Here is a 144,179-nt window from a genome sequence, read left to right as displayed (position 1 = left end):
TCTTTCAAAACTTTTATGCTACTTCTAAAACTTTTTGATTAACTATGCTAAGTTGTATAGATGCACAGTGAAAGTTAAACTTAGCAAGGGTTTGATGTATAGACTTCGACTTGATTAAATATGCTTGCAACTAAAGGATGTGCGGATAAGTATTAAGCAAGCAATTTATCTAAGTAAGTAAGTGTGTTAGTTAGACAATAACTAGAGGCATTACAAACACAAAGGACATATAGTGGTTCGGTGCACCCCAGCACCTACATCCACTCCCCAAGACCCCTTGGGAATTTCACTATAATCCTACCGATTACAGCCGGTTGTTTTACAAGCTCACAACCCAACTTGTTGTTTTACGAGCGCACAACGAACTCGGTCGGTTTTCCCAGGCTCACCGACTAGAACCAACCCCGATTGTTTTCCCGGGCTCACAATCAAACCCTTACACGTTGGTTTTACCCTCGGCTCACCAACAAACCTAACACAGTTGGTTTTCCCTTTGGCTCACCAACAAACCTTAATCCCGTTGGTTTTCCCTTTGGCTCACCAACAAACCTTACACCGTTGGTTTTCCCTTTGGCTCACCAACAAACCTTTAACTCCTTGATTCAATCCCTTGATTGAATCAAGTTACAAGATATTAAAACAAAGAATAAAAACAAATCAAAGCTTCCTAAACAAGCAAATATGACAATATAAACAAATAGAGTAAAGAGAAGCCCTCAAACGAGTTTTTGAAGATGGAGGAGCTCGGCTTCTTCTTTACTTGATCCTCCTCTGATTTGGCATGAAGTAGAGGATCCCCGAGGCAGCACACGGATGGAGAGGAAGCTTTCGGATTCACTTGGTTGCTCTTCTTCTCTCTATTTCGTTTTGGATGGCCCTTTTGTGCTTATGGGAGATTTCCTTTGTAATCTCTTTGAGATCTCTTTTCTAGATGATCTCTCCCACTTCCATGCCTTCTCCCCTGGCTCTCCTCTTGTTTTTATAGCTTTAGATGGCGTGGAAACAAGAATCTAGCCGTTAGAGACAAAAATAGTGCCGTTGGACACAGTCTGCACTTCCTGACAATATTACCGTTGGGATCGGAGTCGACTCGCGCGATCAGGAGTCGACTCGCCTGTTGCAGGAGTCGGCTCGTGCTTTACTGGAGACGACTCGGCCATTGTTCCAAATTTGAATTAAAGTGCATGCCTTGACTGGGAGTCGACTCGGCTTAACCTGGAGTCGACTCGCCAACTTCTGGAGCTGACCTGGCAATTTCGGAGTCGGCTCATCCACTGAAGTCCGTGGATCCAATTTTGAATTTTGTCCTCTCGAGTCGACTCGACTGTCCTGGGAGTCGACTCGAATCTCAGAGCCCGAACTTCCGATCCTCTGTCTTTTGGCTCGTCCAGTCTTGGAGTCGACTCGAACTTCCTTGGAGTCGACTCGGCTCTCAGTTTGCGAAACACAGCCTTCTGCCATCTTGGTGTAGCGCTGCCTTGGAGTCGACTCGAGCTGTCTGGGAGTCGACTCGAATCTCAGAGGCAGTAACTTAGTTTTCTGTCTGTTGATGGTCGCGGAGTCTCGGAGTCGACTCGTGCAATGCGGGAGTCGACTCGAATCTCAGAGTCCCAAAAATGCTCTCTGACTTTTTCCTTGTGTTCCGCTGTGAGTCGACTCTTGCTTTCTTTGGAGTCGACCTACCAACCATCGGAGTCGACTCGCGTTCCACTTGAGTCGACTCGAATCTCAGACCCGAAAACTGCTCTCTGACTTTTCTGCCTGTGACTCCTAGGAGTCGACTCATACTTTCCGGAGTCGACTCGGTAAACATTGGAGTCGACTCGAATTCCTCAGGAGTCGACTCGAAGACTATTCTTTTGAATTTTTTTCTTTGATTTTACTCCTCCAATTTGAATCCTTTGAACTTTAAGCTTGGGCCAATAAATTGTAGCTTTCTTCCAACTTGAGAGCTTTGGAGGCCTTCTTGTGTTCTCCCAACTTGCTATGTTCCTTGCAAAATAAATATCTTTCTCCTTGCAACATAAACATTAGTATCTATACTTCAAGGTTTTGTGATCATCAAAATCAATCTATGAATCAATCTTTGGGTCATCACTTATCTTATGGGAAAAATGACCAAGTCTCCATTCACTGGATATGGAGAAAGGGCAAGTGAGTTATTAGGACTTATACATACAGATGTATGTGGTCCTATGACAACTCCAGCTAGAGGTGGATACTCTTACTTCATCACATTCACGGATGATTTATCAAGATTCGGATATGTGTATCTTATGAAACATAAATCCGAAGCCTTTGATAAATTTAAAGAGTATCAAAGTATGGTTGAAAAACAAACTGAAAAATGTATTAAAATTCTTCAATCTGATTGAGGAGGTGAATACCTTTCTAGTGAGTTTTTAAATCATCTTAAGAAAAAGGATATTCTCTCTGAATGGACACCTCCGTATACGCCACAATTAAATGATGTAGCCGAACGGAGGAATCATACTTTATTAGATATGGTACGGTCTATGATTAGCTTTACTGATCTTCCTATTTCCTTCTGGGGTTTTGCCCTAGAGACTGCTGCACTAATATTAAACAGGGTACCTTCTAAGTCTGTACCTAGCACTCCATATGAGATATGGAGAGGTAAAAGTCAAATCTTAAGTACCTTAAGATATGGGGCTGCCAAGCTTATGTCAAAAGAAATTTTGAACACAAGCTAAGTGCTAGATCAGATAAGTGTATTTTTATAGGTTATCCTAAAGATAGTATAGGATACATCTTCTATCAACCTACCGAACAAAAGGTTTTTGTAGGTAGGCATGCCATTTTCATGGAGAAAGAGTTTTTCTTTGAAAAATGCAAGGATAGAAGAATTGAACTTGAAGAAGTTCAAGACCTACAAATAGATACACAAGATATTCCTCAACCAGATGTACCCATTGGTAAGGTACAACCACAACACACATCTCCTTTCGAAGGTCAGATAGAGTGCGAAATACACCTAAGAGGTATGGATTTATTATTGAGAATAATGAAGCCCACATCGTTGAAAATGATGATCCTCTGACCTATTCGGAAGCTGTCATGAGTAGTGACTCTAACAAATGGCTGGAAGCTATGAAATCCGAAATAGACTCTATGTATACCAACCAAGTATGGACTTTGGTTGATGCACCAGAGGGTGTAAACCCCATAGGTTGCAAATGGGTATATAAGAAAAAGATTAGAGCAGATGGCCAAGTAGAAACCTACAAGGCTAGATTGGTGGCAAAAGGTTTCAGGCAAAAACAAGGAATTGACTATGATGAAACTTTTTCACCAGTAGCTACGCTCAAATCTATTCGGATTTTGCTTGCAATAGCTGCATACTATGATTATGAAATCTGGCAGATGGATGTTAAAACCGCCTTCCTTAATGGTCATCTTGAGGAAGAGATTTACATGACACAGCCAGAAGGATTTGTCTCAAGAGGGAGAGCAAATCAAGTATGCAAGCTTAAGAGATCCATTTATGGATTAAAACAAGCATCAAAGAGTTGGAACATCCAATCAAAGAGTTTGATTTTATCAAAAATGTGGATGAACCATGTGTGTACAAGAAGACTAGTGGGAGTATCATTGTCTTCTTAATATTGTATGTAGATGACATACTAATCATTGGAAATGATATTCCAATGTTACAATCGGTCAAGACTTGGCTATCAAAAAGCTTTTCCATGAAAGACTTGGGAGAAGCATCCTATATACTTGGTATGAAGATCTATAGGGATAGATCTAAAAGGATGCTAGGCTTGTCCTAGTCTAGGTACATAGATCATGTGCTGAAAAGATTCAGCATGAAAGAAAGTAAAAGAGGTTACTTGCCTATGAGTCATGGCATACGTCTCTCTAAGAAGATGTCTCCTAAGACATCTGAAGAGAGGAATAGAATGAATTCTATTCCCTATGCTTCGGCAATAGGATCAATAATGTATGCTATGTTATGTACCAGGCTTGATGTTGCTTATGCCTTAGGCATAACAAGCAGATTCCAGGCTGATCCAGGAGAGGATCATTGGATAGCTGTGAAAAATATTCTTAAGTACTTGAGAAAGACTAAAGATATTTTTCTAGTTTATGGAGGTTCTGAGTTAAAACTAGAAGAATTTTCTGATTCTAGTTTTCAGTCAGACCCAGATGATAGCAAGTCCACTTCAGGGTATGTCTTTATCCTAAATGGTGGTGCAGTGAGCTGGAAGAGTTCGAAGCAGCAAACTGTAACTGACTCAACTACTGAGGCAGAATACATCATTGTAAGTGAAGCCGCTAAGGAAGCTGTCTGGATGAAGAAGTTCATCTCTAGTTGGGAGTAGTTCCTGAGATTGCTGGACCAGTTCCAGTTTATTGTGACAACACTGGAGCTGTTGCTCAAGGAAATGAACGAAGGTCTCATCACAAATTCAAGCACATTCTAAGATGCTTCCAACTCGTTCGAGAGATCGTCGAGAGACAAGACATAGTCATTGAACGAGTAGATACAAAGAACAACTTAGCAGACCCGTTCACTAAAGCTCTACCATAACTCGATCGCCACCTTGATTGTATGGGGATGAAATATAAGGACGATTGGCATTAGTGCAAGTGGGAGATTAAAAGAGTAGATGCCCTACAAGCCAATCGCATTATGTATTGCAAAGGATTTTATTTTAATTTTTCAAATCATGTACATGACATTTAATATAAATAAAGGCATTGTGTTTTATCATATGCTGCTGATTATATTTGTGATGAACCCCTTAAATTAAGGCAATGGTTTTGAGGCTATGATGAGAAGATCATACTAGTGAGACCTAAAATCCTAATCTGAAATGGTCAGTCAGACTTAATGTTGAGCAGTTCAGAGCACTAAGGAAAGATATCCTGCAAGAGTTAAGAAATTCTAGAGATGTTGCTTGTACAGACTTGGTACCTTCCAATGCAACCGTCTCTCAATTGGTCGCTGATATAAGGGCAGAAATGGTCAGTCTTTGATGTCTTGTTCAAGAACAGTACCAGAGATTTGTGGACATAGAAGAGGAGATAAAAAAGCTTCAACAATCTGTCAGAAAGGACATGGAGAAACTGAATGAAAATGCAGAGGAAGTATGCAACAAACTTCTACAAGGACTTCATAAGAACAATCAGACTTTAGCTCAGCTGAACAAGTCTTATCTCCAGTCCAATTCTAAAGTTGCAAACATTCTGCAGAAAGTTTCAGAGGTATTAAGTCTTCTAATGGGGAGACAGGCAGGAGCTTCTTCGAGTTTCCCTGCCCCTTGATTTCTTCTTTTCCTAGAAACTTAGGTTGTTTTGTCTGCAAGAGTTTAATAGGTCTAGAGGAGACTCATTGTAATATATTTTTGTAATATGTACAAGTGAAATGAAATGTTCTATTTTTTACCAACATCGCTTGTATAATTCTGTTTTTATTCTCTGGTAATTGTGTATTCGTAACATCGAGAAAATTGCTAAAAAAGGGGAAAAAAGAGAAGTTAACTTGATTAAAATTTAAAACAGAACTTTCTGAGTTAAGTAGTCTGGGAACACATTTAAGGAGTCTGGGAACACAGTTAAGTTGTCTGAGAACACAGTTAATAGCTGTCTGGGAACACGGTTACGCTGTTTGGGAACACAGTTAAGTTGTCTGGAAATACAGCTAACTTGTCTGGGAACACAGTTAATTAGGGTGCTCATTGCGGAGTCGACCCCAATAACAGCGGGGTCGACCGCAAATTCCCAGAGTGAAAGTTAAGTAGTCCAGGAAAAGGCTGACGAGTCGACCCCTTGATACTCAATAGTCGACTCAAGCTATTTTGGGGTCGACCTCATGCCAAGAGGGATCGACCCCAGAAACGTCTCAGGGCAAATACAGAACTTGTCTGAAAACAGTCGAGCCGTAGAGTCGGCCCCTCACTTAATCGAGTCGACCACAGGAGCCTTAGAGTCGACCCTAGTGAATGGCGAGTCGACCCCTTAAGTGGCACAGAGCAAAGACAGAGAGCAGCCAAAATCAGCCAGTGCCTAAGTATCGACCTCAGGCAGACTGGAGTCGACCTCTAGATATAAGGGAGTCGACCCTTAAGAGTGGCTGGTGTGCGAGAGCCGACTTCAGTCTAAGGGAGTCAACCTCCGGACATAAGGGAGTCGACCCTTAAGAGTGGCTAGTGTGCCAGAGTCGACTCTAGTCTAGGGGAGTCGACCTCTGGATATAAGGGAGTCGACCCTTAAGAGTGGCTGGTGTGCCAGAGTCGACCCCAGTCTAAGGAAGTCGACCCTTAAGAGTCGCTGGTGTGCCAGAGTTGAGTGCAGTCTATATATTGAGTCGACTCGTGGCGAACAACTGTCGACCCCTGAATTTAGGAATCGACCTCAGGAGAATTCTGCTGAACACAGTTTCTCAAACTCCAACATGCTTTATGAAACCAGAAATATTGGTGCATATCATTGTTAGTTTAGTGCGGGTTGATAATATTACGATGAACTCGCACTGTACAAATCGATTTTCAACCATTCTTAGATTGCATTATTTACGAGAAATTTCCAATCTGAATTACGTGACAACCTGAAAATACGTTCAAGTGGCTCAGTTTAATAAGTCACCACGAACTCCCAATTAAGCGATGAGCATGATAGGAAGTTGAAAAAATTGCCAAGCAATATGGACTTTGCAGGGAGTAATGATATTATCTGTGAAAATATTATATTACACAGAACATGAAATTATAGTTGGACAAACATCCTTTACAACACATTTACAATGAAGTTTTACAACTCATTTGCATTCATGTGATACAACAAGTAGTCTACGATTTCTTTGTACAAGTTTTTGCCTAGTACATTGACCTAAAGCTATCAAAGGCAACGCTCCCGGAATGTAATAGAATACTCCCTGCAGCCCAGCTCGTATATAAAGATGGATCCTTCAATTCTTCCTGCAATGGTCTCGTGCTGCCTTGGGTAAGTCCCTCTGCAAACATAAGCATGTATGCCCCACAGTCAACACTATCATTTCGTTGTTGTGCACATTGTCGAATTTCAGAATATGCTAATTCAGGGATACAAAATTTGATATAATCGTTTAGCCACGATCGCACAAAAGATGCCTACAATAATGTGAAGAATGCAAAATTTTAAGAACATACCTATGATAAAGAAGAAAATCAGTAATATCAAATTTCACAAGTGATACCAACATATCTAACAGCGTCCACCCCAACGTCGAAACTCCACAAGGAGTTGTAGCATTCGAAACGCTGCTCCTTCAAGTCCAGAGAAAGTAAATACCAATGTCATCCCGTATTCATCGAAATGAAGAGATATCTACACTTTTGAAGATCGGCACATCTGAATTCCCGAAGCCATGTTTGAATCCTAGGCAGCAATGAATCTATGATTCTTTTGGTAACATCAGTGGTAATTAAGAGGTAATCCAATGGTAGATGCTGGAGCACGGCAGCCTGCATACAATTTATTTGTTACAGCCCCGTTGGCACGCTGAATTTCAATTGGAAAAATGTAAGGACCAGACATCATGAGCAGTAAGTCAAAACCTGGATCTCGCAGCGCAAATATAAACATGGATTGTCAATAATCTCAGTATACGCACGAGGCGGAAGCTCCAAATTGCGAAAGTAGACATTGATTACCTGTATGCAATAAAAGAAGTACGCAGTCAATACCAAATTATATTCCTCCAGTAGTAGTGAGGTAGGAGCATACGTCACTCCATAGTGGCTTGTCATGTAGAAGCTGCACTAAGGCATCAGGGCTTGTTGCCCAAGGTGACAACCTAAGAGGGGGAGTGAATTGGGTCTTTTAAAAACTTTTCAACTACTTCTAATCTTTTGGAGTTAATTAAGCTAAGTTGTATGGATGCTTAGTGGAATTTAAACTTAGCAAGAGTATGATTCTAATCTAATCAACTATTAAGCAGCGGACTCAATAAAAGATTAGTCTAAGTTTGCCCAAGTATGCAATTCAATACAATGAGTCTTAATGCTGTTATATTGAATGAGACTTGATTAAGTAAATTGAATATGCTTGCAACTAAAGGATGCACGGAGAAGAGTTAAGCAAGCATAGTATCTAAGTAAGTAAGTGAGTGAGGAAGTTAGACAACAAAGAGCATCACAAACACAACAAAAGTATAGTGGTTCGGTGCATCCCAGCACCTACATCCACTCCCCAAGACCTCTTGGAAATTTCACTATAATCCCTCAGATTACAGCCGGTTGTTTTACAAGCTCACAACCCAACTTGTTGTTTTGCGAGATCACAACGAACTCGGTCGGTTTTCACAGGCTCACCGAGTAGAACCTACCGATTGTTTTCACGGGCTCACAATCCAACCCAGTTGGTTTTCCCAAAGGCTCACCAACCACAACCTTACAACGATTGTTTTCCGGGTTCACAATCAACACAGTTGGTTTTCCCCAAAGGCTCACCAACCACAACCTTACAACGTTGGTTTTCCCTTTGGCTCACCAACAAACCTTAACACCGTTGGTTTTTCCTTTGGTTCACCAACAAACCATAACCTCTTGATTCAATCCCTTGATTGAATCAAGTTACAAGATATTAGACTAAGAATTTAAAACAAATACAAGCTTCTTAACTAAGCAAATATAGCAAATATAAACAAATGGAGTAAAGAGAAGCTCTCAAACAAATTTTGAAGATGAAGGAACTCGGCTTCTTCTTTACTTGACCCTCTTCTGATTTGGCACGAGGTAGAGGATCATTGAGGCAGCACACGGATGGAGAGGAAGCTTTGGAATTCACTTGGATGCTCTTCTTCTCTCTATTTCGCTTTGGATGGCCCTTTTGTGCTTATGAGAGATTTCCCTTGTAATCTCTTTGAAATCTCTTTCCTAAATGTTCTCTCCCACTTCCATGCCTTCTTTTTTAGCTCTCCTCTTGATTTTATAGCTTTAGATGGCGTGGAAACAAGAATCTAGCCATTAGAGACAAAAATAGAGCCGTTGGACACAGTCTGTACCTCCTGACAATATTTTCGTTGGGATCGGAGTCGACTCGCGCGATCTGGAGTCGACTCGCCTGTTGCAGGAGTCGACTCGTGCTTGACTGGAGACGACTCGGCCACTGTTCCAAATTTGAATTAATGTGCATGCCTTGTCCTAGAGTCGACTCGGACCAAACTGGAGTCGACTCGCCAATTGTTGGAGACGACTCGGGCACTTGGGGGTCGGCTCATTCTCAGGAATCCAGAGGACATATTTTCTGATTTTCTTCCTCGAGTCGACTCGGATTCTCTTGGAGTCGACTCGGCTCTCAGAGCCCGAAAACTGATCCTCTATCTTTGGAGTTGAACTGCCTCGGAGTCGACTCGGACTTTGCGGGAGTCGACTCGGCTCTCAGTGTCCGAAATTGTCTCTCTGACTTTTTGCCTTGCTTTTCTCTGGGAGTCGACTCTTGCACAATTAGGAGTCGACTCGCCTGACTTCGGAGTCGACTCGTGGTCCTCTGGAGTCGGCTCGGTTGCAGGGTCTAAAATTCTTTGTTCTGTCTTTCCTCTATTACTCTTTTGAGTCGACTCGGAAACGTTGGGAGTCGACTCGACATGTATCGGAGTCGACTCGAATTTTCGAGGAGTCGACTCGAGAACTATTCTTTTGAATTTTTCTTTAGAATTTGCTCCTCCAACTTGAATACTTTAAACTTGAAACTTGGGCCAATAAATTGTAGCTTTCTTCCAACTTTTCTTGAGAGCTTTGGAGGCCTTCTTGTATTCTTCCAACTTGCTATGTTCCCTGCAAAATAAATATCTTTCTCCTTGCAACACAAACATTAGTATTTATACTTCAAGATTTTGTGATCATCAAAATCAATCTTTAAATCAATCTTTGGGTCATCAGTCTCCCCCTTTTTGATGATGACAAAACTTGGAGTATATGCAATATAAAATATATTGTGTTCTAGAAGTAATGCATAGCTAAGTTGTTTGAAGTAGAAAAAAAATATATATCTTTAAAATATACTTCATGATAATGCTTTTAGATTTAATCTTAACATAATCAACACATAAAGCATTATGAGCATATACTCAGATATTTCTTCCCCTTTTTGACAACATCAAAAAGGTTGTAAAATAATGAATCATTAAGCACAAGGTTAATGGTACTCAAATATTTCTTTTCCTTATAGTACTCTGATTTTCAGTTAATGCATGTTAAATTATTGCAAGTATGAATCATATAACTCAAGGCAATAATGTCAGAATAAGATTAATTAGCATAGATCAGAGCCAATTAAGATGATTTCAGAGCAAATTATGATGAAAGCACATCGAATGTGATTCCAAAGATAGTTTTCAAATCAAGTACAAGTGGAATCTTTCTTAAGTTAATTCAAGAAATACCACAAATGATATTCAAGGAAAGCACGAATGGAAATCTAACCTCTTTTCAATAATAAGTATGAAAGCTTGTTTTTTTTTTTTGCTAAAAAAAAGGGAGCAGGGGGGAGGAAGGGACACGCCCAACCCCGCGTAGCAGCCCCCACTGGGCCCCCCACCCCGCCAGGAGAATGTTCGATGCGGGCAAATCGGGTCGTGTGTTGGGCACGCCGACCTATTTTACTTATACCCTCCCCACCCGTGAGCCGGCTTGGTTACCCGACCCGACCCTCCGTGTGAGTACGTCACACCTGGCACCACCCAGGCTATCAGCCGACCAGTAGCACTTCCAGACCTCGTGTCCAGGCGTGGAGCATTCGGTCCCCAAATTTAATCGACGCCCGCGCGTTTCGAACCTGGAACCACTTGGTTGGAAGTAAACGCCCCGTTCCAACTGAGCTACCACCTTGGTGGTAGTATGAAAGCTTGTTCATTTAAGATCTTTTGCCCCAGTATATTAAGTATTTTAGCAACAAGAGAGCAATTAAGCTAATTTTCAGAGTATAAGAGCAATATATTAAGTATGATTGCAAAGTTCTTTTATGGTGTAAACATATTGTGGCATAAATACCAAAACATGAATTCATGCAATTTATGATATATCTTAGAGCATACATAAAATTCAAAGCTTTGAAGGTTCTTATAAAGACTTTATTCCTTTAAAAAAGAAGCACATTTTGGTACATATAATAATGAATTGGCATAAGAACTCATTAGTGAATTCCAAAAATAGGTTTTCTAAGAGATACTCAAGAAAATTAAACACATTATTCTCCCCCTTTTTCAGTAAGTTAGAGGCTCTTAAGATCAACTGTTTGAATTGCAATTTGGTTCATGATATATGCATAAGATATATTAACCAAATAACAAGCCTCAAGGTGTATCATAAAGATTTTCAGATTTTAAATTTCAGATGATACATATTGGAGAGCATTAGGATCACTTTTCATTATGCTTTCTCTCTCCTTTAGTTATAGATTTATGCGATTAAGTTCCATAAGATCTCTCCTTCTGAGATTTTTCTTTCTCCCCCTCAATTGATCATTCCATTTAAGAGTTAGAATTTGAAGATAATGTTCAATAAAATTGTCAATCTCAAAACAAATATATTTTCTATAAGTTTCAGCTTATTTTCATAAGACTCAATGTTTGAGATAAGACAACCTTTATAGAACTCATCTCAAGGTATAAACTTATTATATAATTAAAGCAAGTCTTGCAATATAAGGAGGTTCATCAAAATCAATCCATAAAAATCAAGGTATGAGATACTGAATATCTAAAGCTCCCCCTCAAAAGATGCATTCTTCTTTAATCATTCTTTTCTATTGTTGAATTTCAGATTTTAGTGATAAACGTGAATAAAACTGAAATTCTATGATATCGAGAATGTAGAGTAATCTAGTATTATTCAAAATTTGTAGCAATTACTCTTTCTAATCCTTCAAGAACAAGTTATGCTTTCTCTTAATCTTAGAGAAAATGTATAGAAATATTAATCAGAAAATGATTCATTTGAAGCTCAATTTCTTTCAAAAGCATTTACATTTTCTTTCTTTTAGAATCATTTGAGTGAGCTGAAATATTTTTAGCTTTAAGATCATTCACTCTATATATATATTCTGATGGAAGTCTTTAAGAAAGTAGGAGAGAAAAACATATATATGATCATTGAGGTATATATATTTATAGAACTCAATTTCTTAATCATAGTTTTTCAGCAATGTATACATGAAACACAATAAATCTTTTTAATATCAAAATAAAATCATATATTTAGAAATTTTTGTTTGCAATCAAGATCATCGAAAGACACATCATTTAGACCAATATTAGTACACTTTAACGATAAGAAAAGATATGTTTCGGATGCGTATCGAGACAATCAACCAAGGGGTCAAAATTAATTCTGTTTTTCTTATGTTAAAGTTTTCATTTAGAAATTCATATTGAGTTAAAGCTTTTATACAAAGTCAGATTCTGAATTTCATAAAGATTCTCAAGGAGGCTTTTAAAGTTGTAATTTGAGATATGTATCTTCCACATTGTAGCTCATCTTAAATCATAACGATTCAAAACACATATTTCAAACATATAAGAGCATATTCAGAATATTTGTATTTAATATTGAGTTTCGATACAAAATGGAGGATATTTTAACAAGTATTAGGATATTATGTATCAAAGTTAGGCAAGTAGGAAGATAGATCAAGATCAATTCATTTTGCCTAAATAGAGATATCTTTCTCTTCTCCTTTTTACAAATTTATTCAACTTTCAGATTTTAAAGATGATTGTGAACGACAAATCTAAAATTTCTTTTCAATAATACTAAAAAAATTTATGCAGTATTTCAAACATTCAATCAAATTATCCAAGCATGGAGCATTACAAAATATTGAGAACCCATAATTCAAGACATCATGCCACATGCAAAATATATTATGTGTTAAGTCATGCATTAAAATATTAAGGACAAGCATGTCAAGGATCAAAATCAATTCTTTTCAAATAAACTCCCCCTATTTAAATATAATCTTGCATTGATTTCATCCTTAAAGTGTGTTTTCAAGTGATTAAAAAATTTGACTTGATTCTTCTTATATACTTTCATTTACTTTGTCATTCATTTCCTCTTTTGAATTTCTTTTCTTAATCAATTAACGAACATTTTGTTATTGTTTTTCGTTTTTACTTTCTTATGCTCTATACTCTATTTGCTCCCTATCCGGTGGAGTTGGAAGGGGCACGAGGTACTACCACTAGCCTCCCTCTTATGCCGTCCCTAATATACCCTACACCGAATAGTTGGGTCAAATAATGCTGGGTACTACCACTAGCCTCCCCATTGGCACCATCCCTATGATGAGCAATATAGAAATGTTAAAATGTTTACTTCAAACTCTTCCTGTTTAAGTGTAATTAATTACGGATTTTATCCCTTTCAAAAGAATGCTCACACAAGTCACACAAATGTGCCGAATATATTATGCTTGTTTTGCTTTTCTTTAAGATTGGAGTATTTGCCTTTACTTAGATTTTACTTCTCTTGAATAATATCCATTTTCTTTTCTTTATCTCTCTCTCTTTTTGTTATTCTCAAGTAATTTACACGAAAGAGCAGAATAAAGAAATAATCTTATGTATCATATAGATGTATATCATGCAAACAACATTTTCATTGTGCTCAAGGATTCATAGCTTCTCACAAGTTAATTTAAATCAGCATTTTAAGCATATACTTGTGTATTTCATGGTTATGATATAGGCAAAGAAATAATTTAGTTTGGGCAAACCATGAAACACTTTCTAAAAGTATAATTCAATCAATACATATATAGACATGATATCAAAAATTAATAATTAAAGAATTTAATCATGCCATAATAAGATTTAAGTTATTGACTTTGCTCAATTAATTTATGAGAGAGGTATCTAAAATTACCAATTCATTCTGCATTCTTCAGTCAAATACCTACTAGATTTCTTATGCATGAACTTGTGGCTGAAGAAGGTCCTCTCTCTTGTTTGCATGTGAATGTTTATTGTATCTTACATGGAGATATCCTTCAAGTTCACTTTCTTGCTCAAGGATCCTGCATTATTAACAAAATTCTTTTCTTTCTTGAAGGAAAGTCATTAGTTTCTTCAAGATACAAACCATTCATCCAACATATTTTTAACTAGGTGACTCAATATAAGATATGACAATAATTGAATATTGAGTCACTTTACTCAAGAGATTGCCTAAATATAAGCAAACACATGTCACTTGAACTTAAAAGATAGTTTCATTAACGGAGAAGGTTCAAGGACAAGCATGTGAAGCAATAGGAAGATTTATCAAGGTCAAATCAATTTTTTATTTTCAGAATCAATTTAGCTTAGATTCTATTTGCTTAAGATAATTATCAATAAGACACGTTAGCTAAGTTTTAATCAATTTATCTTGAACAGTTGTTTCTATCAAAATTCAGATTATGATTCATTTGTTATCAATAGAATATGATTCATTAGAGTTAGATTGAAGTCTTGCATAAGGACACCTAATGAGCATACAATCTGGTCTACTAGCTGTATGATGAAATAATTATTCTATCATGCTTCAATACAGCTTTAAAATAATAGATCTACTTTGCTCATCCTTTTCAAATTCTACAAGATGGGGTCTTAGACATACCTTCTTCATGCCAATCCTCTATAAGAGTTTTCTTGTGGACTAACTTTGGTCAATAAAGATCCCCTTTCTTGTTTGTCTTAATTTGGAGTTCGAAAGAAAACGTTAATTCATTCATTATACATATTTCAAACTCACTTTGCATGAGCTTAGTAAAATCTCCATATAAATCTTCATTAGTAGAACCAAAAATGATGCCATCAATGTATGCTTTGAGCAAGCAAGATATCACAAATTCTTCTTTTTAATGTATAGATTTATCATTATTACTTTTTATCAAAAAGTTAGTCAAGCTTTTATATCATGCTTTTGATGCTTGTTCCAAATCATATATTGCTTTATCATATTTGTAATGAGTGTTTTCAAATAAGGTGGTTATTTTACATAGATCCCCTTTTTTAATAAAATAACCACATAGGAGTGCATTCTACACATTCATTTGACAGAATATAAAGCTCATAAAGCAAGTAAATGATAATGGTGATCTTTACTCCTAATCATGCAAGAATTTTATCAAGATCTATTTCATCTTTTCTTGATTTAGTCTTTTAGTAGTCATCATTTTTTTTATTAAGTACATTTCTGAAAAAAAAAACTCAATTTGGTTCTAATTATTAACAAGTTTTCAGATTGTTATATGTAAAAGATTAACCATATGTATATATAATTTGATTTTAGTATCTTGATAATAAATCATTAGTCTCATAAAGAATAAAATGAATTAATATTTCTATAACTAGAATCTTTTCATTGAATGTTCTATATGCATTGCTTGATGAATTATATCTAAAGATAGAAATATCTTTATCAGATTTGGCATTATTTTCAAATGACCATATCAAGCATAACATATACTACTGAAAAATATGAAAGATATGCAATAGATCATTTTCTATTTTTCAGAAGATCAAATGGAGTTTTCATAGAAACCATATATATGACAAATAATGATGATAGCTTTTAACAAAAAATCATTTAAGTAGATGACTATCATACAACATTGCCTTCATCATTTCTTCAAGGATTCTATTGATCCTATTTTACTTATGGTGTTCTTGGTGCAGAAACAATTGCATTCAATATTATTTTCTGTGCACAACTTAATACAAAATTAGTTTTCAACACTATGCCATGATTCCTTTTTATTTTCATAGTTTGCAAACCTTTTTCATTTGAACCCTTTTTGTGAATTTGTGCCAATGTAGAAAATATTTCAATTTGAGTGCCAAGAACAAAACTAATGTAAGCTTTTGAGAAATTAGTGATGAAAACAACATCTTTAGATTTAGAAATTGATTTTTTTTTTGTTTGTTTCCTTAGTTAACATGCATAGCATACTTTGACCTTTCAGAAGATAATCTAAGTAAGCCAATGGCAAGGTCTTTTGAGATTAAGTACACACTAGCATGAGTTGATTTTATATGCCAAAGATGGTTTCTTTAATCTTGGTATTCATAGTGCATATATTCAAAGGCATACCAAGTACACATTTTCATATCTATGATCAATAAACAATAATGCCAGGGATAAAAACTCTCAATCAAGCATATAGAGAATTTATAGAGTTATTCTTAATAAATTGATTAATCATTTAACGACTTATCCAATTAGTGAGTAAAGCATACTATAAAATGAAGTGATTTGATTATATTTCCAAAAGTATCACAACATTGATCAATACTTGCAATTCATATTTTAATCAAATACTAAAGCAAAAATAATGATGAGATGCAAGGGTTACTGATTTCATTATTATTATTTTTTTTAAAAATACTTTTCATAAGTATATTTTAAGTTTCATTTTTTTTTTTTTGACATGTGTCTAGAACACCCATTTATATGAAAGTTCTATTTGTTCCATGGGTATCTCGGCACACCTACATCTACATCCTCATATTTTCATTTTGGGTACCCAAGCTTGTTTGGGTCCTTGAGAGTTAGGACATATAGTTCCTTTTGGAACCCAAATTTGTTTAATTGTAATAACTTTATCATTTGATTTAATTGTACTAGAACTATAGGTAAAGTTGTTATGCCCATTCTTTTGATGTTTGAAATATGTTATCTTATTTAATGGTTTGCTTGGTGAATTGATAACCTTTTTCTCTAGAGATTTATTGTTAAGTAAAGGAGTCATGCCAAATTTTGATTTATCTAAAACAGCATGTTGGCTTTCAAACATCATTTTTAATCTTTCTGAACTTACAGTGAATTTGTTAATAAAAGATTTTAATTGGTTGATTTCTTCACTTAAGTTTTGATTTTCTTTAATTAAATTCTGATTTTTCTGAATCAATTGTTCTGAATTTAACCTTAAGCTTCCATGTTCAGAATTTAGTTTTTCTTGTATTTCAGCACTAGAATTTCTTTCTTTTGAAATTTTTTGAGTTAGTTTCTTAAATTTTTTATTCTTCACAGCTAATTTTCTACATTCACCATACAACTCATGAAAAGCATTTAATAATTCATCATAAGAGAATTCTTCTTGAAAATCATTTGATGTAAGAGTAGATTCAGATTTTACCTTGTCTTCTTGTGCCATAAAGCACAAGTTAGTTACCTCTTGTAGTTCTTTGGAGCTAATATCATCATTGTTGCTCCTAACTTTTATTTTCTTACTTGACTCTTTCTTGGTCAAGGCTTTCTTCCTTTTTATTTCTTTCTTCCTTTCTTCTTGCTTCCTCTTCTTCTTTGTCTTTAGGAAGCTTTTGAATCTTTGGTGTTTGGGAATGGATCCTTGTTTTCATCACCGAATCCTTTATTTGTTGTTCTTTCTTCCTAATTTTGAGTGTTTCCTGCATGCTCAATGTTAGTCTTGCAATTATCCTCAAGTAATCTAACATGGGGTTCCTCGGAAATATCATAAGTTGCTTCAAGAGAATCCCGTATTTGTTTGGCAGATGAACATATACAGATTTGGTTGAAAATATTTTTATTAAATGCACAGTAGAGAAGGTTCATAGCCTTAGCATTTAGTTCAGCCAAATTTTTATCGAACATACTTTCAATCAATTTCGTGGGTCTGTGTAGGCCATTTGTTATGACATTCCATAACTCATAGTTTTGTGATTGAGTAAAGATTTTCATTCTAGCTTTCCATTGAATATAGTTAGATCCATCAAACAGTGGAGGTCTGTTTGTGGAAAGTCCCTCAGCAAATAATACGTTATGTGGGGTTGTCATGATCTTTGGCTCTAGTCGGTTAAGACTACAAATAATATTTGAGCACCTGCTCTGATACCACTTGTTGCCCAAGGTGACAACCCAAGAGGGGGGGTGAATTGGGTCTTTTAAAAACTTTTCAACTACTTCTAATCTTTTGGAGTTAATTAAGCTAAGTTGTATGGATGCTTAGTGGAATTTAAACTTAGCAAGAGTATGATTCTAATCTAATCAACTATTAAGCAGCGGACTCAATAAAAGATTAGTCTAAGTTTGCCCAAGTATGCAATTCAATACAATTAGTCTTAATGCTGTTATATTGAATGAGACTTGATTAAGTAAATTGAATATGCTTGCAACTAAAGGATGCACGGAGAAGAGTTAAGCAAGCATAGCATCTAAGTAAGTAAGTGAGTGAGAAAGTTAGACAACAAAGAGCATCACAAACACAACAAAAGTATAGTGGTTCGGTGCATCCCAGCACCTACATCCACTCCCCAAGACCTCTTGGAAATTTCACTATAATCCCTCAGATTACAGCCGGTTGTTTTACAAGCTCACAACCCAACTTGTTGTTTTGCGAGATCATAACGAACTCGGTCGGTTTTCACAGGCTCACCGACTAGAACCTACCGATTGTTTTCACGGGCTCACAATCCAACCCAGTTGGTTTTTCCAAAGGCTCACCAACCAGAACCTTACAACGATTGTTTTCCGGGTTCACAATCAACCCAGTTGGTTTTCTCCAAAGGCTCACCAACCACAACCTTACAACGTTGGTTTTCCCTTTGGCTCACCAACAAACCTTAACACCGTTGGTTTTTCCTTTGGCTCACCAACAAACCTTAACCTCTTGATTCAATCCCTTGATTGAATCAAGTTACAAGATATTAGACTAAGAATTTAAAGCAAATACAAGCTTCTTAACTAAGCAAATATAGCAAATATAAACAAATGGAGTAAAGAGAAGCTCTCAAACGAATTTTGAAGATGAAGGAACTCGGCTTCTTCTTTACTTGACCCTCTTCTGATTTGGCACGAGGTAGAGGATCATTGAGGCAGCACACGGATGGAGAGGAAGCTTTGGGATTCACTTGGATGCTCTTCTTCTCTCTATTTCGCTTTGGATGGCCCTTTTGTGCTTATCGGAGATTTCCCTTGTAATCTCTTTAAAATCTCTTCCCTAAATGTTCTCTCCCACTTCCATGCCTTCTTTTTTAGCTCTCCTCTTGATTTTATAGCTTTAGATGGCGTGGAAACAAGAATCTAGCCATTAGAGACAAAAATAGAGCCGTTGGACACAGTCTGTACCTCCTGACAATATTTCCGTTGGGATCGGAGTCGACTCGCGCGATCTGGAGTTGACTCGCCTGTTGCAGGAGTCGACTCGTGCTTGACTGGAGACGACTTGGCCACTGTTCCAAATTTGAATTAATGTGCATGCCTTGTCCTAGAGTCGACTCGGACCAAACTGGAGTCGACTCGCCAATTGTTGGAGACGACTCGGGCACTTGGGGGTCGACTCATTCTCAGAAATCCAGAGGACATATTTTCTGATTTTCTTCCTCGAGTCGACTCGGATTCTCTTGGAGTTGACTCGGCTCTCAGAGCCCGAAAACTGATCCTCTGTCTTTGGAGTTGAACTGCCTCGGAGTCGACTCGGACTTTGCGGGAGTCGACTCGGCTCTCAGTGTCCGAAATTGTCTCTCTGACTTTTTGCCTTGCTTTTCTCTGGGAGTCGACTCTTGCACAATTAGGAGTCGACTCGCCTGACTTCGGAGTCGACTCGTGGTCCTCTGGAGTCGGCTCGGTTGCAGGGTCTAAAATTCTTTGTTCTGTCTTTCCTCTATTACTCTTTTGAGTCGACTCGGAAACGTTGGGAGTCGACTCGGCATGTATCGGAGTCGACTCGAATTTTCGAGGAGTCGACTCGAGAACTATTCTTTTGAATTTTTCTTTAGAATTTGCTCCTCCAACTTGAATACTTTAAACTTGAAACTTGGGCCAATAAATTGTAGCTTTCTTCCAACTTTTCTTGAGAGCTTTGGAGGCCTTCTTGTATTCTTCCAACTTGCTATGTTCCCTGCAAAATAAATATCTTTCTCCTTGCAACACAAACATTAGTATTTATACTTCAAGGTTTTGTGATCATCAAAATCAATCTTTAAATCAATCTTTGGGTCATCAGGGCTGCATGCAGGTTTGGTACGATCTTCGTCCTCCCATATTATATTCCTACATAATTCAAATGTTTAAGCAACTTTCAATGCGATAATTGTGAAAAACGGTAAGTTAATATAATTAACTTACCCAAACTCATGTTCTTCAAGGAAGAATTTAATAGCTTCTTCATAGTAAATAGGGAGTATACCTATCCCCTTCCCATGATAGCTACGTTTCAGTGCCACTCTCTCAAGATCGTTAACTTTAATGGACGACACTATATGCTAAGTTGAATAAATGGTGAAGACAAAAATTTTGGTTAGGAAACTTAACTATATAGACTTAGCAAATTTAATATGGATACATAAACACATATGGACGAGACAATATTTCTATACTCCGGGGGGGAGGTTTCCTCCCATGTTGGAGCAGATTTTTGGAGCTCCATTAATGAACTTGTCGGTGGGTTGAATATGTTGGTTGACCGAGCGGGCGAATCCTCAGTTTCAATAGTAATTCCCATACAAACCTCACCTATTTGGGCAACTTTGACCTTTTTTTAGCCCTTTTATAAGTCTTTAGCTGCTGTGATATGGCCTTCACTTTCTCCGATGGCTTGCGCTTGTGTGCTCCCAGCTTCACATGCTTGCATAAGGAGAACACATATGAGCTCGGAGCTCCAGCTTTCTTCTTAGCTTCAGCATCAGTGGACCAAATAACCTGATAAGAAAATGCATTTGAAGACGATTTATACTACCATTCTAAAAACTGTGAATACTACGTACCAAAAAATTACATACTTCCACCGAATCAGCACTATACTGCATATGATCTTTCTGAAGAGCATCGTCGTGAATAGGTGGAGCAACTGTAGTATGCTCCTTCACGTAACTAAGGAAGATCATATTCAAATCAAGCAAGTCGATTCATACTAGAATTGATAGTTAATTTGTCAGACCTTATGCAGAGGAAGCATGCTTACCTCATCGGGAACTGTAGCCCGCTCCCCAGGTTTGTCATCAACCAGAAGGCCCTTATCTCGTAGGACCTTCTCTATTGTCGACATCCTCTTATCGAGCTGTTCTATGCGGGTATTCTCGACATCCCCAATAGGATGAGGGTCTGGTAAACTAAAGTCATGTTGTAGCAAACATGTCTCAAGCACTGTGATACATGTGTGAAGGCCCCGCAGTGGATGTCGATTACTTTGGCTGGATGACGGAATCTAAAACCACACAATAATGAATGTGGTGTATGAATTGAACAAACTGTAAGCATACAACCATGTGTGCATACTTGAACTATGTGCCGGCAAGTGAAAAGTGCATGCCAAATCAAAAGTGCTTTTAACTGTGTTCGAAAATGCTATGTCACAGTAAGCTGGTAATACCTGAGTTCCGATATGCACGGATTGTTGCTGTTCTAAGTCCGTACGCCTCTCAACAGGCCGTAGTAATTATGGCCTTCCTTGCGAGAGAAGGTGCTGTTGGGAATTGTGTCCTAAAACCAATCATTCGATGATTGTAATTGTAAATGAATCAATAAAATTAATAAATGTTATTTGGTATTTATTCATTACCAGTACATCTTCTTGAACTCCTGATGTGATGAAGTTCTTAGGACTGCTTTGTGTAATGAAATATGATTTTGTCACACAAGTCCTTAAATGTTCATGACCGTATGATATACTATTAACAGGACGATAGTATACCAGGCGTAGGTCATTGTGTATCATATTTGTTGGTTGTCTTCCAAACCAAAGAGTATAGAGATACTAGTATGGTATACAGGTGAATGGTAGTGTACGTTCACTGAACATGACCAATTGACGGACTCTCTCTTATCAAGAGTTGTTCCGAGTGGATATGGATATATGTATCCTTTAGACCTGAGATTGCAACTGGTGGTTTGCAAGCAACTCACTGTATTTTGGTGCTGGACTACTTGGATTTCTAATCCAGCGACGGAAGGTTTCTGGGTCCAGTCAAGTACTTGTGGTAGTCAGTTGCATATCAAGATGGGATTGACCTCCCTTAGAAATAAGCATGAATGCCTTGTGTTTTCAAATAAGTAGTACCCTGGTCAGGAAAAGTCAAACCACTATCACTTGACTTATTGAATTGAAACACATTTCTGGATGGATAGTTTTAGAGTTGATAGACTCTTAACCCGTCTTGGGCATTTGTGGTCAAGAGGAGGAATTATACGATAACCATTGTCCAAAAGGTTCTAGAATGTTGCTTTGCATCTATTTGGCTTATCCGGTCATCGGGTCCCATTGCTAGATGGTTACTTCGATTAGCGCAGGAAGTGTTCTTGTACTACCGGCTTAGGTTCGAACCTGTGAGGTCACACGCTTAGAAGTTTCTGAATTGATCAAATGGCTGATTGACGATTGAGAATCGTCTAGAGGTAAAATAGTCAATGTGATTGACTGATTGCCCTAAGCAATTGTTGCTTGGAGAAGTTAATTGGTGATTGGATCACTGATTAGACTCAATTTGATTGAGTAATAGAGATTGGGTTGACCAAATTCAAATATGATTTGAAATTGGTAAAACTGTAATTAACACCAAAATTGGTTTAGTGAAAATGTCTAATATGCCCCAACCAAATCAGATTTGGCTTGAGTCAAATTGGATTGAAATCAATTATGATCCTAGTATGACTAGGACTCCCTTTCCTTTGTGGGACCCACATACTGTATGTGGGACCCACGTCCTGCTTAGGTGGGACCTCATACTGTATGTGGGACCCACGTCCTGCATTTATGGGACCCAATACTGTATGTGGGACCCACATCCCGACCGTGAATATGCTTGCATGTGTGATATGTGGCGGGCCTGGACACCTCACACTCCTCCTGATGTCATCCATGACCTCATCTGCCTCATGAGGTCATCCATGACATCGCCCTCCAGGCCACCTCACCCCCTTTGCATGTAAGCCATTTTTTTCATTGCACGACACCTCGCCCCTTGCATGTGTGACATGTGTCCTGGCAGGACACCTCATGGGACACCTTTTCTCTCTCCTTGGCCTATAAATAGGCCACCCCTCTTGCTTATGAAGGATAATAAATCCAATCTAAATTCTAGAGAGAGAAGCTCTGAAGGTGAAAGCCCAAGAAGGAGTTCTTGAGCTATGAAGGTCCATCTTCTTCCTTCTTCTCCCTTACAGCAATCCTTCTGCTTTCCTGCGAGCTAGCACTCCCCGGGAAGCTGATTATTCCGGAACCTCGCGTGGACGAGTCATCGAGGCCGGATGCTTGTGCGGCTGCGAAGCATCCTTGAAGGAACCCCCTTCTAAAGGTAAGAGATCTGATCTCTTTTACGGTTGAGATATGATCTCAATCTTCAAATCACAAGAAGTTGTGATTTATGCATATTTATTTGAATCACACAATCCTCGGGATCTGAGGGCTTTGTGATATTTGGTGTCAAAGCAAAGGATTAGTGGAGACTATCCGATTTCCGGAAACTCTCACGCGTGATCGTGTGACGAAGCATGGCTCTCCACCCGGGGGCTCATGTGATGAGTGCTTTGATAGGCACACGCGGGTATCACCCTATGTATTGGGACTGAGCCCGCGGCCACATGTGATGTGCAGTTGAAGACTGTTTTCGACTGGTACCAGAGTCAAAATATCTAAAATATCAAGCATGTTTTGGGTTAAAATTTTAACCCGTTTTGTCCGCATAAAATTTTCTGAAATTCATGCTTAGCCCTCTGCACGCACACCATCAGGTGCAACTCCTCCTCTCTTGGTTCTAGCTTCTCAATAACCTAAAGTGAGGGAACAGTTAATTTTACGTAAAAGTTAAAATATTTCCAATGTAAGAATTCAACATTCAAACCTCAAATAGTTTTAAATTTTTCATAACATCCGCAATCACGTCCATCTTGCGGGGGAATGGGGTGTTGTTCCAGCATACGAGACGTGGATACATGAATGGTGGCCGGTGCCTTCCGACAATGCTGTTAGCATGCTCAACAGCACATACCTGCCAAAAATGCATTGTAAACATCAAATTACATCTAAATATATATATCGTAACAATGAAATTTAAAAAAAAAACATCTTCTGATGCTTACCACCAGGGCGACCGTGCAGCCATCCATGTATCTACCATATCCTTGGCCTGTGTTGTTCTAGTCTTCACACTATCGGCTAGACTAGGTATTTGCTGCCGAAGAAAAGAGAAAACGGCAAGACCCCAACTATACGAACCTAAGCGGTCTAAATCATCAACATATGAACATAATGTCTTAGGGACATAGTAGCGTACGGTTGGGAAGAGGATAGTCCCAAAAAGATAAATAACTCATAATTTTGTAAAATCCTTCACATCTTGTCGACTGCTCTTACCGACAAGGATTTGTAATCTATTTTTAATTGTATCTCTACTGGCTTTCTGGTGGTCACCATCAAAAATCGAGTTATGAGGTCAGACGTAACCCCCCCTTCCTATGCAGTTGCACCTCATCACCCGTAGCACTCAAACCAAGGATTAGTGCGAAATCAGTCCCTACAAAAGGCACTATAACCTTACCAAACCAAAAACCCTCCTCAACATTATCCCAAAGGGAGAGCAATGTGTCTAAGACAGGCCTACTCTATTTTATATATGGTAGACCTAGCATGTGCCCAAATGAAGTGCCACGTATTCTATCCTTCTGTTCATCAGACATGCACGGGATTAGGGTGATCATAAAATTTACAAAGTGGGTGAAATAACACCTTCCATTAACCATATTACTCGGGCCAACATAGGATTTTTTGCCGGTACTCTGCTTTGGGGCCATCTTAGATTTCTGCATCACAAATATAGTTACAAATTATATTTTAATAATATCAACGGAAAATAAATCATCCTAAAACTAAAACAAATAACACAATTAGCACGGAATAGAAAAATTTTTCCACAACAAATATCTCAAATGTGCTACCACAACCTCTTTGTTCATTAAATATGTGAAATCCTAACCATTCCAACAACTATCTGGAATGCCGTACAATACTACATATCACGTTCGTGTTCAAATAAATTATTCGAGAAAATATGTGGTGACAAACCTGTTGAAGGAATGCAGAGACGTCTCGGGAAAGGTTGTAGAGACCAATGTCCACCTAAGCTTCTGCTACAAACGAACAGGGCGAAGTCGGTTCGAAGGTCAACTCCGAGGCCGGACAGAAAATAGCTCCTTGCTCCTCAGAATCGGGTCGGAAAGGTTCTACTTTTCCAAAAGGCGAACGGCTTAACAGGGGAAAAGAGGAAGATCGAGTACCGTTGGGAAGTGGTTTGCAGTTCTAGGGTTTGAAACCGGGGTGTAAAATCAAGCGGAATCGGGCGATATTTTTATGGAATTTTTTCCATCCGAAGAGAGGATTAGGATACGAACATTGGGGACGAAACGAGGGCTGGAATCGGTGAAATTTGAATAGGGTTCGTTCAAATGAACACAGAAGCATAGGAGGAACAACGGAAAAGAAAAAAGGTCAGAAATATTTTGGTCATCTTATGACATTTTAAATATTGATGGATGTTTATTAATAGAATAGTCAATAGCGACTATTCATTATAACGAGTCTAACTTTGGACCGCTAAGCAACTACCAAAAAAAAAATTTAACAGAACGTAGGGGTAACACTTTCGTGAGCGCAAGACCATTTGATCGCACTCCCCGCTTCCCTTTGAGAGGCGTGCGGATGGACTCGGTAGACCGGCGGTTCCCGTCGTTTCGACCCCATCCGGACCTTCAATAAAATTAGAACCGGAGCCCCTCTCTCTCTTCCGCGGTTTCTTGGCCCACTGCCGTCTCTCCTCTCCGCTGTTCCGCCGAAGGGATAAAAATCCTTTTGTGGGGCTCCTCACGGCCCTTCGAGGCGCTTCGTAAATAACCGGAAGCCAAAACCTAACTGGGAACGGCAGAGCACTACCCTCTCTCTCGCTCTCTCAAACTCTGCCATGTTAATCTTGTTCTGAAGACCTCTATAGCGAGAGAGGGGCTAGGGTTATACCCTCTTCTTCAGCCAGCCATGTTCGAAGGAGTTGTCAGCCAGGTGCTCGCCGGCTATCTCGGCCGCTACGTGAAAGGCATCCAAAAAGATCAGCTCAAAATCGGCATCTGGAACGGTGAAATCCTTTCTTCCTAGTCTACTACTCTTTCCGACTTTTACAATCTTCTCCTTTTCCGCTCGCTTTGCATCTCCTCCTTCGTTTTAGACTGAATCGTCCAAGTTCTACCACCGTATTGCTCTCGAATCGTCCTTACTTCCTCTCTTCCTCGATGAACAGTCTTGGTGGGACATTATGTACATTGGATTGGTTGTTGTTCCAATAACGATCTTGACAACTTCACAAGATTATCCATCGTATGATTTAAATTTATCCTCTCACAGAATACGACTTTCGGTGACAGTATCAGGATCAGCTCTGATGATTTTTCTGTTTCTTCCTATTGATAAACTTACATTATTTGGGTCATTTTGCAGAACAAATATTATTGGAGAAAGTAGAGCTAATACTTGAAGCCTTTGACTATCTGCAGCTGCCTTTTGCGCTGAAGAATGGTACTATTATCAAGCTGTTTAACTTTGTTAGCTTCTCATACTTGATGATCAGATTAGATATTTGTTAATCGGCCATATTTCTTTTTCTTGTTCTTGTTCTTGCTCTTGTTACATTTGTGTCACTATCCATATTTGTATATTTAGTACCACTACTCATATACATGCTAATCATAATCCAGTCAATCGTTCATTTGTTAACGTTATACAAATTATTCTTATTTTTACAAATTCTTATTTTATTCTATTATGATATGCTTGCATTTATCTGCAATGTTTGATGTACTTCCAAATCCCTCAATTTGCTACTCTATTAAAATTGCCCCTTGTTATACTTCTTTCAATATTAACATTGTGTGCTAGTTCTTAGAGAACCATTGTCTTATCTCATTCTTTGGAAAAAAAGTTTTTAGTGCCATGCTATATTAGTTCTTCCCAGGCATTGGCACATGTTAACACACCTGAACTATCACATGGCTTTCCTTTGTACTAGTAAGGCATTGGGTTATGTGTGTATTCATGCCATCTTACACTGGCAACACTTCAATCCTTGATTAAAAAAGGGTTTTTTTGAAGCTTAGTCCCTTTGGTCCCTTGAAGCAATGCTTCAAGGAAATGGTTAATGCACTGGAGAATGGTTAATGCACTGGAGAGGTTGTTTCTACTTTCTAGTGGGAGGCACATATCTTACACTGAAGTTGCTCATGCAGAAATAACCAATGCCATGCCATTTGAAACATATATTTAGATCTTGCCTACAAGATTACATCATCTAATCATAGGAATGAACAGATAAGCTCAACATGGTATGAGTTTTTTTTTTTTTAAATTTTAGAAAAATAAATATGAGCAGACAAAAGAATGGTCAGTGAGTACTTTTCTAATAATTCATGCATGACAAATGTAAGAGCAATTCATGTTTCTGACTTTATCTAAGCCTTGTAGCTTGTGGACCCCTGTATGGTTTGAACAAAAAGTGATCCACCTAGCTAGTCCAACACCATCAGGTACTTTGACTCTGTGTTTCCAGCAGCATTTTCATGTGGCATACTGGAATTCACGGTTTATACATCAATGGAATAAGGGCTCGAATATTAATCCTTTTTCTAGAGATGGCTCGTGTTTATCTTTCTTCCCTTTCTGTCATTCTCTCTATGTACTTTGGAGGGAGTAAGAGTGGTGGCATTCTCTCTTTCTTCCCTTTTTGCCTCCATCTTCGGAACCATGCTAAGTCCCTATTATTGTTTTCGTTTCTGGCATAATTCACTTGCTCATGAAGTATGGAATTACCTTGCTTTGAAAGTCTTATTATTTTTTCTTTAAAACATGAACTAGTGCACTGATCTAGTTCAGATATTGAATACTATTTATTTTTTGGACTTTCAAGATTCCAAAAGTATGGATAAGCTCTTTCATGTACTTTATTTTTTATTTTTTCTCCTAGTTCTTGATAAACTGATACCTATTTTTAAAAGTAGCTAAGTTTCTTTTCCAATTATGACAGGACAAATCGGGAAGTTGAGCATCAAAATTCCTTGGAAAAAGCTGGGATGGGACCCTATTATAGTTGTGTTGGAAGATGTCTACATATGTGCCTGCCAGCGAGATGATAATGAGGTATATTTATGGCATGTACATTATCTATATAATGATCAGATTTTTGTTTATGTGATCTGAAATATTTAAACTGATAACCAAATGATGATTTTGCTTGATTATGATAAGGATTTTTATTACTTTCCCATATAGTGGACTTCAGATTCAGTGGGAAAAAGGGAGTTAGCTGGCAAAATGGCAAAACTTAATGCAGTAGAATTGGGAAAATTTTCAAAGCGAGTATGCGGTGAGTTTATCCAGTCATTTGATTTGTGATTTCTGCTGGTAGTAGAAATGGTGTTATCAAGTTGCAGTATTTGGAAAATGAAATTTTATACTTATTGGATGATACTATTCCATCTTATTTCCCTCCTTGTTTCAATGATTATTATGCAGGTTTGTATTTTAGCACCATTGATTGTTTATCGGTTAAACTTCTTGATTTCTTTGAATAAGTTAAGCAGAGCTATTCTGCAGCCTCAAAATTTCAATTCCAAGTGAAATTTTATACTTATTGGATGATACTATTCCATCTTATTTCCCTCCTTGTTTCAATGATTAGTGTGTAGGTTTTGTATTTTAGCACCATTGATTGTTTATCGGTTAAACTTCTTGATTTCTTTGAATAAGTTAAGCAGAACTATTCTGCAGCCTCAAAATTTCAATTCCAAGCGAGATAAACCCATTAGTAATGGTAAAGAAATATCTGATAATTAGGTGGAAAAAGTGATCTATATGTATGGTTATCACATCATCAAATATTTTTTCTGATGTCTTTCTAAAGTAGACCTCTTATAGTTTGTTTAAGCTTTTAGTTTTTTACCTCTACATATCTATTCTTATGATGTTAGGAGCAACTCTTTTCAGGCATATTGGGTAAAGTAGTTTAGGTCCTAGATGCAAGGGTTGCCGAACCGAGCTGTATCAGCCGGTTCAGCCCGAACCGAGCCGACCCGCTCTTTGACCGGGTCAGTTCTCCAATGGAAAATGGCTCTGGCCTAGGGCCGGAACCTGATTGGATGTGGCCGGAGCTGGCTGGAATCGGTTAGAACCGAACGGTTATGTCCGTTTTGACTCGGATTCGGTGCGAAACGACCGGTTCACATTGGATCTGGGGCCCCACTATGGGGCTGTGGCAGTCATTGCCATAGCGGGTGCTATGGCGTGGCGTTGGCTTTAAAAGCCAAACGCCCTTGAAGGGGAAGGCCCGAGAAGGCCTTCCCAACGACCAGGAGTAGATTCAGGACCTTCTTTTTTTCTTTCCAAAAAATCTACAACACTGATTTAGGCTATCGGAAGGAAGATTCAAGGATAAATAAGGTGTGCTTCTTTTTCGCTATCTTCTTCCTTCCTTTTTTTTGTAGGATCTTGAAAATATAGCTCAAAAATTGCAAAAATAAGAGGAGATCATGCCAAATTTTTCAATTTGGGCTAGAGTTTTTTATATATTGTAGATCTATGGACTATGTATATGTTGACATAAAAAGTTTTAATTTTTGGATTATAGATATTTTTTAGAAACTATAAATATGTTTTCTGTTAAAAAAGATAATTTTTTGAAAAATAAAAACATCTTAAATTAGAAATGTATTTAGGGCTATGCAAGCTACTTTATATAAAAATTTGGTGTCCATTCATTCAAGTTTTGATGCGATTATGCACATAGTAGCATAGGCCTAAATTTGAAAAAAATAAAAAATAAAAACTTTTTATGCATGTTCGAGAGCCTAGAAAAATATATATAGCATTCATTATTGTGTTCTACTTGGGTTTGAGTTGAAATTAATTTTTTAAATTATTAATATTTAGAAATTAGTTTTAAATATAAAAAATAATTTAAAATATATAATTATTATCAAGAAGTATGAAAAATAGTAGTATGTATTACATAATTCAGAAGTAATTTCTGAGGTAGAAATCTTTTTTTTTTCGAATTTATCATATATAAACATATTTTTAAAATAGAAAATATTAAAAATATAAAAATAAATAAAAGATAAAAAATATAATTATGTATTAGATAAATCAGATGTATTTTTTTGAGGTAATAAAAAATTATCGTCCTCGTATTAATATTTTGTTAATTTTAAATAATTAATAAACTGGTGTACTTGATCGATCCGGAGCCATTAAGAAAAAAGGATCTAGAGTGTGATATTGGCTGGGAGCATGCTACACAGCTCGAGGGCCGGTACCAGTGGTAGTGCACTGGTGCAAAACAGAGTTAAGAGGAGGAGGGATAATCAGGTTGAAGCAACATTTAGCTGGTGGTTACCGCGATGTATCTATATGCCGCCAATGCCGATTGGAGGTTTGGCTGTTGATGGAGAAGCACCTCGCTGATTTCAAAGTAGCGAAGGAGAGAGCTGTCAAGAAGAAAGCGGAGGTGGAACACCTCTAGGGAGTCAGAGGAGGTGTATGCTCCAGATGACGAGGGGGCACAGCATAGGGCTCGATTTGGGCCTTCGTTCTACGAGTCGGGCTCTGATTTTGCGAGCAATAGGGCAGATCTAGAGTTCACGAGGACCTCCTTAGTCAGGAAGGGCGTCAGCAGAGGTGGTGGCCGGATTGCATCTATGCTAGGTGCATTAGGTAGCAAAAATAAGTCATCCAGAGAGATTCTACCAGGAGCAGCAATCCATGATTTAGATTTGCATGCCATTTTCGGCAGAGATTAAAAGCAGCAGAGGGTTGACTCAATGCTGAAGAAGGATATGTGGCGAGCTATTGGATGCTGGTTTCATTTCAGCAACATCCCAGCGAATGTGGCAGACAATACGTACTACAAGTCTGCTATTTCCTCCATACAGGCTGTTGGTTCCGATGTAGACTCTCCAGGCCCAAAAGACATCTACGGTGAGCTTCTTGACAGCAAGGGACCGAAACTGAGTTTTAAAACCCTGCTGCTAGTCCTTTCATATATATATATATTGCTTATATTTTGTAACAAAAGAAAGTTTTATTGCAGTAGAAGCTTGTACTCATCATAGAAGCTTCATTGTTGTTAGTGGCATGTAATTTGCAGTGAGGGACAAAAGGACCCAAAATCTCAACTTAGATGAATTAGTAAGTAGCACAATCAAAATAGCTGGACATGTCCTTCCTGATGTCTTGTACTTTTCATCTCTGGTATGTATATCCATGAGCATGGCTGCATGTGCATACTTACCATCTTGTACAGAACCTTAACAGAACCTTACGCTTACTTGCTGTATTTGTGTTTTATTCCCATTATTAATCATTGTAATCATGTGTTGATGTCTACTCTTTCTATGTTATTTCGTGGTATACTTCTGTGCCTTTAATAAATTTTGCATTTTTAGATGTTATAGTAGGATGAATGGTTTGTGTAATCTAATGTGGTTGCAGGTGCATCCTTAAATATATTTAAAGTTCTTTATCGAAATAGTGTTCTCTATGTTTTGTGAGTTTTTATTATTTTCTGGCAAACTGTTGACTTGTCATTTTTCTTTCCAGACAATCAGGCTGGCCAGTCATTTATTTCGTATATTTCTGCAAAGGTGCATAAGTTTGACTAGCTAAGTCTCTAAGATTAGCAAATTCTGAATTATGATAAATTAAGTACTTGGTGAAACAAGTTCTGGATTATGATCAAGTAGTTGTAGAAATGCTGCTCTGATTGACATATTTGCATACAGATTCTTGACAGCATCCAAGTTTCAATACAGAATGTTCATATTGTATACATTGATTCTCATAATAATCAGGTACTGATTCTACACTTTCTTATGCAGCTCTTGCATTTGTAATATGTATCTTTTCTCTCCAGGGAATTTTTTCATTGATTCCTTTCTTTTATTCCTATAGTTATTTTTTTGTAACTATGCTCATATATATCTCCTAGAACTTCCAATTGTCAACCTAAGTCTTCTTGTGTGATCGGCAGTATTTCATTCCTTTCAAAAGCTTGGAAATAGAATATGTTATTGATTTCTTAAATCTGCAATATGTATGCTTTTCAGAATACATCCTTTCATAATTCATTGTCAGCTACGATTTAACCCAAGGACATGTCTGCCTTTCTTCCGTTCCCTGTTCTGTGGCCAAGCTGTGAAACAAGTATCTGACATCCTGAGAATTGTGACAACCATAAGCCGAAATTTGCTAAAATTATGTGGAATAGAGTTAAGAAAATCAAAAGGATTCAGATCAAATGTTTACTTTCACATTGGATTAAATGAGATAAATCAGTAGGTGTTAGATAATTCCATTGCCCATTAGCTTGTAATGATGCTGGTCACATCTTCTCAATTATATCTGTTCTCCTTGCTGAAAATTTTGCATTCTTTTATTTGACTGCTATTTATACTAATCTATATGTTAGAAATTCATCCACCATATATTTGCATTTATGAGTTTTATCGTATTTTAGTATTTCTTGGATATATTTCATGGTTTTGTAAGTAGAAAAATATGATTGCAAATAGTGGTTTGGGTCTTTGTGAAACTGAAATTGTAGTCTCAGATGTTCTCAAGTTCTAATTTTAGAAAATTATACTTTGAGTAAATTTCAAATTTACAAAATTAAGAATCTTGTTCTAATCTGGGGGATATGCGAAGGAGACCCAGTTGGCAGGCTAGTTAAACAGGCAGGTCAAATGGAAGAGCTATGCCTATTTCATCACCAATTAAAGACCTTGTTGCCCAGAGGTGCAGCCCAAGAGGGGGGGTGAATTGGGTCTTTTAAAAAATAATGAACTAAATGACTTATGAAACCACTAAAATACTTTGGCAAACTCAGAGATCTAGCAGCGGAATTAAAACAGCACAAATAATGCAGTATGTAAGGTGAGGAAAATAGTTAGAAGAATGCGGTAGAGAGAGAGACAAGCCACACACAAACACAGAGATTTATATTGGTTCGGTGCACTCCAAGCACATACATCCACTCTCCAAGCCAAGCTTGAGACTTCACTATAATCTAGCAGATTACAACCTGAATGTTTTTCGGGCTCACAATCAGAACCCAGTTGGTTTTCCCAGGCAACCAATCGATAATCTATCACCGTTTGTTTTTCGGGCTCACAAACAATTCAGTTGGTTTTTCCAGGCAACCAACCAAGAATCTTTACGCTGTTTTTCGGGCTCACAAACAACCTAGTTGATTTTCAGATAAACCAACCAAAAATTTTTTCTTTGCTGAATTCTCCTGATTCAGCAACTTCCAATTAAGGCTTGGAAGTGCTTTTACAAGTTTTAGATGATGAAACTGTTACAGCAACAAGTAATCCAAATAAATGATTGCTGTAACCAGAAAACTAAAGCTTCAGAAAATATAGAATGAATCAATAGAAGCAATGCTGAAGCCGATGAAGAGGTTGGCTGTTGATGAGAATCCCAATGCTGAGCACTAACTCTTCTTGACGCAATAGATGAGAAGCTTTGACTGATTTTCTCACAGAAGCAAGTTTTTGAAGAATGCCGGTGAGGATGATGAACTTTTTGCTTTTTCCTTCTCTTTTTGATTCTTCTTCTTGTGGAATCTTCTTTGCTTAATTGAATGTATCTCTCCCTTATTCTCTTTCCTTTCTGAGGTTCCCTTGAATTTATAGACAAGTTCTTCAGAGGGATTCAAATTCCTTTCTTGCCGTTCTGATAGGAATCTTTTCTGTTACAGAAAAGGACAAAATTTGTTACAAGGTTTCCACTGTGGTGCCAGCTGTACAGGGGTCGACTCATGTTTATCTTGGGTCGGCACTTCAATATATTGAGACGGCTCTTGCTGCTGTAACTTCAAAGGGTCGACTCTTTAAACTTAAGGGTCGACTCATCTTCTTCATGGGTCGCCTCTTCAAATACAAGGGTCGACTCATCAAATAATCTTTCTGACCAACGTTGGGGTCGACTCTTCAAACATAAGGGTTGACTCATCAACGTTGGGGTCGACTCTTCAAACATAAGGGTTGACTCATCAACGTTGGGGGTCGACTCATTAGAAGCAAGGGAAAGAGTCGACTCATCAATGTCGGGGGTCGACTCATTAGAAGCAAGGATCGACTCATTTAAACAATCATTCTGACCAACGCTGGGACTGAGCTGGGGTCGACTCTTCAAACATAAGAGTCGACTCTTCAATGTTTGGAGTCGACTCATTAGAGGCAAGGGTCAACTCATTAAATCTTGTCTCAGGCGGTAAAAGTTCTCTGTTTAATTTGAACCATGCAAGAGTCAACTCACGTCTTGCGGGGGTCGACTCATTGACTGTGCCACTTGAAGAAAACGTGCCAGAGTTGACTCAAACTTGTCCTTTTTGCTTAGGGGTCGACTCAAGTGTCCCATATAGAGTTCTTTAGACTTTTTCTTTGATCTTCATGGATTAGATTAAGGTCATTTTCCTTTTAGAAGATATCCAATAAAGTGTTTTTGAAGGGTTAAGGATAAAAATTTTGTAGTGCTTCATTTCTTCTGATTTTTCTTGACTTATAGATCTTCACAATCAAGCCAACATCATTAGGACGCAACATTAACTCAAGTATGGTCTGCCATACCGGGCCGGTACGTACCGGTCCGGTCTGGGACCGGTACTGGATCAGCGTGGAATCCGGTACCGGTTATTGTTGGAGAACCGGTACGGGACCGGTTCGGGCCGCCACCGGTACGCCGATCGGTACCGGTACGGCGGACCTTGAACTCAAGTGTTTTATAATCATCAAAATTCATCCTTTAGGGTTGACAAACCTTTAAATTCCCTCTTTTGAGTCTAAAAAATTTGATATTATGTTAGAACCAAGACCTAGAAGCAAGCCCACTGACCTTTAAATCAGCTCACTTTCGAAGTTTGTTGGAAAACTCGTACAATTTGCCCAATGCTGTTAGTTGGAAACCTTTATTGGATGTGATGAATATACTTAAGATGATCTAATCAAACAACTGCATCTTTAATTGATTTTTGAGTGGCACACAATTGGAGAAGGTACCAACGTTGCTGATGTTTTCGCTTTCCCCTTAGTTTTTAATGACAAACTAATTACGTATCCCCATGTTGAACTTCAAGGTCAGAGCTACAAATTTATCCTTAGCAGGCCAAAGGAACTGATTTATGAAATAATAATGAATAGGTCATTACCTAGTTATGGTCCTGACAGTCCGAGGTCTTGGGAGAGGTCAACTGGGGAGAGACCATTTTTTTTTACAAAGTGGCTGCCCGAGGACTCGATCTCGTGCCATCGCCCTTGTCAGCCCAAGCCTTTTATTGTTGCACCAAACAATGGCCTCTATTAAAAAAATCTCTGTAGCATTTTATTTTGAAGAAAAAAATGACAATATTTGATAAAAAATATATTTGTTGTACCAGACCGAACTGGTAAATTTTATTCGATTGATTTATTATCATAAAATAATATGCAACAATAGTTTTTCTTTATTATTAAGTCTAAAAGAAATGCACAATTAGGAGCTGCATAAACCAAGGAAAAAAGTATTAATTTTGTAAAGTTAAAACACCTATTTTGAAAAAAGAATGCTAATATTAGTCTATATTTTTCTTATTTCTCACAACATGAACTACTGGTATGGAAACCATATGTCAATGAGCAAAAGTGCATGCTAGCGAGAGGGAGTTGGTGTAAGAAAGACAGAAAAGTATTGATGGAGGCACAATAATACGAAGGAGATGATTTTGGTATGCCATATGTATTTAGATTTTCTTTAGTCATCCGTAATCATATTTCTTTTTTATGTTAATGATTTCCATTTAAAGATATGAAGAAGCGCTTTACTAAACATCCATAATGAATTGTTTCCTTATGGGAATTACAATTAAAAAAGCTTGTAAATGGGAATGGTGTGGGGAAAATGATTAGCAATAGTTTAAAAGAGTGCGGACTTTATTGTTTACATTCACATAGATATCAAAATGGAAGAGAAGGGTTTGGGTTGGGGGGGGGGGGGTGGAGTTCTTGACAGAGTGACAGATCTTTTGTGCCTCATATTTGCATTTAAGGGTAGATTTAGAATGTTGGGAGGTGAGAGGGGGTTAATGGCTGCTTAGCACCCTATATAGATTTCAAACCTTGGTTTGCCCTAGAGTTTAGAGGATAGGTTTGGTTCTTGAGAAATTGTTCATAAGGTTCATGAGAATGTTTTCATAGAGTTTTGCTGATTAAAGAGAAGATTTGTTGAGGAGAAAAGGGCAAAAGCAAAGGAAATAGAGAGAAGAAGAGAGCAAAAGCAAAGGAAATAGACAGAAGAAGAAAGCAATATTAAGGGGGATGTAGAGAGAGAGAGAGGAGACAAGGCAATGTATATGAAGCCAGCTCCGGCCAAAGAAAACACTTTCTCAGTTAAATGTCATAGAGCTTACTACTTAAGACTATTATGTTGTCTCATATTCAATATATAGTCTACCCCAAGTTACGCTGAATCGGTACCGATAGGCCTACCGGTCCGGTACGAACTGGTCTCCTGCCCCCCCTTTTTTCGGTTCACATCCGCGCGCGGACGCGGTTAGATAAAAGGCCACAAAATGGCATGTCCACGCGCGGACGCGGTTAGATAAAAGGCCAGAGAATGGCATTAAATGCCACTCTATGACATTTATGACCCGCGTGGGGTAGCGTGCGGGCGCGCTGCCCTGCGCGGATGAACTGGCCTGCCCCCCGCGCGGATGAACTGGCCCGCGCCCGCGTGGGGCGGTTCCCAGCATGGGGAATCGCGCTTGCGCGTGGTGGAATCGCGCGCGCCCGTGCGGGGCGCTCTGCCCCGAGGGCGGGCCACGCGCTTTGACACCACAGCGCGCATGCTGTGGTTTAAAATCCACAGCACACGCGCTATGATTAAAAAAAAATTGGTACTGGTACAAACCGGCCGGTTCGCATCGGTACGGGCTAGAACGAGATCGGTATGCAGCCGGTATGCATGCGTACCAGTCGGTACTAGCTCGAAAACAGCTAAAACCAGTTTTCACGTTGTCCGGGTATCGGTTCTAGGCCGGATCGGTCCGTCCCGGGCCGAATCGGTTGGTACGGTCCGGATTGGCAGATCATGGTCTACCCTAATTAAAATGATGGGTAGCCAAATAATTTGGTGACCAAGTAATTTATGGATCGAGAAACTTGACGTTTAAGCAACTTAAGACTAACTTAGTGGCCAATTAGCTTATAGCCCATGTTATGTGAGGATCGGGTAAGCTAGTGAAGCTCCAACAAAATTACTAGAGAAATATAACTTAATGCTTAATTCAATATAGATTGTCAAATAGATTTGAAGCCTTTGATGCTCCAAGAGCTCCATTGGCGCTCCTAGTAGGTGGTGGAAGGCTTGAATCATTATGATATAAATTGAGGTCCGCCAAACTGGTACCAGGACACATGGTATGAAATGGCATGCCGGTTCCGAACTAGCATGCCAATTTTTTTTCCAATATTTTTAAAGTTTGAATTATTAGTAATCATTTTTTTTTAATTTTTCAATGGTTGTAAGTACAATTTGATGTTTTTTGATGTTTTTTGATGTTTCTATGATTTTGATACATCCTAAATGATGCCTCTTGATGTTTTAGAGTGATGCAAAACATAAAATGATTAGTGAGATGTTGCATGCTAGAAGAAGTAATATAAAATATCTAAAATCAATTAGTAAAATATAAAATATAAAATGCTATAATCAATTACATATATTTAAAGTACAACATACATACTAATATTTAAAATCTCGTTGAGTGGCGATGTCTCTCATAGATATTAGGTGGTATATCAGCCCATCCCTTTAACCAAGCGGCGGCGTAGTCTTGTATGCTCATCCTATAAGGAGTGTTCTCTGGGTTATAACGAGTTTTGGATCTCTCACTAAAGTTCTGGCTCTAGCTACTTGTTTTAGTGGTTATTGGATCAGAGTTGTCATGTCAATTGTTCAACTTTGTAACTCAACAATAGAATGAAAAACTCATTCATGTTTTAACACTTTCATATTCATTAAATGTGTAATTATTATTGAATATTTTTGAATTGGATGACATGCTTTACGTAAATCATTGGTGAAAACTCTGGAATTCGAAAATCAATGTTAGGGCATCAAAATCGAATATCCACACACTGATCATAATTTTCACTTGGAAAAGCACATATAATTAGAAGAATATATGTTTTGGAGGTATCTGACATACGCATTATATGGATGCAAAAATGGTTGTTTGTCCCTTTACTGGTGTGCTATAATACCTGATAGAGTATTTAAATTGAAAATCCACTTTGTAAGGACTGAATATCAATTGATTTTGGTGCTTAGATCCTAGCAAAACATGGTCTCATACAAGGTCCGCCGTACCGGATCCAGTAGGCGTATCGGTTGCCTACCGGACCGGTACGGTTTTGGTTCATACCGAAATTGGGCGGTACGAACCGGAAAGCTCATCTCCGTCGGAACCGGGGAAGAAGAGAACGAGGAAGAGCGCGGGGAAGAGAAGGAGGGAGACCACCTATAGCCGCCATCGGAGAGCCGCGGAGAGGCGGCGGAGGCCGGTGGGGGGCGGCGGAGCGTGGCGGAGGCCGGTAGGGGGCGGCGGAGCGCGGCGGAGGACGGGGGAACCTGCGGGGACACGGCGGAGGCCAAGGCCGCGGCCGCGTCCCCTGTTTCTTTCGAAATAGGGGACGCGGTTGCGGCTTTTTAATTTGGGGATTTTAAGTGAAGTCGGTAACCGACATGCTGACTTCACTTAAAACCCCCAAATTAAAAAGCCTCGGCCTCCGCCGCGCCCCCGTGGGTTCCCCCGCCCCCCGCCGGGCTCCGCCCCCCCACCAGCTGCCACCGCTCCTCCGTGGCTCTTCGATGGCGGCCACAGGTGGTCTCCCTCTCTCTCTTCCCTGCGCTCTCTCTTTTTCTCTTCATCTTCTTCGTCTCCGGCACGGAACCGGCCTGTACCGGTTTCCACGGCTCCGGCGTACCGGTAGCTGGCCGGACCGGTTCGGCATACCATGGTCTCATATCAGCAAAACCATTCACTTTGCACCCAAATTATGCATAGGTTAGAGATCAAGAAAACATGGTGGTTTCTAGGGCTTTTCATTGGTGTAGGTCATGATAAACAGTATGGATCTCCAATTTGGATGGTCTATCATTGACATTGAATCATTAACATAAAGTATGTATTTCCTCTCATTTTTTAAATTTTATTTGGTTTAGTTTTATGCTTCGCAATATGATGTTTTGACTTTGTACTTTTTGTATTTATGTTATATAATCACCCACTTTGAGATGACTCAACGAAGCCATGGATCTGCTTGAACTATTAGAAATCTAGGGTGGTAGAATTTTTGACATTTTCAAAATTGACATGAAATAATTACTTTTCCCTTCAAAATATGCCACTCTAGTCATTATTAAAGTCTCTTGCATTTTTAGGTGACAATCAGCTCATCATTCGTCACTTTCAGTTTTTTTCTTCTAGTTTTCTTGTTCCAGTGTCCTGAGAATTACTAAATATATCTTGGCTATGTCCTTGGGTCCTACCACTGTCAGCTTTCTTCTGGCCATGCTACCACAAGATCTCCCAAATGACTTGATGGCCTGCCCTAGCAGCCCCACCACATGCTGGTCTCCCTCCAATGCTCTAACTGCTTTCCTATCCACCAAATTTTCTAGTGCTTATTAGCGGACATTTTTTCCCCCAACACTATGCCCTTACTAAGGAAGCCCCATCAAGTCATTGTCCTCCATTGTTGCCATCACCAGATGTGAGGGGAAAGTGGGAGTAGTTCTCTTCACCCTCACTCCTTGGACCTTGCACCTCTGCGCCATCCCCTATCAACCTCAACTTTGCTATCAGTGTCTCCCATCACACCCTGCCTGATGGCAACTTCAGATGGTCATATTGAAGATCACGAGTATATGCATATGTATATAAGTTTGTGTGCAAGGTATGTTCCGGTCGGTTCAGCTTCAACTTGTACCGAACCGGTGCCGACGTGCACCGGTACGGTACAACGTATAAAAGCGAGTCGAAATCGGTTGGTTCCGTACTTGTACCGGTGCAAACTGGGTCAGATGCGAACCGGCCCGGTTTGCACCGGTACAAGTCGGTTCGCACCGGTGGGAACCAGGCCGGTTCGCACTGGCCCAATTACTTTTTCCTCGCGCGCTCAAGTGCGGGGAAGCGCGCCCCGCGCGCGGGGAGGAGCGCCTATGCGGGCTGGAGCCGGCGTGGGCCACTTAACGCGCGGATGCGGACACGTAGATTTTTTTTTTGGGAATAGCGCGTGGACGCGCTAGCGGTGTGATTCCCCACGTCGGAACCGCACCCGCGGCCGATTCCCTAGCAGGGAATCGGCCGATGCCACTCTGTGGCACTTAATGCGTTCGCGATGTGTTGTTTTTTTTGTTTTTTACGTCCGCGCGCGCGCGGCTGTGGACGAGCACATCTCCGGTTCGGTACCGGTTCCGAACCGGTGCCGAACCGGTACCATACCGGTACCGGTGTTTACTGGTACGTCGGTACGGTTGGTCTGGCGAACCTTGTTTGTGTGTTTTGATGATGGCCTTGTTTGGGAATAAATAAAGATAACTCCAGCTTCTTCATTACTGTTTTCTTTTCCTTTCATTTAGTTTATTTTTTTTTTTGGCAGCTGAACATGTTACCTATTTTTTTTATCTCTATCAAGTTACTAATTTTGGTGATTCCATTCCAGGAAAATTTTATATTTGGCTTAAGATTTTCGAGTCTTACAGTAATGACAGATACATGGAAGCAGAGTTTTACTGGGTGAGTTTATAACCTTATATGGAAGAAGGATAAGACCTCCTACTTCATTTTACCATCTCCAATGTCTTTACTTGGATGTGACAGAAGTTCTATTGGTTGTCAAATTTGGCTTGACTTCCATGTATTTAGTGCTTCTTATTTTTAGTGGAAGTTTAGCGTGCAGGCGGTTTATTTACCTGTCCTATCACAATACTTAGAAACATTGGCCGTCAGGATTCATCAATTTTCCTTGAGTTAAAGGAAGGCCAACTAAAGAGTGATTGCTTCTGATGGCTGGAGGCTTTTGACTTCTACCTTTAGCTTCTAATCAGTCCGGCAGTTTATTGGTCAAGATACATATGCATCAATTTCACTTCATCATTTTCTTATGCAGCTACTCTTTTATGAACTGTACATATGTTTCTACACATCTGTTTTGATTCAGATCTTGTCTATAAAATGCTAAATCCTATCCTTTTAACTTTTCAAAATTTGAGATCTTAGCCTGATGTAACTGAATTTACTTTGTTTTACATATGGTTGGAGAAACCTATATTTTTTTTATCATGGAAATGTGGGTAGAAAGAGTTGGTAGGACTCCCATTTCTCTTGTTATTAAATGAACTTCAACTTTAAGTCAAGGATACCACTTTAATTGCTAATTTAATAATTTAGAATTTGATAGAATTGTATGGGCGTTTAGAACTAAATTTTATGACTTAATTGCTATATATGTATGTGTGTATGTATGTATTTACATGCGTTGGTATGTATATATGCATGTATGTACGTACATATGTGCATACATACCTAGAAAAGATTTAAGTCCTTTCATTCTTCATTTACTGGAAGTCTAAGAACTTATAGTTGATTGTTTAGTTCATATATAAAGCCTTAAAAGAAGTAGCACACATGCATCTAAGTTCTTGTTTGTATGTATCAATTATCAATTAATGGTTACTCTCTTATTTGTGTTATCAGATTTATGAGTTCCTCTGTAATTGCAGAAAGGATATTTTGCTTTTTCTTTGTTGGAATGCTTTGTAGACGACATGCTTAACTTTCTCCGCATACAGTTAGCTTTGGTCCTCTCTAATTTAGTTATTTATTTACTTTTTTGTTTTCAGGTCCTCAATGGGGAAATCAAGAGGCGGCCAAGTTGACAAGACTGTTGAAATATCAAATGTCATACTTTACTGTAACTTGTTAGAGGAAACCCAAAACTTGCCTGGTATTAATGATCCTACTGACCCGCAGCTATGCGGTATTTTGAAGTTTGAGTCCGAGAGATGTGATTATATAATACATCCATTTGAGGTTAAAGTTTTTCTGCAGGTATGCTAAATTATTAACATTTTGATGTTTCCTTTTTTGCCCTATTACTGTAATATTTGCTTTATCATTTGGTTAGATCTACTTTTCTTCCTTTAATTACAAATTTATAATTTCTTCTTGCATTTTTGAACTTGTCCATACAAGAAATGCTTATATTCAGTATAATGTGCTTGCCTGTATAGGCAAACAAATCTGGAAAGCTTGATGGTGTGCCTCAATATGATGTTACTGCAGAGCTATCTACCTTGGTTTGTTCCTTTTCACATTGCAATAGCCATCTGAAGATTCATCGTTGAATATGCATTTCTTTTTTATTTTTTTTAAAGATAAGTTATATTGGCTCTTCTTGTTATTCTTTTTGTTTTTTTAGGCTGTCTTGTTGAATGAGGTTCAGTTGCAACAGATTTTAAATCTCTGGGATTACTTCTCCATCTGTGCTCTCAGAAAAATGTAGGTCTATTCTATACACTGTTAGCTATTAGATTTGTTTGGTTGTTTGTTGATATGCTTGTCATTTATGAGTATGAACTTTTGCGTAGTTGTGCAAACTCATTGTACTAATTGAATATTTTCCACTGCTTACTTTGTTTGATAACATATGAATTAATAGAAAATTTTGGTGGTTATGTTGTTATCATCATTTTATTTCTGCAACAAACAGTTATCATGCTTATACTACAGTTTTTTCAAGATATATAGTCTTGTTTACTTTTGCTGCCTTCATAGATCCAAACAAAGTTATGTTTGTTTGTTTTTCTGCTATAATTTGTGGAGACATAGGCTTGGTACAGTACTCACCTGAACTATACCTTCTTTGTTAATAACCAACCATTTATGAATATGATGTTTCTGCAAGTCTTTTCTAAGAACTATATATATATATATATTTGTGATAATTTGACCATACAAGGCTATTTATCATTTTTTTAGGGACTTAGATCTAGGCACCTGCTTTGCTGCCTAGGCATTCCACTAGGTAGTTCAAGGGGTCACCGTGTAGGACCGATAGGCATTTGTCAATCTTGCTCTCATTCTATGGTTGTTGCTCTCATCCTTTGCTTAGGCATTAGGGATAAGATGGGGCACAAGGGTTGAGTTGGTGTTAGAGGTCAGCATGGAGCTTGAGTTTTGATGGAGCATGGGAGAGGACTGTTAGTGTCTGGGACAATGGGTAGTGGATGATTAGGGCATAGATAAGAGTGTGGTGGGAGCAAAAGAAATAAGGTAGGTAATGGTTTGAGGTGGTGACAATGGTGGAGGGATGGTGATGTAAAACGAAAGGGCGGGGAGTAGAAGGGTGTCACCTTCTTGCCTTATTAGTTGGAGCAAAAGATATTTATCACTTTTTGTTGCATGCTGATATGCCTCAGAATTGACCAGGAATTATGCGAAGGGTTGGCCAACCAAAGCTTGCCATGAAGCCTATGGACCACCAATTAGAGCCCACTACATGCCATTTCCAGAAGGGCACAGTTGAATTTGAAGGCACCTTGGCCGAAATCTTGAGCGGCATCTGAGATCACGCTAGCCAAATGGGCAGGATGTGATCTGTGTGCGAAACACCCTCGCCTAATTGTCGGAACGTGCGAAGGTCTGCTAATCTTAGCCGACCCACATATTTGAATTCTAGGCCGATAGGCTCTCGTCTTTGCCTATACAATCCACTTTCTCTGGGATCTTTTAGTTAAGTTCTTAGGTGTCCTAATAGACCTTCGAGAACCTCCTCTGTTCCTGAGTGTCGCCCTAACTTAAGCATTGGAGGGTCCCTTACTGGACACATTTTGGCAAGAAGAATTCTTCGTCTTTGCCGTTTCAGGTCGGAGCACGATCGTGGACCAGGACCCCGGCTACAAGCATCCACCTCGAGGTGCAACCCTGCACAAACCGAGCAGTTGATTGTCGAGCCATCCAACATCCAACACCTCTCCCATTCGGCGCCTGGGATAGGCCGGTCCTCAATGGCAATAGATTGGCGCTAGGAGGGCCACAAATCCCATCATGGGAGGTCTCATCTACAAAAGAAAAATAATATGTAGCCATGAAGTCTTGATGGGCACAACCAGCACCTTCTAATGCCCAGTCAAGTACGTTAGAGAAGTTTGATGGCTCTTTATAGAACCTACAGGCTCCACCCCTTCAGAACCACCTTTCTATCACTTTAAGGAGTCAGAGGAGACGTTCGCTTCAAATGACGAGGAGGCACGGATCCAAATTGCCATGCAGGCGAGCCTGGATGATTAGTGACAACCGGATGAGGTGGCCAGGCATAGAACTCAATTTAGGTCCTCGTACTATGAGTTGGACTTCGGTTCTATGAGTAGCAGGGCAGATTCAGAGTTTAGGAGGACCCCCTTAGTCAAGAAGGCCATCAGTAGAGGCGGTGACGAAATAGCATCTGTGCTAGAGGCTTTTGGTAACAAAAAGAAGTCATCCAGAGAGATTTCACCGGGCGCAAAAATCCATGGTTTGATTCGCATGCCTTCTCCAGCAGAGATTCGAAGTAGCAAAGGATTGACACAATGCTGAAGAAGGATATATGGCAAGCTATTGTATCCTAGTTCCATTTCAGCTACATCCTAGTGAATGTGGCAGATTATATGTACTATAGATCTGCTATTTCCGCTATACAGGCTGCCGGTCCTGGTTTATATTTTTCAGGCCCGAAGGACATCTATGGTGAGCTTTTTGACAGTAATAAGGAGCTAAAAAAAATGGATTGCCTCCTATAAAGGCAAGTGGTCTATATATGGATTGACGGTGATGTGTGATGGTTGGATCGGTCCTGCCAGACGGAGCATTAGCTTATGATTAGGTCCGCGACGCTGCGTACATTCTCAAACTAATGAAGGAGGTGATTGATCAGGTAGAAGAAAAGAATGTCGTGCAGATCATTACTGATAATGGGCCACAATATAAGGCCGCTGCAGAGATTTTGATGAAGCAGCGGCCACATATTTTCTGGACTCTATGTGCCGCATATTGTATCGACTTCATTTAGGTTAACTCGAGATTATAGAAACATCAAAAAAATTCAAAAAATACCAAAAAAATCAAATTAGACTTAAAATTATTGAAAAGTTCAAAAAGAGTGATTACCAATTAAATATTTTTGAAAATTCTGAAAAAATGGGCATGCTGGTATGAAAATGATACGCCCTACCCGTATTGGCCTCGGTACGGTACTGAACCAAGACTAAACCATACCGGCCGCCAACTGGTACGGGTCTTGATACTGGTTTGGCGGACCTTGCTATTGTTTTTTAACATCTCTATCCAAATTGACATTTAAATACATGCAGTATACACTTTCTTACAATTAGTAAGATAAATTAGATTGCTACGGTCGTGCTTATATTGACATTGGTATACAGAACTTCATCATGGAGTTAGGCAAATGTTGGCAAAATTTTGTGAACATGTTGGTTGATTGTATCACAGATTTGGATGCATGCTACTTTTTGCTTGCCTCTGGCAAACTTTAATTACTATGCTTATGTAATGTTCTTATTGCTGTATTATAAATTTGTAATTCCTATATTATTATGCACTAGTATTGTGTGATTGATTATGTTCTGTAATAGCCACATTCTTCTTGAATTTACCATACTGCGCATCCATGGCCTTGATATTGTCTGGAAAAAAGTGATTTATTGTTTCTTTTTCAAAGTTGAAATTCCGATATTTGACCTTGCAAGATTTATCATGCTGGCATCACCCTACATTTAATAAGTTCACTATCCTATCATCCACTTTTAGTAGCTTTAGCTGGCCTTGTTTTTAACAGATATGGACGATACCGTCCCTCTCAGAGCTTGTTATCAAGGAAGCATAAAGGATGGCAGAAAATGTTGTGGCACTACGCACAAGAATCTGTTTTAGCAGATGTTCGTCAAAGATTAAGGAAGACTTCTTGGAGTTATCTTGGTAGACGAATGTGAGTACCTATTCAGAATCATGACTTCTGGTGTATGCTGTTTAATCGTGCCATCTGATGTTTGTTTCTTGATATTATCTTAGTATATTTTATGGTAAGTGTTGAGTTTGAATTTTCATTTATTGTTATTGTAAGAGGAAAAAAATATGATGTTTCTGGAGGTGCCTGGCAAAAAATATGTATCTTTATCTGGATTTTCAGCATCATTTGATCATTATGCTGGCCTTTTTCTTCCTTATCTTGAACCGGATTTCTCTTTCTGAAGTCTTTGTGAAGAAAGTACAACTTCTTGAGGTAGTTGTTTCATGTGCTATCTTTCTTTCTTTTTTTTTGGTGTTGACTAGATGGTTGCTAATGAGAAAACTAAAGATAATACTCCTATTTTCTGATAAACAATTCCTGCCTACATTTTTCAGATACATCATTCTGTTAAATTCCTATAGTGTCTTGGGAAGGCTAGCGAACAGGTCTATTTCTTAGGGAACATTTGGTTTGCAGAAATTGGGAGATAGGAGTGGGTACATGTTTCCCATCCAGCCCATCCCCATGTTTAGTAACTCTTTTACGTATAGGAATTTGGATTCCCATGGGTATTGGATTTCCACAAGCAGGGGTAAAACCATACCCAAGGTAGGGCTTGGGTATCATTTTCCCTAGTGTTGGATATGTGCCTTTGTAAAAATAAAAGGAGGTTTTCTTACATTTTATATTTACTAAAATTAATTATCAATTTAAAATATATTATAACAATATATTATCTCTTATTTGTTGTAATATTGTATATATTATTTAATATGAAATATCTTATGTTAGTATCGCAGATATTATACTCATAATTTCATATTATATATATTGATATTATGTCATCATCATATTATCAATGTTCATATTACTTTACCATATATTATATCAATAACATTTAGTATTTAGCTTGATATTATATTATTAAATTATATTATCAATGAGTTATTATCATGATAATATCATTAACCTTATTATTATAATAATTATCTATATTTATTATAATAATTATAATACATGATATAATTATTATGTTCTTATAATAATCTTATTATACCTTATATTATGTTTATTTATTTTTAAATATATAGTACAATATTATCTATTGGACAATCTAATATTATGTATTATATAGTATATAAATATTATACCTTATATTAAAATTATCATATCGTAACATGTTATTAATATCTTATTAATAATATTATTATCATATCCTAATATGTCTTGTATAAGCTATAATTACATTATTAAATTATTAATAATGTGATTGTTATAATCATTATATCATAATTGATATTATATTTTCCTGATATATAAGTATAACTATTATAAGGTGACAATTATATTATGATATCACATATTATATAATTTTCTATTGCATTAAATTTATAAGAATTATTATAATATCAACTTGGTCATGACAACTACCCAGTGTGCAGTCGCTTTATCAATTGTCCCCCATCTTACTCCGATTTAGATTATTTTTTCCATTGAGTCCAACTGAGTTGAAAAATGCTAATCAGATTGTATCTTAATGTTTTTTATACGTAGATTTTTTTGTGGCTACATATATTATAATTTCAATGCCCAAAGGTCTTTTCATTGCATGCTTTTTATTTTGCTCTTTTCATTTTTTATTGCTACATAGTACATATATTTTAATTTCAATTCTGAAAGGTCTTTTTATTGCATGCTTTTTAGTTTGCTTTTTTATTTTGTGCATCCTTTGAAGTTTGAACAATAATTGATGAGAAAATGGAGCTAATGCATTAACTGCTTTTTCCCACATTGACTTGCGCACACATATACCTATCATAAATGCTCATGTATGATATTTGTGCATAATAACTCTGCATATAAATGTGTATAGATTCACTAAACTTTGTGTGATTCAAATATTTGACTACCCCTTCAAAACTTAGCACAAATTGTAGTCTGTATTGTTTCTTAATGGATTCAGAGAGAGAAAAGTAGAATTAGCCTGTGAAGAAACTCGAGCACTTTTTATACAGTACAAGGGGAAAGGGAACAGTATGCTGGTAGAAGTAGTGGGCAAAGTGGAAACATAGTTTAATGCATTTCATTTGTATGTAAAAACATAATTTTTGGATATATTGCACCATGACCAAGTTAGAAAATGCAATATAGCCAGACAATTTGATTGTGAAATGTACATGATATCAGAGAGAGCAACACAGGAATGCTAAACCTTGCTTTTCGCCTGTCTAAGCATGAGGTATCTTTAGTGAAAATTTGAGCATTAAGATGCTTAAAACAGTTCACGGTAACTAAAGCCATGTGGTTAGGACTGCTGTTAGAACACCAAAAAGTATTTTCTCTGTGCATAACAATATTCTCCGATCATTTATTACATGTTATTTTTATCTGACTCAATATGAATTATGATGAGAAACATTGCCTCCCTAAAAATTCATTTTTCCTTTCTTCCCCAAAAAATTGATCTGTTTTTTTGTCTTTCTCTAGTAATATCCTGATTTAGCATCTTGATGGATATGCGATTTTGCCTTTCCATAATCATTCCAACTTTTCCATTGGTCCTGCCTCCTCACTCTTGATATAGCCAAGGTCAATAATTTATTTTTCCCTGAAATGGCAAATTCCTAGCTATGCATTTTCTGAATTCTGTTGACCCACTCTGTTGTACAGAAATGGCAAATTTATTGTTCCTGCCTCATTCTCGATATAGCTCAGGTCAATAGTTTCTTTTTCCCCAAAATGGTGAATTCATAGTTATACATTTTCTGAATTCGCTTGATCCACTCTATTGTGCAGACGATTGTAAGCTGATTTACCGTTGAAGAGTTTGTTGCATTCTTGTCTTGGCCAATCCTTCATACATTTTTTTCTTTTTTTTTTGTTTTAGTTTTTTAAGCTATTGCCTTTGTTAGTTCACATGCAAATATGAAGTTGCTTGCTCACTTCATTTGTATGGCACATGATCGCGGTCTCAGTACAGGACCCTGTACTACTACCACACTACTAGTGTCGGTGCACTTGGGATGGAGGTTGGTATTGAATTGAGACTCGGTTTGGGAGGGCTGTACTGAGTCTCGGTTCGGTACCAATACGGTACAACACACCTAATATAGGATAGCATGCACTGGTAGGGTGAACCATTTATCAGTAAAAATGTCTTGATATTATTAAATTAAACCTAAAATGGAGCCAACATATTTTCTGGTTATTTTTAAATTTGTGGTCTTCCCTTTTTAATAGCTTGTGTGTTATACAATAAAACCTCACTTTCTTTCTCTTATATAGTTTTAGTCCCTTCTCCACATTTCCTTTGCAACTGTAATTACTATCTGTGCAATATAAGATGATTCACATCATGGTTTGACGAACCGGCCCGTACCGGCCTGTAATCAGTCCGCCGGAGCAGTAGAAACCGGTACGGGCTGAATCTAGCCGGAGTCGGAGAAGGAGATAGAGCGGGGAAGAGCGGGGAAGAGAAGAAGGGAGGAGAGGCCTCCGCCGCCTGCGGGGGGCCGGCGGAGCCGAGGGGGGTGACGGGGCCTGCGGGAGGGGGGGAGCCCGCGGGGGCATGATAGAGGCCGAGGCCGGGTCCCTGTTTCGAAAGAAACAGGGGATGTGGCTGCAGAAAAAAATTTAGGGATTTGTAAGTGAAAATTTCGAAACAGGGGACGCGGCTGTGGAAAAAAATTTAGGGATTTGTAAGTGCAATCGGCAAATTGGTTGCCGACTTCACTTAAAAATCCCCATTTTTTTAAAAAATCCTCAAATTAAAAACCACGGCCGTGTCCTCGGTCTCCACCGCGCCCCTGCGGGCTCCCCCGCCCCCCCTGCGGGCTCCGCCCCCTGGCCTCCACCACCCCCCTGCGGCCCTCCGCGTGCGGCCTCTCCTCTCCTTTCTCCCTCCCTCGCTCGCTCTCTCGTTTTCTTCTTCTTCCCCGGCTCCGGCGGAGAAAAGTGTTCCGGTTCGGTACTGGTTTAAATCGGTCCGAATCGGAACTATGCCGGTCCCGTAGGCGACCGGTATGCCTACCGGTACCGGTACGACGAACTTTGATTCACATTGTGCTGTGAAGGCTATGTGCATTTTATTTGTGTGGTTTTTTTGATTTCTCTTATGGTGCCCGATATTTCTTGACAACCATGCGAAAGATAAACAGTAAGTTGAAGAAAACTAGGATAGTTGGTCTTGTTTTCACACCTGAAGTTGCAAAGTCCTTTATCTGCAATGTATTATGCAACTCTATGACTGATTCTCTTAATTTAATCAACCTTTCTATTATTTATCATGGTTAACAGAAACTACCGCCGGAAATACGTCAATCTGTACAAAAGAAAGCTGGAATTACTCCAACAAGAGCAGGTGAACAAGGCACCATTTTATTTAATTAGCTCATCTTATCCTATTTTTATTGTTTTAAGCTCTAACTTTTGGATCTGCATACTCGACTGTTTGATGTTCTTTCATTTATTGAGACATTATTTTCATTGCTATTTTCTTTTTATTTGGTGAGTAGAAACTCTACAATTTCTAGAAACTGTATTGTCCACATAAACTGACCATGATTCATTATATACTTGCTGTTTTCCCCAATTCTATCTTTGAATGATTTAAGTTTCTGCTCCAGTCCTAAGAGCACTATGTTTGCAATTTTTGCCATCATCCTTTGGGACAACATTGCATCTGTGTTTTGATTTAATCTACTATGGTCGGTTGGTAGGAGAGAAGATTCATTGTTAGATTACCTTTGAAATTTGCTGCTGCACCTTCATATGCTAGCCAATGCTATTGGTTGATGTTCTTTAGATTCTACATTTTGTGGCAATCAGATTTGACTTGATAATCTCTTGAAGAACTTTTTTTTTGATTCTTTATGCAGGGCTTAGGATGTATCTTGACATTCTCCTCTTAGTTTGTTGTGCTCCATTTTTCTACCAAGCTTTTGATGACTTTGTTCCATTTTCTAGAGAATTCTTTTCACCATTTGAACTCTTTAAAAATTAAAGATGGCCTTCTGTCTTTGGAGTGTAAATAAAATTCTTTGTTGCGTAGTTTGCAAAATATGCTTGATGCCAATTGGAAAATCCTAGGATGTTGAGTTAGGAAGAACAAGAATATTCATTGTAGAATATGAGCCTGTGCATACATCACATTATTGTATTTTATTGTTATCTCAGATGTAAATTTTTGAATATATCATAAAATGTTCTACATTAAGGGTGTGCTTGGTTTAAAGATAAAATGGAATCAACCAGAATAAACCCACTTTTTTCTGGTTTCTACCGCTTTGTCCTGCTAAACATCCATATTAGCGCCATTGTTCCCAAGAGCAAAAAGAAATTTTAGAAAATTTTTTTAAGGCACTCTTCCTCAAAACCTGAATAAAGTTGTTCTACTAAAATGGCAGAATATTATTTTTCTACATTAAGCCACCTTATTACTATCAAGTTATTACCCATGCCCATACTGTTACAGAAAAGCTATTCCCATTACTAAACAGGGGCTAAAGTTGAATAAGGAACAGTCCTGTCATTGAACCTGATGGATTATCTAAACTTCAATAGTTCAATTATTATAAAGTGTGTGCCTGTGTGTAATTTATGTATCTATGTGTATATATGTATTTTATATTATATTATGGTAGTCCATAATAAATGATATTTGACTTGCAATACCAAATATCTAGTTGATAACAGTTAATTTTGTTAATTTACTTGCTGAGTTGTGACAACTATTATGTGCTACTCTTTGCATCTAGTTTGTTTAAGATTATTTTGTTGAATTTTTAATATTGAAGCCTCATATCAAGTGGTGTACTTGAAAGTGTTTATAAAACATCTGTACTCAAACTGGTTGGTATAGCTTGTCGGTGAAGATATTTTACAAGAGCTAGAAAAGATGGATAAAGAGTGTGATATTGATGATATCCTGAGCTACAGGTCTATGGCAGAGCAGCAATTGCAGGTATGTTTTGTATTATGATTTTGCCAGGTACCATTTTTGCTGTTGGAGGAAATTAGTGTATATTATAATTCTGAATCTATTGATTTACCTTTTTGATATTGTTCACATTCTTTTATGATTTGATCTCTTTAAAATATTGAACGAAGAATTCATTTATATATGCTTTTGGTTAAAAGGAGTAAATATCATCGTCACCTTTTTGATTACCTCTATGTGATATCTTTCATTTGATTGTCTGTCTCAATAGTTTCTTCTTCCCTCTTGCGCTCTATGATGTAGGTTTAAACTGCACTTTTGTTTTGGCTGTTGGTTGCTAGTAATTTGCTTATAGCTTATGTTTTTGCAGGTGGACATCAATTTGAAATTTAGCCTGAAATGATCCAAAACTTATACTCTTATATTTGAAAAGAATATATATGCTCGATTAAATTTAGGGCTGGAATTATGTTGGCATAGGTCAGATTTCTATGCTGCTTAGTCCCGGCCTGAAAAATTTTGGGCTTCTAGTAGGCTGAGTTTTGATTGTTTTTATTTCCAAAATTTTGGCTTGAATCTAACTTGTGCTTGAACCTGAGCTTGAAGCTCAATTCTATTGGCTTGGAGAGGGGAGAGAGATGTGGGAAAGAGGAAAGGTGGAGAGAGATCAGGGAGGGGGGATAGGGGGAGTGTCATGTCCAGAATCTAGAGCGTAACAGACACCGCATACTTGTAGGGTGGACCATATAAGCATGCAAGGCTACCGATCAAATCATAATAATTTCAAAGTAGTAATAGTAATAATTCTTCGACCTCAAAAATTAATTTAATCAAGATCCAATTAAATCATACTCATAAGCAAATATCCCAAAATAACATGAGGTATAATGTTCGAAGTACTTCAAACTATGGTACGCCATACCGTACTGAACTTAGCATTACAAGGCGTACCGTACCATACTTGTTCAATAACAGTACAAGGGTGTACCAACCTCATGCTAAGCGTATCGACATAATGACAGGGTGGCACCGGTATGGGCTCCAATATCGAGACGACATATCTTGATTCTAATTAATTATTATCATTCAAACTGAATAAAATATTCAAACTAAACTGAACTAATCTAAATTAAACTAAGCTAGAAGTCCAGATGATTCAAATATCTCCGAGCAATTTAGCGAACTCCCCTAAGTTTCGCGCAATCACGATTTCAGATTTGAAAATAGAAGAAAGAATAATGAGCCACACTAGGCCACTAAGCAACATAATATATCTAAGTGGGGTCCACGGAAGCCAAAGAAATAAATAAACAAATAGCATAATATTGACAAAAAAAATTGAATCTCGAATAATACACATATTTCTTTTCAAAAGTTATTTTTCGTAAATTGATACTAGACCTAACATCAGACTATGGTCACGTAACCTAGTGGCGTGGGTCAAATAGCAGATACAGGGTGAACAAAGTGCCAGATAACAGATACTATTCTAATCACTAGTGGCTCGGTGTCAAAACTAGTTTCTCAGATTACAAGTTGACAAGAACAACGTATAATCTCTATTAGCAAAGCCCGATTATACCCGTGCTGAGAATATATATATATATATATATATATATAAATTATCCAATCAAATTTTCAAAATTCATCTCACAAGAGTATTAAAATATATAACATATCTTAGAACAATTATGTTGGTAATAATAGTATGCTCGATCCATTTAATCAAACATAAAATAGAGATCATAATCAAATTTAATAAACTAATTATAATTTTCTAAAAGTTATTTAAAAAGCATACTTTGAAGCATTAGGTTACTTACCTCATTTTGTTTTAAAATTCTACTTTAGTTAGATAAGTCAACTTCACCTATTCAAAGCCATAAAAATCCAACATCAACAATTTCGAAATTCAAGATAACCGAGAATGGATTAAAATTAGGAAAAAAATGATCCAATTTAGGGCACTGCAGGATGTATGGGTTCGTACTCGAACTAAGGTAGAGAAAGGATAAGGTTGTCTAGGCGGCGATGAATGAACTCTTAGGTCGGTCTGAATAAGGTGAAGTCAACTTGTAAAGATCAGCTATGATTAGGTGATTGAACAAGGGTCATTGGTGACTGAATTCCAGAGGTATCGGACAAGGGCTGATGCCGCCCGGGTATCAAGGCATTCAAGGCCTTGTTATTGGGGTCAACTTGGATCGGAACAAAAGAAAGACAGGACATTGAACTAGGATCCCGAGGTCTGCTTAGAGAGAGAGAAGAGAGAAACAAAAGATAGAAATAGGAGGGAAGCTTTGCTGTCTCTCTTAGAATAGGAAGGGGAGGCTGACATCACCAGGGATCATGCCTGAGGGCAGAGGTGGAGGAATGTTGGCTGCGGTGACTGACCGACGAGAAATCAAAAGTGTCGAAAAATAGGAAAATTAAAGTGTTTTCAAGTTTTTGTCCATTGGCCGTTCACTGGGGGTTTGACGTCAAGAGGCAGCGGCGCATATGACTAGAAAAAGGGGAAAAGAGAGAAAAAATAGAGGAAGTGGCCATAGAGCTTTCTCGATCAATTTAAGGCCAATTATTCAGCGAAATCCGACCGACAAGAGATCCTACTACCGAGGAAAAGGAAGAGGAAGGGAAATCAGGGCTTATGTCGGGCTTCGGCGAGCTCTCCGGCTTCGACACCAGGCTAGTTGATGGGTCGGCTTCTTTGGTCCAGGCCGGCCAATGGGGCAGGTCGGGCCTCATAGGGAGGGGAGAGCGGAGAGAGTGGAGAGGGGAGAGAGAGGGTGGAGAGGAGAGAGAGTAGAGGGGAGAGAGGTCGGGTGGGAGAGATATCGGATCTGAGAGAGGAGAGGAGGGAGAGAGAAGTCAAGAGTGAGGGAGAGGAGAGAGGAGAGAAAACAAGGAGGGGAAGAGAGATCAAGTGGGAGAGAGGAGAGGGGATATAGAGATCGGGTGCGAACAATATGCTAGTTTTCTAATGATTCAACATTAACACTAATTTTTCTTTTTTATTTCCAATAACCTCGACTGACTTGGACATATTTATAGTAGTGAGTAAATGATTGAACTAGTGAACTATAGAATCGAACATCATAAATGAAAGCAAAGGTGTACGGATCATATAATAATACAAAAGTAATAAAGAATGGCGACAAAAGAAAGTGAAAATGAACATGACATAACTCATGGAACTCAACCACTCCGATTAACCAGAAGGGTCACTCCGATTATCCAGAAGGGTCATTTGCATTTGCATGAGGATGCCAAGGTTTAAAACCTCCCACATCTTCCCCTTATTGTTCACATAGTGGTATGGGGCGAGATGTTGCTTGCCCACCATATGCACTCATCGTTTGGCATATTGGCTGATAACCCAATGTTAATAAAGCATGTGATATGGGGTCCAAGTGTTATGGTATTGTTGAGATTTCATACCTTGCTGGATATAGATTTATTTTTTTCCTTTCTCTATGGTTGCTTGGGGGAGGTTTGGCAGGTGTAGATTGGGACCCTTATTTGACAAGACATTTGAAACTCAACATCAGAGGATTATTATTATCTTGTTGCTTTTGGAGAGAGAATTTGGTAAAATCCAACCAAGTATAGTTTTATCAAATTTTGTGTTGACTAATTCAAAGAAAGTAGTGATTTGATTGATTATTTAATAAAGGTTTACCGTACCAAACTATACTACCCAGTTTGGGCATGCAGTACTCAACTTCAAAGTACTGATATGGCACAAGGGCTCAATACAGTATTATACTGACATGCTACAACCACTATCTTGTCTCTACCAGTGTACTATATGTCATTAGGGGTTGTACCATACTGAACTGACCTATGCTACTAAAATGGAGTCCAATACCAAGATTGATCATCCTTGAGTTGTAATTTTTGCAGAAGTCATGGTTTTCAGTTTGAATTGGTTCATAATTTTACCCTCTCGCTCACTCTTTAAAAGTTGTTATTGTTATTCTCTTATTTGTTTTGCCATTATATGTTTGGAGTTTGGACCAATTTCATCGCCCGCCCTAAATAGGATTACTTGGCAAGGTTCTATAAAGCCAATAACATAGTCTGGAAAAGGCTGGATTATTATGGCTATGGTATGGCTATCTTTTTATTTTGTTGCCTATTGCTTGTCAATACCTGTTTGCTAGCCTTGTTTCTGTCTATGTAAAATTCTCTTGTTGTGATGTTTTGGTTTGAGCAAACGATACCGAGAGGGTTGTTGCCTCTTAAGTCTTGACCATTGTTTTTGGGGCAGCCTGTGGCTTGACCTGGTTCTGGCCTGATTAGACTTGGCCCCATCCGTATTTGAAGAGCCATGGGGTGGGTTAGGTTCAAAATTTGGACCAGTCTAATTTCCAGCTGCAATTTGCGTCTTGTACTTTTCAACTCGACTTGACTTGACCTTACTCGAAGATTATCTGGGTGTAATTTGGGTCAACACAAAAGAGGGCCCAACTATGGTATGCTGTACCGGTCGGTACCGGGCGTACCATACCCATACCGATGGATACCGGTATCGGTATGCCAGTGTCGGTACGCCTAGCGTACCGTGTACCGTACCGTACCGACATTCGGTACGCTTATGCTAGTGCGGCACCGGTACGGGATTCGGTACCAGTACGGCGAACCGCCCAACCCAATTCGAACTTGATCCGACCAACCCAATTCGAACTTGACTTGATCTTACTCGACCGGTACCGGACCGACCGTAACCGGTACGGCGATCCTTGAAAACCATTAGTGACCATTTTAGAACTTTACTATTGTTTAGTAGTACAAATTATCTGTGAAAACATTACAAATAGAATTTGAAACAATTTTCTATGTTATTTTTTACAGTTAGTGATTTAATAACAAATAAACAGGATATATAGTTTTATAAGTGTGGTATGAAAACTCCCGCTATTAATTTTGATCCAGGTCAATATGACATTCCTTATCAGTTCTAGTTGTAGTTTTAGTTATTGACATCTGAAGCTTCTTAAATATTAATATGATCCATAAAGAAAGACCAAAAATCATGAGAAAGAAATTTATCAGGAAAATATTTCCTTGATTATAATTAAGGCATCTGAGAGGTGTGGTGTCTTAATGTGTACTCACAGTTTATGAACTATCATGTAAAAAAGGTAGAGCTACTATGAGTTTTGAACAATTCACTTGAAATTTGAAATATCCTTATTTTTCTATTTTAGAAAGTAATGATGATTTTATTTGACAATGCGTGAGAATTGTCATATGTTAATTTTGGTCAATCTGTAGTTTCATTAATAACCTAGGATTGAGGAAACCCCAGCCTTTTGGTTTCACTTGTTGATCACAGTTATTGATTGAAATCTGATATATCCTTTTGTTGGTATCAGAATGGGACAAATAATTTACAGTGTTAAATTTCTTCTGCAGGCAATCTTTTTTTAGATTTTTTAATATTTTCAGCTGTTAATTTCGTTCTTAATAATAAATTTTGTTTGTGTTAAAATATTGTTATTGAATTGCAGGATTTTTTATTGAAGTCAAAGTCTCGTATTATAGCTACAGGTGATTCTAAATCTGCTGATGAGAAGTACCAAAATGGTGAACAATCTTCAAGTAGAGCATGTGGATGGTTAAATTGGTTGTCCCTTGGCATGCTTGGAGCTGGTGGAACCGCTGAGACCAGTTCATTTGCTGGCGTTGTTTCAGATGAAATTATCAAGGTGATATCGATTTTGTCATTGTCATGTGGCTGCTTATTTTCGGCTCTTATTTATCTTGTCTTATGCAGGATATTTATGAGGCAACTGAGTTTCATCCGGTGGCTGCTTCTAATGGGCATCTTCCAATTAAGGATAAATTTTGTTCATCTTCCATCAAACTCAACATTAGCCAAATTATCGCTTCAATCAGCATAAAGTACTGATTCCTTTTATGCACACCTCCAGCATTATCATTGTCCATGCTTATTATAATCACAATTGTTTCATTTGCAAAATAAAACGTAAATAATTGTCGGAAAACTGAAAATATTATTGCTGATCCTCAAATTCATACTGATGTGATTTATGATAATAAATTTTGTGGTCTATATATATATATATATATATATATTTGAGTATCAAAGTGCCTAATGAAATTTTCTCTTCGGTAACTATTGCTTGATAGTTGGTGCGTGTGGAGTGGTGACCTTCTATGAAATTATGGGCATAAAAGTAGATTATTTGTGCCACAACATATTCAACAGAATGGCTGTTTAGCTTACTTAATCTTATCGTATTATCAATGGTAAAATGATATAACTTGAGGTATAGCATGGCTCTCAGATGCTGAGGAAAGTTAGATCTTCAAAATATATTTTTAATTTTGATAAGGTAAGATTGTTTTTGAAGAAAATTAGGCACATCATGTGAAACCTTGAAAAGGTATTAGAGGTTCCTCATCCTCTTGTTTCTATAGTAGAGAGAGATGCAGGATAAACTAGGGGAACAAGTTCTTACAAAATTGGTGCAGGAAAGGAAGTATGGGTTTCTGGAATTATCTGAAACTTGAGTTTAAGTGTACTATAATGCCGAGCTTCTAAGGAGACCTACAGAGTTATTTAGAAATATGTGTCTACAAGTTTATAAAATTATTAGAGCATAAATACTAGAGCTGTTACCACCTTGTAAGGCCTATGCTTGTTAGTTAGGTTGATAAATTCTCATTTTGAACCTTGCGACTGCATCCAAGGAGAAGAAGATGCAAGCACTCTCTAGTTGATTGAAATTCCAATATGGTTTTTTAGTGGACTAACTATAATAGGCCTGCCATGTTGTATGGTCAGAGTGTTGGGCAATAAAGAAAATTGATGAAAACAAGTTGAATATAGCAGAAGCAAGAATATTAAGATGCATGCATGGTAAAAGTCGAAAAGAAAAATATGAAATGAATATATTAGAGGAGTTGCACGGGTTGCACAAATTAAGGATTTATCCAATAGAGATGGTTATGGATATATCCAATAGAGATTTGAGGAGGCTTCAGTAAGGAGAGGTATTTTGGTTTGTATTGAAGGTGGTAAGAAAAAGAGGGGAAGACCTAAAGTAACATGGACGGAAGTTGTGAGGAAGGATAGGAGAAATTTGGAATAACATCAAAGATGACCTTAAATCGGAATGCTTGTTGAATAAGGATCCATAAAGCCAAGCCCAAATTATCAGGAAAAGACTAGATGGTTATGGTTATGGTAACTATAATAGGCTGTTAGTGGGCTTGAAACTTTACCCACAAAGGAAATTCTATATTATCCTTCTAAAGCAACAAGGGCTTGCAAATGAAGGATATAATTGATTTTCCAAGTACATATGTAATACTCATTTCTATTTTATCGTGTTTTTTCATGGCTGTACTTAATTGACGGTCATACTGCAATGCTGTTTAAAATGTTAATAAGAGACTGATGCAAGTCAAAACTTTTCATTCTTCATTGTGTTAGAAAATGCGAAAACTTCCATTTTAATGCCATCGTCAGTTCTTTCATGATTGCGGTTGATATTAATTTGGCATTTCATTTTTCGTCTTCCTATGACTTGTTTATTTCTCACTGCGAATGTAATGTTTCAGGGCATATGATAGGAATATTGTTAAAGCAATATTCAGTGGAACCAGTGTTGATTGTGAATTTTGGGAAGAATCAGCTGCCATTCTTGCATCGATAAATTCTTTAGAGATTGTTAACCCATGCAACGAGGAGATCCTGCTAATGGCTAAAAAGGTTTCTTTTCTTTGTATATATTCTTTGTATTTAATTACTTACACCTATAAGTTGGTAATCTCTTTCATGCAATGGCATCTTTTAATAATTCTTCTGTTTTGTAGACTATCCTTCCAGAGATATCAACAGAGCACACACTGCCCTTTGTTAATGTGCAAATTAACATGCCACATTCCAACCAAAACTTTGCAGTTTCAATAAAGGTGCTTCAAGTTATTCTAATAATTGTGCTCGTAGTGTAAACTGTGAAATCTACACCTGTTATAACTTTTACAAGCTTTTGCATTCATATCTAAATTGTGATCCGTTGACTTGTTGTATGGTTAGGCTGTGATCCAACCGTTTGAAGCTACTTACGAATCAGAATTCTTTCTTTACCTGGTGCATTTTTATCATGTTATAACTTCCTTTGACTTCCAGCACAATAGGGTAATATTCAGTTGAAACTTTGATCTTCTTTATTGTCTAAAATTTTATTGATATATCTATGTCGGATAAGATCCTGTTTTCTCCAATTATTGCAATGAAAGTCTTTTATACTGCATGCTGCTATGTCTAAAGTTTCCATTTTGAGACTACATTTTATTATAGCCATTTTGAGACTACATCTTATTATAGATTAATTTTATGTTACTTCTATCTGGAAGTTGCATAGTGTCTTTCATGCATTTAGTTTTAGCCTTTTAGGTATGCTATCACCTTAACGTGTTTCGGGCCTTCAGGCACTCAGCCTTTTAGGCGTGCACACACATTCACTATTCCCTGCAGTTTGGTGGATATTAGATGCTTATAATAAATATATGGAACCATGAGGAACTAGTGTAGCCAAGGTCCGCAATCTCGGTATCAAGTACCGTATCGGTACCTTATATATATGGTACGGTACACCCTTGTACCGAAATAAATTTCTAACAATTTTTTTAAATTTTTATTTCGATACGTCTCGATACATGTCAGTATGCCTCGGTACACCTAGATACGCCGAGTATGGGGTGCTACGGGGCTTGAATCGACTTGAAGTTTTGTACTCGTTTTCTCTTGGTACGGTACGGTATGCACGATATCGGATGGTACAGGGCGGTACGACAGACTATGAGTGCAACACTAGTATAACAATTTAGGCCATGGTTTGCCGTACCGTCCCGTATCGTCCAGTACGGACCGTATCGTACCGTACTGGTTGGAAACCGGTATGAAATTTAATTTCGAGTTTGTATAAGTGATACCGGGCGTATCGTACTATATCGGTAGAAAATTAATATGAAACTCAACTCTAAGTCGGTACAAGCCCCGTACTGTCCTGTACCGGGGCATGCCGCCCCATACCGAGATGCAAACTGACCTGTATCGAGGCGTAGGGAGAAAATTGAGCAAAATGGTTAGAAAGCTATTTTGGTATAGAGTGCATTTTGTACCGTACTGCACTGTACCGAATCGATAAGGTACTGATACGGTACCCAATATTGAAATTAAGGACCTTGATTTAGGCATTTATCTAATGTATATTTTATTTTATTTCACACTGTAGTGATTTTTATTGGAGGTAGTACAGTGTTATGACTCTCTTGTGATTTAACTTTTCTCTTTCTTGATGATAGCGTGAAAAAATTGTGCAGTTCCTTTTCCTCTGAAGCATCAATTGTCTATTATATTCCAATTTGTGCATCATTTTTATGTATATATTGATTTGAAGTTGATATATATATTTGGAGTTTGCCTACCTTTGGCTAAGCTGCATGTCAATGCAACAGTGGTAATCTAATATGCATATCTATCAGCCTAGACTTACTGTCTTTCATGTATTGTCTCCCACAGTGGGAAGGTGAATAGATGTTTGGAGGGTTAATTGGAATCTTTAGATCCCACAATCCCAACAATTTTGAGATATTGTAGATCAACTTTTTAGGACTTTCTTATTCTAGGAAGTAGGAACCTTGGTGTATTACTTCTGGTTCTGTTCACTCCATTTTTTACCAACTCTCCCCTGCATGGGAGGTACCCCAAAATGGGCTCCTTATATCAGCTGATCTAAGTTTGAATTGTGGCTAGATGGAAACTCTGTGAGAAATAATCATGCTCAGTAAGGAATGCAGAACCACCCCAAATTGCCCGGTTCGGGGTGTACCGAATTGTATCGTTGGTGGAGTAGGATAGTTCTGGCAACGAAATTGCGAAACCGGTGAGGGAGGGGGAGAGGGTATTAAATCACATATATCTAAATATAGGTGCACAAGTCTAGGGTTCATGTATGAGATACAAAACATAAATAGACACAAATCACATATATCTACATTGGTTGAACACTTGGACTACAAGTTCCCACTAAATCATTGACGATGGAGTTAATACTACTCTGGCCATTGATGCGTCAGTATTGGTGACGTTTAGGTGGTATGATGTTTGCAGAGGGGCAGGCTACAAACCATGAAGTTGTTGGCCAATGCAGGCATGATTTGTCATGCAAATTTATGGTGAAAATTTTTAACTACTCTATCAAACTTTTGTTTCATGACAAGAATTGTATAGTATGACTCTCCCACTTTATCCAGAAAGTTTTGGAACTGTTATAATTTCTTAGGACTGTTTAATAGCCTTTGAAGATCCTTCTGTTCTACATTTTTGTACTCATAAACTGCTGCATGAAGTTTATCCATGGATTGTTGGTTTGTTGTCTTGGGCTTTATGTGCTATTTTATGCTGTTGTATTCTACTATATCTAATACTGTTATTCTATATATATTGAGTATTGTGTTTCAAGTGTCTCCGGCATACGACTTTGCTTAAAAAATGTATGTGGCTATCTGTGTAGACCTTTCTTTCCTCTTATTTTTGGCGTTTTCTTTTCTGGAAAAAACTTTATCAAGGTCCAGATGAAGGTGAAAGAAAGTTTTCTAACTTTCCTATTAGATGTTTAAGGTTTCATGGTCGGAACCTCTCTAGCCTCAAGTTTCCATATCTAGGTATTTGAAAGAAACTGAGGGTCAAGGACAAGTGAAGAACTGGTTAAACACCATTCTTAAAGTCTTAAAATATCACACACTAATCCATGAGGCTGACCTCATATAAATTTAAGCGGCTTATTGATTAAGGAATCATGGATGAACAAGAATATTGTCTTCGAACTTACATGTTTTGTAGGTACGGTGTATTCTTTGCCCTTGTGTGAATATCGTGCATTTGTTATGGTGCATTATGTATAAATTATGGATGACAAGCCTTATTCTTAATTCTTAATCAATTATTTAAAACAGTGTTCATGATATATTAGTTTTAAGTTTAATGTCTCTTATTCAATTTCTCTTAATAACAGGTATTGTCTTCTCTTAATGGCTTCAAAAATTTTAAGGCTAGATTGCTGTCAAAAGCTAAGTAAGTTCGGCATTGGTGAAATGCTTCCCCGGGCTCTCTTAAACTAGTATATAGTTTTTTTAGTTAATAGTATATCCTTATGTTTCTGCTTCAAATTGCAGCTACTCTGCTTATAACCAGAAGAAGTTGTTCTGGGATGTTACTTTCCACAACATTATCCTAAAATTTCCATTGAAGAATGAAGATTTAGAATTCCTTGTTATGGTAAGATTTGGTATCTGATGACTATATATCATGTTCATAGTTTTTCCCCATAATTTTTTTTTTGTTTTATGTTAAGATACTATTCCTTTTTTGTGGGTGTTATCATAATTCTTGTTTTGGCCTATTTATATCTGTGTATGTATGTAAGTTCTATCACAAAGAGTAAACTGTGGCATAATGTAAGCTCTGTTAAGATTATATACTGTTTTATCGTTTCCTTATCATTGTCTTAGCATATAAGCTTTGACATCCACATCCAAAGTGGGCAAAAAGACAATTTTTTTTCTTTATGTGCTCTGCTGATTGTTAGTTGGAGACTTGGAGGTCTTGCATTTATAACATTAAATTGACTCTGCATATTAAATCTGTGTTTGACTGATCTCACAGTTCACTTTTTCTTCACCGCTACTCTTGCTTACATTCTTCGATACAGTAGTCTTATTGGCTTACTTCCTTTAATCATAGTATTTTTTCTTTGTTTTTCTAATTATTTGTGTCATGCTGGTTGAAATCGATAACATATACATCTGTGTAAGTCCTGGTCTTCATCTTCCTCCATTTATTTGTGTCAAAGAAGAGCAAAAAGCAAGTAATCTAGTATGACAAAATGAGAAAATCCCTAACTTTGGCACCCATTTCTTACCTAAATTAGGGTTAACAAAAGGAAACAAACAAAACAATGATTTATTCAATCAGTCCTAAGATTCCTGTGAAAGCTTCCAAATTATCTTCTGAAGAGTCATCCAGACTAGCAAATACTCTTGTTGGACGTAGGATCAAAGATCCGTAATATGATTTGTTCCTGATGCTGATATTCCTGTTTAATTAAGCATCCTCCTAGCCGAGCTCATCCTGCTTGATCATTTGCTGGTTCTCCAAAGCTTGTGATGTTTTTTTTGGAAGTATTTGCATTATTCCTTAATTCCGAACTTAGGCCTTGGAGGCTTTTCATCTATAAAAATTGCATCAGATATCATATAACATATAGTTACATAATGCATCCTGCTATATAAGATAAATTTATTTGAACCTTGATGATTCATTTATGTTATATTTTTTCTTTTATTTGTGATTTCTTGTTTATTATAAATTGGTATATGTGCTCTGAAACATATTGAAGGTCACATGTGGCAGGTTTGGGAATTAGATGCATTATTCTTTAGATCCAGGTTGCAGACTGATAATGGTTCTTCATTATTGGATTATATGTCGAAATTCTGTGTGGTAGAATTTGCAGATGATACGCCACGAAACTTTCAAGTTGAAGACTTCTATGATAGTTTTGAGTTTGGACTGACTGGTTTTGAGGTCAGATTTCACATCAAGTCATTCTTGTTATCTTTTAATTTGCATGCACTGACATTTGTAACTTTTCACTTCATCTTAAATGGAATCCTGCAGATCTACGAGTTGATGCCTAATATTTCCAAAGTTTCTATTATTGAAAAATTTAATGCTTCTGTTATATTGTGGCTTTGCATTTTCTCAGATGAACCATTGCTGAAACAGTTTGAGGTAATTCAAATTTTGTGGATTCGATTGTTATTTGTTCAAGAGCTGAATTCCTTTTTTCTTTTTTTGGCATTCCATTGCTTAGTAGTGAACAAGTTATTAATACAACCACTTCTGCTTTTTATATGCTCCTTGACTGTAAGACACATGTTTTGCGTACTGATCAGTGTTTTGCATTTTATTCATTGTTAATTTGGATGAGAAATATCTGCTTATTCCTTATCTATCCACCTACAAGACATTCCATCATCAAAGTATTTGATGTTGTAGAATGTCGTCTTCTTTCGTTAACTTCTATTTGGATAATGTATTATTCTAAATATCTAATATTATTTGGTTGATTTGGTTGGGTGGCCATGGTACACCAAAATTTGGAGGCTGTAGGTGTGTGCCCAGAGGTCAAGCGCTGGGAGAAAAATGACAAAGTTGAGACTATATAAATTTAAGTTCATGGTTTTGAGTTCCAGATGGCACATATGATGGGTTGCTAGTAGTTGCACCCAGCATTAGGTCAGCATTGCACCTAACCTTTTCATATATATATATATATATTTTAAATTAAGAAAGAACTCATAGTCCTTTGTTTTTTTTTCTTTTTTCTAAGCATAGCATGGCATGCTTCATGCTTGTGGAAATTCAAATTGTTGCCTTGAAAATTAAATAATTGAATAAATGTATTAAATGCCATAAGTCAGCATGTTGTACGAATATTTCAACATCCGTCTTTTAATTATAAGTTTGTTATCATATATCAATTGATCAAAATTATTGCTTCTTTTACAATGCTGAGTGACATAGACTAGTCAGATCAGTAAAATCTTATTTTTCTTCTTTGGTATCCAATAAAGTTCAATAAATCAAAATGCAACTGTATCCGAAATATCAAAGTTGTATTATGTGGTTTGTTAGCACTTCACACTTTGAAACATTAAACATTATGCTAACTAAAATCGACCAACAAATTAATGACATCTAATATCATTTTAATATGATTTTTTTTTTCCTGTTTTGCCGCCTTCTCATTACTCTTTTCCCAACTCAACTACACATGTTACCCAATACACATGAGACTCTTCTCCACACTCTGAAATTTTGAGTACCTATGTCACCGCATAACTCTTAAATCTTCTACAAACTATTTCACCTTACCCACTTTTTTAATATTATCGCAAGTTAAATTTGCAAAATGAAAACAACTCTTCCTTTAACCGCTTAACAAGCAGCATTTGTCATCCTTTTGACAAAAGAAAAGTATCTCTTTGAAACACGCATGGTTGGAATCCAACCTTATGTTGGTTCAAGTAGTTGGTGATATTCGGTGTCAGGCTAAACCAGTTTTGATGAACCAATCTGTATCTGGTTTGCATAAGGGTTGGGTCCAGGTCAGCATATATCGAACCTGGATATGTTTAGCGTCGTTTTATGCCTGGTGGACAAGTTCAAGTCAAGTAGACAATATTACAGGGTTAGGTTGGGGAAACCGGAACTAAATGCCAGTGTGGTCCATTTTCATTTTTATGTTCAGTTTCAGTGGCTTGCGCTCTTTGTTGTTGAAGTTAATGTTAATACGATCATAGCTCGTCTAATGTTTGGTTGTGTGAAAATGTTGGGGTTGCATCAGCCTTGAAGTCATGGAGATAGTCTTAGCCATTTGACAATAATCTACAATTGGCCAGTCTAAGTTGACTACGTATATGTTGCAGCTAAATAGAATGTATTCGGACAACCTTTGTGTTGTACATTGGTAGCCAAAATGGACCATAGTTGACAAAATCAAATTACACTAGTAATTTTTGATTTTCTATGGACATTTTAACAGTACTGAATCTTTTTTTTTTCTTGGCTAACAAAGTTAAAGCGCAAGTAACCAAATGAGCAAACAGAATAGAGCTACAATCCTGTCTAGATAAAACTAACAGTGGACAAGCAAAGTTAGAAAGTCCACTGAAAGGTCCTATCAAGAGTCTTTAGAGATCAGTCAGTAGGCTGGTTGGACTCTTGGTACAATCAGTATACACAGTATCAAAATTTCAAAGAAGGATAGCAATTTATTGTAGCAGGGGATCATCAAGTTCAGTCCTTGAACCACTGGTATATCTTCAACCAGTCAATTACAACCTTGGAGTCGCATTCCACATATCTCTTGTTGCGAATCATGTTTAACCATATTCAACTTATAGATAATGCCAAAGCCTGTTGCTAATCATGTTTAACCATATTCAACTTATAGATAATGCCAAAGCCTGTAGCTCGTTCAGCTGTGGTTAAGCAAGTAGCATAATACTTGTTAGGTACATGCATTGCATGGATTAAGTGCCAGCCAGCACTGTCGAGATGGCATAGTAACTACTGTGTTCTGACTTATGATTTACTGGCATGGTACCAAGGCATTTTAGTGCTTCATGTTCTGTGGTTCCAATGCCTGCAAAGCATTAGCACAGTATGACATGGCACATCATGTGATAATTTATGATCCGTGTGCAGCCAAGTTTGCTCAATGACCTGGTGAATCATGCCTTTTTTGTTTTAAGCAGGTATAGTACACACACGATACCATTTTATGTTTGACACTTGGCATACATGTGTCTAGAGAAGATAGTGAGACTGCTGACATATATGAAGCTGACTGATCCAGATAATTTAGAATCTTTTTTTTTCTTCTCATGAGCTCTTTTTATTTGCTTTTTCGGGGAAGCAACTTGTTAATAAAGACTCTTTCTTATAGGAATTTAAACAGAATAACATGTAAAATAAGCTCAAAGTTTGTATACTTTTCTAAGAAATACAAGAAACTGTGCCACCATTCACTAAATCTCTAAAATAAAGATTCAATCCTTGGGCTGAGGGAAAGATAGGATGTTCATTTTGCAAAAAAAAACATAGGCTGTAATAAATCTGAAACTAAAATAGAAGCATTGCCAAAGATTCCTTCCACCATTCCTATACCATGTCCTTCACTCAAAAGAATATTCCCAAAAATGACACAGAAAGGTGAATGGGTGGGTTAGATTGGAAAGAAAAAAAAGTAGAGGTGAGGGGGAGAGATTGAATGCAGTTCAGAGATCAGTGGTTCTCTTCCGAAAAATTTTAGAGATCAGTGGAGGAGGGGGGTAAAGGGAAAACAAATTGAAAAAGTGAGGGTGGAAGAGAGGTATAGAGAGACATCTGTTACTATACTGGGATGAGAAAGGAATTCTCAAGACAAACTGGCCAGAAGACCTTCCCATCGGTCACTTATAATAAAGGAATGGGCGACCGAGGTGAGGCAGATAAGAAAGCGAGAAGGAAGCAGATGGCAAAGGTTTCAAGACAAGGAAGAAAGGCCGAGAAGGATAAGGATACATATCAAATGTGTATATAGGATCGGTTGAGGGTGTTTTTGGCATCTGATAAATAATGGGCAATGGGGTTAGCTATTAAATGGACTGAAAATACGTCTTTTTCTAGTCTGCCAAATTAGATGATTTGAGTTTTATTTTTTATGAAAAAAGGGGACTATCTTGGATTCTTGGTATTCCACTCGAAATAATGGATTATCATGCCAAAATCTCTTTGTAAAAAGGTGCATGCATATAGCTTGATATGCAACAGTACAGGTTGGCACAGATGGATGAGGTACACACCATTGTGTTCTTCGACTGAGATGATACTTAAACTAGATTCTTTCTAAATTTAGTACAATTACTTAAAATGGTAAACACTTCGGTTATTGCTGTTGTTGTCAAATGTGGCCAAGCCTTCTAAAGAATACAACACCGTAGCATGAACACATCATGCAGCATCAACTTCTAGAAAGCATAGATTGCTGAGAGAGGGGTTGGACCAAACTGCAACTCTGTTTGGTCTTGAACAGTGAACAACCAGTCAGTAAGCCACTTGGTTCTTTCTTTCGATACCTATGCAACATGCTGTAATTTCGTGTCTGTATGTACACATGCAAACATATATTGCTTCTAGGTGCAAATATAAATTGCAGTTCACTTATCAAAGTTCTCATAGCACCCATATAGTTTACTTTGTTGTCCGTACAGCTTATTACAATTGCTCTTTTCTGCACTATCCAGCTCCACCTTAAAAAAATACCCATACGAGGATACTGTGGGCATCAAGGACTCAAATCTTGGCGTGACGTCCCACGGGACACCATGGTGGGGTACCATCCTAAGTATCTGGACACGACCATCTCGCCATTGTCCCAGCTTCCTGATCGGCGTGTCTTGGGACATCTGTTGTCCCAAGTGTTAGGGCGGGGAAGAATGGAGGCGCATGCCTGGGAAAATTGGGACGCCTCTGTCCCACAATATTTAAAATCTTGATGGGCAAACCAACATTTGGTCAGAATTAAACCTACTAATGTTTGTCAATTGATGAACAGATCTTTTTAGTCCTATTTTTTCTTGTTTGCGCATGGCACATCCTGTGTATAGCTTAACACGCTCCATGCCAAAAGCACATCTGTTCACACGATAAACATGAGGATGATAACCTATTCTAGCACAAGCAAATTGCAGCATATTAATTGACTTATATGGTTATTAGTTACAGCTTGTTCACCTTTTGTGGGTTTGAAACTTAATGGGCTGTCTGACTCGAAATTCCAATTGTTCATCTTGATCCAAAAATCATGATTTTAGGGATGTAATATATGTACATTAAGTTGTTACAGAATTCATAACTTTTCAATTACATCAAATTATTAATGCTTAACCATGTGCTGGAAGTGTTCATTCAATTTCATCTCAGTCCAGTTTTGTTTCTTGATGCCTATATCCTATTGAATGTTTTGGATTATCCATTTAATTTCATGTGTTTATAATCCTTGGGGTAGAAATAATCCTTTTATTTATTTTCTCCCGGCCTCTTTGCTTTCTAGGCTGAATGCACCATACCATCAATTGGTATGCACTTCTCCCAGGCAATTTATAGTACTCTTGTTGGAGCAAATGAATTGCTCTTAGAAAGAAAATTTACAGTGGCAAGGGATGTTCCACATACTGCTGAGATTGATAATCCAGATGATCCCTATTTTCTTCAGTTCTCTGTGACTGTCAAGTTGGACAAGTTGAATTTCCATGTTGACCTTGAAGATGATGCAGGCAGTAGTTCGATTGTCTCGATTATTGGAGGTGATATAGACATCAGGTATGTTATTTAACCATACATTCACATATGACATTTAATTAACTACTTTATTTAACATTTTAAAATGTGTGTAACATTGTTTATTCTAATGGCAGGTTTGCTCTACAAGAGTCTATCGAATTTTGGATCCTTATGAAGATGTTGAAAGCTGATACCTTTAACATAAAGAATGAATCTGACACAAATGCATTATTTTCTTCAAGAAATGTTTCTGGTAGCAAACTGCAAGGAGATGCATGGAGTGACACTTCTGCAAAGGGTTGCTTGCAGTTGCATTATCAAACTAGACGAGATGAATGCATAGTTCACCATGAATGCAGTCTGTGTGTCAATGATATAGATCTTCATATCAGTCCTAGAATTACTGGTTTGTTGCACAAGTTTTTTGAAAGACTTAATTTGCAATCTTCTTCTGCTAGTGATATTGAGAGATCCTTTAGACAGAACCAAAAACATAACAATATTAACATGGTCGAAGTTGAGCTTTCTAAGTTTGGCTTCTCTAACTATTATGATACTGAACGATCTGCTGGCATTCCTATGGACCAATTTCCTTTTGTATCTCTCAGAAGTTCAAGCTTCCTAAACAGCATTGAAGGATCACTCATGCATGATATATCTGAGTTGAGGTGTTTGTATGTGAAGGAAAGAGAATCTCCCAGAGGACTAAAATTAAATGTCAGGAAGAGGTCAATCATGAAAGTAAGAAGTAGTAACACTGCTATTTCTTCTGAGAATTGTCACTATGATAATTTAATTATTCTGGATTGGAGTCTAAATGGAGTTCGAGCACACTTTCATGATTCTTCCTGCATCTTAGGAACAGTTACCGTGCCTGCATCTGTATCTTCCTTAACATTTCAAGGCACTGACTACTGGGAGTTACTAGTTTCTATTCAGGGGTTAATACTTTCATCATCTTGGTCTTCCATTAGCAACCATGAGCTACTTTGGGGGCCATCTTCGCCAAGTAGTACTCCTGTACTGAATATTCGAGCAAGAAGAGAAAAAAGGGACATATTGCTTCCCTCGATTGAAATTAGTTTTGGTATTCAGCATGTTTGCTGCGTATTACCATCTGAATTTCTGGCTTTAGTGATTGGTTACTTTTCTTTGCCTGAATGGACTGCTAAAGGAAATGAGCATTGCACTACTGGAAGTGAGGACTTAGAAAATGCTCAAAGTGCACATACCAATCTCATATACAAATTTGAGATACTTGATTCCACTCTGATCTTACCTTTGGAAAGCCATAGTGATTACTGTCTACAACTTGGATTTCCACAGTTAATCAGCAGTTTCATTCCGATGAGGAATTCAGCAGATGCTGCTCGGGACATTCCTTTTGATTGCATGATTCTGGATTGTACAGTTGTTGACAAAACTGATGTCATCAATATATTTGGAAGAAGTGCATATTTATCTCTGGTATTGCTCGAGAATCATACAAATTTCCCATTAAAGATTGATGAATATACATCCAAGAGAAATATCCCTCTTATTGCACAGTTGGATGCTGATATGTGGATTTGGATGCCTTGTAAAACAAAGTATTCTTCCCAAAAATTTGCTTTGCCCACTCTGATCATGATGAGAGCAGGCCTTTGTAAGTTGATTGCTGAAGGTATGATGAAATCATGAATGCTTCTTACCAAGAATCTTCTTGAACTAGACATGATTCTGAACTGTCTTTGACATAATTCTGTCTTATGCAGATGACAACTTTTTATGTGGACTTAAAGCAGCCACTGGTGTTTTTGATCAGTTTTCATCCGTTGGCAAAGAATCTGAAATGTACAATTTTGATGTCTTGCAGTTTTTGAAACTCAAGAAATCTCTTAAAGAGGATGATGCTGTTTTTCTTGACATTTCAAATGAATCAATTGTTAACATGAAATTTTGTGTTAAGGCACTGTCAGTATTGTTCTCGTGCTTGAAGATAGAAGATCCTAGTTCCTCAGAGATCATTGCAAAAACAGACATGCAACTTAATTTATCTGCCATATTTAGAAATGACATTCCACATTGTATTGATGTTGATATCCCATGTCTAGTTCTTCATTCTGTCCGCAGCTATGTTCCATTAGTATCATTTGTCTCTGACAGTTCTAATTCTTCGAATCTTTGCATCAGTTTCTCTAGTTCTGGCGGGGGAGAAGCGGCACTTGTGGTTGCTGTACCTTCTCTTGATATTTGGTTAGATTTGTCAGATTGGAGTACTATCATTGATCTTTTCTGTTCTTATACAAGGCACTCTGGCAGTACATCATGGTCATCTGATGCAAATAGGCAATCTGAATCTCATATACTTCCAGACCCTTTTGTTTCACCTGGCTCTGCATCTAAACGAAGCATGCAAGAGGATGTTAATTTGACTATCAGGTCTGAGAATATTACAATTGCACTGTATTTACCTATCTGGGACAACGAGGAAGACTTTGTAAAATCTGAAAGGAATCGAGTACAGGGACTTTGTCTTCGGGAGTTCTCATGCCATAAATTGGCAGAGAGTGTACTGTCGTCTAAATCAAACCACTGCAAGCATGTAAAACTTACATTTCAGAGTAAAAATTCTGAATTGGCCTTAGGTAAGAGCTATGTGATGTTGACATGTAATTTGGAAAAGGTGAAGGTGATGCTGGAGATAGTTCAAAACCATAAAGCTATTTCCATTCCATTTATACATATACCCCAGGTTAAAGTTGGGGCTAGTTTATCTGGAAAGCATAAAGAATCACTGCAGACCTTTATTGAAGTTCAAGTTGAATCCTTAGATGTGGGATTTTCACATCAAATTTTCAATTTCTGGAGTTGCAGTCATTTTAAAATTCCTGAAACAACATCTTCCCGTATTTCGCACCATTATGTTGCTTTTAAACTATGCTTATGGAAGGGCTCTCTGCTGTTAAGTGATGGAAGGGTATGTCATCTAACTAAAAAACTACTTGGATATGCTGCTTTTCGTAGAGTTTCAAAGTAGATGTTATATGAAATTTCACACCTGTAACATGAAATTCTTATATTTTCTTGATATTGTGATCTATATTCTTTATATGCACTTATTGTGATATGATCATTTTTGACCGAGGCTGTAATTTTGGGGATGTTGTCCAGATTAACTGTAGCTGACAGCAGTCCAACAAGTCAACATGAATGATTTAATTATGTAATTTGTTTTGAACTCAAGATAAGAAATATGATTCATTTGTCATATATTATTCTTCAGTTGAAAAGACTAAAATATACTTCATCTGCATAATTGATGAGCAGCTCAGATCATTTTCAGCTCTATCTTGGGCTAAGGTAATTTTAGCACATTATTGAAAATGGCATGCCTTAAAAGACTGCATTAGGCATCCAAAATATCAAATCCACTTATTGGGTGTTTGTATAAGTCAATGTAATTTAATTCAATGACCTTATTTATAAATTGTAATCCATGGATTTTGTTTTTTATGGTTTTCTTAATAGAATACAATAAAAGAAAGGTTAAAACCATGTCAGCTCAAGTTTCTTTTGATTCCGTTCAACCCCCTTCTTTCTATTGATTCACATTGTGTCTCTAATTTCTAGTTTATTTAATGATAGCATCGCACTATATGGCATGTTTTACATTTATTACTTTGGAAGGTATCCTCACTGCCCTCTCCATCTTGTTATTAAGTAAGTACCAATGCAAGCAAAAGTAAATATACTGTTGCCCAAGGTGACAAGCCAAGAGGGGGGGTGAATTGGTTTTTCTTGATTTTCGATTTCTTAATTATGTTAATTGATGAGTGAGTGATTTAGTTAATATAGATTAAGTGCAAGTAGTAAAGTTAGAACAATACACAATACAAACAATAAGAAGTATAGTGGTTCAGTGCTCTCCTATGCACCTACGTCCACTCCTCAAGCGACCCCTTAGGAATTTACTATAATCCCGCGGATTATAGTTGTATTGTTTTTCGGGCTCACAATCCAAAAACGTTCACACTTTGGTTTTTCCGGGATCACCAAAAACCTATGTTGGTTTTACGGGCTTACCAACAAACCTTCACCGTTGGTTTTACGGGTTCATTAACAAACCTACACCGTTGGTTTTACGGGCTCACCAACAAACCTTACAAGATTGTTAAGAATAAGAAGGTTGAAACTCCTAGATGAGCAGATATAACAAATATAAGTTACAAAGAACAGTTAGAATATAGTTATCGCTTTGATAAGGCTCTTCTCTTCTTTGTCAAGGAATGCTTCACTCTTCAAGGATTGGTGGAGCTCTTAATGCCTCTTTTGATCTGCTCAACCACTTCCTTTTGACTCTTGAATGAAGCACCTCGATGAAGAATACTAGGGCTTTGTTTTTCTTGAGTAAGCTTTGATTTTCATGCAAAGGATTACTTGTTCTGATGAATAGTGTCATTATAAATACTTTCCCACATGTTTAGGTTACTCCTCATTGGTTAGATTTGAAAAACTATCCGTTATTAACCGTTGGAAGGTCAAAAAGTACTTCTGCAGCACTAACCGTTATGCTTCTGCCCGTGCTGGGGTCGACCCAAACTTTCCTGGGGTCGACTCAAACCACTGTTCATCATACTTGGGATCAACTCAACTTCCACTGGGGTCGACCCAACTTTCACTGGGGTCGACTCCTGCTACAGCGGGGTCGGCCCTCTCAGGAATCACAGAACCTTGTATTTCAGCTGTTTTTCACTGGGGTCGACTCAACTCTTTTTGGGGTCGACTCAAGCTATATTCAGGGATTCCAGAAAGACAGTTTTGAACGACATAGCCTTGGGGTTGACTCATGTTCAGTTGGGGTCGACTCCATTGGGGTCGACTCAGGCATTCCTGGGGTCGGCTCTATCTGGGGTCGGCTCAAGGAAAGTTGGGGTTGCCCTCTCAGTAAATTCCAGAGACTTGTTTTCTTGAGGCTTGAAGCTGGGGTCGACTCAAGGTTCTTTGGGGTTGGCTCCGCTCCTGGGGTCGACTCTACTACTGTTCATCCGTGCCATTTTCGCAGAGGTGTGCCTGATGGCTCCATGATGTGCCAGGGTCGACTCCACCTATGTTGGGATCGACTCATTCCACACTTTACTGCATCTTAAGGTTAGATTCATCCATACAATCAATGAAATATATTTCAAGCAATTTTGAATGTATGCCATGGTAGTGCTACATACTCTTAGCAATGAAAATTACTATTTTGCCCTTAAGAGTACATTTCACTTGAAACTTTGCTGAATTAGAATTTAGAATTCTCTATCCCTTTTCTATTACAAATTTTCTCATTATTAATCATTGAAAGACATCTTGATCTCATTCTTCTAATGTATCGAGAGTGTCGAACTTAGTAGTGATGTATCACGTTAATTTGTAGTACTTAATTAGATATTTCCTCAATGGTTGTGTTAATCATCAAAATAACACTATCATTCTCAATCTTCCTCTTTTTGATGATTACAAAATATTGAGTATGAGCAGATTGATACTTATCATAAAATTAGAAGATTTGTTTTAGAAGAGCTCAGGTCGCTGAATTTCAGCTTTTCAAATTTGAAAGTGATGACTCCCCCTCTTTCATCCAAATATTGTCAATTAGAACTTTTGATTTTCTCCCCCTTTCTTTTGTATTTGGTTAAGGATGAAACTTCAAAAATTTGAGATAAAGCAAGAGTTTCAGATTATGTATCGAGGCAAGAGAAGTATGTGCCAAATTCAGAAATTTCATTGTTACATATTACTCCCCCCTAAATAAATATTATCTTATTTTCAAACTTATTTGTCCCTTTATGTTGCAACTTCTTTCTTTTCTTACTTCTCCCCTTTTTTGTTATCATCAAACAAGTGTATAGCAATAGATAAGTAGAAGCAGTAAATAATAAACATTCAAATTTCATTGATCAAAATGGAACATTGTAGTACATTAATACAATGTTCTTCAATCAAAGTGCAAAGTACATCAATAAAGCAAAATATATATGAGAGCTAGATAAATCCTAGGCACTAATCATTATGCTAACATCAGCCTAGGGGGTATCTAAGGGTTGTGATCTAGTCCTCATCCTCTTAGCATAAGTGGCGAGGGGAGGTCGAGCCTGATAGGACCGAGTCTAGCGTGGACCTCGCTGAGCTGGATGACTCTGTGCCGAAACCTCCGACTCAGCTGCTCGGGGCACAGATGGACCATGAGCCTCTCTCTCTCTGTAATGCTCCCACCTGCTCTCTGAGGTCTCTAATCTCAGCAGTCATAATGTCCATCCTGCTCGTCAATCCGTCAGAGAGAGTCCTCACCTGAGCTGACACAAGCTCAGTCATCCTACTCCAAAACTCCTCTGTGCACCCCATAGGTACGGATGACGACGGTCCAGCCTCTGAAGGTGCCGTAGGATGATCCTCAGGTACCTCAGCCTCAGGGATGGGGTCTCCAACCTCTGGTGCATCACCCTCCGGTGCATGTATCCCTGCTCCTCCATGCACCCACTGCCCGTTCACCTTCTCATAACCCATGCGAATTAGGGATCGTGCAGTATAAGTGTCAGTGAATAATAGATGCCTGGAGATCTCTCCCTCCACAGATATGTCATGCTGTCGGAAGGCCAGGATGAGTATCATACCATAGGGCAGGGAAACTCTCGATTTGCATATAGCCTCTCTTATCTGCCTGATCATCATAGCTTGAAGGTTCAGGGGAATGCCCTGAATGACGTGCTCCATAATGACCAAATCTCGCTCAGATATGTGATCAAATCTTCTACTCTTCGGAAATAAAAATCCGACCTATGAAGTTGTGCAACAACCTCATCTCAGCTGATAGAGAGCTAGCTATCACATTTTCGGAGTAGTCAAAATCATCTCTCTCAAAGATCAACTGTAGAGCTCTCAACTTGCTTTCCGGTCTTTCTGGAGTTGCACCTTCGCAGGGGAGATGAAGCAACTTACTCAAACTTTCTTTTGAGACCCTAACCCTTACTCCTCGGACCTCAGACACAAGCCCTCCCGGTCCAACTTTTAGGAAGGCGTAGAACTCACGAACCAAGGCCGGGTAGGTCACCAAATCTAGGGAGCAAAGATACTCCCATCCTTGCCTTTGGATCCAATTCCCCAAAAGAACCCTTCTTGATCCAAAAATTCGGAGTGGATCCTTCTCCCCGTGGTAACCGGTCTCCCCGCATATTTTGCAAGTTGAGCTGAAGGGGAGGGAGGAGGAGGCTCTACACGTGTCTCACCTTGTGGGGGCACTGTAGAAGAATCCCTAGCATGTCTATCTACAAGGGTTGGCCGTGAAACTCTTCCGGATCTCTTAGCAACGGCTCGCTTGGGTCCCATTTTCACCAAATGCTTCCTTAGGTCTTGATCCAATGGCTTAGGGAAGCAATCTTCTACTGTTTGGAGATGATTGGAAGAGATTGGAGAGTGGAAAATAGGATTTTAGGAAGAGGACAAGATGAAACAGTGCCCTAGAATAGCTCACGTGTCTCCTTTTAAAAGTGGGGTCCCGTCGTTGGGTCGACCCCAGTTTCAGCTAGGGTCGACTCAATGTGGGGTCGACCCCATTCTGGCTCGGGTCGGCCCCAGTTCAGCCCAAATTTTTTTTTTTTTAATTCTTCCTTTCTTCCAATCCTTGCTAATCTTTGTGGGACATTGATATGTGAGTAAGGAATCTATAAATGAATAATTTTACTCATGTTTCATGGGATTTTTAAAATAAGAGAGGAGTATCATAAGGCAACTTGTTCCTTCCATTTCCTTTCAATCAAAGGGATCACATATGCTTAATTCTCTCCTAAGCATGCAAAATATATCTTCACTTAAAGGTTTCGTGAATATGTCAGCTAATTGTTTCTCGGTACATACATGCTCAATACATATGTTCCCATTTTGCACATGATCTCTAATGAAATGATACCTTATTTCAATGTGCTTGGCTTTAGAGTGTTGAACTGGATTTTTGGTAAGGTTAATGGCACTAGTGTTATCACACTTTATAGGAATGTTGTCTAATTTAATTCCATAGTTCTCTCGTTGTTGCTTGAGGCATAGTACTTGAGCACAGCAACTCCCGGCAGCTATATACTGGGCCTCAGCCGTTGACAATGCTACTGAATTCTGCTTTTTGCTAAACCATGATACTAAGTTATTTCCTAAGAATTGACATGTTCCACTAGTGCTCTTCCTATCTAATTTGCATACAGCAAAATCTGCATCAGAATATGCAAGCAAATCAATACAGGAGTCTCTAGAGTACCATAATTCTATGTTTGTGGTTCCTCTCAAATATCTAAGGATTCTTTTGACAGCACTTAAATGTGATTTCTTAGGATTTGATTGGTATCTAGCATATATTCCCACACTAAATACTATGTTTGGCCTACTGGTAGTTAGGTAAAGCAAAGATCCAATTAATCCTCTATAGAGCTTCATATCTATACTTTTTCTTTTTCATCTTTGTCTAGTTTACTAGTGGGGTTCATAGGAGTGCCTATCCCCTTGTGATTTTCATTTCCAAACTTTTTTAGTATTTCCTTTGTGTACTTAGTTTGATGAATAAAGATGCCTTCCTTAGTTTGCTTGATTTGTAATCCAAGAAAGAAATTTAGTTCTTCCATCATACTCATCTCGAATTCTCCTTGCATTAATTTAGCAAACTCTTTGCAAAGATTATCATTAGTGGCACCAAAGATTATGTCATCTACATATATTTGTACTACTAGCAAATTTTTGTTTTTTCTTTTGAGAAAAAGTGTTTTATCTACATTTTCTCTACTGAAATTATTATTTAGCAGAAATTTACTTAATCGATCATACCAAGCCCTAGGTGCTTGTTTCAATCCATATAATGCCTTATGTAATCTAAACACATGATTTGGTAATTCATGATTCTCAAAACCAGGAGGTTGCTCTACATATACTTCTTCCTCTATATAACCATTTAAAAAGGCACTTTTTACATCCATTTGATACAATTTGAAATCTATGAAGCATGCAAAAGCTAGAAGTATTCTAATAGCTTCTAATCTGGCTACAGGAGCAAATATTTTCTCAAAATCTATCCATTCTTCTTGATTGTATCCTTTAGCTATAAGTCTAGCTTTATTTATTATAACTACCCCATTTTCATCTAATTTATTTCTAAAGATCCATTTTGTTCCAATTACAGAATTATGCTTTGGTTTCTCAGTTAATGTCCATATATTGCTTCTTTTGAATTGATTTAATTCTTCTTGCATAGCATTTATCCAATTTATGTCTTTTTCAGCTTCTTCATAATTCTTAGGTTCTATTTGTGAAACAAAAGCAAGATAGTCATTTATATTTCTAAGAGAGGATCGAGTTCTTACCTCTTGAGATGGATCACCAATGATTAAGTCTTTTGGATGCCCATGTGCGTACCTCCATCCCTTTTGCAAGTCTTGAGATTGTGGTGGCACATGATGATCTTCCTTTTCTTGATTTGGTACGTCATTAAGATTCAATTTTTCGAACTCAAAAATTCCTGCATCATCATCAGAAGTATTTTCTCTCCTAGGAGACTCACTATCAAACTCATCAAAAATGATATTAATTGACTCTTCAACTATAAGAGTTCTTTTGTTGAATACTCTGTATACCCTGCTAGATGTAGAGTATCCTAAAAAGATACCTTCATCTGACTTGGCATCAAATTTACTTAGATCCTCCTTGCCATTGTTTAAAATGAAACATCTACATCCAAATACTCTAAGATATTTAGCAGTTGGCTTCCTATTCTTCCAAAGTTCATAAGGAGTTTTTTTGGTTATAGGTCATATTAAAACACGATTTAAAATATGGCAAACAGTACTTACAGTTTCAGCCCAAAAGTACTTTAGAAGATTTGACTCACACAACATCGTGCGTGCCATCTCTGCCAAGGTCCTATTTTTTCTTTCAACAACCTCATTTTGTTGAGGCGTTCTAGGTGCTGAAAATTGATGCGAGATACCATTTTCATTATAAAATTCTTCAAAGTGTTGATTTTCAAATTTAGTTCCATGATCACTTCGAATTGCAATTAAGGTGAGCTTCTTTTCAGTTATGATTTTTTAAATAATATTTCAAGAATGCTGAAAATGCTTCATTCTTATGTGCAAGAAATGAAACCCATGTATATCTTGAGAAATCATCTCCTATGACTAGTCCATACTTTTTTCCTCCTAGACTTGCAATTCTAATAGGCCTAAATAGATCCATGTGTATGAGTTCAAAGGGCCTAGTGGTTGATACTATATTCTTTGATTTGAAGGATGATTTTGTTTGCTTTCCCAATGAGCATGGTCCACAGGTTTTGTCTTTTTCAAAGATTAATTTTGGCACATCTTTTATCAGATTCTTCTTGACTAGTTTTGATATTAAGTCCATACTAGCATGTCCTAGTCTACGGTGCCAAAGCCAACTTGTTTCACTTTTCCTTTCTTCATTAGTAATTAAGCATAATCCATTTTTCTTGCCTAAATCATGAAGATCTACTATATAAATATTTCCATGCCTATGTCCCATAAGTACAATGCTATTATCTTTTGGATTTGTAATTACGCATACTGAAGCTTCAAATGTGACTTTAAGACCTTTATCACAAAATTGACTTATGCTAAGCAAGTTATGTTTCAGACCATTAACTAATAAAACATTTTCTATAAATGTGGATGGAGTAATATAGATTTTACCCTTTCCAATGATAAGTCTTTTTCCATTGTCTCCATAGGTTACCACTCCACCCTCCTTAAATTTCAAGGTGACAAATTGTTCTATGTCACCTGTCATGTGTCTTGAACAGCCGCTATCTAGATACTATCGTTTATCTCTCTTATTAGCTGTAAGACACTCCTGAAATCAAAGTCAAGAATGTGCTTTAGGTACCCAAACCATGTTGGGTCTTTTAAGGTTAGTACTTGATGTTCCTTTTGGAACCCAAATTTTCTTGGACTTTAGCTTACTCTTATCACTCAATTTGTTATAGCTAGGCTTTCTAAAATTGCATTCATATGCTTTGTGTCCTACTTTATTGCAGCAATGACAAGTTATATTTTCAGTTTTGGCTTTCATAAATATATTCTTTAAGTATTTTTGCTTCCTATTTATTTTATATCACAAACCAGCCTTATCATATATAGCTTTTTGACTATCAAGAATCATATTTAATTTAGTTGAACTAAGTGTAAACTTGTCCATTAAGGATTTGTATTTTTCTGCATCTTCTTTTAGCTTGACATTTTCAGCAATTAGATTTTTGGTTTCATTTGTGAACCTCCTACTTAATGTTTCATAGTCATTAGATAGTTTCAGCTTATCTTTGATAAGAGATTGATTTTCATCTTTTAGAACTTTATTTTTATTGATTAGCTTCTTGTGTTCTTCCATCAGTTCTAAAAATGCATCATGTAACTCTTCTAGTGAAAAATCACATTCAAGTTCAGAATCTACCTCATCGTCATTGGCCATGTAGCAGATTTGGGCTGTCTCTTGTTGATTTTCCTCTTCCGAACTTGACTCCTCACTTTCACTCCATTCAGCCATGAGGTTCCTTTTTTTTAAGTTTTCTTACCATCCATTTCAATTCCGGGCAATCTATCTTGAAGTGCCCGGGCTTGTTACACTCATAGCATATTGGCACTTCTTTTTTTTTTTTTTCTTTTTCCTTTTCCCGGCTTGAACTACCTCTTACGAAAGATTTTCTTTTATGGAATTTCTTTTTACCTTTCATGAATTTTTTGAATTTTCTTGCAAGTATTGCCATTTCTTCTTCATCATATTCCTCCTCATCATCGGACTCCTCTGATTCAGTTTCCTGCTTTGAAGTTGTAGACTTCAAGTCAATGGTCTTCCTTTTTTTAACCTCCTCTTCTGAGTTTTGTTTCATGGTCAGCTCATAGGTCATGAGTGATCCTAGAAGTTCTTCCAATTGCAGTGTATTGAGATCCTTTGCTTCTTGAATTGTAGTTATTTTGGCCTCCTAAACTCTTGGTAGAGATCTGAGAATTTTTCGCACTAGTTTAGAGTTAGCATAAGACTTTCCTAAACTCTTTAGTCCATTTATGATTTCAGTGAATCGAGTGAACATTTCAGTTATGGACTCAGTGGATTCCATTTTAAATAATTCATACTTATGTACTAATATATTTATTTTTGACTCTTTGACTTGATTAGTTCCTTCATGTGTGACCTCTAGTTTATCCAAAATTTCTTTCGCGGAGATGCATATGGATATTCTATTAAATTCACTTACATCTAGTGAGCAGTAAAGTACATTAACTGCTTTAGCATTTAATTGTGCAAGTCTTCTATCACTCTCATTCCAATCCATTTCAGGCTTAGGAATGATTGTGCCCTCTATACTAACTGTGGGTGTGTGTGGCCCCCTAGTTATGATGTTCCACAAGTCATAGTCTCGTGCTTGAATGAATATCCTCATCCTAGCTTTCCAATAAGTATAATTAGTGCCATTAAACAAGGGTGGTTTATTTGTGGATTGTCCCTCGCTAATAGAACATCTTACTTGGGTTGTCATGATCTTTGACTCTTGATCGTAAGATCAACAAATACTATGAGAACACCTTGCTCTGATACCACTCGTTGCCCAAGGTGACAAGCCAAGAGGGGGGGGGTGAATTGGTTTTTCTTGATTTTCGATTCCTTAATTATGTTAATTGATGAGTGAGTGATTTAGTTAATATAGATTAAGTGCAAGTAGTGAAATTAGAACAATACACAATACAAACCATAAGAAGTATAATGGTTCGGTGTTCTACTATGCACCTACGTCCACTCCTCAAGCGATCCCTTGGGAGTTCACTATAATCCCGCGGATTACAGTTGGATTGTTTCCGGGCTCACAATCCAAAAACCTTTACACTTTGGTTTTTCCGGGATCACCAAAAACCTATGTTGGTTTTATGGGCTTACCAACAAACCTTCACCGTTGGTTTTACGGGTTCACCAACAAACTTACACCGTTGGTTTTACGGGCTCATCAACAAACCTTACAAGATTGTTAAGAATAAGAAGGTTGAAACTCCTAGATGAGCAGATATAACAATTATAAGCTACAAAGAAGAGTTAGAATATAGTTATCGCTTTGATAAGGCTCTTCTCTTCTTTGTCAAGGAATGCTTCACTCTTCAAGGGTTGGTGGAGCTCTTAATGCCTCTTTTGATCTGCTCAACCACATCCTTTTGACTCTTGAATGAAGCACCTCGATGAAGAATACTAGGGCTTTGTCTTTCTTGAGTAAGCTTTGATTTTCATGCAAAGGATTACTTATTCTGATGAATAGTATCATTATAAATACTTTCCTACATGTTTAGGTTACTCCCCATTGGTTAGATTTGAAAAACTATCCGTTACTAGCCGTTGGGAGGTCAAAAAGTACTTCTGCAGAACTAGCCGTTATGCTTCTGCCCTTGCTGGGTCAACCCAAACTTTCCTAGGGTCGACTCAAACCACTGTTCATCATACTTGGAGTCGACTCAACTTCCACTGGGGTCGACCCAACTTTCACTAGGGTCGACTCCTGCTACAGCGGGGTCGGCCTTCTCAGGAATCACAGAACCTTTTATTTCAGCTGTTTTTCACTGGGGTCGACTCAACTCTTTTTGGGGTCGACTCAAGCTACAGTGGGGTCGACTCAAGTTCCATTGGGGTCGACCCTCTCAGGGATTTCAGAGACACAGTTTTGAACGACATAGCCTTGAGGTCGACTCATGTTCAGTTGGGGTCGACTCAGGCATTCCTGGGGTCGGCTCTATTTGGGGTTGGCTCAAGAAAAGTTGGGGTCGGCCCTCTCAGTAAATTTCAGAGACTTATTTTCTTGAGGCTTGAAGCTAGGGTCGACTCAAGGTTCTTTGGGGTCGGCTCCGCTCCTGGGGTCGCCTCAAGCATACTTGGGGTCGACTCCACTACTGTTCATCCGTGCCATTTTCGCAGAGGTGTGCCTGATGGTTCCATGATGTGCCAGGGTCGACTCCACCTATGTTGGGGTCGACTTTTTCCACACTTTGCTGCATCTTAAGGTTAGATTCATCCATACAATCAATGAAATATATTTCAAGCAATTTTGAATGTATGCCATGGTAGTGCTACATACTCTTAACAATGAAAATTACTATTTTACCCTTAAGTGTACATTTCACTTGAAATTTTGCAGAATTAGAATTTAGAATTCTCTATCCCTTTTCTATTACAAATTTTATCTCATTATTAATCATTGAAAGACATCTTGATCTCATTCTTCTAATGTATCGAGAGTGTCGAACTTAGTAGTGATGTATCACGTTAACTTGTAATACTTAATTAGATATTTCCTCAATGGTTGTGTTAATCATCAAAATAACACTATCATCCTCATATACATATTAAAGCTTTATTATTGATTGGTAGGCAATTAGTTGCCCTATGTGAAAAAAGTCATCTTTGACATCAATTCAATTCTTAATCACCTATATATCCTCGATTGAAAATACCATATATTAATATGAAGTGTTCATGCTGTATATAATACAAACATCCTTGCATGGTTCAGCTTTTGCATGTGAGGCTGGGAGACATACTTTGATTGATACATATTCCTTTTTACCCTCACCCTGGATATGTAATAAGCTGATAATGTTTAAAGGGTATGGAACAACAGATATACATCAAACAAAACTGAGTGTCCGGTCATCAATTAACCAATGAAAAGAAATCATGATCAAATTGTTTAGATATGTATTTTACTGCATGATGAGTGTGGAGTCTTAATAAGATTGTGAGAACTTCTATAGGCCCTTTAAATTACTAATGCTTCAACATTTTGTGTGGATATTTTATCCTTTATAATAAAATCCACAATCTGTTTGGTTCCTGTTTGACATATCCAACTTAAATATTTGTTCAGACGGTTCATTTCTTGGCAGCTGTTGTGTTGCAGTGCATAGTACCTTAAAAAAATTGAATTGGGCAACACCTTGTTTGTCCATAGTCCAAATTAACTCATCACATTGTTTGCGAGCATTATAAATTGTGGTGATACAACTTGGTGCCTTTTCTTTTCCAGTTTGATGTAAATCCTAAAGCTGGTTTAGAAAAAAAGGATTAGGGTTTTCTACATCTCTCTGTTTGAAGTCAGATTTGATCAGGAAACTTATGGAAATCATAGGTAGATGTAACACTGATTGGTACATGTTATGGTTTGAGCGTGCAAGAAATATGGGGTTTAGACTGGTGATTTTTTGTGGAACAGTAAAAATGAAAGAACAAGATAAATTTATTTTTTTTAATTTAGACTCAAATTCTTAATAGCTTCAGATCTGTTATGTTCGACAGTTGATTGTATCTATATTATATTAAAAAACATTAAAATCAAAAGTTTAGGATTTGGAGAAGGTTGCGTTCTGATTCTCTGTCATTTGTTCTACTGAAAATGCCCTTTCACTTTACCTATAGTACATAACTTGTTCCTATTTAAAATTCTAATTCCTATTTAAATAATTACAGCTGCTTAAATTTCACTAATTTACAGAGGGGAAAAAACCAAATTTTGACTCTTAGAAAAAGGAAAGAGAAAACAGCTGGATTCTAATCCCTGTTTTTGGTAAGCAAGTTGCTGGAACCTTTTATTCCTCTCTAATTCAATCCCGAATTGAATCTGATCCCTCTTTTCAAGGGTGAGAACATTAGGAAAAAATATAAGTTAAATCCTTCTATTCTCTTTTGTATTTACATAAAATATAATTTAAATATAATCTAATTTGCATGTGTGTGGTTAGCTAGTAGGAACCAAAGAAAGTGGTAATAATATTGAAGAACAAGAGAAAAGCAAAAGTGAGAATATGAAAAATAGTGCTGGAATAAGAGGAGTGAAAACAGGGAAAGTTAATTGAGAAGAATAATTTGTAAGGAGAATGTGGAGGGAACATGAAAGATTGACTCCACTGCAGATCAGCAGTACTTGAACATGTCCTGACCTGAGAAAGCTAAAACTAAAGAATAATCTTGGTGGAGATATGTGCCCATGCGACATGCATCAGAAACATAAGATATTCGTGGAATGTGTTAATAATTTGGGTCCTTTCACCTATGAGTTTGTTAACATATTGCCAAATTATTGCACTTGGCTAAATATTAAAAGGAAAGAAGAGGAAGAGGCTGAGAGGGAAAGGGCAGGAGTTGGGGTTGGATTCTCCCACTTGTCAAAAGCAGGAAGGAGAACGAGAAAGGTGGATGGAGTGAAATGATACTGCAATGGTGGCATTGGTGAGAATGAAGTAATGAAAATAGGAGAGTCCTTTATCATTGACTTCACCTTTTCTTTCCTCACCGTGTTTCTTTGTTTCCTTGAGCATGATTATAGTAGCTTGGATCGTACATTGTATTGGCTTGTGCCAGTGCCTAGTTGATATGGGCATACTTAGAGCTAGTAGGATGTGCTAGTGCAGTACGTAGTGTCAGTACAGGGGGTCTACCAAGTACAGGTTCCCAATTGGTTCGGTCAAGTGCTCTACTTAAGCTGAACTAGAATTTAACTGAAATTGTTTGATGCTAAAGTATGAAGCAAATTAGCAACTCAAAGAGGGAATTTTGTTACCGGAAGCTAGAAGCATAGTTTTCTTTGTTATTGTGTGCCCCTGGTGCTAAAAAGCTTTCTTGGTTATACATGTGGTAGGCTATATAATATGGTGGCATGTTTAAAATGGGTTTATACAACATAGAATAATTTAACCAGAAGTTCCTCTAGTTTTCATTTCCATTCACTTCAAAGTATAATGGTATTTTTTTTTTTTTTTATATTTTCATTTCCATTCACTTCAAAGTATAATGGTATTTTTTTTATTTTTATATCTAGTTGCTGCATTGAATGTTTCATCACTACCGTATGTTTGACTTTTGGTTAGTATAAGATAACCATGCATCCGTCTCAAGTTAATTTATTTATACTTGTCTGTGTACATCTTTTCTATGTTTGTTATTAACTAGGTAATGCATCCTGTACAATTTTTTGTTCTTGGATCGCTCATACAGGTGAAAATCTTGATCTTGTCCTTGTGGTCTGGAATACCAATGGACTGTATGAAGTTAAGAGCTTGGAACGGTTATGTGGCAATAAGCTTTTGATATGCAGAATGCAGATACTGCAAAGCCTTTATGTTCGATATATTAGATATGTTTGCCATGATGATATCTATGGATTATGCACAAATGCACTTGCTAAATAGTAGTGTCTTCAGCTTTTGAACTAAGCTACTCATTTCTTGTTCTACAGTGCTGTCATGGACCAATCCTAGAGACTTTGATGAAGAACATACTAGTTGAATTCACAAGAACAGAAGATGTCTTGGAAGGTTTAGCTGATGCAGATCTCTTAGTTAACTACAATAACATCGACAAGGTATATTGTGAGTTATGCTAAAGTTTCACTCTTTTTCTGCACTCTTGACAAAAACTCAATATTTGCAGGTTATGTGGGAACCTTTTATAGAGCCATGGAGCTTTCAAGTAAAATTAATAAGAAAACATGCAGGGCATGCCCTCCTGGATGCATCTACAACTACAGATGTATATCTGAAATCAACAGATCAGCTTAATTTGAACATAACAGAACCTCTGATTGAGGTATAATTTTGTGACTCTTTCAAACTATTCATTTTTGCTTTTGATTACTTCATAAAAGCTTGAGACGTACATGCTATTGATTCTCAAGTGGTTGTTTATTATTGACGGATGTGAAGCACAAACTTTCTGAAATGTGTAGTTCTACATAAAAAATAGAGAAACATCTCTGTAATTTTTATGAACTGACAGTGCATTACTGCAAAACTTTATCTTATCCAAAAGGCCATGAAATGTATAGTGCTGTACTGCAATACATTTTGTTCCTGTTATGGCACGGATACCTAGGATCTCCGAGAAGAATTTGCCATGACATGTTTCTTTCTTGCCTTGTGGTTGGAACCTACAACTAAGTAACCACAGCTAAAGTATTTATCTCTCTGTTCTTGTTCATCTTTTTTACTAATTTTCTATCTTCTTGCAGGCCATTTTCAGATTAAATCAAATGATCAAGAATGCTTTGAATCAGAATGAACCAGATGAGTTTCAAGGAAATCAGGAAATCAATGGATTTAAAAACACTGATGAAATACATACCAGAAGATATGCCCCTTACATTCTCTGCAATGATACGTCCTTGCCATTAACATTCGAGTTGTTCCGAGGTCCTGTTAATGCAGGAAATGCTGGAGGCTTCTCAAATAAAGACAGAAATACTGTTCAACCAGGTTTTTCACTTCCAATTTATGTTGAACCAACTCTTGATGAACATTTTTTTCAACATAGGACTTATTCCTCCGAAAGACTTATCGAAAAAAAGATGAGTGCTGTGGCACATCATATGATCTCCATTCAATTTGATGGAACTTCTGGTCCTTCCAAACCAATGTCGATGGACCTTGTGGGCATTAGCTACTTCGAGGTAAATTTCTCTAAAAGTAAGCAGCCTGCATTTACAGAAGTAGACAGAGATAGTGATATCCCAGAACATGGTCGAAAAAATGACGAACGATATAGAAGTGATCAGAACAATGGATTAGTTGTTCCTGTGGTCTTTGAGGTTTCTATGCAGCATTATAGCAAGATGATACGATTGTATTCCACTGTAAGTATTTGATTTTTGAAGCATGTTATTTGTTATCAGTATTCCTGACAGAGCCCTCATGCCTGTTTTTAACAGGTTGTACTTTTCAATGCAACATCAGTGCCCCTAGAGCTACGATTTGATATCCCATTTGGTGTTTCCTCAGAGGTATACATGTGATTTTGTAACCTTTCAGATAATACTAGGCTTGGTTATCAAGAGATATTGTTCTTCATATTTCTTTTGTGACCATTCTTAAAAATATCAAAACAATTTAATGGAGAGGTAGCTGTTATTCTTATGCCGTACATTTTGAGCAGTTCTCTGAACATTTTTATGTCTTCTTAACTTAGTGACTTCTCCACTTAAATCTGTGATTTTAGATAATTGTATTGGAATTTCTATTTCCAACTTTTCCCTGCTTCCAGAGCCTGTTAAGGAAAAATATTATTTTCTCCCAATCTTCAGCTTATTTTTCTTCTTGGATGGTTCAGATCCTTGGACCGATACTTCCAGGCCAAGAGATTCCATTGCCACTGCATTTGGCTGAGGCAGGTCATATTAGGTGGCATCCAGTTGGCATTCCTTATTTGTGGAGTGAAGCACATTCACTATCAAATATACTTTCACAGGAAAATAGGCTTGGGTTCATGAGATCATTTGTGTGCTATCCTTCACATCCTAGCAGTGATCCATTTCGTTGTTGCATTTCAATTCAAGATTATAGCTTGTCTCCATCGGGTGCTGCAAGAAAATGCTCGTCACTTAATGTTCGTGGGACTGAGCAACCAACTGTAAAAGATAATGGTCAAAGAGTATTTGAGTCAAATTTTACAAAGAAACGTTTTATACGCCGTGTGAGGTTGACAACTCCTTTGTTGGTGAAAAGCTATCTTCCCACATGCTTATCATTGACGGTGGATAGCGGTGGAAATACACATTCCATTTCCCTTTCAGAGGTTTGCTCTCGGCTCATTGCTAAATAATTTTAACAACTACTTTGGTTCCAGAAGCTTGTGAATTTTATTTTTGATGTCTAATTCTTGATTTATCGTGCAATTTTCAGGTAGATACTGCTTCTGTTTTCCTTGTTGATTCAGCACATGATCTGGGAATCACATTTTCTATACTAGGATTCAGGCCTATCAGCTCCAAATTTCCTCGTGCAGAGTCATTTTCTGCTATGACCAAGTTAAATGGCTCCAAATTCTGTGTGTCTGAGACTCTGACCTTCTATTCTAATAATACTTGTAGCGGTAAGCTTCTCCACATGTTGTTTAAGTTCATAGAATTCAACGTTTATAAGAAGGGCTAACATCTTGTTTATCATTTTAGGTCCTACATCTGTGACACTAGACAAGTCTATGGATGCATTCTGTGGTGCACGGGAGATGTGCCTATCTGTTCCATATTTGCTGTATAATTGCACGGGTTTGTTGCTTACAGTTGTAGATAGTATCCATGAAAGAAATGGAGGTGCCTCTGTTATTCCTTCAAATTACCATGTGGTTGGGCATAGACAACTTTCATCTGAGGAGCATGGCCTTGCCCTTCTATCTTCTGAGATGGAATCATCTTCTGCTCGTGTGGATATTAATAAATCTGTAGACTCATCAAAAAACTTTGCTATATCTGCACAAGAGAATTACAAGATGCACTCATATAGGCCTTTAAACAGTCATTTCCCATCTAAACTTTCTTATGGGAATTCTACAGATGCTACAGGAGCTTCTCACTACAGTTTGACTGACAATGGAATTTATTCATCAAGAAAGATTGAAGATGGTGCTGCCTATGTGCAAAATGTAGAGAACAGAAGGGCAAAGGCATATATGTATGCTCCTTGTGGTCATATTCCTGCTACTGAACTTTCAGTTAAATTGAGTGCATCTTTACCTCAGAGCAAACCTGAAAATAGCAATAGACCAGTTTGGTCAAATTCATTCCCTCTTGTCCCAGCAAGTGGTTCAACTAATGTGACTATCCCTCGACCAGATGCCTCTGGTGCGTTCCTAATTTCTTCTATATCAATACCAGTTGCTGGAGAACTATCAGGGAGGACGAGGGCTATTACTTTCCAACCAAGGTAATTTTTGAAGTAATATTTAGGACAATTGATAATGCTGAGATGACAATAATTTTGATAAATTTTTACTTGTATACAATTTTTTTTATCTCTCAAATTAAATGGTTGCTTCGATATTCTTAGAAGATGTTCTATTAAGCTAAACATGGTTCAAAATATCAAGTAACTTAAGAGTTGCTGTGCTATCATAATTACAGAAATAGATGAATAGAATCTAATGGATGTTGGTGGGCAACTTGGAGTGAAGAGAAATATAAATCTCAAATTCCTAAAGCTTCAAATTTTCATTGTCTTTTCTTTTCGTTCTTATATTTCATGAAGGAGTTAGTGGTATTTTAATGCTGGAGGGCTGTTGAGATGTTTCTCGGGCACATTGCGAGAGGTGAGGTTGGATGGAGAAAATCTGTATCCAGACTGTTTGAGGCATAAAGACATAATAATATGTGGATCTATATTAGGATTACTTTTGTGATTGAAATACCAGCACAAAAGACCATTGGTGTTTCCTTCTTTTTTCTTTCCCACTAAGATTTTTCCCTCCTTTTCCAATTCATTTCTTCCTTTCATCACCAACCTAAAGACTTAGAGTACTAGTTCCACTACTTGCCGTTGCCGTGCACATAGAGGTGATGGTTGCGAGCTGAAGGGTCATTATATATTCAAGGTTGCCAATGCTGGTAGCTCCTTACATAGGGAGGCATCAGGAGCTCTATGTTCACGGATAAGCACCTTGATCCATTGCTGGTCATTTTACTTTTTCATGTACTTTGTTTTAATTTCTTCATGCCATTCTAAATCAAACTCTTTTTTCTTGGCTATTGAATATTTCTAGTTCATTTCTAATGCCTGTTTTGACCAAATGTGGGTACGATACATGCTGTATCACAAATCATATCAGCAGATGGTATTGATCAATTTACTTTGACATGATTTACGCACCGCTGGTATGGCCTGATTTGGCCTTTGAAATTGGGCCCGTTCCATTTTTGGGGTCGAGTCTGGATTTTCTAATTTCGGACCCGACCTGACCCGACCCAATCCATTTAAAATTTGGACAATTTTGAATTTTCCAAACCTACGACCCGACTGGACCCGAACCCACTAAATTATTTTGGGCCTGCGGGTTGCAGGGGCATAGGCCAGCCGCCGCGCTGGTTACTTGCAACATGGAATGCAGCGATACATGCTACTACACTCTTAAAATCATTATCAACCAGGCATATGTTGACTTCCATTGCTTGGAGCTAAAATTTAGGAGAAAATAGCTAACAACATATAACTGAGAAGATGTTTTAACAATGGGAGCCTATTTTTTTCAAAAGGAGTACGATCTTTAGGAGTTAGCAGCATCACGATGCTATCCCGCTTATTTAAATTGAACCAAATTGGAATTTGCTTACTCTAAGAAGAAAATGTATACAAATCGATAGTTAGAATTGTTAGAATCGTAAACCTAGCTGGTTGACATCTCCACTCCTTTGAATGGCATAGATCATTGCATTTCCTCTCTATTTCTCTACTTTAAAAAAAATGATCTTAAAATTATAGTGAACTCTCTAGTTTTCAGTAGCCTATCCATGGTATTTCCCATCTCATATTGTCGAAGCAATTTTCCTGTTAATACAACTATTAACTCTATGACATCATTGATGCCTCCATGTTTTCATGTCGGCAACTAATAATTCTAAGCACCAACTAGATTAGATTCCTTTTCATACCGTTTTCTGATGCCTATTTCCCAAGGGAGAAATTATATTCTCCTAGTTATGGGTTTGAAAACCATCGAAGATCACCACGAAAACGGAAACACTAAACATATGAGGTCACATCACAAAAGAATGATAACTCACTCGTAGAAGGGATGGAGGGACCTGGTCGTGGATGATCATCACATTTGATGCTGAAATAAGGGATAAGAGAAAGGGTGCTAAAGCGTCAAGAAGAGTTAAGATGATGAGCAAGCCTAAATTAAGGTGGATGGAGGAAGAACGCTCAATAAAACAAAGCATATGAAAGATGGCTGCGATAAAGGTCGGAGAAACCGATATCGGGCACCGTACCGGTTCTCCGGTGGGATATGTCGGTACGGGCTACTTCAGGCTTGTACCGGCGGAGTCAATTGTACCATGGAAGAGAGGAAGAGAGAGAATGGGGAGAAAGGGAGGCTGGCGGACGCCGATGGAGGGTCGGCGGATGCCGTGGGGGGCCGGTGGAGGCCGCGGTAGGCAAGGCCGTGCTGCGGTCATTCAAAATAGGGGCGGCCTCGCCTGCCGTGGCTTCTGCCGGCCCCCCCGCGGCCTCCGTTGGGCTTCGCGGGCACTCCGCCGGCGTTCGCTATCCTTCCCTCCCTTCCTCTCCCGCTCGCTCTCTGTCCTTCTCTGACTCTGGTAACAGGTCTCATTTACATTGTCGGAACTATATCGGTGAGCCACCATTATGGCTCGGAACGGCCGGAACCGTCCGGTTCGAGATGGTGCCGCCGACACAGCCTGTGATTCCATCTCAAAAGAGAAAGGAGGCGCCTAAAGCTGTAAACAACTTGGAAGGGAATAGGACCAAGCTACTGATTTCAGCAAAATAAATATTTGCGGTGTAAGTAAAGTCATTAGAGTATTGGCTTTTATCCTTATCCGGACCCGAATCCAAACCAGACCCGACATGGATCCGACTCGGATCCAAATTTTATGGGTTGGGACTGGGTTATACAGACCCAATTCGACCTGAATGATTCATTAGGTCAAAAATTATGGCCGTGGACCCGACCCGCCTGGACCTAATCTTCTATTGGGTTGGGTCTGGGTCCAAAATTAGGTCCTGAATAAGGAATCAGGTTGGGTCGGGGTCACTCATGATCCAGTCTGACCCGACCTATTTTTACCCTACTTATTGTAGAAAGTCTTCGTATCACAATATGTCAAGAAATTGACGATGCTGCGCTTGGTAGTACCGATCCAACCATTATACATCACTGTTAGTCCATACGTGGACCACTTGCTCTTGTATGAGGCAATTCACTTCTGTAGCTCCTTATTATTGTCAAGAAGCTTACTGTAGTTCTTTGGTTCTGAAGGATCTACACCTGGACCGGCAATATAGAGGCAATGGCAGACCTATAGTATGTATTGTGTGCCGCATTCGCTAGTATATAGTTAAAGCGAAATCAGGATTTAATAGCTCGCCACATATCATTCTTATCCTTCTTTAGTATTATGTCAATCGTCCGCTGCTTCGAATTCTTGCTAGAGAAGGTATGTGGATCTAAATCATGAATGGTGGCTCCTGGTGGAATCTCCTTGGAGGACATCTTTCTGCTATCGACAGTCAATGTAATATGGCTACCACCTTTGCTGACAGCCTCCTTAATTGAGGAGGTTCTCCTGAACTTTGGATCTACCCTGCTGCTTGCAGAACCAGTGCCTGACTCGTAGCATAAGAGCCCAAATAGAGTCTTATGCCTGGCCACCTCATCTTATTGCCATTGATTATCTAGGCTCGCCTAATTGAAAATCTGAATTTGTGCCTCGTCATCTAGACCGGATGCCTTTGACTCTCTATAGTAATAGAAAGGTGGCTCTGCTGCTCGGCGGTCCACATCCACCTTTTTGGCAAACCTTTCCTTCATTGCTTTGAAATTAGTGAAGTGCCTTTTATCTGCTGTCGAACCTTCTGTGGGCATTTCCAGCACATAAATATGTTAGGATAACCACTAGCTAAGTGCTGCTTCAATCTCGTTACCCCTTCTCTCTTGAACTTTGTGGTGCATTAATTGCTCTTCCAGTGTTGACCTGAGAGCATTTGCCTATGAATCTAACCAATGTCACGCTCTGGCTCCTTTTTCTTTTATGATTTCATTGCTGCAGGTTTTGTCAAGTATGCTCGTTTATCAATTATATAAAAATAACAAAATTTCATTGTGATTAAGATAATATTTTTTAAAAATACATCTGATTTATCTAATACATAGTTACTAATTTTATTTATATATTTATATATTTTTAATATTTTCTAAATTAAAAAATATGTTTGAATACCATAAATTTAGAAAAATATATTTTTTACTTTAGAAAATACTTCTGAAATATGTATTACGTACTACTAATTTTTCATAATTTTTTATATTAATTATATATTTTTAATCATTTTCTAAATTAAATGATAGTTTTTAAATATAAATTTTAAAAATTTGAGCTCAGTTCCTTGTAGGATCCTACCATAGTTGTTACATATATCTTTTTAGGCTCTCGGGCATGCATCAAAGGCTACTTATCTCAATTTTTTTAAAGTTTAGGCCTAGGCCACTATGCGAATGCTCGCATCAAAACTTGAATAAATGGATATCAAATTTAACTGGAGAGTAGCTTGCATGCCCATAAATATACTTCTAATTTTACAGTTTTTTTTGAATTTTATTTTATTTTTTATTTTTTAATCCAACAATGTATTTTTAAATTTTAAAAATTATTTATTATCCAAAAATTAAAAATTTTTATGTGATGCTGTGGATCATCCATAGATCTACAACTTGTCATGAAATTATGCCAAAATCAAAAATTCTGGTATGATCTTCTATTATTTTTCAAATTTCAAGATATTTTTTGGTGTCCAAAAAAGAGAGAGGAAGTAAGATAGGGGAGAGAGCATATCTTATTTAGGGTTGAAATCAGCATATTTTTTGCTGTGGGGAGTGCTGTTAGGATCGGTTGGGTTCTCAAGCCTTCCAAACTTATGTTTAAAATGAAAGGAAAAGTGGGGAGGGGGACCTGTTTTGACCGGTCCGATTCGGTGCGAGCCAGACAGTTTGCACCTGTTCTGCACGGACCCGGATGGTTCGGACCGAGTCCGTGCGATTTGTGACTGGTTCCTTTTTGTTTCGGCCGATTCCGATCGGTTCAGAGCTGGTTCCTGCCAGTTTAGAGCCGGTTTCAAAAAAACTAGGTGAACCGACCTGGTCCTCCATCTGGGCGGCTCACCCGGTTCGACAAACCTTGATTGAAATATTGTTTTGAGCATGAATTTGGGGATCAAAGATTGTGAAATCCATCAACATTATAAAGCCCCCTAACTTTTCTAATTTTAACACTAGTTTATTTTTTAATTTTCTAAGAAATTAAAATGGGTTGGAGAGGTCATTACTTTGCTGGAATGCCATTCTAGATCAAAAACTTGATGATTCTTGCTTGAATCTCATAGGAAATGAATTTTGATAGCTCCCTGCTTCTCCCTTAGCTTGGTCTGGTCTTGAAATGGTGTAGGACAAGCTAAAAGAACAATTAAGTGATCGTCCTGGTGACATTGGCATGGGTCATATTGGTCTGGTTGGTGGGCGATACATGTTCAATGGTCCAAATTCAACCCATTATAGGTTGTTGGGCTTGGTTCTGCTCTTTCAGGGGCATAAAGGCCTTTCTCATACTGGCCTTCATGTGGTACAATACTTACCAGCTGGTACTTTGCAACATTTAAGTCCTTAGTTTAGACTAGCTTAACAAACATCTGTTAACATAGACTTTTTTTCTTCTGCAGATAGGTTGTTTGTAACGTGTTTGGACTAGGTTAGGATTTTTCATCTTCTGCTGATATGTCGTTTGTAATGCATTTATACTAGCTTAACATGCATCTATTAACATGGATTTTTCATCTTTTGCAGATATATTATTTGTAATGCATGCAACAAGGATTTGTACTATAGACAGAAAGGAACTAAAATGCTTCATCATTTGGGTGTTGGACAACATTCTCATCTTCACTGGTCTGACACAACAAGGTTATTATCTATTTCTCTCTAGTAGAACATAATCTATTTTCTGTTGGATATTTCTTTTCAATACGGTAAACAAGATTTTTCATACTTTAGTTGTTCATGGATGTCTTTGGTAGAGGGTTTTTGGTTCCTTTTCTTTTCATTTTGTAAATTTCTTGAGTATAGTATACTTGTTTATGCTAATGTTTTCCCAACATTTGAATATTAGTTTCTATCAGGTTTAAGCTTACACCGGGAAATGAGGTGCCTTTTAGTATCAGCAGAAGCATGTTATGAAGTTGCTACTAAAACAAAAATAGTGAACTCTTGAAAATTGGACAATCTTAATAGTGCTACAAATTTTTATTTTTGTTCATCTATGATTAATTATCATTACTGTTGCTGCCGATCCTAGGACACCATTGTGGACCTTCTCCATGGACCTGCAAGGTAATAGACTAGGGTCAAAGAGCTCGCTGGATTGGCTCTAGCTGGGCCCTCCAATACTTAAGTTAGAGAGGATTTCCTAATGGGAAGCAAGGGAGAATAAGAAAAAGGATAATAATGCCGGTACTAGAGTAGTAGAGCATTCACTTTCTATGGAGGATCTTTTGGGCCTTTTTATAACTAGGATCCCTCATTTTCAGCGGATCGTATCACAACAAACTTGGAGTTGTGTCGTAACAAACTGTTGACATAGTGTGACAACATAGGGACGTGCCGCAACCCCTTAACACGTGATGGAATTGCTGAAGCCACATGTGTGGCTAAGTGAAAGGACCAGGTTACCTTTATTGCGAAGTTTTGTTCGGTTTGGGTTGGTAGCCGGATTTAGCTGAGAGACTTCATCTCTGTAGGTCGGCTGCTTTCAATCTATTCATCCTTGTTGCCAAGTTATCTTGGGAGGCCCGACTAAGAATGCTTTTTATTTCTGAGGGCATTTGGGCCGCCACATGAATGATGAGCAAGATGAATTGGATTGTGCCACATCATATTGATCATTTATTGCCACATCATTTATTGGTTCAGGCGAAGGAAGTAACCACCTTGCCAGACTTTGCTGCTTTAAAGAGGATAATAACTCGGTTGATGCTCCTCCGAAGGATGAGTCCTAACGCTCTACCTGTTAGATTAATGCCCTAGAAGCCAATCCTGACACATTAATTCTGGGACATAGTTTTGTACTTGACTTTATTATTATTGAATAATAAATGTGCAACTTTTTCATTCATATTATGTATGTCTTTGAATCGTCCAAGGAATTAATAAGATGCATATTCTCAAGAGTTGAGAATTTGAGCTATGTGTCATTGGTGATTAATTTCTAAATGCTTCTAATCGATAGATCATCACGAGGACGGTGATTCATCCAATGAGATCAGTGCATAGATCGCTTTTCACATGGATGGACGAGACTCGAGTCCACAGTGTAGGAACACTGAAGTGATAGTACAGGTGCTTGTTAGAGAATAAGGGTACTGAGCGTGACCAAAATAAAAAGTCACTTGGATGTCTATCCACTCGTCAGTGACTTGCTTGATATTGCAGTAGTATGACTGGTCCTTTGACCTGCAGTGCTTCGGCTATTCACAGTGAGGTTACTGTAGTTTGACTGCACGATATATGGTCTCTAGACATTTGGGTCCTTGTGGTGAGATTGATTGCAGTAGGTTCACTATAGGAGTAGGGTATGCACCAATAAAAAATCTATCGACCTTGGTAGATAAAGGGTGATCCCATGTGATTTATCAGACTGTGTTCATAAGACCTCGGCTTGGACAGTACGTACAGTGGAGAAAGAGTTTTCCACTTTTGAACTTAAGTCGAATAAATTTTGATATATGACATACGATGGGGTTTGACGAGTTATCCATGACCTCCGTCCTGTAGGGATCCACGATAGAAGGACTGTATTATACGATAATTGCACCTAGAGGTTCATCATTTTCTTCTGCTGGGTTGCCACTACATGCTGCTAGGTGTCACTGGTGGATGGTGAGACTCACAGGGACCATCTTGATGATCGATGATCCCTGGTGAGTTGAGTTGGAATTGTTTCAACCCATTGAAAGAAGTTTTCAATAATATTGTGATAGAGATCACAATATATATCTCACTACCAGACAGAATAGAATCTATGGGGTCACACACATTACAGGTATTGACCGATCTGATAGTTGAATTGTGATTTGAAATCACAAATAATTCATAATTATCGATTTGATTGATAATTGGTCTAACCCACTAATAGTTAGTGAGTTGAAGAAGGAATAATTGCAATTAGATTGTAATTTAATTGAATCAATTGAACTTAATTAATTAGGCTTGATCATATTAAATACGAGTCCTACTTGGAGTAGGATTCCTAGAGTCTTACTTGGAGTAGGATTCCTAGAGTCCTAATTGGATTGGGACTTTAAATTAAATTAGAGTCCTACTTAGAATAGGATTTCTAAAGTTCTAATTAGATTAGGACTAAAATTATATGAATCCTAATTGGGTTAGGATTCCTTAAGTCGTAATTAATTTTGATCCAATAAATAAGATGACTCCTAATTGAATTAGGATTAAAGAGTTCAATCGAGTCATAATCTTAATGGGTCCTAATTAGATTAGAATGCTTATAATTAGGTCCACCTAATCCTCTTTAGAAGAGGATAAACCACCCAAAATTAAATGAGCCCATGCCTCCTAGGGTGAGCTAGGATTTTTTTGGATGGAATGATCCCTTGAGGTCGTTAGCTTCCATGGATTGATACGACCTATGGTTATTTGGTGTCCTAGGGAGAAATTAAAACTCAACTCTTTCAATGATTAGTAGTAAGAAATACAAACATTCAGAATTATGATTCTTCTTGATTTTGAACCTAGCCATTGCTAGGGGATGAGCTTCTTGTGTTCGGTTGCTCAGCATGGATGCTCCCAGCTCGACAAAGTTCGACCATCGCTGCCTTCATATTGAAGGGACTGAACTGCGAACAACAAGTCCTTCGGAGATAGCAGTAATCACCCCAACGAGCGGCTGATTATTGTTTGCCTTTTAGGGGTTTGCCTATCTTGACTTAAGCTTCATTGATCACCCACATATCGACCAGGATATCCGCATCAGATGAGGCTTTCAATCTCATCTTTTAATTGAAAGCATTCATCTGTGTCGTGCCCTTGATCTCTGTGGAATTCGCAATACTTGCTAATGTCCCTCTTCTTAGCAAAGGTTCGTAGTTTCTAAGGCCGGTGCAGGCAGTCTTGGTTTTGAATCTCCAAAAAAATTTGAATCCTCAAAGCACTAAGAGGAGTATAACCCTCAAACCATGGTCTACTGTATCGGCCCGTACCAGTACGGGCCGGTACGTACCGGTCCAGCCTGGGACCAGTATCGGATCAGCATGGAATCCGGTATCGGTAGCTTATCGTTGGAGAAATGGTATGAGACCGGTTTTGACCGGTATGTACCGGTCCGGGCCGCCACCGGTACAGCAGACTTTGTCGCAAACCTTCGAGGTGGACTCCAAGGTCGTACAATACTCCATTCTTCTCGACTACGTTTCTCCTTAGGTCATCTTTCGCACAGTTGCATTTATTGTCTTATTTTCTTGTTGCTTTCCAACCAGCAGACAGTGGAGACAACCCAAACCATTAGCAGATATATTTATAATCACATATGGGTCCTTTCACTGATGAGGAGGTATACAGAGGAAGAGATCTTGAGATTAGGAGTCACATGGTTTGCTACTAACTATTTTGTACTTGATAGCTTTCTTGAGATTAAAACAGCCCTTCGTCAGATATTTGTCAGTCCTGAGTGGCAGAAAAGTAGATTTGCGAGGGCTAGCTCTGAAGGGAGCATTGTTAAAAATTTGGTGACGAGGTAGATATTTTGGTAGTGGGTCGAGAAGATAATGAAGGCTATGAAGCAATTGTATAAAGTGCTTTCGGTCGTGGACAACGAGAGGTGCACCCAAATGGGTTTCTTGTATCATATGATGGAAAGGGCAAAGATTCAGATTAGGAAGGTAGATCCGACGTATGCTAATAGTACATCGACTTCTTTGAGCAGCAGTGGGACTATCAGATGGATAGGAACTTGCATCTAGCAGGTAAGTAAGAATATTGAAAATTAGTCTGCTCCTATATTTGTACAATTTTACTAAGACAATAAACTCTATCTGCAGCATACTACTTGAACTTGAAATTTCAGTACACTGGAGCTGGAATCAATATGGATGACGAACTTTTGGCCACTGTGTAATGCGATTTACACGATGGATCCTGATGTAGAAGTTGCGACCCTATATCTAATAGAGGTAAGTTAACTTAAGTGGCATGTAAGTTAACTGGTATCTTCCATTATTAACATGTTACAACACGATTTTGTTTTACGAACCAAAAATTTAGAGGGCATTGACAGCTTGGAGTCTCGACAGCGGTCGTAAGTTAAGTATGAATCCAGGTATATAACACATCAGGACATTTATCTAGCGTTAGATGGTTACTAATATAATGCTATCCTATAGGTAATTTTCTTCAATTTTTTTTTTGTAGCTGAATGGTGTATTTATTTTGGTTTGTTTGCAAAAAATTTTAAGCGGCTAGCTATCTGGACCTCTTCAAACGGTCTCCTCGAATGGCTGTGAGCGCAACTGGTTCATCTTCGTCCTCATTCACAGCAAGCAGAGGAACCGTCTGATATAGAAGCACCTCAACTACCTTGTATATGTTCGATATAATATGAAGTTAAGGCTGAAGTACATTCAGGAGGAAGTGGAGTTAAAGTACACAGATTGGATCCATAGTGCTTTCATTGATGATGAGGATGATCCTATAATCGGGGACTAGGGTCGATGCAGGGCAATGGAGATATTTTTTCCATACATACTTTCAGCTAATCAGCCACAACCGCAGGCGTTCTTGGAGTGTTGGTCATCACATGACTCCTTGTTCGAGACATCCTTTCAGAGATATGATCGAGAGATGCTTAGACAAGGCCATTACGCTACTTGGTCGACTCGGTCGGGAGGGCGACATCCATCCTCTCAACATAGCCACGCAAAGAGGGGCATGAAGAGTAGGTAGGCAGAGGGGCAAATGGTAAGCAGACAAAGAAGGGCACGAAGGGTAAGCAGGCAGTTGCTCAGCAGATCAAAAGAAATAAAAGGCACCTACAGGCCCCATGAAAAGTGTGAAGGAGCCGGTTCACTTAGATTTAGAGATCAGGAGCATAGTTTTGGTGGTCATAGATCTGCTAGCCAAAAAGGAGTGGAAGACATGAGACCATCGTTTATTAGACAATTACAGGGTGGTCTTCGATTCACGGGAGTCCTAGTTTACGCATATTGTATAGGATGGAAACCACGGTGCATGATTTAGTAGAGTCCGTGAAGATGCAATTGTATATATGAGATGGGCTCCTCGAAGTCATTCAGAAGGACACGATTCAGTTGTAGATGATCTCGCATATAGAGTAGGATCTATAAACGTATTATGTTTCGGGCCGTATACTGAATTCTATTATCTGTAACACGCTGCTTATGATCCATACGGATACTGATATGGATATGATGTGTCTGAGGCATCGTCTTTCGGTGGCTGCTACACTATGCAATCTGGAGCATCTTATATGCCAAATTTTGCTGCTGGCTTATTCGATGGGCCCTTTCACTGTCGTTTTATCAACCAAAGGCATCTCTTAGAGCCAGTACTTCAGCGAGAGATCTGAAAGTGCTTATAACTCAGAGCGCGTTCCTTATAGGATGACTATAGAAGACTACATAGCCGTTTCGTTAGAAGGATGGGCTGATGTGCCTCCTAACTATATTAATGATCTGGATATCTACAAGAGACATCACCACTCGACGAGATTTTATATGTTGGTATGTATGTTGTACTTTAAATATATATAATTGATTGTATTATTTATATTTTTTTACCTTACTAGTTGATTTTAGGATATTTCATATTGCTTCTTGTAAAATGTAACATTTCATTAATCATTTTATATTTTGTAACACTTTAAAACAATAAGATGCATCATTGAGGTTAAATCGAGATCATAGAAATATCAAAAAATATCAAAAACATAAAAAACATCACAAAAACATCAAATTAGACTTAAATCATTGAAAAAGTTGAAAAGATTGATTACCAATTAATTAAACTTGAAAAACTTAAAAACATTGGGCGGCAACGGGCACGCCCAAGCATACCGTATGTTGGTTCGGTACCAAACTAGTATTGTATCGATCCGTTCGGTGATTGATACGGGTCTTGGTATCGGTTTGACGGATCTTGCTCCTTAGCGTTAATGTACTTGTCTGCTTCAGTTGAAAGCTTGGCCAAGTTCTTTGGAGGTTTTTTCTCTAAGGTGAAGCTGAAGTATGTGTTCGTCAACCCGTTCATCACTACAACAATCATGATGGTGTGATCCAACTTGCACATCTCCGGTGCCTTGGTGTTGAGCTGGCCGATGTAGTTTTGGAGGGGCTCATCTTTTCCCTATTTTACGGCAATCAAGCTGGTCGAAGCTTTTCTTTATCATCCGTTACTGATAAAGTGATTGATGAACTAATGACCAAGCTGATCGAAAATGAATTGAGCTCGGTCGAAGGCTCAAATACAATAGTTGCCTTTCTAAGTGTGGCTAGAAAAGCCTGGCATATCATGGCTTCCGAAGCTTCTTGCTGTGGCATGAGAGCTTTGAAGCTCTTGAGATAGTCCATCCAGTCTGTGGTAGCATTATAGGGGTTAATTTGAGATATTTTGATCTCCTTCAGTAGGGGCTCCTCCAAGATATGCTGTATTGGTACCGGTAGGCATACCGGTCGCTTACCAGACCGGTACGGTTTCGGTTCAGACTGATTTGAACCGGCCAACAAAGCGTGGCGCGTACGCGGAAAAAAGTCCGCGGAAGTGCGCGCGAGCGTGCGCGGGCGCGTGTGTGCTGCGTTAAATGCCACTATGTGGCATTAAATGCCCTGCACCGGCGCGCTGCCTAGTGCGGGGAACCGTGCGCGGGCGCGTTCCCAGCCTGTGCCCACGCGGGTGCGGTTCCCAACCTGCGCCCACGCCGGCACGCTGCTCAGCTCGGGGAAGCGTGCATGGGCGCGCATGCCGATTTAAATCGGTCCAGTTCACACTGATATCAGGCTTGTACGCTCTGTTTTCTATGCTTGAACTGGACCAGTCAGGGACTGGATCGGTGCGGGTCAGTTCAACATACCCTGGGTTCCTTCATATTTGCCTTGGTGAAGGGATTTCATTTATCATCTCAGAACCGTCTTCCTACTTCGACCTGCTCTTGCAGGGTCTTGTTTTGGTTGCTCGTCTCCTTTATCATACGGTCGACATCAGTCTCCTGCATGGAGACTTCCCATTTGATGCGGAGAGAAATCATCATACCTGGAGCAGGCTCTAAAGGAATGGGAACAACCTCGCTTCCCCTGCCCCCCACCCGGCAAAAAAAGACCTTTAAGATGAAGATGGCTACTGCCTTAGGCCAGACCGTCTTGATGTTCCGGCTGACTTCTAAAGGAGGGGTGATCTATTGTTGCAGGTCTTGTATCATCTGTTAGGATACCTCGCACGCATCAGAAAAATTCTGAACGCAGCGGAAGGGCATGCGCGAGATCTCGTTCGTCGCATGAACATATTTTAAAACCGATGTTCGTAGATAGATTAGGATTAAAATTTTTTTACATAATTAGGAAGATCAGATCTTTACCTTGTGCGGGTAGATGATCACCGCAAACTGATGATCGTAGTTTTGTTGAAGGTTCGCTCGAAGCCGCACACGCGTTCGGCCTCTATGGGTATCCACACAAGGCAGAGGATAGATCAAAGCTCTCAAATCTCTCCGAGGTGCTAGCTCCCTTGCAGAGATGTCTTTTGATGGCGGAAAACCTTCCTTTGAATCAACTCTTGATTGCCTTTGGGAGGAGGAAGAAGAAGGATGGATGAAGGAAGAAGAACAAGAGCCCCTTGCAGCCTTTTCATTTACTTTGCGTTGGAACCCAAGAGAAGGGAGGAGGGCCACCAAGGCTTTCTTTTCTTTTCTTTTGCTTGCGGTTGAGAACCAAGGAGAAAGGAGCCGCTCACGGCTGGAAGAGAGGAGAACCAATGCCCTAGGTGCCGCCCCCTTCATCTCCTTTTAAAGGCATGTGGAGCTTCTAAAAAATAGGAGCTCCATCCTTATCTCCAAGAGGGGTGCCGACCCCTCTTTGCATGCCGCACCAAAAGACCCAAAGAGAGGAGGGGCGTAAACCTAATGGCCGCTTATGATCGAGTTCTAACCTAATTAGGCTTCAACCAAGATATGAACCAATTTGGATTTTTCCATGCAAGTCCTAATCTAATTAGGACGCAATTGAATTATGACTCAATTGAATTTTTCAATCCTAATCCAATTAGGAGTCATCGTAATTTATTAGATTACAAATTAATTAGGACTTAAGAAATCGTAATCCAATTAGGACTTACACAATTTTAGTCCTAATCCAATTAGGACTTTAGAAATCCTACTCCAAGTAGGACTCTAATTTAATTTGAACAAGTCCAATTAATTAAATCCAATTGATTCAATTAAATTGCAATCCAATTGCAATTATTCCTTCTTCAACTCACTAACTCTTAGTGGGTTACACCAATTATCAATCAAATTAATAATTACAAAGTATTTGTGATTCCTAATCACGATTCAACCATCGGATCGGTCAATACTTTTAATGTGTGTGACCCCATAGGTTCTATTGTCTGATGGTGAGATATATATTGCGATCTTTATCACAATATCAGTGAAAATTTCTTTCAATGGGTTGGAACAATTCCAACTCAACTCACCAGGGATCATCGATCATCATGATGGTCCCTATGAGTCTCACCATCCATCAGTGACAGCTAGCAGCATGTAGTGGCAACCCAGCAGAATGAACCTCTAGGTGCAGTTATCGTATGATACAGTCCTATCGTGGATCCCTACAGGACGAAGGTCATGGATAACTCGTCAAACCCCATCGTCTGTCATATGTCAAGATTTATTCGACTTTAGTTCGAGTGGAAAACTTTTTCTCCACTGTACGTACTGCCCGAGCCGAGGTCTTACGAACTCAGTCTTATAAATCACATGGGATTACTCTTTATCTACCATGGTCGATAGATTTCTTGTAGGTGCATACCCTACTCCTATAGTGAACCTACTGCAGCCAATCTACACTACAAGGACCCATATGTCTAGAGACCATGTATACGTGCAGTCAAACTACAGTAACTTCACTGTGAATAGCCGAAGCATCGCAGTTCAAAGGACCAGTCATACTACTGCAACATCAAACAAGTCATTGACAAGTGGATAGACATCCAAGTGACTTCTTGTTTTGGTCACGCTCAGTACCCTTGTTCTCTAACAAGTACCTGCACTATCACTTCAGTGTCCCTACACTGTGGACTCGAGTCTTGTCCATCCATATGGAAAGCGATCTATGCACTGATCTCATTGGATCAATCACCGTCCTCGTGATGATCCATTGATCAGGAGCATTTAGAAATTAATCACCAATGACACATGACTCAAATTCTCAACTCTTGAGAATATGCATCAATCTTATTAATTCCTTGGACGATTCATAGACACATACATAATATGAATGAAAAAGATGCTCATTTATTATTCAATAATAATAATGTCAAGTACAAAATTATGTTCCAGAATTAAGAATATGTCAGCGTGATTGGCTTCTAGGGCATATATCTAAGAATCTCCCACTTGCACTAAAGCCAATCAGTCATATATATAAATCCCATCTTCTCAAGGTGGGCTTCAGTCTTCTGCTGACTTAGCTTCTTAGTGAACAGGTCTGCCACATTGTCCGTGGAGTCTACTCTCTGCACCTCGACATATTTCTTCTCTAGGTAGTCGCGTATGAGGTGAAAACGCCGCTCTATGTGCTTGGACTTCTGATAAGATCTTGGCTCCTTAGCTTTAGCTATGGCGCCATTATTATTGCAGCAGTGTGTTTATGGCATCTGATTGCATTACATCTAGCTCTGCAATAAAATTTCTTGAACCAGAAGGCTTCCTTTGCAGCTTCAGAGGCGGCGATATACTCAGCTTTCATGGTAGAATCAGCAATGATCAGTTGTTTGGAACTCTTCCAATTTATCGAACCACCATTGCACGAGAACACATATTCTGATGTGAACTTTCTATCATCAATATTAGTCATGAAGTCTGAATTTGTGTATCTTTCTACCTTTAACTTTGATCCTCCTCCAAAGACCAAGAACAAATCTTTAGTTCTTCTTAAGTACTTAAGAATATTCTTCATAGCTATCCCAGTGCTGTTCGCCTGGATTCGACTGATATCTTGCTAGTGACACTCACAGCAAGAGTTATATCAGGTCGTGTACACAGCATGGCATACATGAGGCTCCCTATTGCCGAAGCATAAGGGATTTTGCTCATCGTTGAATCTTTTCAGATGTGTTTGGGCACATCTTCTGGGAGAGATGAATTTCCATGCCTAAGGGTAGAAGACCTCTTTTTGGAGTTTTCCATGCTGAACCATTTCAGCACCTCCTCTATGTACATCTTTGTGATAGGCCAAGCATCCTTTTTAGATCTATCTCTATGTCACGGTAATCCCCCAAAATATAGGATGCTTCCCCAAGGTTTTTAATGGAGAATTCTTTAGACAACCAGACCTTGACCGTGGTTAGCATGGGAATATCATTCTCTATCAAGAGGATGTCGTCCACGTACAATACGAGAAACACGACAACACTCCCACTAACCTTCTTATAAACATATGGTTCTTCTTCGTTCTTGATGAAATCAAACGATTTGATTGCATCATTGAACGAGTGTTCCAACTTCGAGATGCTTGCTTTAGTTCATAAAATGAACCTTTGCAGCTTGCAGACCTTGTGATCTTCATCACTGGAAGTGAAACCTAAAGGCTGCTTCATATAGATATCTTCATCAAGATATCCATTTAGGAAAGCAGTTTTCACATCCATCTGCTAGATTTTCATAATCATGAAATGCTGCAATGGCAAGGCAATGTTCGAATGAATTCAGCATGGCTACAGGTGAAAAGGTCTCCTGATAGTCAATGCCTTTGCGCTGACTATACCATTTCGCCACTAGCCTTGCCTTATAGGTCTCCACCTTTTCATTCGAACCATCTTCCTTTTGTAAATCCATTTACATCCAATAGGTTACTATACCTTATGGTGGATTTACTAAGGTCCAGACTTGGTTGAACTAGAAGTAGAAGAAACCGTAAGATTAGTTTCAATTAACGAGCAAGTCTAACATACCTTCTGAAGGTGTGTCTGCCTTTTTGTTCTTCAGGCTCTCAAGATATGAAGGATAGTTCCTCTTTTAGTGGTCGTCGACATTGCAGTGGAAACATTTTCGTTTGTCATTAGCCTTTTTCTTTGAACTTCCTTTTTTGGCTTCTTGTCTTTCTTCTGCTTCTTTGCAAACTTCTTCTTCCAAGTAGACTTTCTTTTGGAAGTAGAAGTCAACTCAGTAGCAAGAACAGTGCTCTTTGAACCTTTCAAGGCCCCCTCAGTAGTTACCAACATATTCAATAGTTCAGTCTTAGTGTATTCAATCTTATTCATATGGTAGTTTACTATATAAACTGTCTAAATGAATCAGGAAGGGATTGCAGGATCAAATCCACTTGCAATTCCTTGTGCATGGTCATACCGAGCTTCTCAAGCTCCTCTAGGTCTTTGATCATAGTCAGACCGTGATCATGGACAGACTGCCCCTCGTGCATCTTTGCCTTGAAGAGCCTCTTGGACACTTCAAAGCGTGCTGTGCAACTCTGTTCACCATACAACTCTTGCAGGTGTGCCAATATCTTCCTAGCAGTCTTCATATTCTCATGCTTAGCATTGGAGTTCATTGGACATGGATGCCATGTTGTAGCACTTGACCCTAATGTCATCATCTGTCCATTTTTCATGTGTTTCACACTGATCATCGGTCGGACGTGTTGGTAATCTAGGGATATCGTTGTCGAGTATATAGCCTATTTTCTCGCAGCTCAGAACGATTTTTCAAGTTTTTAGCTAGCTTTGTAATTGTTTCTTGTCAGTCGGTTGGTCTCAAGAATTCGGGTCAGAGGGTTCGAAGCTGACATTGTGATCTGTAGAGAGTAAAGATTCTAATTAGATTTTTTGTACTTGAACTTTATTTGTTTTAGAGACTTTTAAAACAAATGCACCTCCCACTATTTTCTCGAATCCCTCAAACTTCTCTAGTAGAGAAATGGAAACCCTACGCAACTAGAATTTCTAGTGGGTACTGCGGTCCCATCGATTTACATGCCATCTCACCTAATAGTTATTGGCGACACATAAAAGGATGAGTGTACAACTCTTTTACAATGCTTCTCAAGCAAATTGCAGCGCTACTCGGTCTCTAAGCCATGAAAACCTCACCTAATAGTTATTGGCTCCATTTCTTAGTTAAGTAGACCCACCATATAACCGCAGAAATAAAGTTGTCATTGGGTCCTCACCTAACAGTTATTTGCGCCCAACCCTACCTTTACCCCTACAACATCTCATGTCAATAGAGAGGTCCAGTCTCCCGATGCAACTTGCCCACTATGTCCAACCGAGACAAATCAACACCGGAAAGACCTTAGCAACTCTACTATGGTGGAAGACCTATGGACTTAATATTGGGTAATCTAGTCTTAGTGATTGCAATCTTTAGCTCTTCATAGGAGGTAATCGATCAATTGGCCAGGTAAGCAGGTGGAAGGCTCCCCTTACTCGGAGAGTAAGGTCCTAATTAAGTAACCACCTTTAATGTTTTTCTAGATACCAATTAGATCAATTAATCAAGTATGACTAGCTCAATGTCTGGTTCACTCTTGACTGATTGAGGAGGTTTTAATTTAGGTCTCTTTCGTTTGACTATCTACATCTCATGCAAATAATTATCTACCCACTATGCATAAACATAATCATAAACAATAAGGCATAATCACAAAATAACTAGTGATCATGAATCCAGGATGGGGTCATAGTACAAGCACATGCACGTCAATTGGTTAGATCGTCCTCAACTCTTGATTCGATCTTGAGCACCCTAGGTCCAATTGTGATCAACTCTTTGATCCATTTTCAATCAACCTTTGATCTTGATCTGCGCAAGTCGTGCTTGTAGAGGCATGCACTGATCAACCATCAACGTGCAAACACATCACAGATTACTTCTTGAATAACTTTAAAAATAAAATAATAATTACAACCTTTTTTCGTGAGACACGCAGGTCTCTAATACATCAATTTAAGATGCACGCAGGCATCTGAAATCTGATTTACATGCCATCACATAACATCACAGACATCGCAGTACATTTTAGCACATGTAAAAGATCCATCCATGATCATCACCATATGCATCTCATGCATTAAATATAATTTAACTGATTATGTCATCTCATGAGTTGCTGATCATGCAAGATATGATTCTAAATATTTGTAATCACATTAACGAAACAATGGAATCATTAATCTAAGCTTATAAAAATCAGCATGCAGAAAAATCAGCAACCTGAAAATTCTGCATGCAGAAAAATCCAGCAAGCATAATCTTTAAATTTTCAGATCTAGTATGCCTTTAATGATTAATCCTAATCTTAATCTACGCAACTATGGCTCTGATACCACTGTTAGGATCCCTCGCACGCATCAGAAAAATTCTGAACGCAGCTGAAGGTCATGCGCGAGATCCCATTCATCGCATGAACATATTTTAAAACCGATGTTCGTAAATAGATTAGGATTAAAAACTTTTTACATTATTAGGAAGATCAGTTCTTCTCCTTGTGCGGGTAGATGATCATCGCAAATTGATGATCGTGGTTTTTGTTGAAAGTTCGCTTGAAGCCGCATACGCGTTCGGCCTCTATGGGTATCCACACGAGGCAGAAGACCGATCAAAGCTCTCAAATCTCCCCGGGGTGCTAGCTCCCTTGCAGAGATGTCTTTTGATGGCTAAAAACCTCCTTTTGAATCAACTCTTGATTGCCTTTGGGAGGAGGAAGAAGGATGGATGAAGAAAGAAGAATAAGAGCCCCTTGCAGCCTTTTCCTTTACTTTGCGTTGGAAACCAAGAGGAGAAGGGAGGAGGGCCGCCAAGGCTTTCTTTTCTTTTCTTTTGCTTGCGGCTAAGAACCAAGGAGAAAGGAGGGCTCACGGCTGGAAGAGAGGAGAACCAATGCCCTAGGTGCCGCCCCATTCATCTCCTTTTAAAGGCATGTGGAGCTCCTAAAAAATAGGAGCTCCATCCTTATCTCCAAGAGGGGAGCCGGCCCCTCTTTGCATGCCGCACCAAAAGACCCAAATAGAGGAGGGGCCCCTTACGAGTCCTAATCTAATTAGGCTTCAATCAAGATATGAACCAATTTGGGTTTTTCCATGCAAGTCCTAATCCAATTAGGACCTAATTGAATTATGACTCAGTTGAACTCTTCAATCTTAATCCAATTAGAAGTCATCTTAATTTATTTGATTACAAATTAATTAGGACTTAAGAAATCGTAATCCAATTAGGACTTACACAATTTTAGTCTTAATCCAATTAGGACTTTAGAAATCCTACTCCAAGTAGGATTCTAATTTAATTTGAACAAGTCCAATTAATTAAATCCAATTGATTCAATTAAATTGCAATCCAATTGCAATTATTCCTTCTTCAACTCACTATCTCTTAGTGGGTTACACCAATTATCAATCAAATCGATAATTATGAATTATTTGTGATTCCAAATCACAATTCAATTATTGGATCGGTCAATACCTCTAATGTGTGTGACCTCATAAGTTCTATTCTGTCTGGTAGTGAGATATATATTGCGATCTCTATCACAATATTATTGAAAACTCCTTTCAATGGGTTGGAACAATTCCAACTCAACTCACCAGGGATTATCGATCATCAAGATGGTCCCTGTGAGTCTCACCATCCTCTAATGACACCTAGCAGCATGTAATGGCAATCCAGCAGAATGGAATGATGAACCTCTAGGTGCAGTTATCGTGTGATACAGTCCTTTTATCGTGGATCCCTACAAGACGGAGGTCATGGCTAACTCGTCAAACCCCATTGTATGTCATATGTCAAGATTTATTCGACTTAAGTTCGAGAGTGGAAAACTCTTTCTCCACTGTACGTATTGCCCCGGCCGAGGTCTTACGAACTCAGTCTCATAAATCACATGGGATCACTCCTTATCTACCAAGGTCGATAGATTTCTCGTAGGTGCATACCTTACTCCTATAGTGAACCTACTGCAGCCAATCTACACCGCAAGGATCCATATATCTAGAAACCATGTATACGTGCAGTCAAACTACAATAACCTCACTGTGAATAGCCGAAGCACCACAAGTCAAAAGACCAGTCATACTACTGCAACATCAAGCAAGTCACTAACGAGTGGATAGACATCCAAGTGATTTTTTGTTTTGGTCACGCTCAGTACCCTTGTTCTCTAACAAGCTCTTGCACTATCACCTCAGTGTCCCTACACTGTGGACTCGAGTCTCATCCATCCATATGGAAAGCGATCTTTGCACTAATCTCATTGGATCAATCACCATCCTCGTGATGATCCATCGATTAGGAGTATTTAGAAATTAATCACCAATGACAAATGGCTTAAATTCTCAACTCTTGAGAATATGCATCATCATCTTATTAATTCATTGGACGATTCATAGACACATACATAATATGAATGAAAAAGATGCCCATTTATTATTCAATAATAATAAAATTAAGTTTAAAACTATGTTCCAGAATTAATAATGTGTTAGCCTGATTGGCTTATAGGGCATATATCTAACATTATCGTCATGAGAGCTTGTACCTGCTGGACAAAAAGGACAAGCTATTCGTCATCGGCATTTTCCATAACTGGTCGAGGAGGCGGAGACTTTGGGGAATTGTACACAAAGCCATTGGACTCCAGCTAGATAGCCCCTTGGTGGTTGTTTCTTCAAAGCTTCATGGCTTTCCTTTCATTCCTACAAACGATGCCTATATGTTGCCGCTGATCTCGGGATGCTGATGTGGATTGTCTCCATGGACTTGCAAGGCAACATGCTAGGCCCTCTGATACTTAAGTCAGAGAGTTTCCTAGTGGGAAGGAAGAAGAAAAAGGGATAATAATGCTGATATTATATAGTAGTGGAGCATTCATCTTTTATGGAGGACCTTTCGAGTCTTTTTATAGCTGGGATCCCACATGTTCAGCAGATTCTATCCCCAAAACTCGAGGTTGTGCCATAACAAACCACTAATATGGCATAGCAACCTAGGGATGTACTGTAACCGCTTAACATGTGATGAATTGCCGAAGTCACGTGCATGCCTAGGTGAAAGGATCGGGTTACCTCTACCACGAAGTAGTTTTGCTCGGCTCGAATTGGTCGCCGGCTGACCTGAGAGACTTCGGCGCTTAACATGGCATAATAAACCACTAATATGGCATAGCAACCTAGGGATGTACTGTAACCGCTTAACATGTGATGAATTGCCGAATTCACGTGCGTGCCTAGGTGAAAGGATCGGGTTACCTCTGCCACGAAGTAGTTTTGTTCGGCTCGAATTGGTCGCCGAGCTGACTTGGGAGACTTCGGCGCTGTTGGTTGTCTACTTCTGGTCCGGTCTGCTTGTCCCAGTTGCTAGGTCGGCTTAGGGGGCCCAGTCGGAATGCCTTAGAGAATTTCTATGGCGTCTGGGTTGCCCCACGAAGGATGACCTGGACGAATTGGATCGCACATCACATTGGTCATTTGTTGCCCCAGCAATTACTAACGAAGCCTTTCAATGGCAAAGAACATGATGTTTGATATATTATTCTGCTGGGTTATAATATTCGGCATTATATGTTGACCATGATGTTTGGAGTTCGATTTTATGAGATTTACTATTTAAACTATACTGCTTTCTTGATAAGCAGTCATAAGATGCTGCACAAGATTGCTTTCATGAATCAAGTAATCTGAATTGCAATTTATGTGAAGGTAATAGATCCTGTGTTATCATAATATTTTCTCTTGATCCGTCTGTCTTTAGTAGCATTATTTATTGCAATTAACATCTCGTGAAGGTCATTACCCTTAGTACCTTGTCATTTAAGAATTTGTTTTGATGATGTCCCTTACCCTCCATAAATAAGCAACTGAGCCTCCATTGCGCTGGAATATTTGGTAAGGGCTCATATTTAGCTTAAATTGTATTTGATATTTTGATTTCCTTGACATTTGCAAGGGTCATCCATTTTTTCTTGAACAAAGTTGCTTGAATTTCATCCTTATCTGGGTCAACATTACGTGCAAGGCCTCAGTTGCTGTACTTCAAACCTTGCCTCAAGGTTTCTTAATTTAAATATCTACAAGATTCAAGCAAATATGAAATTGCATAAGCATTATTTACTCTTCATGATTGTGCTGTTATGTCACAAATGAACTTTCTTTCATCTTTCACTGTTTAGAGAACTACATCTGAGCTCAAAGTTTCCATGGTGGATTCAATTTTGAAATTGCACGTACATTATTTACTCTTCATGATTGTGCTAATATGTCGCTAATGATTTTTTTTTTAATCTTTCACTGTTTAAAGAACTGTGTCAGAGGTCATCGTTTCCCTGGTAACATAAATTTCCTCTCCCATATTTATAAATGTTGCCTGCATATTCTTGAATTTAATTTTGCTTACATTTTTAGATTAAGACAAATTTGTTTGGATTTTGGTCTCAAATTTCAGCTTTCAGATTGTCTGTACCTCGTACCAGAATATTTATATTCTTCAATCATTTTTGTATTCACTTGCATAAAGTTGTTGCAGAGAATTGCTTGTTTCCATTCGGTTTGGTGAACCTGGATGGCAATGGTCAGGCAGCTTCCTTCCTGATTGCCTTGGAGATGCTCAAGTGAAAATGCGAAATTATGTTTCTGGTGCATCAAACATGGTTCGAGTTGAAGTACAAAATGCTGATTTGGCCATCAGTGATGAAAATCTCATCAAGAACTCTAATAGAAATAATGGGACCCAGCTGATTCTTTTATCTGATGACAAGACTGGCTTTATGCCATACAGGATAGACAATTTCTCGATGGAGGTAATTAACTTTCAAGTCATCTTTTCATACTGAAATTTGTTATAATTTATTTTCTAATTGTTAAAAAATGTTCCGTTCCTCTCATTGTATGAAAGGTTCTTACCAAGGTTCGCCGTACCAGTATCGGTAGGCGTACCGGTTGCCTACCGGACTGGTACGGTTTCGGTTCGTACCGGAACCGGTTGGTACGAACTAGTCAGCTCTTTCCTGCTGGAGCCGGAGAAGAAGAGAACGAGAGAGCGCGGGAAAGAGAGGGAGGGAGGAAACCTGTGGCCGCCATCGGAGAGCCGCGGAGGGGCGGCGGAGGTCGAGGGGGGTCGGGGGAACCCGCGGGGGCGCGGCAGAGGCCAAGGCTGCGGCCGCATCCCCTGTTTCTTTCGAAACAGGGGATGCGGCTTTTTAATTGGAGATTTTAAGTGAAGTCGGCAAATCAGGTGCTGACTTCACTTAAAAATCTCCGAATTAAAAAAAATTGGATTAAAAATCAAAAGAAACAGCGGACGCGGCCCCAACCTCGGCCTCCGCTGCGCCCCTGCGGGCTCCACCGCCCCCCGCGGCTCCTCTTTCTCTTCGTCTTCTTCGTCTATTTAACATCAATGAAATATCAGCTGATTGTCATGTCTCCTTTCACTTATTATTCTACTTTGGTCTCTTTTAGCTGGGGTATGAGTTGAACACTCCAAGTATAACGAATTATCAAACGGTAATTGCTAGAAGAAGGTTGCTAGAGAAGTTCTTAGGAAATCTGCAGTTGTATGACATTTAAATTGACAATTATGATGGTCCGGTAAGCCTGAAGCTAGTTAATACAAAGATATCTTGCTTCATGGAATAGCCAAAAAAGTAAGAAGACGAAGAAGGAAAATTTGATGGACTTGTAAGATTTGTATTTTGAAACTAATGATATTTTGAGTTAAAAAAGAAGTAAAGCTAAATGTGCACCCTACAAGGATTTAGATAATATCTTGGTCTTAAATGATTAGGAACAACTCTACATCAAGGTTAGTATCGAGCATACCAACTGTACTATACTTTACAAGTACCGAATCTGGAAGTGGTACGAGGGGCATACCGACATTCGGTACGCTAAACTGAGTACCATACTGGACGTACTGACACTGTAATAGGATGGTACGCAAAGTTCACCGTCTTGGTATCAGACTTCGTACAAGTGCCACACTGGCACTATTGGTACAGTACAGTATAGAATCTTTTCGGCATACCAATTATGGTACGCTTTCTGTACCGAGTTCCGGGTACCGAACCGATATGGTATGGTACGGCCCGTACCGCCTGATTCGGGCCGATATGGTGAAATATGATGGTATCGGTACTGAGTATGGTATCGAGATGGTGAACTTTGGTTTACATGTTAGCTATAGGATGAGAAAAGGGTGGCAATAATGAGATATTGGTGCAAAATAAAGAGATTACATATGGATAAATTGCTTATTACTAGAAACTAGGAAATGTACTTCAAATCACATTTCATTTCTATATCAAATACACATTGGATATCAATACTTCTTGGATACTTCTCAAATATGTGTTCAATACTTGTGTTGAGTGCCCTACTTTTTAGAAATTAACAAACTCCAGATCAAGATTTGCTGTATAGTCGGTATCGTACTGTACTGGCATATAGTCTTGTACCGTACCGACATTTGATACGTCTCGCCATCTTGTACCGCATACCAACACTATAATGGGATGCTACCGGTCTTGGTCTGGTACCAAGATGGCGAATCTTGCTTCAAATGTCAGATATATTGGTATGTTTTTCTGATATCTTTAATAATAAGGGAAAGGACATTTTCTTTCCTTTTTTAATGTGGATCTTTTGATATTGAATGGTCTATTTTGGACTGTATGATGTTAAATATTGAAATATGATATATGAATTGAGGTTTATAGATTTTAATGATGACTAGATGATGAGCTTCAAGATTATCATATAAGCAAGGTTCGCCGTCTCGGTATCGGATCTTGTATCGGCACTATCCTATTACAGTGTCGGCATGCGGTACCATAGGACATGGAAAAGCATACCGAGTGTTTGTATGGTATGAGACTGCATACCAGTTTGGTATAGATATGGTACAGTATGCTCGGTATGGTACCGTATGAACTGATACAGCTCACCTTGATATAAAGTGTGGATTATATTATTTTAATATTCTGTTGTGTTTTATGGCTTCTTTTTTACATGCAAGCATATGTATATATAAAGTATGGATTATATTGTTTTACATTTTTTGTATTGATATCCATATCTCATATCTTGGGTCCATGCTTCGTGGGTTATAGAAACAGAAATGGCTCAGGAGAGCATTGTCCACATAGATAGGACAGCGGAGATGGTGAATATTGTTGGAAGAAGAAAAAGCATAGCATGAGGAATAGACCTTGGGTTCCCTACACATCAGCGCCTCTTTTTCATTTGAGTGTTGAATTACCAAACAAGGATGAAGGTGAGGATACTCTGCAGGTTTTGTTCTGTGATTGAGCAAGGGAAGTTGCAAAGGTTAGGGGTGCACATGCTTCACAGGAATAATCTCAAAGGAAAAGTAAAATGAATGATAGCTTGTTTCGTCTAAGAATTGAATTTTACACCATAATGCCTGACCAACCAATGAGAGCATTGTACCTTTTCTATGTCACACATTGACTGTTGGGAAGATTGCATGATATGTCAACTAGTGGAAGAACACTAAAGATTGTGTACAAATGTAAATGCAATTCATAGGCCTTATTGTACAGGATGTGAAGCATTTAAACAACTTTTTAGCATAAGGATATATAACAATTTGGCTAATGTAACTACTTGTGAGGGAAAATGAATGCAGCTTAGTTAGTAGGTGGCCGTTTTTTGTTGTAATACCAATTGCTCAATAAAGAAAAATGGTTAGTCTGTGAACTGGCAAGGCTTGCCAACTGAAGTAATGTCAGCATCCCATTCTATGTCACCCAACCTGTACCAATTAATTAGTCCTACAGTATAACTCAAGCCACCTAGCAGTGCCATTGAGTCTAAACTATCAAATATCTAGGAACAACAAGGACATGGCATTTTTATCACACTAAAAAAAAATTCTTTGTACACGTTTGTTGGATGCAAATAGACCCATTAAAACGTAGCATAGAGCTCTCACGCTTGCTCACTTTTCACATTGGTTTATAGTCACATCTGATTGGAAAGGATCTGATCTAGATAGGAAAGGCTAGCTGGAACATGTTATTGGGTTTCTTAGCCCTGAATAAGTATCCAAGATGAACCTAGGGATGATTAAGTTCATTCACAACCTCTCCCAAGATCTACCCAATATCCAAGGTTTATTGAAGATCATAGAGGCTCCCCTTGTTGGTGTCCTGGGGTTCTGAGGGACAAAATTCATTTAAATCCATTCATAAGTACTATAAATTCAATCATAAACACCACCTTGTGATTAGCCTAAATAGGCTTGTGTTGCAGTATGCCCTAATCCATATTACCAATGGATGTGGTTTGCTCTCGTTTGGAACAAGGACCTCATCTAGAATGGCTAGCTTGGGTTCCTTGGTCCTATGTAAGTACCCAAGATCAACCTAGTGCATAGTTCTTGTGAGATTAAACATAGCTTCCCCTATTTAAGCCTTAGTACCCTCATCAGAATAAGGGATTAAATTCATTCAAATCTATTCAGGTGTACCACAAATCCAATCTCAAACACCATGATTGACACATGATTAGCCCAAATAGGCCAATATTGGAACGCCCCCTACTTCACATCAATCATAGATCGAGTCTACTTAGATACTATTTGGAACATGACCTCACTGAGAACTAGTTGTAAGGTGTTAAGGTTCCTTGATCCTGTATAACTATACAAGATCTACCCAGTGCATGGCTGATATGGGATTAAATATATGCCTCCACGGTTCAGGTATATTCAATCAAAAAGAAAAGAAGCAATTCTTTGAATCCCTTCAACTCGGATCTCTAAAAGAAAATAATAAAATAGTAAGAATCCAAGTAGCATCATTTTCCTGACCAACTCTTTGAAGATGCTTCTCATCTTCAGGATGCATCATTTCCTTGATCGACTCGCTGGATAGCTCGGGAGACTCGAGGATTGAATCGGTGGTTTTAAGCAACCATGCTGGCTGGTAAATCTCCAGCTCGAGAACTGGAGATGAAGACGGAAGCGATTGGGAAGTTGATGGTCCTACTGCCTAAGGAATGGGGGTTAGAGTCTGCACCCGTGCGGGGTACTGATTCGAGAACAGAAACAACCTCATTAATTGCCGCTAGTGTTTGAGCAAGCTCGGTGGCAATGGCAGGATCCAAGGTCAGATCCACAGAGACTTCCGGAATAGCAACTAGAACCTCCTCGGAGGCCCCTTTAGGAACTACCTCCCGAGAACCCTCAGAAATAGATGGACGAGTGAGGACAAAGGCGGTCACCTCCACCTCGGGTTACACTACTTCAGCGGATCGACCCTTGGCTTGAGCGGAATTAGCTGAACTTGGGGCCGTGGGAAGCTCAGCAAGGGGTGTAGCAACTACCTTCATCTTCTTCTTCCTCGAGGGGCCAATCTCACTCCCACCAAGCTTTCTCTTGTGAGAAGTGCCCTTGGCGATCTCAAACATCAGCTCCCTGAGGTCAAATTTTATCCCTACGAAATAAGCAGTGAGTCGGTACAACACATGGAGTTTTTTCGGCGTATTAAGTGTCGGTATGTCTCCTATATCGGGTGCTGGTACCGAACCGGTATGGTATAGTATGCACCGTATCGCCCGGTTTGGGCCGATATGGCAAACTATGATGGTACCGGTATAAAGTATGGTACCGAGATGGTGAACCTTGGTTTACATGTTAGCTATAGAACAAGAAAGGCTTGGCTATAATTAGATATTGGTGCAAAATAGAGAGATTACATATGGATAAATTGCTTATTGCTAGAAACTAGGAAGCAAATGTACTTAAAATCACATGCCATTTCTATGTCAAATACACATTGGATATCTATACTTGTCGGGTACTTCTCAAATATGTGTTCAATACATGTGTTAAGTCTCCTATCTTTTAGAAATTAATAACCTCTAGATCAAGATTTGTCGTTTCATCGGTATTGTACCATATTGGCATGTAGTCTTGTACTATACTGACATTTGATGTCTCGCCATCTTGTACTGTACCACTTACCGACACTAATGGGATGGTACCAATTTGGGTTTGCTACCATGATGGTGAGCCTTGCTCCAAATGTCATAGGTATATTGGTATATTTTCCTGATACCTTTAATAATAAGGGGAAGGGCATTTTCTTTCTTTTTTTAGTGTGGATCTTTTAAAATTGAACGGTCTATTTTGGACTATGATGTTAAATATTGAAATATGATATATGAATTAGGGTTTATAGATTTTAATGATGACTAGATGAGCTCGGAAAAGTTGTTATCATACAAAGCAAAGTTTACCATCTCGATACCGGTCGCTGTATCGGTACCATCCTATTACAATGTCAGTATGTAGTATGATACGAGATGGAGAAGCACGTCGAGTATCGGTACGGTATGAGACTATATATCAGTTTGGTATCGGCATGGTACGGTATGCTTGGTACGGTACGGTATGGACCGATACAGCGAATCTTGATATAATGTTTGGATTATATTATTTTAATAGCCTACTCTATTTTAAGGTTGTTGCCCAACTATGCAAACCAAGAATTAGGTTTTTTTCACAAACTTTAACTAATATTGTAGCAGAATTAAATGCTGAATAGATAAGTATTTAAATCAGCAAGAAAATTTATGCAAAGAATTAAAGCAAGAAAAACAAACTAGGCAAACACAAAAAATTTATATTGGTTCGGTGCCAATCCTATGCCTTCATCCACTCTCCAAAATCTCTTGGGAATTTCACTATAATCTATAACCCAGATTATAGCCCAATTATTTTTTAGGTTCACAACAAAACTCAGTTGATTTTTTTAGGTCAATCAACCCAAATCTTTATTGATTATTTTTCGGGTTTATGATCAACTTAGTTGATTTTCCAAGCTAATCAACCAAAACCTTCTTCGAGCCTATCCCAACCTCAACACAATCCAATTACAAATTTGTCTGGACCATTCCGGCTCAACACAATCCAGTTACGGATTTGGATAGACCTTTTCCAAGTTTCAGTTCCTGAAACTTGTTACAGCAAAAAATAGAAAGAAGTAAATGTTGTTACAATGAATACAACTCCAGAATAGTAAATGCAAAATAATAATTGGAGCTACACTCTGTTGGTTGACTTGATTGCTCTTGAAGGCGTTTCACCAACTCTTAAAAGTTGAAGATGTATCTTTCAGCTTACAATGAAAACTCTTAAATGATTTGCTTGTTGATGCTTTCTCTCTCTTTCTTTCTTGCTCTTAATTTTTTTTGTAGTGCTTGAGCTCTCTCCTTTCCTTTAGTGTTCCTATGCGTTTATACTTTTTGGAGAATGTTGGAACACTTTTCTAGCTGTTAGACAGTTCATAGAGCCGTGGTGAGATAAAAAAAGCCGTTTAGTCTCGTAGGAAAACTAGCTGTTACAGTTGTCAAGTGCAGCGGGGTCGACTTGAGATTTTAAGGAGTCGACTCATGATCTTTAGGGTCGACTCGTGCTATGCTGGAGTTGGCTCGAGTACTTCATCGGTCGACTCGCTAATGAGATGAATTCCCTAGCTTTTTATCTGTCCTCCGAGACTGTTTTGGGGTTGACTTGTGATCTGTTGGAGTTGGCTCGTGAGGGTGCATTTGTAAGCGACAGTGTTCTGGGGTCGACTTGTTACAGGCTTGAGGTCGACTCTTGAGGTAGCTTGGGATGAAATCTTCTGTGTTTGTATGTGAGCTTCCAAGAAACGTATTCATGATTTTTTGGGGTTTAGCTTCTTTGTTATGGAGCTTCAGATGATGATTTTCTTTTGATAATGACTGAAGGCTTTCTTCTTGCTTTCTAAAATCTATCGCTTAAACTCAAAACAAATATATTAGTCAATTTTTAACTTAACTGTTTTGCATTATCAAAATCAACCTTTTAGGTTCAACAAAGACTTCTTTTCTACAAGCAAGCATTTGTATATATAAAGTATGGATTATGTTGTTTTACATTTTGTATTGATGTATCCTTATCGTGTTGTATCCATATCTTATATATTGGATCCATGTTTCATAGGCTAGAAAGTATCAAATCTGGACTCCGTGCAAGTAATTTTCTTGAAAGGAGCACACATTCAGGGATTTGGTGTGTGTAAACATGCAATTGAAAATGATTCGAAAGGTTAAGACCCTAGTGCCAAATAATATGTATGTCAATACAATATGGAACTTTCAGGAGTAATCAGGTTGTTTTGGTAAACTAACACTTTTCTGGGTGACATTAATGCAAGGTCCGCCGAACCGGTACCGGTTTGTATCGGTGCCCAACCGGTTTGCTGCGCAGCGGGTGCCCGCGCGGTTTCCAGCACGTGCGGGCTTGCATACCGGTGCGAACCAGTCCAGTTTGCATCGGCACAAGCCGATATTGGTAGGTGTACCAGTGCTCAGTTTGCACCGGTATGCCTCTGTACCACTTAGTTCTAGCCCCTTTGGGGCCGAAACCGTTTTCCACTGCCTTTGGAGCCGGAACCGTTTTCTACCGCCGTACCGTACCGGTCAGGTTCAGCATACCATGCATTAATATTATAGATCATGCTTAGTGTTGACATGTTATGGTGGTCATTGTAAAGTAAAGATTATGTGTAATTGAATGACAATTATCATTGAAGTGAAAGTATGAGCCTTACAATGAGTCACAAAAAAGTAGAGATCTTCTAGGATAATCTGGAGTTGACATTCACCAATAATATCAAAGGATTATGCTTCGAAGGATAACAAATAAACATATGACATTGAGGACATTGTAAGATATGTTTTTTAAATTTGAAAATATACTAAATGCTGAAAGGATGATGAGGTTAAATATGCATGCAGCTGATGGTGATCTAAGTGATACGTGTGCTTAAAAAAATAGGGAGAAAAATTTACAAACTAAAATGGGTGAATGAGAGAAAAACCTGGGATATTGCAACAATCAAGCTAGGTATATTAAGGGCTATAATGATAAGGTTTTGGTTAAAGTAGTGAGATTAAATAAATATAAAGAGTTCATTGCTAGAAATTATCAATTGTGGTTTCTGTTACAGGACTTCCGTTAAAATAACCATATGTAGGGATTTGGTGTATGTAATGTAGAGATACCTCTGAAATCAAATCAAAAGGTCAAGAATGTAGGGCCAAATAAGTATGAAAATTTCCTTTAGAATAAGTGTGAAAACTTTAGGAACAATTAGGTTGTTTTTGGTGAATTAACTTTTCGACGGGATATTGATATTGTGGAACATGCAGGACATTAATATATTGAGGTGGAAGTGTAACTCAGTTTTGTTCTTTCCTGGATGTTTAAATATTTCTTTTTAATTTTTCATTTTTTTAATCTATTTATGAAATTTTCTTTTTTATTGGATGTTTTCTTTTAGTTTTCCACTTGTATGCATCGGCATGTGGACCCCATACTGCATAAGCCCTATGCCTATGAAACATTTTTTTTGGGGTATCCATATAATTAAATTTCTGCCTTCCCTTCTAAACACAAACATTTTACCTTAGCTGCAGAAGCTATCTGATACCACCTTTAGAGGAGTCTTCTATCTTCCATTTTCTCTTACTAGAATGTTTAAGCATAATAAAGGAAAGCAGGAAGAGGACTCTTGAGGGATTAAATTATGCAAGCTGTAGTCAACAAATAGCATAGGTTTTCATTGATGTTCATTAATTACATGGTGGAATCCAGAAACATTTTGCTCACCAGGTGATGCTAGTAGATATGTTGAAAAGTTCACCACATTATAGTACACTTGCTAATGTTAATGATTATAGGATTCAGGTTAGGAAGGTATTTCATTGATTAGTGCCACTTGATGGAATGTTTCAGAATACAATAGTTATTTAAATTATTCAAATTTTGCTAATTAGTTGGCTTCTAATTACCTTGTGCCTGATGAAGGTTTTGTATGCATAACTGCTAAGTGTATTAAGCTGAAGTTGGTCATGTCTCTTCATTGGTCCAATCCTCAGGAATTGCTTGTTTTAGTACATGCTTGCTTAAATTTGTTTTTCCTTCTTGGATGCCTTCATTCTCTGTACTCTTGCTTATTCAGTATAGCTTACTTACTGGGGCCTGTGCACAAGTAGGCCTGCAACCTGGCCTGGTCTAGACTGGGGCATGCATGACCTGGATGCAACCCAGTTCTTTTTCAGGTCATGATTTTAGACCTAAACCCAACAATTGACTGACCAGGTTGGGTCCATTGAAATTTTCTTAGACCAATGGGTCATTTGGGCTGGGCGACTGGGCTGTCTCAAGCATAACCCAAGATCAACCCAGTGCATTTGTGTTCAGGTCGAGTCTGGTCTAGGTTCAGGTCCAACACAAGATAAAAGGAAACTATACTATTCATTATATGTTTGAAAAAAAAAAATACTAATGGATTTCGAAGACATGGGTTTCTGACTTTCTGGATTTTTGGATGAGGTCGAGCTAGGTTGAATGAGGCCATCTAATGTTTGAGTTGTTTTCGGCACATTAGTACCCAAGTCTAACTAGATCCAAGTTGGGTAGGAGAACAAGATGAACCAAATCAGGGTTTTCAAACCAGTCATTTTTAGAACCCGACCTGACCTATGGGTCTAAAGGCCTAGTCAGACTGGGCCTCTATGGGTTGGAAACTCAGGACCAGGTTAAGTCATGAGTTGACCTGACTCATTTTCTGCCCTATACCTGAAGCAGAGTTTAGGGTATGCATGTTCACTTGAAATCATGATCCTTCCTCTATCAGTGCCATTGATGTACTTAATTCACATTTTACGTAATTTCTGATTGATTTCTCCCTTTTCCCTCCCAGAGGTTACGAATCTATCAACAAAGGTGCGAATCCTTTGAAACCATTGTGCATTCTTATACATCTTGCCAATATGCTTGGGATGAACCATGCTTCTCTCATCGTCTTGTTGTTGAGGTATGCATAATTACCTGCTCACTCACTCCAATGCTTCTATTCACATAGTTATGCATGCTAATATTCATATATATTGGTTGTTAGGTGCCTGGAGAGCGAATTTTGGGAACATATAGTCTTGATGATGTAAAAGAATATGTGCCTGTGTACTTACCTCCAACATCCGAGGTATGGATTCTTTGTTAGTGATGTTAAATTGGTAATGCCATATATAATTAAGAAGTGGTTTTTGTTAAACTTTTAGTATTTTTCCTATTTAGCATTTTTTTTCTCAGCAGAGAGTATCTAGTTTATGTCTTTCGGCAATGCTTTTGCGAAACTGGTTTTTCTCTAACAGTGTTCTTGAATAGAAAATTCCTCTTAGTAATATTATCATGATAGTATAGTATTATACTATTATCTTTGAATGCTATTGTATTTTATGCTGGACCATCTGCTTTCTTTTCCAATGTTCCTTCACTGGATGTTGTTGGTCTTGGAGACTTGACTAATGCACGCTGGTTTCTTGACATTCAACTTCATTCTGTGTTGCAGAAACCAGAAAGAAGACTTTATATCTCTGTACATGCTGAAGGAGCAATTAAGGTTATTTACGGGTGCTTCAATTTCATAGGATTGAATAGAGTACTCTTGAATTGTATTTTTCATTGTTTTATTCTATGATTCACAGGTTCTCAGTATTGTCGATTCAGGTTATCATATCGTGAAAGATATGAAAGAGACTAGCTTTTTTGGATTTAAAGAAAAAAAGAACGTTGATCAAAAACAGGATTGTTATTCTAATTTCACTGAAATGGTTACATTACATCTGCCATTTCTTGGGATCTCCTTAATCAACTCTTCTCCACAGGTCAAAAATATGAGCTTCTTTATGATACAATGTGATTTTTGCACTATTGTATATTCCTTTTTTTCGCATTGCACATTGTTGGTATCAAGCGCCATGATTATTAAGAATTGATGTTTTCTCTTCAGGAATTGGTTTTTGCATGCGTAAAGGAAATCACAGTTGTTTTAATGCAAAGTTTGGATCAGCAGAAGATTTCATTCAAAATCTTATCCCTGCAAATTGATAATCAGTTGCCTGATACTCCATATCCTATTATGCTATCTTTTGATAATGAACATAGAGGGCGATCAATGAATTTCTTGAAAAACAAAGAAAATAGGTTAAGGTTCCAGCATGAGAATATCAGTGCTTCTTCATTTGACAGTTCCCTTGAACCAATCTTTTACTTAGCTGCAGCCAAGTGGAGGAATACAGATACATCATTGGTGTCCTTTCAATATATAAATTTAGGGTACCTTTCAATTCTTGCTTAAATGTTATCTTCTTTTATGCATAGATCCTGGCTTTTAGTAATTCTTTACTATACTAAATTGCAGTTTGGCCCCTCTTTGTATCGAGCTTGAAGAGCAAGTTCTCTTGAGTTTGTTCGAATATTTTAGAACTGTGTCTTCTAGATTGCAGGGCAGAAGCTTACAGAAAAGTTTTGAACTGCGGACTTTAGACTATGGTATAGATGTTCTAATAGAGAGCCCAGTTCTTGATTACAAGTGTAGAAATTCTGAATTTGTGGAAATCCCGAAAAAGAGTGGACTATTACCCTCTGTTGTTCCAATTGGAGCTCCATGGCAGCAGATTTATCTTTTAGCAAGAAGCAAGAAGATGTATGTGGAAGTGTTTGAATTGGGTCCCATTGTGCTGTCTTTAAGGTGAGTATCTTAAAATTTGTGATTATTTATCAAAAAATGTTTGATATGAAACACATACTAAACAGCACAGCAAGATAGTTAGGAAGTCTATGTATTCCTGCCCCAATCCCAATGATCACTTAAAGTTAATATGCTATACTTTCCACTGGAAAATCATTATTTTGTTCTGCTAACTTGTCCATTTGATGTTATAGTTTTTCAAGCACTCCATGGATGGTTAAGAATGAAGTTCGTGGAGATTTGGAACCTTTTATTCACATCACCAGTACTATGTTTCAGGTGGAAATGATTCTCTAAAATGGTTTCTATTCCAATCATTTTAACCAAGAACAGTTTACTTTCTGTGAAAATTGACGAATTGTATTTTTTTACTCTAACTGCAGCTGTTAAAATATCAATTATCTAAAATTTTTGACAGATGCTCCTGCACTTAATTTCGTATAGTGAGAGACACTGAACCACAATTTGCTTTGTTTTTTATTCTATAGCTCATAATTTGATTCTGATGTAATTCGCTTGTACATTTAAATTTAATGTTGCAAAAGATAAAAACAGCTTCCGTAGTCAATATTTTAGTGCAGCTGTGCATATTGTCACGCCCCTGGATCGGGACTGCGACACGGCCGTGCTACTGCAAGCTACTGCCCGCAATAACACGAAGCCTCATTATTAATAATTCATAAACAAAAGGGTCATTTCATTCATAAAGTATTTCTCCAAAATAGAGCAATATAGAGCTCTAAATTTGTACATCCAAAATGAATTTCCTCACCCAAAAGTCTTCCGGCTCTCTGCTCCTAGCACCCTATATATCTGAAAGAAAAACAACAGAGGGTATATGTGAGCTATGTGGCTCAGTAAGTGACCATGTACTATCTTATCGGATCAAGCATAAGAATTCATACAGTTAGCATCATTTAAAGGAGATAGCAGTTATAGCAAAATACAATATTTCATAAAGGATATATTCAAAAATCCATCATAAAACAATGTATGCTCTGGCCAGGCAAGTTCATAAATGTCACGGCCCGCCTGCGCAGGGCACGTGGCCATCGGGCCCACCTCATGATCATATTCAAATATCATTTTAATGCAATATATCACAATAATAATTCATACCTAATCATGTATTCATGAAGAAATACTATTTAACCAAATTCATAAATCACATGCAATCATATGCTTGATCCTAATTTTGGAAAAATACACCATGTCAAATACTATTTCATCATTCATACTTATAACTTAAACAGTAATTTGCAATCAATAAGATTTGTGCAGGGTCACTTATCTCGGTTCGCTCTCGGAACTTTAATCTTGTCCTGACAAATTCTCTATACCTATTGAACAATTCAAAATATATTTTTCATTATTCATCAATTTAAAACTCCGAAGTAAACTTGAATCGATCTTAAGTCCCAACCGAGTATTTGAACTAAAATCCACTTATTCACTATTTGTTTTATTTTTATTTTTATTTTTCTTTTTTCCTTTCTTTTTCTTTTTCTTTTCCTTCTCTTTTCTTTTTCTTCTTTTCTTCTCTTTTCTTTTTCTTCTTTTCTTCTCCTTCCTGAAGCTTCTCCCGACTCCTCTCTTCCTTCCATCATGAAGAGAGAGAGGAGGGTGAGCTCGGGAGGGACCGAGCCAGGGCCGGCCGGCTCCCGCGACCGGCTCCCGCGGCCGTCAACCGCAACCGAAGCCTGCGGCGCCCTCGGCCGCGCTTGCGGCCGACGCTCGACGCCCGCGTCCTCGGCCGGCCTGCGGCCGATGCTCGGGCCGGCGGCGCTCGCGGCCGAAGCCGGTGACCGCCGCACGCGACGACGAACCAGTGAGTTCTCCTTCCTTCTCCATTCTTTCTTCCTTTCTTTCTTTTCTTCTCCTCCCTTTCTTCTCTTCTCCCGATCCCTCTTTTCCTTTCCCCCTTTCTTCTCCCACGAAGGGAGGAAGGCGAGCTCGGGATGAGGGCGACGGAGTTCTCGGGAAGGCTGGCCGAGGCCGGCGGCGCCTACGGCGGCCCTCCCTTCTCCTGCGGAGGAGAGACGCGCCCGGAGAAGCTAGCGGCTCGTGGGATGCCAGCGGCTGAGCCCACGGCCGCTCCCCGCGATGGTCGTGGCGCTCACGGCCGAGCTGCAACGCCGCAGTGCTCGCGGCCGGGGCCAGCGGCGTCGGCAACGCTCGCGGCCGCACGCGGTGAGCCTTCTTTCTTCCCCTTCCTTTCTCTCGTTCTTTCTTTCTTTCTTTGTTATCTCGAATAAATCAAGAGGAGAGAAGAAAACAAGGATTAAGGTCTACCTTACCCTGGGAAGTGGCTGCAACGCCCCCTGCTCTGGTGTCTCCGTTGCCAGTTCAAGGAGTTCCCCCTAAGGAAGAAGGAAGGGCATGGTGAGGTCCTACCAATAGTGCTCTTAAGCGGTGGTAACCGCTCAAGCTGCCAGCAGCTGTCCCTCCCAGCAGCGAGCTATCCCTCCCTTCTATTGACAACAGGACCTCCCCAAAGGAGGTGGCGGTGGCCTCCAAATGGCTGGCTACATTGGGCTGGCCCATAGGCCCAACTGGGTATGGGCTGCTGAATGGGCCAGTCCTCACACATATATAGTGTAGTGTTATTTTCCTTGTTAAAAATTAACTTTGTCCAATCATTTTCTGTATGTCAGAAGGTAAATATTTGGGTAATAAGGATAAGGATGCTAGTGATTATTTTTATGTTTGGGGGGCTAAAAAATGATGGCTTCTCAAAGGATCTTTTTAGTTTTTGTGTATTAGGCCAACCCTAATTTTACAGTATAGGTTTCTTTATCAGTTTGTGTTTTGTTCTGACTGTAGCAAAAATATTATTTGGACTAACATATGTTATTCTAATGTCAAAAGAAAGCATTCGAATCTTCAGTCATTTATTAAAATGCTAGAATTTAGGAATTTAGTTTTGGAAAAGTATTAGTTGACTACAAATATTAGCCTGGTTTTAAGCTCAAAATTTATTATGATCATCTTAGTAATGAGCCAAATTTGATAGTCAAGGGTTAAATTTAGTGCATGTATATGGACTTCAACATTATGTTTAACAAAGTTCATAAATTTAGATTCAAAGATGTGAATTTATGAAGTTGTAAACTTTGGATCTGTGAACAATTAGGAAAATAGCAGAGGTCTATATAAATTCATGTTATTTGTTTCAGATACATGTTGGCAATGACACTGAGTATCAGACACATGTTCCAAAGTAAACTGAATACTTTCAATGAGAACCATAGTGTTTTAAGTGATTTATCATAGGCATTTGAGATATAATATTAGTTTAATACATTGTTCAGGATCAGTTGCTTCTTGTTTATCTGTATATGAAAATGTGAATATCTGCATGCATCCCTTTGTTTGCTTCCGTCAGACTATTTGTTGGTACTAACGTTACCATTGATTGCAGAGAGGTTTGATGGCCCTTGTTGATGTTGAAGGAGTACCTGTTCATCTTAAACAACTAATACTAGGACATCTTATGGCTAGCTGGGAATCAATCCAAGAGATCCTTATTAGACACTATACGAGGCAGTTGCTTCATGAAATGTATAAGGTGGACTTTTAATCTTTCTGACAGATATGGTGGAACTTGTGCTTGTTTCTGTCCCCTATTGTTATGTTTAACTTGCATACAAATGTATGCTAATGCTGCTTCTGATGCAAGTAGTGCAATAACCTTGTCATTCACTAAAGTCACAATTTGATTCAGATGTCTGTAGAGGATAAAGCTATTTACACTGTTTGATAAATTTTGTTCAAGATGTCATAGTGTGTGATAGAACACCATGGGTTTGAATTACTGCTTTTATGTAATAGTAATTTAATAAATAGTGGTATGCATCTAGTAAGGTTTTGGGATGTGGTTGTCATATTAGGCCTCCTTGGTGCAGTTTAATTTACTCCTTTATATCATTTTTTCAGAATCTTGCAGTGCAACTAAAAGTCAATATAGAAAATTAAAATATGAGAAAATATTTTGACTAAATCTTCTTGAGCCATACTAAGCTAGTCATGTTATTCTCATGCAGACCTCAATCTGGACCTACCTTGCTCATGTTCAGCTTGTGTACGGCCCAAAATGTACATAGGTTATTTTTTGTTGACTTTATTATAGAAGAAGATAATTTTCAAAAACCATGCTTTTCTTATATCTCCTATTTATTGATGAAAGCTCAATAATAGATTGTTTTCTTTATTTCTTGCTCGTGTTCAGCTCGTCTATGCTCCAAAATGTACATAGATCATTCTTGTTGATTCTGTTGAGCTAGAATATAATTTTCAAAGATCATGCTGTTCTTACACCTGTTAATTTTTGAAGAGAGCTCAGTTATAGATTTCCAAAGTAGCCATGTCATGATCAAATTTGTTTGTTGGATATAAAGTTCCATACGGGAATCAGATTTTCTTTTTTAATTCATTCTGGGTTGTTTGGCCACTTCAACTGTAGGTTTTTGGTTCTGCTGGTGTTATAGGAAATCCTATTGGCTTTGCAAGGAATGTTGGGCTTGGTATCAGGGACTTTCTATCTGTTTCTGGCAAGGAAATTTTACAGGTATGCAACATTCACTGTTTGGATCATCTTGTCTGGAGGATGGAAGTTATTTGATCCAAACTTTAGTTTAAGTTGGTGCCTTTGCAGAGCCCTGGTGGACTATTAACTGGTATAGCACATGGTTCAAAGAGTCTTCTTAGTAGCACAGTCTATGCCATAAGCAGTGCTACTACTCAGTTCAGTAAAGCTGCTCATAAGGTATTTTTGATGGTTTCCTTCAATAGATTATTATGAAAGGATCATTCTCGTCTCACATTATCAGGCATTTACTTTTGCAGGGTATTGTTGCTTTTACATTTGATGAACAGGCTGTGTTTGAAATGGATGAACAGCAGAAGCATCCAGATTCACACGGAAAAGGCGTTTTAAATGAATTTTTAGAGGTAAAACTTCTTGTATTAATCCCCTAGATAGATTAGAAATATGAAGCATGGGTGTAAGATGCAACATGAGGTTCTCAAAATGTGAGAGCAAGTATTTTAAAAACAGATGTTATTCTATATGTTCTAATTCTATTAATCAGTGTTTCTATAGGCTACGACAATATGTTAAAGCATTTTCTTATAGAGGGGGGGGGGGGGGGGGGGGGGGGGGGGGGGGGGGGGTTTTGTGGAAACTAATTGGTGTATATAAAATAAAGGATGATTGGTCAAAACTCTTAAGTCTTTGGAAAATGCTATTTAGAATTGTTTGATATTTTACATGCATGTGTTTAATCTTAAAATGGTAATGGTGATTCTAAGCTAAATAATAGTCCTCCAACAGTCTTTAAATATACTCAACTATGAGTCATTTTATGAATGCTTTGTAATATGATATTATCAAGCTGTTATTAAGGCTTTACTTGGTTACCTAGGAAGTAATATGCATCTTTAGGAGTTTGTCAAGATGGGGTTCACCTAACTCCATATTACAATTAGTTTGTCGAGAATATCACCATACTATCAAGACATATATATAGTCATCAATTGACTTTCTGAATGTGGTTTTTGCTAATTGTCATAAATGATATCATTGTATATAATAATGAGTTATGCCTTCCATTTTTATACTGGCCAACATATGCCCTAAAGTAGTGGCATGACAAATTTTATGGATTATAATTGGCATTGTGGTGCGGACACCAGTTTGATAAAGTAGTAACTCGTCACTCGGGTCTACGTTCGCCACAGGAGGATGGTCCAACCAGTTTGATTTTATTTTGGAGTGATTTTATTTTATTTGGACTTATTAGGGTATTTTGTTATTTGACAGCTTTGAGGGCTTATTTTGGTATTTTGCTATTTTGAGGGTCTTTTGTGAGACTAGTTTCGTTTTAGGAATTTTTTGAATTTTCTAGGTCTTATAAATATGTTGGACCGTACATCGTTTAGGGTTATGCGATGAATAAAATTTTTGAATTCCTTTCTTTAGCTATGGCGTGTGAAACCTTGAGCAAGGCTAAGTGCGAAGCCTAGTTCTTTCTTCCTCCTCCCTTCTCTCTCCTTCTCTATTTCTTCTTCTTCTCTCTCTCTCTCTCTCCTTCCTCTTCTCTCCTCTCTTTCTCTCTTTCTTGTCCTGCTGTCCGGCATCACATTGCTTTCTTTCATTTAATAGCTGAAAATAATGTGGCCATATTATTGTATATGTTCAATGCTGTGCTATTTATGCCATTATATGTGATGTCACATTACTGATATACTCCTAGAAAAGGATTCTACGTAAAGTAATTTATTATGATGACTTGCTCTTGAGCCATAAAATGGATTCTAGTGTCAACCCAACTTTCTGATCGGAAACCCATGGCTGAACATTCAATGGGTATAAACAAACTAATGGAATGAATAGAATGTGCAGAACTGTAGAGTAGTTCTTTTTGATGATCCCTAAATCATCTTTTTTTTTGAACTACAATGGGATTTGCAGAATTTTTGCTCTAAATGAGCCGGAGGTAGGATTTTATGTGAAGTACTTATTTGCAAGGTACCTTTTGAGGACATCATGTAATTTGCAGTAGAGGTCGTTCAATAATTGCTTATGGGGATTTGGGATAAAAGCATAAATTACTCTTCAATCAAGATACCAGCACATCACTTTAAACTGCTACCCTGAGTAGATCTCATGGCAAGCCTCCTGGCATGTGTTTTGCAAAAAATTGACTTGCAAGAGCAAAGTTCAAAAACTTTGGTTTACTAAATTATTTTTGGATGGAAGTTAGTCTACATAAAGCAAAGGTTCAAGCCCAGAAGGCAACTTCACCCATTGCATGGGAAACATCACTTGAGGCTTTTGTGATTTTAATTGTAATTTTAATTTTGATTTTGATTAATTTTAAATTGGGTGGTACTTAAGAAACATAAGACTTTAAGGATCTAAAAATTTCTAAGTAGTTCAATTCGAATATTTTTCCCAACTTCACTTTATTTTTGACTGAGAATTTTAAATCAATTCTAATTTTCAATCTCATGGTTCTTCCGATCTCCTTACCACCAAAAACTGTTTCCTTGCAAAAGTTTCAAACAAGGTTATTTTTGTGAATGGATGCATTTATTCAAAGTACCATTATTATATTTTCAGCTGACCAATTTTTTGGATCTACTCTTTTACAATCTTGTTATGTTTCCGCAAGTTTTGAGCGCTTTGATATAATGTTTGATCGAAATCTCAGAGCAAGCATGGAGCTTTCAATTTTTCCTTCATCTTGTCCCATCTTCTGATCTTCTCTTTTTCTTCTATTCTCTCTTTCATTCTGCCAATTATTCCATAGGAGCTGCTGTTCTTAAATTTGCTCCAACAAGTTGAACCTTCCTCTCTTCTTGTACTTATTACCAAGCAAAGCAACCCAACGTCGTCTACCCAATCTAGAATTTCTCAACCTCCATCTCACTGCCAAATTCTGAAATCTAGACATGCATACTATATTCCTTAATATTTTGTAAAGCATGCACAATACATATTCCTTCAGTGGTGTTCTAACATCTATCTTTCAAGATCTAATTGTCTTCATCAAGTGAACTACTATTTCCCCCATAAATACTGAACTAAAAGCATCTTTAACATTATGCGTTCACTTATCTTTATTCTTGTGACTGTCGAGAACTAGTGAGACTAAGATTCTGAATCTGCTCTTGCAATTTGCGAAACATCTCACTATTCTGTGTCTGCTCTTGCAATTTGTGTAACATCTCAGATTCTCAATGATAACTCCTGCCCCTTTGACCACATCCTTATCGACCTCCTATAGCTACTTATATTCACAACTTAAGCACCAAAAGAAACATAACAATATGACGCCATAAAGAACAAGCTTGCTCTTATACCAATTTGAAGCAAACCAATAACAGCAAAATATAATATAAACTATGCCACTTATATTATAGTGCACTAAACAGTAGGTAGAATAGTATCATTTTACAAATAACAGCTAGCTGTGGATGTCAAACAATCCAAAACAACAAGGAATGAAATTTCCTCACTTATTGAAACTATTACTAATGTTAGTGCTGCACAAGCACCAGGTAGTTTCTTAGATCCAAGAAAATACCTGAAATTTAGAGCTTCATAACTTGGTAAAAGCAAGTACAGATTATTATGGGCCTCTCATGCATGATGTGGCAATGGACAGATTACAAGGTTTTGCAAGGTCATAACCTGAAAATCCTTACTTTCAGCCCTCTAATCAAAACCTCATATTTTTCTTTCCAAGACTTCCTATGAAATAGCTCCTATGACAAATAGGATTAAGGGACCAAGTGACCCAGAATCTGCCCCAAATAGGACCTGACCACAACTGGGAAACTAAATTGGTGAAAATACCTCGAGGCTCACCTGACCATTAGGACATCCCAAAAAACTTTCTGACTCTTCAGATAGTATTACAATTACTTATTTGTTTATAATAGTTGTTTTGTATCATTATCCCTCTTTGTTCAACAAGGTTTGAAAACTCAGTTACAATTTTGTCTTCTGTTGGTCTCTGGAGTTTCACTTCAAGGTTCAAAAGTTTCACTTCGCATTTCAAAGTATCATCCCAAAAACAATAAATTCGAAATATGTTTAGAAAAATAGAAGAAAATAGAAAAGTATTTTATAGGATTTTGCTTTTAGGTTCTTTATTTGTGTAGTTTTAGCAATTCTGGCTTGAAATTAATATTGCATATAAGGGATGTTTTTTTTTTGTGAACATATTTTTTAGTTCTTGAGCTTTATGTAGCAATTTTGAAGCTTTTCGTGTTGAGTGCATTCAAATCTTTTTCATCATTTTCTAGCAGAACTCAAATGTATTGAACAGTCATTTTTTTTAAGGTTAAGTGGCTATTTAATCGAATAAAAGTAGATATAGGATGTTATATTTATTTTACATGAAAATGATATTATTCAGTGCCTTGCATGCTTGGCAAACACTAGCACATCAACATGCCAAGTATCGGCATGTAGCCAGCACCTTGAATGTGTTGCATGTGCAATAAAGTGCTGCCATGGTATGTACAAATGCCATACCATGCATGCCGAACAGCACTTAATCCATGCCTCTAATAGAACAATTACTTTATACTCTTTGTATTTATAAAGAAATTCAGTACATGAATTTGTCACATCCATATATATATATATCAAGATATGGCTCTTGCATTGATGTTTATGGAATGCTTCCTGTTACAGCTTATGATTTATATTGTTATATATTGTACATCAACAACAGTCCATATCATGGCCAATTCGACAAGGACATATCTTATGGAATGCTTGATATGTCCATATGCTTGCAGACTCATGTGCACTCATTTTCTACTTGTCATTTAATTTTTCTTTTTCAAAACAATGGCCCTGCATCTGATATGAGTATTGGGTCATGGATGAATTTAATCTTTCAAGTAATTTTGTCTGAGCTCATGGATGCAACAGGGTCTTACAGGATTACTTCAATCCCCAATCAGAGGTGCTGAAAGGCATGGCCTCCCTGGAGTTCTTTCAGGTTGTTCTATATAAAGATACCCAGACATTGCGTAGGGTGGTTATATATTGATGAGCGCATGTCTGTAGACCTTTGCTAATGCATGTATTTGTTCCTACAGGAATAGCAATGGGAACTGCTGGACTGGTGGCAAGGCCAATGGCTAGCATTCTTGAAGCCACAGGCAAAACAGCACAAAGCATCAGAAATCGTAGCAGCCCCCACCAATCCAGCCGCTTCCGCATCCGGTTCCCAAGGCCTTTAGCTAGAGAACTTCCCTTGTCGCCATACTCATGGGAGGAAGCAATTGGGGTGTCAATGCTTCTACAAGCGGATGGCTCCAGACTAAAGGACGAGATATTTGTTATGTGCAAAATGCTCAAACATGCAGGGAAGTTTGCTATTATCAGTGAGAGGCTTGTTTTGGTTGTTTGGTGCTCTTGTTTAGTGAGCTTGCGCTTGCCAGACTTTTCTGGTGTTCCTCCTGATCCAGGGTGGGTTATAGAAACAGAAATGGCTCTGGAGAGCATTGTCCACATAGATAGGACAGAGGAGATGGTGAATATTGTTGGAAGCAAAGCGGAAACACTATCCAAGCAGAAAAAGCGTAGCATGAGGAATAGACCTTGGGTTCCCCCTACATCAGCGCCTCTTTTTCATTTGAGTGTTGAATTACCAAACAAGGAAGAAGCTGAGGATACTCTGCAGGTTTTGTTGTCTGCAATTGAGCAAGGGAAGTTGCGAAGGTGGGGGGTGCACATGCTTCACCGAAACAATCTCAGATGAAAAGTAAAATGAATGACATCTTGTTTCGTCTAAGAATTGAATTTTACACCTTAATGCCTGACCAACCAATGAGCGCATTGTACCTTTTCTACATCAAACATTGGTGGATAGCAAGTCTGTTGGGTAGATTGCATGATATGCCAACTGTACATAGTTAGAAGTGGCGGAAGAACATTAAGGATTGTGTACAAATGAAAATGCAATTCATAGCCCTTATTGTACAGTATGTAAAGCATTTAAAGAACTTTTTAGCATAAGGATATATAACAATGTGGCTAATGTAACTACTTGTGAGGGAAAATTAATGCTACTTAGTAGGTGGCAGTTTTTTGTTGTAATACCAATTGCTCAATAAAATAAAATGGGTAGCCTGTGAACTAGCATGATGTCACAAAATTATTTATTAACTGAAGCAAGGCTTGCCAACTGAAGTAATGTGAGCATCCCAAAATTAGTTTTTAGTTCTTAATTTTGATGACGTTTTTCATCTTTAGGAAGCATTATTTAAGCATCATTTTCCTGACCAACATGCTTGGGGGACTTGAGGATTGAATGGGTAGTCTTCATCGTCCATGCTGTTCGGTAAATCTCCAGCTCGAGAACTCGAGATGAAGACGGAAGCAATTGGGAAGTTGACAGTCCCACGGCCTGAGGAATGGGGGTTGGAGTCTGCATCCGTGTGGGGTACTGACTCGAGAGCGGTAGCAGCCTCATTAATTGCCGCCGATGTTTGAGTAAGCTCAGTGGCGATCCAAGGTCAGATCCAAAGAAACTTTCGGCATGGCAACTAGAACCTCGGAGGACCCTTTAGAAGCCGCCTCTTGGGAAGCCTTAGAAAAAAAGGACGAGTATGGACGGCGGGGGCGATCACCTCACCTTGGGTTACATCGCTTCGTCGGATCGACCTTTGGCCTGCGCGGTATTACCCAAACTTGAGGCTGTGGGAAGCTCGGCACGGGAAGTAGCAACTACATTTATCTTCTTCCTTGAGCGGCCAGCCTCACTCTTGCCAAGCTCTCCTGTCAGAAGTGCTCTTGGCGACCTCAAAAATCAGCTCCTTGAGGTCAATTTTTTTCCCTACGGAATATGCAGTGTGTTAGAAAAATCGAGCATCAATACTTTGAGTTTAAATTCAACTAAATCGAGCATCAATACTTAGAGTTAAATTTAATTAGACCAAGAAGTTACCCTCAGTAGAGGCTAGACTAAGGCTTGCATTCACCAAAGTTGCCTCAGAAAGCAGTTGGGTTTGCGATGGCACTTGTATATCACGAAAGGTTTTGACCCTTCCAACCATGAATGGAGGAAGGGCTAGATGAAAGAAGGTAGCAAATTTTTCTAGTGAAAAGATACCACCACTTGGGGATGCTCTCTCAATTGGAAGAAAACTCAGAATAACCCCAAAGAAGGACAAAAAACGATTTTGGTCAGGTCAAGCTGAAATTTATACAAAAGCTCAGCAAAAATGTTTGGCATGAGAAGTCTCAAACCTACCTTTAGAGTTTTTCATAAAGGGGGAGTTGATTCTTCTCTGATGATGTCGCCCGGCCAGAACAGGCAACTTTTGGATAAAGTCTCGAGGGATGTGGTATTCGAACCTAATCCTCCCCAGGTCGCCTCCTCTTGAACCTAAAAGGTTGATTTTGACGATGTAAATAGATGAGCTAAAAGTTGACTAATCTATTTGCTTTGAGCTTAAGTGAAATTTAAAAAAGCTAGAAGAAAGCCTTCAGTCACTCTCAAAAGAAGATCATCCATCTAAAGCTCCATATCAAAGAACTTCAACTCCAAAAGGCCATGAATACATTCCTCAGAAGCTCACATACAAGATCAGAAGATTTTATCCCGAGCTCCCTCAAGATTCAACCTCGAGCTTGCAACGAGTTAACCACAGAAAGCTAAGGAATTCATCTTATTGACTAGTCGACCCATAAAGTATCCGAGCCAACTCCAGCGTAGCACGAGTCGACCCTAGATAAAAAGCAAGTTGACCCTAAAATGGCTATAGAAAAAAGTCAAAGAGCTGAGAAAATCACTAGTGAGTTGACCCATGGATTTTACGAGCCGACTCTAGACAAATAGGAGTCGTCCCCAGAAAGAGATGAGTCGACCTCATGTCTAATGACCTCTCCACCATCTACCTCCACATTTCTCTCGAACAAAAAGGAAAGAGAAAGAAGAAAAAGGGGTAGAACGAGGAGAGGACAAGAACGCAGAATCAGAGAGCCCAACCAGAACTATAAATGAAGAAACTCTGATGGAAAAACAAAGGAATAGAAGTTGACGGTAGTGATAAAGTTAACCCTGGTCAAAGAAGAAGTAGGATATCATAAGCGCAATGGTGGTTCACCCTCGGCCGCTCTCAGATGACTAGTTGCAGAAGTTTCGAGGAGAAGAAGAAATACAAATGTAGGTACTATATGAAGCATCGGGTAGTCTAGATCGATGCAACCACTGGAGCCATGGTTTGATCTTAGCCATGTGCCAACGAGGCATTCAATTCTTAACCGTCGCTAGGATTACTATCGACAAAGTGTCCAATCATCCCTCAGGAAATCCCACTACTCATGATGCTGCTCCAAAAAAGGCAGGTACCAACATGCCATTATAAATATAGTCTCTCGAAGGCTTTCATAACTAACAAGATAGCCTCGACTAATCAACTTCGCAGCTCATCTTGATTGTTTAGTTTCACCTAAAGAAAGCTACTTCTTTCGCCTAAGTTGAACAAGTCACCTTAGCTTCAAAAGTGGAGGGCAAGTGATACAACCGACCTATGCTAACAAGCTGAACCAACTAATGAAAGCTCGCTACCTAGCCAAGAGCTGATCATTCAAAGCTTTCCACGTAGCCCACCCAAAGAGTGTGCAGAGAGTCTTTTGTATCTTTAACTCTCTCTACAAACAACTTGGCCATATCGCTAGCTATATCCTAACAAATATGGTTTCCAAGCAAATTTCACTATCAAAAAACATGGGAGGGACTCCTGGGCGAGATATGTGGTGTCACCTTATCAACTAACATATCTTCCTCAAACTACTGGATGACAAGTTTTGGCCCTCGCCTATATATTGCGCTCCCAAGCACCCTCCAAGTAAGTTCTCCTTCGACTCTCTTGCACGGCCTTTCTGCTCCTCTCTGGCTTCCTCCAGTTTCTTTAGAGTTGTGTTTGACTTAGGGGTATTGGAGGGTCCTCCATTGGACATGTTCCAGTGTGTGGATTTTGTATTTTTGCTATTTTAGGTCAGAGTCAGAGTGTTGCCTGAAGCTGTTCCACCAGCATCTAACTCCACTAGAGCATTGCCACGGAGGCGTACAGCGATCCTATCAGATCTTTGATCCAGATAGTAGACGAGCCGGAAACTCTAGCAATCACCACCAACTTGGCGCCTTCCCAGTGGCAACAGGATTATTGTATTTAAAAGTTACTTTTTTGCTGACCCTCGGTGATATCTTTCATGGGATGTACTCCTCATATTTTGTTTAGAGAAATGAGAGCCAATAAGCTTGCCCACATCTTTACTAGCTTAGCTATTTCTCATCAACTCTCATGCATCGAATTTTATCTTTTTTTTTGAGAAAGAGTTAGATAGTCCCAACCCAAATTTCATTAGTAGTAATTTTGTAGTATTTACTAAAGATAAGACAGGTGAGGTTAGGTTAAATTAGGATGAGGAGAGCGACTCAAGGAATTAAGTGGTTGGATGGCGTAGCATCGATGACCACGGAGCATGTTGGAACTTGATGTTGGCAATGGAGGCGATGGAAGTCCAGTTCTTATATTGTTTGGGAAGATCTTTATCTCCTTCCGAGGCACCTCTCAAGATCAACGTTAGTGGGAACAGGATTCATGCAGAAGAGATGAAAAATAATATAAAATCGAGAGAGGAGAGATAGAGACACCTCAATGAGTGTTGGATACACGGTGGAGAAGAAACCAACTTGGCCTAGTTAGTTTGTCCAAGACTATCAAAGAAGAGATGGAAAATAATATAAAATAGAGAGAGGAGAGAGAAGGTGATGCTTGATTCGTGCGGAATACGCGGTGGAGAAGAAACTAATTTGGGGTTGCTACTGTGCTTTTTTTTTTTCTTTTTCAAAAGGTGGGGATTAATCTTACTCATTTCTTGTCAATAGTTATTATTGTTAGAAATATGCCCTAGAAGCCAATTGGCAGATGCATTGTAATTATTCTGGAACATAAAATTTGTACTTGACCTTTTTATTAATTAATAAAATTAAGCATTTTTTGTTCATTCATGTTATTATGTGTTCCATGAATCGTCCTAGAAATTAATAAGATGATAACACATTCTCAAGAGTTGAGAATTTAAGACATGTGTCATTAGGTACTTATTTCTTGGATTGCTCCTGATCGATGGATCATCATGAAGGACGGTGATCGATCCAATAAGATGAGTGCACAAATCACTTTTCTTGATGGACGAGTCTTAAGTCTACAGTGTGGGGATACTGGAGTGATTGTGCAAGTGCTTGTTAGAGAATAAGAGTACTGAGCGTGACCAAAGCAAGAAGTCACTTGGATGTCTATCCAATCGTCAGTGACTTACTTGATGCTGTAGTTGTATGACTGGTACTTAGACCTGCGATGCCTTAGCTAATCATGATGAGGTTGCTGTAGTTTGACGAGCACATAAACATGAGCCCTAAGGGTCCTTGTGGTGCAAATTGGCAGCAGTAGGTTCACTGTTGGATTAGGATTACATCTAGATGGGATCTATCGACCTTGATAGATTATGAGTGATCCTATGTGATTTATGAGACTAAGTTCGAAAAATCTTGGCCAGGGCAGTTTTAGAAAAAAAGTTTTCTAATCTCAAACTTGAGTCAAATAAATTTGACATATGACAGACTATGGAATTTGCCGAGTTATCCATAACCTCCATCTTGTTGGGGTCCATGATAGAGATACTGTATCACACGCTAACTGCACCTAGAGGTTTATCCATTCTGCTTTGCTGGGTTGCCACTATATGCTGCTAGGTGTTACTAGTGAATTGTGGGACTCAAAAGCATTCACTTGATCAATGAACCCTGAAGAGAAGAGTCGAAATTATTTCAATTCATTGAAAAGAGTTTTAATGATATTATGATGGAGATCACAATATATCTCACTACCAGACAGAAAAAAACCTATGGGGTCATACACATAAGAGGTTTTGATTTTTCCGATGGTTAGATTGCGATTTAGAATCGCAATAGATCTTGATTGTCAATTTGATTGACAATTAGTTTAACCCACTAAGAGTTAGTGAGTTAAAAAAGAAGGATTTGTAATTGGATGGCAAGTTTGATTGATTAAATTGGGCTTAATCAATTAGAACTCCTTATTAGATAAGGAACTTAATTCATAAAGTCCAATTTGGATCCTAATTGGATTAGGATTCACATGAATTAAATTGGAAGATACATTGGGTCCTAATTGGATTAGGATTAAATCAAACAAGAGGGATCACATGTTTTTTGATTAAATTAGGAAATCATAGCATGGAAGGAAGGGTTCCTTCATACGTGTGAAAGGAGAAATAAGGGAGGGGCGTGCGCCCCTCCTCTTTCATCCGCACCAAAGAACGCCCCTCCTTTCCTTGTTTGATTCCCCATGCCAGAAGGGAGGGCCATCCGCCCCTCCTCTTTCTCCTCGTTCTCCTTTTGGCTTGCCACACAGTGCAAGAAGAGCCTTTGATTCTCTCCAATCCCTTTTAAGTAAGGGGTGTGAAGAATTAAGTAAAGGATGTGGTAGAATTTAGAGGGATGAATCAAGGAGTGATTTTTCATTAAAATTATTCCTTGTTTAGATAGGCATGAGATGCCTATAAAAGGAGGAGGGGTGGTGTGAGAGCTTAGGAGCATTGGAGATCCCTTGATTCAGCCACCCACCCCCTTCCTCCTCCTTCCAGGCGTGAGCAAGAAAAAGGGAGAAGAAGCAGCGCCGACATCTTCTTCCTCTTCCTCTTTCTTCTCAAAGCAATCAAAGAGTTGATTGAAAGAGAAAGAAAATCAGTTATCAAGAGAAGATCTCTGCAAGGGAGCTAGCACCCCGATGAGAGCAAGATTTTTGGAGCGATCTACCTCATGTGGATACCTGTAGAGGCCGGACGATTGTGCGGCTTCAAGCGAGTCGAATCATCGATCATCAAATAGCAGTAAAAATCTACCCGCTCAAAGGTAAAGATAGGATCTTTACAATTCTGAATTTTGAGATATAAAATTAATCAAGTTAGTAATTTTAATCTTCTCTTAAGATTTCATAATTTTCTAAGTTAGAGAACTCAGAATTTTTTTGAAATCTACGTTTTCTAGGACGTTCATGAGATGAACGACCCCACGCGTGTCTTTCCGCTGCGATCGTCGCAACGCATGCCAGGGTAACCCGACAATTGTTGCCGCTGAATCCAGACCAAGGTTGAAGTGTAGCTCGGTCGACCTTAAGGTCGGCTGGAGGCGAGCTGAGCAGGTTGGTTGACAGGTCGGGTGCTGGGCTCCTCCGGAGATGACCTGCAATAAAGTCTGCTTGTCGAAAAGTTTTCAGTAGAAGACCCTCCGATGTGTAAGTCAGAACAATGAGGCAACATTATGGAAGGGAGAGAGCTTCAATAGAGGGTGGCTCTGTGAATAATATTGCATACCTACCTAAGGTCCCCCAGGTAACAGCCGGTGGTACGACTGCAGTGTGGAAGCTATTCTGCATGGGCGGCAGGCAGCGTTGTTGGGGATCAGGCTGTGGTACTGCCACGGTTGCAGGTTGTTAGAGCTATTGGTTATTAGGACTATCAGTCCTAATTGGCACATGTTGATTGTTCTCCTCGACTGATACTCCTCCTCGATCAAGACTGAAGTAGACCACCTCAGTTGATTGGCTGCTCGGCTGGGCCCGAAGTTGTTTTTCTCAATTTATGTCCGAGGTCAATACGATAGATCTTGACTGAGGTCGAGTTGTCCAATATTTTTCCATCACTTGTCCTGTACTTCCAAGGCTGAACTGCATTTTGGTTCAAGTAATCGAAATCAAGTTGTTATTTTGATCAAAGGCAAGAGTTTTGTCCTGGGCAATAAATGCATCAATCTATCTTCTCAAAGTGTCGCCATATCCAAGTTGTCCCAAGGCATCATCATTGTAGGGTTTTCCTTGAGACGTCATTACTACAACGATTCTGGCGAATCACTGGATTGTGTCATCCCAAGTTGACACATAGCTTGATCTGCTCAAGTAGCAGAATTGGTGATTTGATCATGGCCATTTGCACCTGTATATAAGGGTAGGTCCGCCCCTCAATCTGCATTTCGTGCTTCATCTGCTATTTTGCCCACGTGCACAAGCATCTAGGCCTCTGGTTGGTGCTCCGACAAATCTTCATTTCTCCAACACTAGCATCTTCTGTGCCCCTCCATTCTCTGTTGAGTTTTTACTCCTTGGCTTCCTAGCCATTCTCCTTCATCTTTATTTGTCTTCGCATCTCGTCCTTGACCTTTTCCTTAGTCTTTTCTTTCGTCTTCTTCTTTTCATCATGAGCGGGA

At 38.4% G+C, this 144,179-nt stretch overlaps 1 protein-coding gene across 5 annotated transcripts; it reads left to right on the top strand.

Annotated features, from left to right (window-relative positions):
• Nucleotides 1-25,719: 25,719 nt before the first annotated feature.
• On the top strand, nucleotides 25,720-137,034 carry LOC103723626. 5 transcript variants are annotated; one of them, XM_008814589.4, is made up of 47 exons: nucleotides 25,720-26,065; nucleotides 26,425-26,502; nucleotides 28,004-28,116; nucleotides 28,249-28,342; nucleotides 31,573-31,616; nucleotides 31,755-31,823; nucleotides 40,737-40,810; nucleotides 41,917-42,124; nucleotides 42,307-42,372; nucleotides 42,495-42,574; nucleotides 45,909-46,058; nucleotides 50,376-50,439; nucleotides 51,940-52,041; nucleotides 57,531-57,728; nucleotides 57,797-57,924; nucleotides 59,611-59,761; nucleotides 59,866-59,964; nucleotides 60,089-60,190; nucleotides 63,072-63,130; nucleotides 63,232-63,334; nucleotides 64,469-64,642; nucleotides 64,736-64,849; nucleotides 69,720-69,988; nucleotides 70,084-71,612; nucleotides 71,704-72,908; nucleotides 87,225-87,350; nucleotides 87,419-87,574; nucleotides 87,996-88,616; nucleotides 88,692-88,763; nucleotides 89,090-89,554; nucleotides 89,662-89,851; nucleotides 89,931-90,681; nucleotides 96,329-96,445; nucleotides 114,297-114,570; nucleotides 124,528-124,641; nucleotides 124,726-124,809; nucleotides 125,176-125,226; nucleotides 125,312-125,491; nucleotides 125,617-125,942; nucleotides 126,028-126,357; nucleotides 126,552-126,636; nucleotides 129,779-129,925; nucleotides 130,820-130,924; nucleotides 131,012-131,122; nucleotides 131,203-131,307; nucleotides 135,809-135,878; nucleotides 135,979-137,034. In XM_008814589.4, exons 1-47 carry the CDS (start codon nucleotides 25,969-25,971, stop codon nucleotides 136,641-136,643), a joined length of 10,515 nt encoding a protein of 3,504 aa, XP_008812811.3. In that variant the 5' UTR covers nucleotides 25,720-25,968; the 3' UTR covers nucleotides 136,644-137,034. The 5 variants fall into 5 exon arrangements, with proteins under 5 accessions (XP_008812811.3, XP_038973380.1, XP_038973381.1 ...); XM_039117452.1 differs by having other exon boundaries at nucleotides 114,288-114,570; XM_039117453.1 differs by lacking the exon at nucleotides 25,720-26,065 and having other exon boundaries at nucleotides 28,259-28,342; nucleotides 114,288-114,570.
• The last annotated feature ends 7,145 nt before the right edge of the window (nucleotides 137,035-144,179 follow it).

Source organism: Phoenix dactylifera, unplaced genomic scaffold (assembly GCF_009389715.1).
Source record: "Phoenix dactylifera cultivar Barhee BC4 unplaced genomic scaffold, palm_55x_up_171113_PBpolish2nd_filt_p 000228F, whole genome shotgun sequence".
NCBI lineage: Eukaryota > Viridiplantae > Streptophyta > Magnoliopsida > Arecales > Arecaceae > Phoenix > Phoenix dactylifera.
This window is presented reverse-complemented; position numbering and strand designations above follow the sequence as displayed.

Coding starts and splice junctions, on each gene's coding strand:
- LOC103723626 (XM_039117452.1), top strand. CDS start 25,969: ATGTTCGAAGGAGTTGTCAGCCAGGTGCTCGCCGGCTATCTCGGCCGC. Junction 31,617..31,754: donor TTTCGTATATTTCTGCAAAG/GTGCATAAGTTT, acceptor ATTTGCATACAG/ATTCTTGACAGCATCCAAGT. Junction 64,643..64,735: donor TTGGACTGACTGGTTTTGAG/GTCAGATTTCAC, acceptor GGAATCCTGCAG/ATCTACGAGTTGATGCCTAA.